The following is a 129842-nucleotide window of genomic DNA, read 5'->3' as shown; positions in this document are numbered from 1 at the left end:
CAGCAGATATATTACATTGAGAAGAAGAAAGATAGAAAAACCCAAGACATTTCTTGTTGGAAATTATACGAAGTAGAAGGTGGTGAAGTACTATATGTGAAACACTAAAAGAAAAAAATAAATCCTGTCAACCTCGCCTTCTAAACTCATTGAAAATATCTTTCAAAAAGGAAGGCAAGATACTTTGCCATATATACAAAGCTGAAAGAATTTAATGCCTCCAAAATTGTGCTGCAAGAAATACTAAAATAAATCCCCCAAGCAGAAGGAGACTGATAACAAGATGAAAACCTAAAACTACATAAAGGAATGAAGAGCACTGGAAATGGTGAAAATGTGGGCAAATATAAATATTCTTTTCTTCCTATTTAAGATACTAAAAAATATATATAATTGGCTGGCCAGTCTCAAGAGACTACTTATTATATGAGTCTATTTATCTGAAATGTTCAGAAGAGATACGTCTGTAGAGACAGAAAGTAGATTAGTGGTTGTCAGGCACTGGCGAGGGGTTGGGGGGGATAGGGAGAAAATGGAGAGTGACTACTAATGGGTATGGGGTTTCTTTTTAGGGTGATGAAAATGTTCTAAAGTTGACAGTGATAAAAATTGCACAACTCTATAAATACACTAAAGAGCACATATATTGTGTTGCTGCCCGATATTTGCTGTACTAAGTGGGCTGTAGTATGTAAAGACTCTAAAGTATGGCCAAGAGAAAGAATAAAAATTATATAGGGTGTTAACTTCTTGCACGAAGAAATGGAAAATTCTGTTACATGTCAGACTTAACACTCCTAAATGAATGTCATATTTACCTCATGTCCTGATATATACATATCCTAACAGTACACTTAATATTTACATAAAATGCAAACATTTATCTAATATTTGCTGATGATAAATTGTACAGAAGAGCAGTCCTGCAAATTGTAGCCAAGGTCAAGGTTCTTCTGCTCCCTGATTGTTCGCTTCTGTGTAATGCAGCATTCTTGCCATTAGGTGGCAGTCAAAATCAAGGCAATGATTAAACTGTCCTACCTTAAGGTGTACAAATGATTTATAATTTATTTATTTTTTTATTTATAATTTATATTATTCAAAAAAATTTTATATTATTCAGTGGACATGTTTCTGAGAAGTCTTGTGAAAATTGAAAGACACTGTAAATAATCCAACATTTTTTGAAACCAGAGTTATTTGACAAGGCAAATCAGCTCCCATAAGAGAGAAGTTCTTTTTTTAAAGAAATAAGCTTTCTAAAAACTGAAGTATCATATACACAAAATACACAAAGTTAAGTATTGCCAATTGGAAGTATCACTATAAAGTGAAAACACTTGTATAAGCATCACCCAGATAAAGTGAAAGTACACTGCCAGTATCTCAGAAGACCCCCTTGAGTTCCCTTCTAATCATTACCCTCTTCTTCCCAGAGTTAAACATTATCTAGACCTCTAACATTATATTTAGTTTGTCTGGCTTTGAGAAAATATACCAATGTAATTGTGTATTATATATTCTTTGTGTCTGGCTTCTTTCAATATTTTTGTTACTTTTACTTGTTGATGTATTTCATTCTTTTTTTCAATAATTTATTTTATTATATCAATGTACTTCTATTTATCCATTCTACTACTGAAGGAAATTTGGGTTGTTTCTGGTTAGCTATTAGAAATAATTGCTGCTATGTACATACTTGTAAATGCTTTTTGTTGCACATCTGAATGAATTATTTTGAGTAGATATCTATAAGTAGAATTATTGGATCATATAGCATGTGATAGCCCATTGTTCCACATTTTTACCAACATTTGGTATTATTAACCTTTTAAATTTTAACCATTCTGATATACATGTAGCAATTTTTCATTGCGGGGTTTAATATGCATGTCTCTGGTATCTAGTAAAGTTAAACACTTTTTATGTATTTATAGACTATATGAATATTTTCTTAAGTGAAGTGCTGATTCAGGTAATTTGCCATTTTTCTATCATGTGGTCTCTTTTATTGTTTAATAGTTCCTTACATAATCTAGATATGAGTCTTTTGTTGGGCATATGTATTGCTAATATATTCCTTCATTCTAGGCTTTTCATTGTCTTAGGAGAACTTTTTGATAAATTTTAATGTACTCTAATTTATCATTTTTTTCCTTTACGGTTAGTGCTTTTTGTATCCTATTTAAAAGATATCCACCTATACTGTCATGAAGATGATCTTACATGGTATGTTCTAGAATTTTCATTGTATTAATTTTCACAGATCAAAAGTCTATCTGGAATTGGATTTTGGGTATATCATATGAAGTAGGGGTCAGATTTATTTTTTTTTCCATGTGGGTATTTAGGTGATGCAGCACCATTTTTGAAAGAGGCTGTAGCTTTTCTTCTCTGCAGTGCTAACTTGGATGTTTTATGTTCAGATTTTTTAAAGCTGTATCAAATTTGTGTAAAATAGAGTATGTTCATATTTTACAAAGTTCATCATTTGGTAGAGCTTTCTGGGGAAAAATGTCACTAAAATCCTTTAATGTGTAGACAGTTGTACAACTTTGACAAAACCTGAGCACATTTGATTATAATAGGGTATAGTTTCATCATTATCCCAAATGTATTGCACTTTCTGGGGAGTTTAAAACTCTCCTTTCTTGGGGGAATTTAAAGTAAAGGATAAACAATTTTCTTGAAGTGAAGCAGATTATATAGACTTAGAGATGAACCTGTTGATACTTTAAAATCAATTAATCAACCTCAAAGCTTGCATTAAACTTTCTTGTTAGCTGATCTGATATAAACCTTTGAAGATTTTAGTTACCATGAAGTTGGGGAGATGAAGTATGAACAGATTCAAGCATTAGAAAACAAACATAATAATGTAAATAATATACATTAAAAATAATATAAAATCAAATGTTTTCACTCCTACCTCTTCATAGTAGGCTTGGTAAAGAATGAAGAAAACAAACCATGAATTCTGTCCCCAGGTGTTTGAAATACAAGATTGTATGGTTTTAGACAAGAGGTGTTATATTCTAAAATTATTTCTGTACTTTATGTCTTTTATTCTTTATTGTAGATTAACTCATTTACTATTTCTTGAAATTTTATGATTATATGTTTTCATAGATGGTCGTATCTGGCTGTCTTTCTATTTAAGCCTTGCCAAATTATCTCTTGTACTTAAATACATTTAAATCTATATCTGCAAATATACTTCCTTAGAAAAGCAGCAATGGAAAAAGATAACTTGTTTAGATTAGAAATTTGGGAGTAATAGTTGAATTGACTTTCTCTCCACTTAAAAATAATCAGCCTTAAGCCTGCTTCATTTTTTGTTTGTTTTTTGTTTTCTTCATGGTTAATAAGCCCTTAACTCACCTCTGCTGATCCTTTGCCAGGAATGTGGAAGTCATTGTTGCTTTCATAGCCTTTCTGAATTCTTTTCATTAATTTTTAAACACTTTCTTTTAATCTGGATTTCTGAACAAGTTTAAAATGGTAACAAACTGATGTCATTTTCACATGCCATTTAAAAAAACTTTCAAGTTTGAGGGAATTTATTCATTTTTTAAAAATCTACAAACATTTCTGTGAATTTCACAAATCTAAAGTAATTAGCTCTTACCAGTTCTTTTCCTGTACAGAAAAGTGCAATTAGGAACATTATTTCATAAATAGCTTTCACTTAAAAAAAAAAAAATAGCTTTCACTTTAAGATTTCTTTTAAATCATTTTAATTCCAGTTTATTGGTAATTTGAAAGCAAACAAATTAAGAATGAGATAACAGGTATTTGACATAAAATAATCTAAGAATCAATGCTGGAAATATGACTCACCTATATCTACAGGCAACTTTAAAGCTTATTTATTCTTTAAATAATAATGCATTCTTTTTTAACTTAATCCATTATTTAATTTAATCTTATTATTTAATCCATTATTATCCGGAAACTTTCATATCCATTTACTAATGTTAATTGAGTACCTATTCTGTGCCAAGAATGAGTCTGTCCTCATAGAAGACGGATACGTAAGAAGACTGAGTTATAATATGCTTAGAGGACAGTAAGAACATAACAAAGACGCATCAAGTTCCAAGTCAGGAGAGTAAAAGAAGAGGGCAAGGGAGATTCACAGAAGACTTCTCAGAGTCATCACACATGACATTTGCCCTTCAGATCTTGTAAGAGTTAACCAGCTGGAGAGGGATACACGCCCAGAGGCTTGATAGGGTACCCAGGCAGTTGTGCAACTACCCACAGCTGGGTATGGCTGGAGTTTAGGAACAAGGGCCCAGGAAAGAAAGAGATGGGCAGAGGGGTAGTTAGGGGCCATATATATCATGAAGTTTCTTGAATATTATCATTCTACAGAAAATACAAAATTCACAGTTCTGTAAATTTTTTTTTCTTGAAAATGTGAACTTAAGGGTTTTAGTGTGACTATCCTTCCTGTGTCTCTTAACCAACAAAATATTTAGGATCCATCATGGGAAAATTTGGATCACTGTCTTCCAAAGAATAAAGGAAATACTACCCGTAATGACCTCAGAAAATTAAATAGGAAAGCTGAAGGAGAATTTGTAAGAATGCCCAGGAAAAAAAAAAAAAAACAAGAATGCCCAGGACTACCGTCAATAGAAGAATGCCAGACACTATTTTCTAGGGCACAGGTTCATAATAAGGTCCAGAGTTGTTTTTGTAAATGAGTCAAATGCATTTCATACATTGTGGTGCAGTCATGTAATTTGTGGCATTCCTTTCCTCTGGCCACAGTGGACCAGAAATAGAACGCTAAGAAAAGGGAATAAAAATTAATTTTTTTCTCAGCATTTGTGTTTGTCAATATTGCTGAAATGGAGAGAGCAGGGGTAAAGAAGAGACACCATTTTTTAAGGCTGGTTTCAGAAGAATGACCCAAGTAGTGCTCCAGCACACTCAGCTGGGGGCAGTTTTCTCTTTGCAGGTTTAATCCTGAAAACTGTAGTTGTTCCTTCAATACTGAAGAACATCTGCTGAGTAGTGGGTAGGAGGAGGTTGTCAAAGGTTGAGAAATAACCAAAAAAAATTCATGAATCACTGAAGTAGTAATGAGTAAAAGGTTATTGTGAACATACCAAAAAGGACAGCCTGCAAACTGGGAGCGCTCAAACCAAAACATGGAATGAGGCTCAGGGGTATGTTATCATAAAGTAGCTTACATAATGAGAAAACAGTACCATTTATTCTTCACAGTGGTTGGTTATCATATTAGAATTTTCAGTGGTTACTTCATATCAATCTTGGATAACAGTACAAATTCTGCTTATGATTTCCAGAGGCATAAGCAAGAAATGACCCAGGTCAGGTAAGTCTCCCCCAAACAAGCTAAATTAAGCTTCATTTCTTTGTCAAAGGGATTTCGTCTGCTCGGAATTTTCAAGGCTGATCTCCCTTTGTTTTTAACAAGATAAATTGTGAACAGGTGGGCTGTTGCCTGATGCAGGTTCCTGACGTAGAGAATTCCTGTGATTCCAGAACACTAGCAAGGGTTTCAGGAATGGCAGATTTTGCTAATCCTGGCCACGGCCACTAGAACTGAAGAAAAGACAAGTTACTTAACAGAGGGGTAAGCAACTCCTCAATTACTCCATGTACTCTAGTAGCCCAAAACATTAATTCAGAGTCTTAAATATTGAGCTGTTTCCTGTCTCACCATCCGGAGTGTGGACAGATTTGACTCACCTGTCAGTGCTACACAGTACCCTCCAGCATGCTAAAGTGAGTCATTTATTTTTGGGGGGTTTTCCTGGGAAATACAGGGGATGGTATGTGTGTGAGCGTGGAGTGTGTGTATTTGCATTTGTTGTTTTTTAGCAAATGCCATAGAATAGTGTGTGTGTGTGTGTGTGTGTGATTTCAGTGTGTAATCTAAATACACTGGGGAGTTAAAAGAAAAAAAGAACCACAGACAAGCATTATGGCTCAACTGCTGGAAATTTAGAAATTCTGAATTAATAGTCCTAGAGTGAGGCCTTGGCACTGTTGTTATTTTTGCAGTTTTAGACAGATAACATGTGGATGATACAGTAAAATTAAATGGTACCAAAAAGTAATAATGAAAAATAAGACATCTTTTCACCTGAGTCTCCAAGTTCCCCTCTCCTTCAGTTTCTTGTGTGTCTTTCCAGAGGTATTCTCTGCATATAAATGCATATTTAAAAGTTCTTCCCTTTAAACAAAAATGATAGCATTCTCTTACCAACCTTGTCAGGCACAAATTTTTAAATAAAATCTCCAAGAGATTTTGAAACAAATTCTTCATTAAGAGTCACTGAAAAAAGCTGTGCTTTTGTTCCTCAGAAAAAGCTATAGGCAGTTATTTAAAATCTTTTACATCCCATTTCAAGTGTTTACCAACTCCCTCAAACCCATGGTCCAAATTCATCTGGTTGAGAGTCCCTGACCTAGGGTGTTTAGGATCAGCTTGCGTACTTAGTATTGCCACCAGATAAAATAGAGGATGTCCAGTTAACCTTGAATTTCATTTTTTTTTTTACTGTGTGTCCCATGTAATAATTGCAATATCTGAAACAAATTTAACTGGGAGTCCTGTATTTTTGCTAAATATGGCAACTCTACAGAAAATTTTCATCTACTGGAAGCTATTTCAACTAATTCTCTGTAGATTGTCCTGTATTAGAGATGACCTAGATTATAACTATAGGACCAGGCTCTTCAGGCTAAAGTCAATCCTCAGAGTTTAACCAGAAATTGGATAGTTGTTGGCTTATTTTGAAATATATGGCTTTAACTTGCTGTTTTTTTCTGAGATAAAACTGTATTAGTACAATTTTATAAAATAAATATAATAAAAATATTTTATAAAATAAAAAAATAAAAAATTCTAGAATTTATATATAGTAGATTATTTTTCTTTGAAAGAATTTAAAATATCTAAAGTCTGAGGTATTTTGGTCTTTAAAATAAGCATTAAAATCTTAGCTAATTGAGTTTGGACAAGGATGAAGAGAACCAGCCTAGAGGTGTTTTTTTTGTGTAACTGACAACATTAGTTTCAGGTATAGAGCCTAATGATTTGCACTGTATACATCATGAAATGATCACCACTGTAAGTCTACTGAGAAGTAACTTTTATTGATTACTTAAATAATCTCTATTATGAACAAAAGTAATATTAAACTAGTGCTTCTGACTTAATATTACTTGATTAAGTGTAAGTAGCATAAAATCCTGAAATGGAGAATGAAAAATTGTGATTTCTAATTTCTAAAGTGAATCAATAACACAATAATAATAAATATCAAGTGAAAAAGACTTACAAATGTTAGAATCCTAATATGAGACAATAGAAACAAGGGTTACCATAGTGGGTATGATTCTGTTACATAGGAAATGAAGAAAAAATTATGATCTGGTTATATCCTGAGTATTCCAAATACGTTTGAATTGGACTCAGTAAAATTAAATTTTATTATTCCACTTAGTAGCTGATAGTTTATTTTCATTTCCTTCACTGATAATCCGCATTGGATTTAAACAGTGGTGTGCTTATGTTTAGTAATTAGTTCTCCAAGGGGAAAAAAAAAAACCCTGATTTATAATATTTGCCAATTTCTGTGGCATAAACACTCTCACCATGACAGATGCTAATCTTACATTTTATTTATTTATTTTTTCCATTTATTTTTATTAGGTGGAGGCTAATTACCCCACAATATTGTAGTGGTCTTTGCCATACATTGACATAATCTTACATTTTAAACAACTTGTTTGCAAAATTCCTGAGAACTTAACAAGTGGCCCTTATGAGCATATAAAAGCTGGTTTTATTTCTATAAGTGCATATGATACATCTGATTGGATTTTATAAAAAGAAAATAGAGAACTAAGTGTTCTTTTTGTTAATGGATGTGCATGTCTTGAAATTTTGTCAACCAGCCACCTCCCAAAAGAGCCCTACAACAACAGCAAAAAAGGAATACTTTATTATTTTATTTATTTATTAATTATTTTTTAGGAATACTTTAAACATTTAATTTGTGGAAATTTTAAATGGGCTTGCGAAGGTTTGATAAATGCCTGAAGAAATCTGTTACTTTTGTTATATCAAGTCTCCCAACTCTAAGGAGAATTTAACTGAAATGAATACCTAAATGCTTTTTGTTCAGTCGCTAAGTGGTTTCTGAGGACCCCAGGGACTGCAGCACGCAGAGTTACACAATTCTATAATGACCAGTGTGAAAGAACCAGTCACCATAGAAAACTGGAAATGAGTTACCTCTTTAAGCAAATCCATTCCATATGATTTATGTAGAAATTTCTTTTACTTTTTGTCGTTTTATTAAAGCAGTTATATAAAATGATTTAACTGTATTCAATAATGGAGAGCAGAATCCCCAAAGACAAAATAATTGGTGGTTTTCTTTCTTTCTCTTCACCTTAAACTATGCTCTTGACATTTGAATTTCTTCCAATTTTTGGTTAGGAAAACTGTTAGTGTAGAAAAGTAGTGATTACTATTAACTAGCCAGTACCGTTATTCATTTGGCTGTGTGAATCAGTATTCTAGTATGATCACATTTCTGGTGTGCTGCTACATTTGAAGCATTTAAACACAGGTGCCAAGTACTTTGCCTTGATATTCTTCCTAATGGTAGTTTTAGCTTGATTGTTCTGGTCATCCTATGTAGGTAAGAATTCTGTTTCTGGACACTGCCTCTATATTTTTAGTTTTAAGACATAGTCTTAAGATATTTGAATGACAAGAAAGGAATTGCTACTGTTTATGCTAGAGATATATATGGATGTGAGAGTTGGACTATAAAGAAGAGTGCCAAAGAATAGATGCTCTTGAACTGTGGTGTTGGAGAAGACTCTTGAGAGTCTTTTGGACAGCAAGGAGATCAAACCATCCGATCCTAAAGGAAATCAATCCTGAATATTCATTGGAAGAACTGTTGCTGAAGCCCCAATACTTTGGCCACCTGAGCAAAGAACTGACTCATTGGAAAGACCCTGATGCTGGGAAAGATTGAAGGCAGGAGGCGAAGGGGATGACAGGAGGATAAGATGGTTGGATGGCAGCACTGCCTCAACTGACGTGAGTTTGAGCAAGCTCCGGGAGATGGTGGTGGACAGGAAGTGGGGAGTGCTGCAGTCCACGGGGTTGCCAAGAGTCAGACATGACTGCGTGATTGAACAACAACAATGCTAGAGATTGTTGGCTTTCAGTGATGGAGCTTCTGTATGATTTGTAATCATTTATGGATGGGACATTGACGCATGCATGCATTGAAAACTTTTCTATGCTCCAGATATTAAATTGATCTAAATTTTAATTTTATCTTTGGAAACACTTTTCAAAATGTGTAAAACTTTTACTAACTTTACATCAATTCGTGGAATAAACTTTTGCAAAAATTTAATTTTGACAAGGATTGATTTATGTTTGGAGGTTCACACATTTGGACTAGTAAATTGCTCTATATTTTGGAATGTAGCAGTGAATAGCTATGTTTCATAATCTGATTTAATAAGGAAATTCATGCCGGGAATTTTTAAATTTCTGGTATAGTTGATGTGTGATATTATATAAACTTTAGGTGTACAAAATAGAAATTCACAATTTAAAAGATTATATTCCATTTATAATTATTATAAATGTTGACTATATTTTCTGTGTTTCACTAGATATTCTTGTAGCTTATTTATTTTATACATAGTAGTTTTTACCTCTTAATCCTCTATACCTACCTTGCTCCTCCCCCTTTCCCTGCTCCACTGGTAACCACTAGTTTGTTTTCTATATCGGTAAGTCTGTTTCATTTTTTAAAATGTATTTTTAATTGGAGGGTAATTGCTTTACAATGTTATGTTAGTTTCTGTTGTATAACAATGTGAATGGACTATAAGTACACATATAGCCCCTCTCTCTTGAGCCTCCCTCCCACTTCCGTAAGTCTGTTTCTTTTTTGTTATATTCATTAGTCTATTTTTTAGATTTCAATTATAAGTGATCTAACAGAATCTGTCTCTTTCTGTATGATTTATTTCACTTAACATAATACCCTATGAGGCCATCCATGTTGTTGCAAATGGCAAGATTTCAGCCTTTCTATATGGCTGAGTAGTATTTCATTGTGATACACACACATATATTTTTGTGTGTATGTGCTCAATAGCTTCAGTCGTGTCTTGACTCTCTGCGATGCCATGGACTGAAGTCTGCCAGGCTCCTCTGTCCATGGGATTTTCCTGGCAAGAATGCCAGAGTGGCTTGCCATGCCCTCCTCCAGAGGATCTTCCTGACCCAGGGGTTGAACTCGTGTCTCCTGCATCGGTAGAAGGATTCTTAAGTGCTGAGCCACCAAGGAAGCGGACACACACGCACACATATCTGCTAGGAAACTTGGGGTGCATGTGTCTTTTCAAATTAGTGTTTTGTTTTTTTTTTTTGATTATTTACCCAGGAGTGGAGTTGCTGGGTCACATGGTAGTTCTATTTTTAGTTTTTCTGAGAAACCTTCACACTGTTTTCCACAGTGGCTGCAGCAATTTACATTCCCACTAACAGTGTGTGAGGGGTTCCCTTTCTTCACATCCTCATAAGCATTTGTTATTTGTGTTCTTTTTGATGATAGCCATTCTGACAGATGTGAAATGATAGTTCACTGTGGTTTTAATTTGCATTTCTCTGATGATTAATGATGTTGAGCACCTTTTCATGTACCTGTTAGCCATCTGTATGCCTTTTATGTCTGGAAAATTTGAAACTGAAAAGAGCATTAGCTAAATGTTTATAACATAAAGAATTATAAAAGGGACTTACATTTTAATTAATACATGATAAAAATATGCAAAAGAAAATGCAACAGTTCAATGACTTATCATGGAGTAGAGTTCAAATATATGCCCGAGGATATAATGCATTAATGACAATTATTTTTCATAATAAATAGGAAGACAGTATAATAATTTTTAAAATTGCTAATAAGCTTGTATAATTTGAGTCCCTTCAAGTTTAATCAGTAGAGTGGCCCCATTGTAAAAATATATAGAGAAATTTAGACTATTATTCCCTTGATTCCTTCTTAGTGTTGATTACCTCAAAAAAATATAGTGTTGATTACCTCAAAAAATAAGTAGTTTCTGCAGAAACTACCTGGTGAATTCCCAAAGTAGGTCAAGCAACAAAAAGATATAATTGGTTTGACAGAATTTTATCAGTTAATGATGCAAAACATGATTTGGGGGTAATATCTGGAGTACATTGATAATAGATTGCTCTTATACAAAGAAGACTTTGCTTTCAAGATGCTAAAAGTTATGTTTTACCTTTTTTAGAGATAAAATGTGTTTGAACTTTTTACAAAATACCTGGTCATAGGTCCATAAAGATTAAATCTTGTATACAAAAATTATTTAGTACCCAATGTATTTTGATTATGACAAAGATCAACAGCCTTATAAGCTGCCATGCTGCTAATATATATTTGTGTGTGTGATTATATATGTGTGTGTAAAACACCTCTGGGTGTTTGTTAGCCCAAATGTTCCTATTTTATGATAATGTAGACTAACAAAATTTTTTTCTGAATTTGATGGCCCCAAACCTAACTTTTTGAAGAGAAATTAATTGCTCTAAATGTGGAGTTCTGTTCAGAAATTTTGGAAGAAGAAAAATGATCATTTAGGAAATAAGACTTTATGTACAGTTGGGGAATTGTGTAAACAGTATGGTTGATAATCTTTATTGTGAACGGTAGACTATTTTACTTTTGAAGGGAAAGCACACCATTTTTTTTAAGGGAGAGGCGAGGTGGATAGCAATGTTAGGTGATATAAATAGAAAAATGTTGGAAAGAGAAAAGTGTTTAGCCTTTTCACTGCATAGCACACTTCAGCATTTAAATATTGGCCATAACCCACTTGGAAGAGGGCATTTGTATGCTCCAGCTGGACTCAGAGAACTGCGGCAAACAATTTAGCAAGAGTGGTGGCTGGATAGTCAGGAAGGCTCAGAATATTTACCTCAAACCCAGAAGGAAGTACAGCTAGGCAGGAACAAAGATTAAAACGGAAGAGACTGGGGCACCTGAGCAGGCCCTATAATAGGGGAGGAGTTTCAAATGCTGACTAGTCAGTTGGGAGAACTTAAAAACACTCAGCTGTCAAGACACTCTGAGGAGTGCTCTACTACTAGTGACTGGAATGAACTGTGTATGTGTGATTAGGAGACAAGTAATTAATGCTCAAGCATTCGTTAGGAAGTTGCTAAGCGTATTTTGATGTCTAATAGCAACAGGTCAAACATGCTGACTGCGGTTAATGATTACTCAGTAAGGCCGGGAAGTAACTCCACAGAGAAAAAAGGAAATGGTGGCCCTGCATCCAGGGTTGCGATATTCTGAGTGAAAGATATCTGAAGTTCGGAATAGGTTCTTTGAGCTACCGGCTAGGAATCAGACTCCCATCCAACCCCCACACTCGAGGTGCCCATTCCAGAAAAGGGGCAAGCTCAGTTCTCCTTTCCTGCAGGTGACACCTCGGGTCACATTTTCCATGATCTTCCATCTCCTGTCCCGGGTCTCCTGCATTGCAGGCGGATTCTTTACTAACCGAGCTATCAGGGAAGACCCCTGTCATCACAACAATCCCAAATGAATGCTGAAAGATCGACTTCTTTTTATGATTTCCTGGCGAAACTTATAGAAATATTTTATTAAAAACAGAATCAGAGGCACGTTGCATTTATATTTAACGTTCTACACGTTTTAGTGATTCCCAAGATCACCTTAACCATTAAGACTTGTTTTTCCTTATAAATAAAATACAACTCTCCACAATCTAAACCCAAGGATTTGGATGAGGTTTCCTTGTCTGGGTTTCTCCCAAGTGGAGGAACTAAGAGGCAGTAAAGAGCCGCCTCATTTAAGGGGGCACAGGGCAGAGAAGGGCGGTGGGCGACTTTGCCTTCTCTCCCTTCCCTTTTTGGAGACAGATATTCTAGTGGCTGCGGCGGCAGTGGGACAGTCTGAGCCCGGAGGTAGGGGGAACAGACTGGGCGGGAAGGAAGAGTTGTGCGAATTGCAGACCCTCCAGTCAGAGCGGACCCTGCCCGCCTTGGCGGGCAAGCACGGGTCCGCCCAGATCCCAGGGTGCATCGCGCCCCGCCCCCTCCCCTCTCCGCGTCCCGCCTCCCCTCGGCCCTGGCCCCCTCCCTGCCGGCTCCGGGAGGCGGGGACGCGGCGTCGGCGGCGGCTCCTCCAGTCGCGTCTTTCTCACTCACTGGGGAACCCGGCGGTGGCGGCACCTTTGGAGGCTGAGCAGCCGAGCCGCGAGCCCGCCAGTGGGAGGTCGGGCAGACTGACGGCAGAGCCGACGGACCGACGGAGAGCGGGGCAGCCAGGCGGCTTGGGGGACCTCAGGATCCGCCATGAGTTGGGGCACGGAGCTGTGGGTGAGTCGGGGAGAGGGGCGCCCCGCGCGGACCCTGGCCCCAGAGGGACTCGGGCTGGGCAGGCGTCGGCGACCGGAGCGCGTCGGGCGGTCCCCGGCGCTGGCAAAGAAAGGGTGGGGGTACTGCTGTTCTTTGTGTGAGAACCCCTCTTCCCTCTAGGCAGGGCTTGAGAGGCTGCTGGTTGGCGCTCCCGCCCCTGCCGCGAATTGGACGGCCGGGGGAGCTGCCCGCCGGTGGCCGCGTCCGCCGCCATCCTCTCGTTTTCCCCTCTCTCCGCCGCCTTCACTTTCCGGACGCCTGGCTCGGTGCCGGGCCGCGCTTCTCTGCCTTTGTGCCTCCCCTCCCAGAGGCGGGGGAGGGGGCCCATTGTCCCGAAGGGGCGCTGTTCGCGGGCGGGGAGGGGGCTCGCCGCGGCCCAAAGCCCGGGCGAGGGTCCCTGGGGCGAGGGCGTCTCCGGACCGGGGCGACGCGGGGAGCCGCGAGGCACCGCCCGCCGCCGTCGCCCCAGGTAGGGGGAGCCGGGCGGCTTTGTTCCGAGTCCGGCCTCTGGCCAGGCAGGCCCAGCCCACACGCCCATTTCCCTCTCCTTGTCTCCGTGCTCTGATCGGAGTGGCTTCGGGGACTCTAGCTGGGCCACCTCTGGCTGCTGTCTTCAGCCAGGGGGGTGGCTTTTGTGATCTGAATTAAATTGAGTGATCGTTGGGAAGCCAGTATTCCCCAAATCGTACGGCTTCCCGATTGCTTTACTTCCCTTCTGTTGTTCTTTATTCTCACTCCTCTCGCTTTTCTTTCTTTTTCCTACTTGCCTTTCTTGGTCGCTGAAGGTTCTAGACAATGCCCAGTGTCTGGCCAGGTGAGGGTTGACTGTAATAGGTCAGAGAATTGGCTCGTGACGCCTCCACGGGAAGGGTGGAGGTGTGGCGGGCAGTGATTTCTCAGGTGCCGCGGAGGGACGGAGAACGTGGGGGCGCTGTCCCGAGAACCTCCTGATTTCAGCCATTCCCCTTTTTATCCCACCTGTGCATGTTTTCCTTGCCTTTTGTTAACCAGGATCTGCCGAAATCACTGCAAGAGAAGTTTTTTGTCTCCATGCATCCAGTTAGGGTGGCAGTGAAGGTAGATCGGTTAATTGAAGGGCACAGTGTTTTATGTTTCGTTTTACTCACAGATTGGGAATCTTAGAATTGAACTTTAGAGTTCATCTAGTTGATGAACTTAAAGCCAGCCCAGAAATCTGCAACATTCTAGGCAAGTGTTTGCCCATTCGGTAAACACACCGCCCAAGAGAAAGTACCCCAGGGGCCTCTCCATTTACGTTCTTAGATAGCATTAATTATACCTGTATTGGGGAGGATTGTGTAGTAAATTATGTGAGCTTTAATTTTTTGCTTTGGTTAGAGTCTCAGGCATTATTGATCTCTTCCCATTGACACAGGACATTCTGTAATTGATTATAGTTTGTCTTAATTAAAGGAGATGAACATGTTTTATTTTCCAACTTTATAATTAGAAAATATTTTTGTTTTTGCATGCTTGTATGATCCACGTTTCAGAGGAAGGAAAAATGTAAGCAGAATACTTAAAAGTATAACTAGTAAAACAGTGGAGGGATATTGTTTAGATTTAACTTAATTTAGACTGGAAAAAATTGCTTTGTTTTACACTGTTGAAAAGCAGTTTTAAGGAGAAACAGAATATTTTAGTGAAGACTAAAATGTGATCTTTAAAAATATTTTAATTTAAAAAATATAATACAATCAGAAGCAGTTACCTATCTCCTAGTTCAGTGATTTATGTTCAGCGTTTGAGTAGTTTTTCAGCAATTTAGAAAGGTAAACCATAGAAGAGGTGGGAATTTCTGTTATAACTAAAAATTATTTTGTATCCTTTTGGAATAAAAAAATTTAATTTTTCTCTTAAAATTTCATATATCTCCAGGTTTTAACTTGTTCTTTAGTGGTTTGAGGGAAACATTAGGAATTAAATAACGTGGAATCAACTAATAGCAACTGGATGCTTACACCTTAAGTAAGTAGAAATTGGTATAGAGAACTGTTTGCACCAGAAGAGGCCTTAGAAAAATTTGAGTAGATTTCTTGTGTTTTTATAGTTATTTATTTATTTAAGTTTGGCTGTGCTGGGTCTTTGTTGCTGTCTCTAGTTGTGGAGAGCAGGGGCTTCTCTTTGCAGTTGCTTCACTGTGGAACTCTGGTTCTAGGGCATGCGGGTTTCAATAGTTGCAGCGTGCCAGTTCAAGTTGCAGTGGACTCTTCGATCCTACGGACTGTAGCCTGCAAGGCTCCTCTGTCCGTAGGATTTTCCAGCAAGAATACTGGAGTGGGTTGCCATTTCCTTTTCCAGGGCTTCTTCGGACCCAGGGATCGAACCTGTTTCTTTTCTTTTTTTTTTTTTTTTTAATATTATTTTATTAGTTGGAGGCCAATCACTTCACAACATTGCTGTGGGTTTTGTCATACACTGACATGAATCAGCCATGGAGTTACACGTATTCCCCATCCCGATCCCCCCTCCCACCTCCCTCTCCACCCGACTCCTGAGGGTCCTCCCAATGCACCAGGCCCGAGCACTTGACTTATGCATCCCACCTGGGCTGGTGGTCTGTTTCACCATAGATAATATACATGCTGTTCTTTCAAAACATCCCACCCTCACGTTCTCCCCCAGAGTTCAAAAGTCTGTTCTGTACTTCTGTGTCTCTTTTTCTGTTTTGCATATAGGATTATCGCTACCATCTATCTAAATTCCATATATATGTGTTAGTATGCTGTACTGTTCTTTATCTTTCTGGCTTACTTCACTCTGTATAATGGGCTCCAGTTTCGTCCATCTCATTAGAACTGATTCAAATGTATTCTTTTTAACGGCTGAGTAATATTCTATGGTGTATATGTACCACAGCTTCCTTATCCATTCATCTGCTGATGGGCATCTAGGTTGCTTCCGTGTCCTGGCTATTATAAACAGTGCTGCGATGAACATTGGGGTGCACGTGTCTCTTTCAGATCTGGTTTCCTCAGTGTGTATGCCCAGAAGTGGTATTGCTGGGTCATATGGCAGTTCTATTTCCAGTTTTTTAAGAAATCTCCACACTGTTCTCCATAGTGGCTGTACTAGTTTGCATTCCCACCAACAGTGTAAGAGGGTTCCCTTTTCTCCACACCCTCTCCAGCATTGATTGCTTGTAGACTTTTGGATAGCAGCCATCCTGACTGGCGTGTAATGCGAACCTGTTTCTTTACCAGTGACTCACCTCGGAAGCCCCAGGTCTGAGCAAAGTTAATGTCAGGGAAACATTAATAAAAGAATGTAATTCCATGGTTGACCCGTATTCACATTGATTTAATGATAAAGAAGCTATTTGAAACATTCATACTTGAATTCCTAGTCTGGTAAAGAAGTTTGGATTCCTTCTGTCACCAGTAACCGCACCCTTATCCCTACTCTGCCAATCCGGTGTGCTTGGCAAAGCATGCACTAGATTGACTCAGATTCTAGTACCTCAGAATTAGGCACAGATGATTTTAGTTGTGGCAGGGGGGCTCAATATTGCTGCTCTCTGGCTGTTGTGGAGCATGGGCTTAGTTGCTCTGCCACATGTGGGATCTTTGCGAATCAGGGATTGAACTTGTGTCCTGCATTGGCCAGGCGTAGATTTCCTGTTGTTGCTTTTATTTATTTATTTTTACAAATCTCAGTTTGAATAAGGATATTGTGCTTCGATAAGATTGTAACAAACACCTGCTCTTGCCATTGAGGAATTTGAGGCTGGGAAAATTCTATTGAAAATTTGAATTTAGAAACCAGTTCTTAATATTATTTTCATCTGTAGGATCACATTATTGTCCCAAAGTTAAACCTCACTGGGAACATATTGTTAACAAAAGAAAATATGGTAAAGCAGTTATGCACTCAAACTTGTTTGTTTCTTATAATATTCATTGGAGTTTATTGCTATCTTAAGTCTTACGTTAAAGAGAATAAAGTTATAAAATTAATCGATTCTATTACTGACTCTGGGGTACAGAGCTAATAGTAGTAGGCTAAATTGGTTGTGTCAGATTTTTGTTTGGGGATATAAGTTAACTGGTAATAAATTGTGCTTTAAGAGATTTCTTGTGTTCCAAATGGGCATTTAAGTAAGGTAGTGAATATATGCTAGGGACTCAGTTCTGGGTTCTGTGTTCTGGGTGGTACACTCAAAGAGGTGACATTCATTTCTTCAGGATGCATTGTTTATTGTGTTGATTTCTTTATTACCATAGGAAGAATGGTAGATAGAGAAGTCTAAACATGAATTAATAATTTTGCAAAGCATAGATTTTGTAATGATTAGCCCTTTTTACAAGTAAGGAAATTAAAAATTGGAGAAGTCCTATCTTTTATTTATTAGGAGATAGTTTTTTAGTTTTTTGAGGAGCAAGTTAAAGGTCAATGAGGAAAAAAAATCAGTTTATGTATGGATTGTGAGTATATATATAGATAGAAAAAAATGTTTGCATAGGTCACATTCATATTGTGATTTATTAAAAAATTTGCTCCCTCCTCACTGGGGAAATGAGGGAACTAGTCTGGAAATTATGAAGTAGGTTCAAATGTCTGCCTTAATTTATAGGGATACATAAACCTTTTCTGTGCCTTAGTTTCCTGGTCTATGATTTTTGGCCCTTAGTTTTCAGAGTGTATAATTTGAAAGTCATTATTATTTTCATCATATTTCTAGCTAGGTGCATATGACAAAGCTCATGATATCATTTTGGAAGAAATTAAAAAATGTGCATTGGTTGATAGATTCAGTGAATTCTTTCTTTTACACTTCTAGTCTTAACCCTTTAATGCTTTCTATCTTTGGTAGCACTTCTGTATTAACACTTACATTGTAAACGTGTAAAACTAGACTTTTGAGTCCTTGAGTGTAGGGACTGGGTTAATCTTTTTGTTTTCACTAATACAGTGACTGCTGGTGATCATACATGTTTGCCCACTCGAATTAATAGTTCATTGTATCACCCAGAGTATTGATTACTGATTAAAAATTGGATCCTTGAGGAAGCTTTTATGGTTCCGAAAGCCTTCGTAGGTGATGATAAATTTAGGTTGTCTAGTTATTAACAATTGAAGAAGGTCTAAATGATCTGAAGCCGAAATGATGAATTCAAGTTGTAGTATTTGGGTTAATAGTTTTTACAGATTGGGAAAAAACTGACCTCTAAAGGTAGTTCTTATAAATTCACCTGATGATGTGACTGCCAAATTAGCCAATGAAATGATAACTTGACTTGCTGTGGTGATCATTTTGAAATGTTTAGAAGTACTGAATCACTATGGTATATAACAGGAACTAACATAATGTTGTAGAGAAGTTAAACTTAGAAAACAAACTCACAGAGAGATTCGTGTGAGGGTAGGGGAGGAGAGGAAGGAAATTGGATGAAGACAGTCCAAAGGTATAAACTTCTAGTTTTAAGTACTAGATATATAATGTACAATGTGGTAAATATAATTAACAGTATTGTATATTATATGTGAAGTTTCTCTAGTGGCTCAGTGGTAAAGAATCTGCCTGCCAATGCAGGAAACGTGGGTTCATTCCCTAGGTTGGGAAGATCCCCCAGGAGAGGAAATGGCAACCTACTGCAGTGTTCTTGCCTGGGAAATCCCATGGACAGAAACGCCTGGAGAGCTACAGTCCTTGGGGTCGCAAAAGAGTCAGACGTGACTTAGCGACTAAACAACAATGTTATATAGGAAGGTTGTTAAGAGAGTAAATCCTAAGGGTTAAATTTTTTTCGTTCTTTAATTTGTATCTGCATGGGATGATGTTCATTGAACTTATTGTGGTAATCATTTTATGATGCATGTAAGTCAAATCATTATGCTGTACCTTAAGCTTACATAGTGCTGCATGTCAGTTATATCACAGAAAAACTGGAAGAGGGGGAGAAAAACCCAAATAGCTGATGAAATCATAGGCCACATGTAGATTTTTATAGCTCAAAGGAGCTTGGTCCCATTGTAGTCTATAATGTTTAGACCAAATCTTGGTTTTACTTAAGATTTTTTTAGAATATACTTATCTAGAGGAGGCTGACAAAGAAGACTCCTAATGTTGTGAGCTGCATTGTTTTTTCAAAGGCCATGAAACTACTGTGGAAATGTGGTTTAAAAAATGGAATAATTATTGACTGTCTGTTACGGGGAAACGCTGTGTGTGCTTAGTCGCTCAGTCGTGTCCGACTCTTTGCGACCTCATGGACTGCAGCCCGCCAGGCTCCTCTGTCCATGGGATTCTCCAGGCAAGAATACTGGAGTGAGTTACCATGCCCTCCTCCAGGGGATCTTTCCAACCCAGGGATTGAACCAGGGTCTCCTGAATTGCAGGCGGATTTTTACTGCCTGAGCAACCAGGGAAATGCGATGTACGGTAAGATTTATTAAGGCTTGTAATGTCCGACTTATGAATTAGAGTCATTTTGAGGTGATACTACTTTCCTAACTCTAGAATATTCCCCTATATTGATATCACTGTTCAGAATATCCTCTGTTGACCAGTTCTTCCTAACCCCCTCCCTCTAGAGTATATATTCTGGATATTACCTTTCTTATGGGACTACCCCCTTATATTTATTTCTTGCATATTCAAGTCTTTGAAAAATAATAATGGTATAAATATGTCTTACATTACCTTTTTTTGGGTAGAAATTGTTGTGTTCAACATTGTATTACTGTCATTACTAATTAAGGAGGGCGACAGTCAATCGAGACACTTATGCTGCCATTCTCTCCTAACAATAATAAGGTCGAGGCTGGAGAGTAAGCCAGTCTCCTCTTCATTGCTACTTCCTTTAACCACTCATTTCCACTCCCCTCCCTTTTATCTTAAAAAAAAAAAAGAAAGAAAAGCACTCTCTTCTTCGCCCAATCTATAAAATATAGGTTTGGCTGGAAACTTAAAAGCCTGTTCTGCCTATTTTTTCTTATCAGTTCCTGTGTGCAGGCAGAAAATAGGACAAGAGAATAATAATGGTTTGTAATAATGGAACATCTTCTGGGTGTACTCACAAATAGTATCTTATTTTATAATCTTCGACTTTAAACATTTGCATCTCACTAGCAGAAAACAAAAAAATCCTCTTTTGGGGAACATAGTCATATTTGCTGTATATTAAAAACTAGTAGGAAAATATTATATAAAATGATGTTTTTGTTTTATAGGAAATAAACTTGTTCCGTATATTAACAATTTTCATGTAAGTTCTTGATAGAGAACCAGTCAGACTTTTAACAGTACCTTGTGAAGTATGTGCAATATTAGTATATATTTGTTACATGTTGAAAAATAAAAATGTATAGAATTAGATTTTCCTATTTTTGGCACACCATTATTTTGTTGTTTCTGGACCATAAGTCATTTGTTTTGTTCCTTTTGTATTCTTGCTGTATTCTGGATTTGTAGAAAAGGAATAGGTATGTAATAAGCAATGAAGTATTTGTTGAATGAGGGAATTAGTGAATTGCTAGAACTCTATCATCAAATCATGTCAAAAGGAAGGTTATTTTAGTGTTTTTTTTCCCCCAACATGTATATTTCTCTTATTTTTGTTTACTATTAGGGGCCCTTTTTATAATCTGAAGTTTAATTACTTCTGTTTTTTCATATGAAGTTTCTCAGTTTAGTCAGGTGTTGAATTCTCATTTCCTTGATTATTTGAGTGCAAATCATTATATATAGCCTATTTGACGGCCCTTTGGATTCTAAAAATGAGAACAATGTCTGTTACATGCTTTGACTATTAATGGGTTGTTATGTACGAATAATGTGAATGTAAGTAGTCTTGAGAGTTAAATGAATTAGGAAAACATAAAAGATTGATTTTCAAAAAAAAAGATTGATTTTCAGAGTATAGAAATTATAAGGTGATTCTGATAGATTTTTAAAAAATGTTAATGGTGTCCAGTTGAGATTTTTTTCCATTATAAATAATAAAAATCATTGAAACTGCTACAGTAAGTCACTTTTAAATAAACACACAAAAAATAAATAAACACAGAAACCATTGCTTTTGAATAATTTTCTGGACTTAGACCATCTAAGATGTTAGATGTTAACTTAGACCAACATTCTTTACTACTAACATTTACTAGTAACATTTTTTCCTATTTGCTGCTGCTAAGACACGTCAGTCGCGTCTGACTCTATGCGACCCCATAGAGGGCAGCCTGCCAGGCTCCCGTGTCCCTGGGATTCTCCAGGCAAGAACACTGGAGTGGGTTGCCATTTCCTTCTCTAATGCTTGTAAGTGAAAAGTGAAAGTGAAGTCCCTCAGTCATATCCGACTCTTCGAGACCCCATGGACTGTAGCCTACCAGGCTCCTCCATCCATGGGATTTTCCAGGCAAGAGTACTGGAGTGGGTTGCCATTGCCATCTCCATTACTATTTGAAAAGACTGAATACAATGAATATTTGTTAACTTTTTTTAATATGAAAATTTTATTTCATTTTCATTTAAAGTAAACGCTTCATTACAATATAACATTCATAAAGTATACAGTTTTTATATGTATCTTAAGATTTAAAAAAATAGAATGTATGCACTCTTTCATGTCACTCCCACCAAGAGCAAGATACAGAAGTCTTCCTTATGCCATCCCCGATAAATATCCCCAAAGGCAGTCATTATTCTGACTTGCATTGCCATTGATTAGTTTTGTAGGTTTTTTTAACCTCACAAAAATGATATATGTACTATTTTCCATCTGACTTCTTCCATTTAACATGGACTCTGTGAGAATCATCCTTCTGTGATTAGTTTGTAGTGTCCCGTTCTATGTATAAGCTTTGTATTTTCTTCTGCCTTGTGCCTGGGGTCACTCCTAGTCTGTTGTTGTTCAGTCGCTCGGTCATATCTAACTCTTTGCGACCCCATGGACTGCAGCACGCCAGGTTTTCCTTCCTTCACCATCTCCTAGAGCTTGCTCAAACTCATGTCCATTGAGTCAGTGATGCCATCCAACCATCTGGTCCTCTGTCGTCCCCTTCTCCTGCCTTCAGTCTTTCCCAGCATCGGGGTCTTTTCTAATGAGTGGGCTCTTCTCATCAGGTGGGCAAAGTATTGGAGCTTCAGTTTCAGCATCAGTCCTTCCAAGGAATATTCAAAGTTGGTTTCCTTTAGGATTGACAGGTTTGATCTTGCAGTTCAAGGGACTCTCAAGAGTCTTCTCCAACATCACAGTTCAAATGCATCAATTCTTTAGCACTCAGCCTTCTTTATGGTCCACCTCTCACATCCATACATGACTACTGGAAAAAACATAGTTTTGACTTATAGGGACCTTTGTTGGAAAGTAATGTCTCTGCTTTTTAATAGTCTGGGACCACCTTAAATCAAGCTCAGGGCTTGAAATTCCTTTGTGTGGCTGTCGAATTTTGATTTTTGTCTGCTCTCTGGTTGGAGTGTGTGGGCTTCTCATTGCGGTGGCTTCTCTTTTTGCAGAGCATGGGCTCTAGGGCATGTGGCCTTCAGTAGCTGTGGCATGTGGGCTCAGTAGTTGCAGTTGCTGGCTTCAGAGCACAGACTCAGTAGTTGTGGCACATGGGCATAGTTGCCCTGCGGTGTGTGGGATCTTATTGGATTAGAGGTCGAACCGGTGTCCCCAGCATTGCAAGGCGGATTCTTAACAAGTGGACCACCATGAAAGTCAGGGTTTCATTAACAGACAAGTATTTTGTGATCTTAGGACCCTGGAAAGATGTCTGTTAAGATTAGGGCATACTGAGCTTTGATAATGCCCGAAGTTTAGGATTTGGGCTGTTAAGTCTTTTGAGGGATTTTGTTTTATAGTTTACCTTGAACTTGTTCAGATCCTCTCTTTTCCAGTCCTGTTGTGACAGTGCAGGAGGTTAACGATAGTCTTCTTTTGATGTCATATTTATCATTGCTGTTGATGCTGTTGGGAGCCACAACTTGATTTAATTCCTTTTTTTACTGGTAGGTGCTTAGAGAAATAGTTTGTCTTATATGACAAGAAATTTGGAGGTAGGCAGTCACTGGGATGGGTTTATAAACTTAACACTATCAGTTAGCATCTGTGCGGCTGCTTTGAACTTTTCCTCAGGATTGCAATGTACTGGTTGTAGCTCCAACCATCATGTCTGCTTTTATTTATTTTGTATTTTTTTCATGTCTACTTTAAGACCAAAAGAAAAAGAAAGGAAAAATAGAAAAAGAAAAGAGGAACATCAGTTGTGTCTGCCTCTTTATCAGGAAGGCAAATACTTTCCCAGAAACCCTACAGCAAACTCCCCCTTAGGTGCCACTGTCCAAAGCTGGGTAAATTGCCACCTGGACAAGGTTAGGATTCTATTAGAAAGAGAGAGATAAGGAAACCCAAAGCATAGGGGTTATAGTCTCTGTCCCTAGGGAGTTATGATGGCTTCGTGGATACACATCTATATCCAGCTATGTTGTATATATTTGTAGATACATACATAGTTGAATAACAGCATGGGAGTTAAAAGGCAGCTGTATGTGACAGCAGATATTTTAGAGGTGAATTCTTAAAGGGTCTAACACAGCCCACCATCATTTTAAGAGACCTGGTGGGTGAAGGACTTAAATGTCTTCATTGCCGTCTAGTGGCTGCTTCTTGATTGGCACCCTGTGCCATGCTGATATCACTTGCTAAAACGGATGAATGCTTTGAGCAAGTATCCACAATCGATGGGCAGGGCATAGTGAAATGACCTGTTCTCAGACTGAGTAAAGGCACTGCAGGGACTGAGGAAAGGGTGCTGAAGTAGGAGCCTACAAGTTCATTTGTGATGAAAAGTTTTCCTGGATCTTGGAAGTAGTGAAGATCTCTGGTAATTTCCCAGGTCTCTTGGTTACCTGGATATAATGCCAAACTATAAAACTGTTTGCAGAGAGTAAGAGGCCATCAGCCAGTGGGGTTAGTGGCACTTACTTAAAAATTTTTTTTTCTTTCTTGAAATTCATATATTAGAATGGTACATTTGTTACAGTTAATGAACCAATATTGATGCATTATTATTAACTAAGGTGCTTAGTTTATTCAAATTTCTTTAGTTTTTACCTAGTTTATTTTTCTGTTCTTACGTTACATTTAGTTGCCATGTCTCCTTAGACATTTCTTGTCTGTGACATTTTTTCAGACTTTCCTGTTTTTGATCCGGTTGAGAGTTTAGAGGAGTACTGAAAGTGAAAGTTGTCACCCGAGTCCGAATCTTTGTGACCCCATGGTTCGTAGCTCAACAGGCTCCTCTTTGGAGGGAGTTGCCATTCTCCTCTCCAGGGGATCTTCTCCAGCCAGAAATCTGGGTGGGGTCTCCTGCATTGCAGGCAGCTTCTTTACCATCTGAACTCCCATTTTGGTCAGGTAAAATTGTAGGATGCCTTTCTTTGGGAATTTGCTTTTTTAGTCCTGGTCAGACTGGGATTACTGGTTTTGGGGAGGATGATCATGTGCCATTTTCATAGGATGAAAGGGTACATATCAACAAGATTTATCATTGTTGATGTTGATCTCAGTCACCTGGCTGAAGTAGTGTTTGTCAGGTTTCTCCACTGTAAAGTGATTCCTCACCTTCCCTGCTGTACTCTTTGAAAGGAAGTCACTGTGGATAGCCCACCCTTAAGAGAGAGAAGTTAGGCTCTCCCTTTTTAGGATGGAGTGTCTACGTAATTTATTTGGAATTCTTCTGCATGGAAGATTTGTTTCTTAGCTCCCATTAATTAATTTATTCAATCATTTATTTATGTCAGTATGGACTCAAGGATATTTATACTTTGAGTTGTAATCCAGTTCTTCATTTATGCTTTTGCTCAGATTGGTCCAAGTTTGGTCAGTGGGAAGTCTTTCAGTTGGTTCTGGTAACACATCTCCATCAATAAGGATTTTTTTTTAAAAGAACCTCCTTACTTTCTGGTACTACAAAATGGTACAGATTCATCTTGCATATTTCCTGCCCCAGTCCTAGAATCAGCCATTTCTGTAAAGAGCCCTTGTTCCTTTTATTGGAGAATGATATTAGAAAACAATATATAGTGTAAGTGAAGAAAGCAATATCTCTAAATCAATGTTATTGTACGTAATATGTGATTTTAAATATTTCCTTGTAACTAATTTAATAAACTAAATGTTGTAAAGAAAACTATATATGGATGCTAGATGAGCTCATTGTCACTGGGGTTTTATTTGTTTTAGTCTCAGCTGATAAAACAGAAATATATGTGTATATTAACCTTTGTATATACACATATTTATGAGTATTTCTTTATGCTAACCATCTCTGTCTGTATATTAAGTTAAATATGAATTCTTCCTGATATCTCCAACTCTAATCCATTACCACATATATTCTAGCCTGTTCCCTTTATTTATCTGTAAATTCTTTAACAACTCTTATTTGGCTGTATTCATTTGCTTGTTCCTTTTCACTATATATGTATAGCAATATTGGAGTTGTTAGCCCATAGCCCTCTGCAAATCAACTTTTTCAATTAAGTATAGTACATATGTGCATTTCCTTTTCCCTTTAGTTTTACACACTGTTCATTTCCAAAGTTACTTAGTTCAGCACCATTCCCCTCATCTTCAGTGAGATAGTTTCATACATTTGTAATTCATTTAGGTTCTCTTATTACAATCTGCATTCTTTCCTGGGATCCTTTGACTTTCTCAATGATTTTTTAAAAATTGCATATATTAAGGTTCTTTTTTGGTTCTGTGAAGTTCTGTAGGTTTTGAGAAATGTATAGTGTCATGTAGTCACCATTCCAAGAATCATGTAGAAAAGTTTTATGTCTTCTTCCCTTGTGGCCTATCTCATTCCTATGAGGATGGCTGCTATTAAAACAACAGAAAATAATAAGTGTTGGTGAGGATGTGAAGAAATTAGAACCCTTGTGCACTATTGGTAGGAATGTAAAATGGTGCAGCCACTGTGAAAAACAGTATGGCAGTACCTCAGAAATTAACCGTAGAATTACCGTATGATTCAGCAATTCCATTTTTGGGTATATACCCAAAAGAATTGAAAGCAGAGTCTTGAAGAGATACGCATACATCTATTCACAGTAGCCAGAAGGTAGAAGGAACCCAAGTATTCGTCAGCATATAAATGTAAAAGCAAAATGGGGTATACATACGATGAAATATTATTAAACCTCAAAAAGGAAGGCAACGCTGACATAGCTACAAAACATTGATGAACCTTGAACATGTTATGCTATCAGTGAAATATGTGTGTGGGCTCAGTTGGAAACCCAAGTGAAATAAACCAGTCATAAAAAGACAAATACTGTATGATTCCATGTATTTGACTTGCCTAGTCAAATTCATAGAGAAAAAGTAGAATGGTGGTTGCTGTTTAATGGGTGTAGAGTTTCAGTTTTGAAGATGAAAAGAATTCTGGTGATGGTTGCACAACAGTATAAATGTACTTAGTATCACTGAACTGTATATTTTTAAGATGCTAATTTAAGATGAAAAGTTTTGAGTAATTTACTACAGTAAAAAATAATTTCTTCATCCCCTTGCCAAAGACAACAACAAACCTCCCCAACTCCCGCCCTCCATGCTGTACCTGTTCATCCTTCCCTATCCCAACCACTGATTTTTCAGTATACTTTTTACAGAGCAGTTTTAGGCTCGAAGCCAAATTGAGAGATCTCCCATATGCTACCTACCCATACATATGCCTAGCCTCCGTTCATCAACATCTTCCACCAGAGTGGTACATTTGTTACAATTGATGAACCTACACTGACATATCATTAATACCCAGAGTTCATAGTTTACCTTAGGGTTCACACTGGTGTTGTGCATTCTGTGGGTTTAGGAAAATGTATAATAACATGTAGCCAACATTATTATATCATACAGAGTAATATCACTGCCCTAAAAATCCTCTGTGCTTTTCTTCATATCTCCTTCCTCCCTAACTGGTGACCACTGATCTTTTCTTCTGTGACTTTGCAGTTGCCCTAGGGAGAAAGTCGGTACCCGTTAGGAATTACTCTCTGTATCTCCCTCTCCCCTACCACCAGCTTTAGGAAACCACTAATGCACTTTCTTTGTCTAAAAATTTGCTTATTCTTGGCATTTAATATGTCCATAATATTTATAAATGGGATCATACAATTTGTGGTCATTTGTGACAGGCATTTTTCAATAAGAATATTTTCAAGGTTCATCAGTGTTTATACCACAAATCAGTAATTCATTATTTTTTTTATTGCTAAATACTATTCCATTTTATGCATATACTACATTTTATTTACCCATCCTTCGGTTAATGGATATTTGGGTTGTTTCTGTTTTTGGCTATTGTGAATACTGCTGCTTTGAAATTTGGGGCTAAGTTTTTGGGTGGACATATACTGTCTCTTGGACATATACTTAAGAGTGGAATCTCTGGGTTATATGGTAACTGTATTTAACTGTTTGAGGCTTCTCAGACTGTTTTGTATTTTACATTCCCACAAGCAATATTCTTCACATCCTTATCCTTGCCAAAACTTACAGCTGACCTTTTGATTTTGGATATGAAGTGGTATCTCATTGTGGTTTTGTTTTTACCTTATGACAAATGGTATTGAGGAACTTTTCATGTGCTTATTGTGCATTTGTGTATTTTTAGAGAAATGTCTACTAAACTCAGTTAAGTTTTAAATTTAATGTTCATTTAAATTTGCTATGGTAGTATTAGTAAAAATATAAACAAAAGCCGGTATTGATGGCATTAGTACTATATTGAGAAAAGAATATAGTTGTGATGCTGGGAAGATACTGTTTCCTGGTGGCTCAGACAGTAAAGCGTCTCCCTGCAATATGGGAGACCTGGGTTCGATCCCTGGGTTGGGAAGATCCTCAGGAGAAGGAAATGGCAACCCACTCCAATACTCTTGCGTAGAAAATTCTATGAATGGAGGAGCCTGGTGGGCTAGAGTTCATGGGGTCACAGAGTCAGACACAACTGAGCGACTTCACTTTTCTTTCTTTCGTATATTTGAGGCAGTTTATCTTTTGGGGACTCAGAGGTTAAGGTGTTCTGTCTAAAACCACTTTATAGTAAATGACAGAACTAGGATATGAATTCTGGTATTTGTATTTAGAATCTTCATTCTTTACCATAATTGTTATACTCACTATCTTTATCAAATTGCTTTGTTGAGAAGCCAGCCATCAGTGTATATGCAGAGAGGTTATTTTTTGTAGGTCCTAATAATTTGCCTTCAAAAATTTGGGCTTCCCTGATAGCTCAGTTTTTAAAGAATCCACCTGCAATGCAGGAGACCCCAGTTCAATTCCTGGGTTGGGAAGATCTGCTGGAGAAGGGATAGGCTACCCACTCCAGTATTCTGGTCTGGAGAATTCCATGGACTGTATAGTCCATGGGGTTGCAAAGAATCAGACATGACTGACTGACTTTCACTTTCAATAATTTGCCAGTTTACCATAAGGACTTTTAGAATTTTGCCCACTACTTTATAGTGCATCCTTTATGAGGCTCATGGGAGAAATTTCTCTCAAGCTTTTTATTGTATAGAAACTTTCCTGTGACTGTTTCATATTTCCCACTTTGAACTTATGGCTAGAAAACTGACCATCAGATTTCTGGTTTATTGTTAGCAAATATGTAGGGTTTTTTGTTTGCATTCTGTTTACAAATTCATTCTTGTTATCTTGTCTTCATTTTTTTTCGTCTCTTAAAATTATTTTATCTTGCTCTATTATTTTCACAAGTCATTTTAAAGGAAAGTGTTAAGTAATAAGTTAGTAAGAGATTTTAAGCCATTTTATGTAATTCTGGCCAAATGACTTTTTAGAAGAGTTAAACTTGGGAGAGAGAGGACCTTAAAATTTGGAATATGTCTGTGTGCCAGACATTCTGATATTCTTTTATTTTCATGCCAGCTCTATGAAGTAAGTGGTAGTATTTTCATTTTATAGAAGAAGTTGAAACTAGTATAAGAAAGGTTAACCTTTGTCATGCAAAGCTAAAGGTTTGTGTGACTGCAAAGCCCTCTTCCCCTTTTTGTAGTGCTTCTAATGGATCTAATTTACTCAATCGCAACTGCATTCTAAAGCTGGCCTAAAGAGGCCATTTTGAGTTTTCTCAAGTGGCAGAATCTGACGTGACCTCTACCTGTTTTAAACTTTTCTTGATATCTAGAATCATGATACATATTAAAATCCACTAAGCTGTAACATTTGTAAAATAATACCTGCCATCAGGTGAGGTTAAATAAGTGGCACAGGTGAGGATATAATGTGAGCAAAGACAGGCATGGTGGAAAGGATAACTGTTAGTCAGTCACCCAAAGCAGTAAGTACTGTGATTGAGAGAAACAGCATTCTTTTAAGGTGATAGTGACATAAAAACCCAACCTAGCACTAGGAAGGATCTCCCCTGTGGAAAAGATGTTGACAGAGATCTGAAAAATGATTAGGAGCCAATAGGCAACAAGTATATGGGAGAGAGCAGAAGGGTGAGTTCAGATAGGGTGTAGCATGTGCAAAGGTCCTCAAATATAGAGTATGTGGCTCTTTTCTCAAATGGGAAAAACAAAATAAAAAGCTTCCAGAATGGCTAGAACAATAAAATACAGATAAAGATGTGGTTGAGGTTGATGAAGTAGACTGCCATTCACAGAACACTTAACATAGTTCATGTAATCCTCATAATCATTTAAGATACACATGTTGTCCATCTTATATATCAGGGAACTGAGATGTTAAGGTGGTTTGTTAGAGGTAATACAGGTAGTAAATGGCAGACTCTAGATTTGAATCTAGGTACTGGGCCCAGAATCAGTGCTCTTAACAATTGTAGCCTGACATGATCACTCTTGCATTGGATAAGATCACTTTAGCTACAATTGAAAAATGAATTCAAGGATAACTAAAAACTTGAAAAGACCAGTTAAGAAACTACTGAAGTATTCCAAGAAAAGTATTCCAAGAAAAGCTTGGTGTAGAGTGATGATAGCGAAGTTACAGAGAAGTAGGTGCTGTACTATTTTACAAAGTGAATGAATGAAAAAATTAATGAAAAATGAGTCTGAACCACATGTATAAATATGGCAATATACTGCCTTACTAAATGTTTTTTATAAGGAATAATTGCTGAACTATCTGTTGGAATAAAAACTGGGGCAGATATAAATCATGTAGATTTATTTATGCTACTACCAAGCAAGATTTTTATCTTAAATATATGAAAGAAAAAGATGTTAATCTACAAAATAATAGGTTGTATATATCCATTTTATAACTGTGGTACACTTGATGCTATAAAGCTCTTCTAGTTCTTTTTAGACCTTTAAATATTCTTAACCAAAAATAAATTACAATGCAAAGCTATTATTGCTTCTTAGATATGGGAGTAAAGGGAAAATGCTGTAAATATAAATATAGGTGAATTGAAAGGAAGAGATCATTCATTGTAAAATTGAGAATCATAGCCTTCCTGAGCAATAAAGGCAGATGGGCAGAAAAGATAAACTTTGATATAGTTTGAAAAATTGATATTTCTGTTTCAGATATCCAGCTGTACTCATAGTCTGCATTAATGCATTTTGTGGTTAAAACATTTTTATCCTAGTAAGCTAGAAGGTATAAGACATTAACATCTCTTTTTAATATTCTACCTTTTATTTCTTTATTCTCATCCTTTCTGTGATTCTGAGTACTGTATAGACACAGATTACCTAATTATTTGTGAGAAACTTTATTTTTTAAAATATTTGACTGTAAAACATTCAAATTCACTTTGGTTTTATAATAAGGAAACTAAATGAAAGAAGAATCCTTTATTTAGGGATAAGTAGGGAAGTGATAGATGGAGGATATAAAATAGAATCTGAGGTGAATGGCAGGATATTTCCCTTCTACCTTCTGAGCAACTCAGCTGAGGTTGAGCAAGGTTGGTTTCCTCACAGAAAATCAAGGTTGGAAGCTGTGATGGTCTGAAGCAGGGTATCAGAACCTTGAGGTATCAGAGTTTTAAGGAGGACTTGTGTGCTGGAGGGTGACCTGTAATGCTAAGTCAGGGCTTAAGTGGGGTGAGGATAGCCCCCAAATTAGAGGATGGTGTGCTCAGTGAGTGGTGTGAGAGTATGAGTAAGATGAAGAGGATGACCATGTGAGAGGGTTGGGAGAGTGGTATTTACATTGGTGAAAAAGTAATTGCAGTTTCAGACTGTGAATTTTAAATCATTATAACTAAGCTCAAACACATTTTTATTAATCAAAATAGGAACCATTACAGTTAACTCAGTTTTGCCAACAAGAAATAAGTTTGTTTATTCCTGTAGCATAAAAATCTGTGCTTTAGGATTCAGTGAGCTCTTGGAGAACATTTCTTGCATCCTGCTGGTCATGTAAGCATTTTCCTTGCAAAAAGTTGTTGAGATGCTTGAAAAAGTGGTAGTTGGTTGGGGAGAGGTCAAGTGAATATGGTGGATGAGGCAAAACTTCATAGCCCAGTTTGTTCAACTTTTGAAGCATTGGTTATATGAAATGCGGGCAGGCGCTTGTTGTGGAGAATAGGGCCTTTTCTACTGATCAGTGCCCAGCTGTAGTTGTTGCCGTTTTCAGTGAATCTTGTTGATTGACTGGGTATAATTCTCAGATATAATCGTTTCGCTGGGATTCAGAGCTGCAGTGGATCAGATGGGCAGCAGACCACGAAGCAGTGACCGTGGCATTTTTTGGTTCGCGTTTGGCTTTGGGAAGTGCTTTGGAGCTGCCTTTTGGTCCAACCATCAAGCTAGTTGTCACTGATTGTCATATAAGGTCCACTTTTCATCACATGTCATGATTTGCGAAATGGTTTGTTGCATAGAATAAAAGAAGGTGACACTTCAAAGTGACAATTTTTCTGATTTTTGGTCAGCTCATGAGGCACCCACTTAGCGAGCTCTTTCACCTTTTCAGTTTGCTTCAAATGCCAAACGGCTGTAGAATGGTCACCGTTGAGTTCTGGGGCAACTTTTTGTGTGGTTGTAGGAGGATCAGCTTCAGCGATGCTCTCAGTTGGTTGTTGTCAACTTCTGATGGCTGGCCACTATGCTCTGCATCTTCAAAGCTCTCGTCTCCTTTGTGAAACTTCTTGACCTCCCCCACCGCACTGTACTTTTGTTACCGGTTCCTGGGCCAAATGTTGATGTTTCCAGTTGTCTCTGCTGCTTTACAACTCATTTTGAACTCAAATAAGAAAATCACTCAAATTTTCTTTCTGTCTAACATAATTTCTCTAGTCTAAATATAAAATAAACAGCAAGTAATGTCATTAATAAAAAACATGAAGTGACAAGTGCGCATTAAAATGATGTAACATAACCACATTTATTTAAAAATGTATTCCAGTGTCAAATGGCAAATTTCAGCAATGTAAAACTGCAATTACTTTTGCACCAACCTAATAGCTATAACCCATTGTAGCGATTGGGTTATACTGAGTGGAAGACATCAGTGCAGGAGCGCAGCCAGGCTCAGGGTAGTGGAGCCCAGGCAGAGTGAGAAGGGGAATCCAGTGATGGATTAGCACCAGTGACGTCAGCCTAATGCAGAGTGTCCGAGAAGAGAAGAGTGGCCGCAGTCTAACAGTGATGTGGAGACTGAGTTTAGCCAGGAAGGTACCGGGGAGTAGTGGCAGCAGCAAAGGAAGATTGGTTACACGTTAGGGGTCATCTACGTGAGTCAGCGAACATATTAAGGGTAAAAGGAGCCAGGTCTTTCAGTCTGGAGAAGGGAATTACAAATATTAAAAGGGTGTTTGTGGTGTTATATTAGAATTTGGAAATATTGATGTGAACTCAAGGTTTTCAGTATATTAGGTAGATCAAGAGTTAAATGTGTGTCTGTCTATATCCACCTATGTGTATGTGTGTGTATTTACACTCAAAGTCTGTTCACTGAGAGGGAGTTGGAGTAGTGATACACCTATAGCAGTCAATGAGAGTATCTATTATGCAACTCCTGACTTCTGAATATCTTTCTCCACTAAAAGAAACAGAGTTCCTTGAGGAAATACCTGATTCCAGGGCTGGGGTGGGGAAAATAAAAGATGAGCTGAAGTATTTTGTGTTAGGAAGTGAGGAAGTGTTCAAAGAATGTTGAGAATATGTGAAAAACAGGCGTCAACCTAAAGGGGCTCCCACTGGCCAAATATAGGACAATTTGAGCATCAAAATAAATAATGATGGTTATGAATGACAGTACACGGAATACAATAGGAGCCCATGACTTCATGCTGATGTAAATAAATTAAGTTGAAAGTCTGAGGAAAAAAAAGTATTTCATAGTTTTAAAGTTAATTACAAAGGGAAAAAGTAACTTTATACTGGAAAGCTCTGGCAGTTATTCCCTTAATCAAGTGATCAGTTAATGTCACCAGTAGTGGGACTTATTGAGGTCATATGTCACCTGATTGGATGCAGTGAGAAGGATGCTTCATTTCCTGCCAAAGACACATAATCTGAATGATGGGGACAGATTAGGCAAACTCAAATCAATGGTCATTCGACAAAATAACTGGCTTTAAACCTTCCAAAGTGTCACAGTCATGATAGATAAGGAAAGATTGAAGAACTAGTTCCAATAGAAAGAGACAAAAGAAAAGTGGCAATAATTGTAACATTGTTCTAGACCTGGTCCTGTTGTTGTAAAGGACATAGTTGGACCAGTTGAGAAAACCTGAACAGGGTCTGAGGGTTAGGTGATAGTGTTGTTATCAGTGTTAATTTCCTGATTTTGGTGGTGACATTTTTGTTATGTTGTAGAATGTTCTTGTTTGTAAAAAATACACATTAAAGCATTTGGAGGTGAGAAAAAGTAAGTGGAAAGTGTGAGAAGTAGAAACAGCAAGTACACAAAACAACTTTTTGGAAGAATTTGCTAAGAAAGGAAGCAGAGTAGGAGAGCTATATGAGGGCATGGTCTTAGTTTTTGTCTTTTTTTTTTTTTTAACACATTAATGATGTTACAGGATGTATGTTTGTGAATGAGAAAGATGTAGAGGAAAGAGAAAATGATAATGCAGGAAAGGAAATAATTTCAGAAGCAATGTACTTAACTAAGAAATGGCATGAGATCAATGCACAAATGAAGAACCTTATCTTAGGAGCAAGGACCAGTGGAACAGAGAAGGCAGAGTACAGGCTGATAGATTAATGATGCAAAGATGAGATAATTATAGGTAATTATCAATTTTCCCAGTGAAATTATCAAATATCCTTGCTGATAATGTGGAAAGGAAAGATGGTATTGGAGGTTTCATGAGAAAGAGGAAGTGAGAAATAGTCATTGTGAAGAGTAGGGGAATGACTAGACCAGGAAAATGTAATGGGATCAAAAGGTAACCTGAAGGCCCTCATGAGGTTTGTGATAAAAAGCTTGAAGGTGATACCAAGCAGTGCAAATGGCACAACCTACTTTTCCTACCTTCTCTTCCCACACAGGTCAGTTCTTCAAAGCATTTCTGTTCTTTTAAGTAGTTTTGAAATAATGTCTGGGCTTCTAGTCTCTTGGCTACTTCTTTGTTGAGGTAGAGTGGGAGCTCTATATTATAAGAAGATTAGCAGTATCTGGCCTCTGTCCACTAGATACTAGTAGCAGTTCCCCCATTCCCCCCAACAGTTGTGACATCCAAAAATTTCTCCAAACATTGTCAAATGTCCCTTGGGTGAGGACGGTTCAAAATTGACACCAGTTGAGAATCATGTTGTAGAGTAATTGTTTTTTAATTAGTAAAAGTTGTGTATCTGTCTTTAAGTTTGGCATATGTCTACTTGTATATAAATAAACTTATCTTTAAATCTTAGTGAAAATTTGGCTGTAAGCTTAATTGATTTTTATAAATTTAAATCATTTTAAGTAAACTGTCATACCCTCATATGATAGCAGCCCCTAGAAAGATTTTTACTGACTTGAAATGAGTGTGTGAGTGCTAAGTCTCTTCAGTCATGACCCTTTGTGACCCCATGGACTGTAGCCCTTTAGGCTCCTCTGTCCATGGGATTCTCCAGGTAAGAATACTGGAGTGGGTCTCCATGCCCTCTTCCAGGGATCTTCCGAACCAGGGATCTAACCCAGGTCTCCTGCATTGCATATGTGATATGTTTATGAGAATGAAAAAAATTCTTAAGTTCAGTTAAAAAAGTCTAAAGGTTCTGTAAAACTATAGTCAGTATTGATCTTCCAAATTAGTAAAAGTAACTAACTGAACACTTATATATATAGTTATACATGTTCATTTATTGCTGTTGTTGTTTAGCTGCTAAGTCATGTCCGACTGTTTTGTGACCTTCATGGGCTATAGCTGCCAGGCTCCTCTGTCCATGGGGTTTCCCAGGCAAGAATACTGGAGTGGGGTGCCATTTCCTTCTCCAGGGTATCTTCCCAACCCAGGGATTGAACCTATGTCTCCTGCATTGGCAGGCAGATTCTTTACCACTGAGTCACTTAGGGAAGCCCTATGTTCTATTACTTTTCATAAAAACTATCAGGTAGGTGGTATTTTCCCTTACTTTACAGATGAGTAAAGTTCAGTTCAATTCAGTCACTCACTTGTGTCCGACTCTGTGACCTCATCGACTGCAGCACACCAGGCTTCCCTGTCCATCACCAACTCCTGGAGTTTCCTCAAACTCATGTCCATCGAGTCGGTGATGCCATCCAACCATCTCATCCTCTGTCGTCCCCTTCTCCTCCTGCCTTCAATCTTTCCCAGCATCAGGGTCTTTAAAGATGAGTCAGTTCTTTGCATCAGGTGGCCAAAGTATTGGAGTTTCAGCTTCAGCATCAGGCCTTCCAATGAATATTCAGGACTGATTTCCTTTAGGATGAACTTGTTGGATCTCCTTGCAGTCCAAGGGACTCTCAAGAGTCTTCTCCAACACCACAGTTCGAAAGCATCAGTTCTTCAGTGCTCAGCTTTCTTTATAGTCCAACTCTCACATCTGTTCATGACTACTGGAAAAACCATAGCTTTGACTAGACAGAGCTTTTTTGGACACAGATTAAGTAGTTTAGGCAAGATCCAAGAGTCAGTAAGAGGTGGGATTGAGAGTCAAACCCAGATGTTCTGTCTGCAGGATCTGAACTCTAGACTAGTCTGTTATTCTGCCTCCAGACACTGCTGGTGGCAAATGTTCAATCCTGGATTAACCTCCATCTGCCAGCCAGGTCTAAAATAAATAGGTATATATAGCTAAAAAAAATATACACTACATTATATCAGCTGAACAAAGTATTTGGAAAGTAAATCTACCATAAAAACTTAATGTTAACTGTGTTCCAGAGTCAGATATTAGGGAGTTAAAAAAATCATAAAAAATACTGTTCTCTTGTACAACTCTTGATAGAAAGAGCTGTGTGTTATTTGCTTTTGTTCTGAATGTTTCTTTCAACAAGGTAAAGGTTACAGTGCTGAAATCATGAGTGTGCTATATTAAACCTATTACCCTATCCTAGTTTTAGTTGTGAACATTTCTCAAAGCCTCAAAATCTTTTCTAGGCATGGAGAAAGAATAGTTTAAAAAAAAAAGGTTTAAAAATTAAAACTTCACTTTATTCAACATATTTATTGAGCATTTACTATGCACAAACATTGTGAGCTTTAAAATCACAGGGCTTAGAATAAATTACATTCTCAAACCTAGGACTTACTATGATAGTAACTCTAAGTAACAGCACTCTATGCATCATGGTGGTTCCACTTAAAAACCTAGATTTTTGCCTTAGTTTTTTGCCAGTATCTTGTTTGTATTTAGTATCTTAATCTCTCTGGAGAACTGTGGCCTTATTACCCTTTCCAAGTTCCTGCCAACATTCCATTCCTGGCATTCTGCTATTCTTAGAATACCTCACTCCTTGAAGTGAAATGTACTGTTCTTAGTAAATCTGCCGAATAAACAGGTTTCTGAACCCCATGGACCCCTGTACTTGATTTCTCAAGAAGATTTCTATCTGGAACTTTTATGCCCAGATTGACTAGATTGGACATTCCTGTTGCCAAGAATTCCTAAGTCATACTTAAGTTTATACGTACTGTGGACATCAAAATTCCTGGACACCTCACCCCATAGATTGATTCAGTAGGTCTCGGGTGAGACCTAGAATTCATTACCTTTAAAGCCCCACAGGTACTTCTTATCTGAGAACCAGTATTTGGGAATCTTTGCTTTGAACTGTTGATTCTCAAATGCTGATCGCATAACAAATTTTTCACTAATACTACAAAAAATGAGAGAAATAAGTACTACTTGGTGATTAAAAAAATAAGCTCTTAATTATCCTAAATTATCCTAATTTAAAGGACTGTCTTATTCTGAGATTATGTCTTTTTTTCTTGTTTAGTTGCTCAGTCATGTCCCACTCTTTTGTGACCCCATGGACTGTAGCCTCAGACTCCTGTGTCCTTGGGATTTCCCAGACTAGAATGTCTTCTCTTGAAAGTGAAAGTGTTAATCGCTCGATTGTGTCTGACTCTTTGCAACCTCATGAACTGTAGTCTACCAGGCTTCTCTGTCCATGGAATTCTCCAGGCAAGAATACTGGAGTGGGTAGCCATTTCCTTCTCCAGGGAATCTTCCTGACCCAGGGGTTGAGCCTGGGTCTCCTGCAAGGCAGGCAGATTCTTTACCGTCTGAGCCATCGGGGAAGCCCATATCTTCTCTTGGGTGGGTTGGGGGGGGGGGGGGGCAAGTATTGACAGTTTCTTTGATAAAATGATGGTGAGTAGAGCTGTAATTTATATAATTTATTTGTTAAACGTGTTGAAACAAACACAAGGTTGATAATTGTTTGTTATCCCCAATATCTAATTTGAAATTACACTGGTCATGAAATCCAACAGTTCAGGAGCCCCTTGTTTTAGACTACTCAACTACCTAGTCAAGTGACATACCCATGAAGTTCCCCCAAGGGCCAATTTCTCCAGTTTCACTTGGCTGTTTAAACCTCTTCCTGCTTTCTACCCCAGATATCCTCAGAATTATGCCCCATACTTTGTAACCTGGGTACTTGGTAAGTGCCTCTACTTTGGGACATTCAAGAACTTCTAGCTGTGAGAACATCATATTAAAAAATTGTATACAGGTCATTAATTTTTTATTGATAAACATTAGACTGTTAAGTCAAATTAGTTTTTAGTAATTAAAAAATGCAGTAATAAATAACCAACGAGGATTTACTGGGTAAAAAAACAACAACCCCCCACCAAAAACCATAGTAACAAAAAAAAAGGCAGAAAGAATGCTATCAACTAGATTGATAGAAAAATGAGAGACTCAATACTGTTCAATGCTGTTTCAAGAATTAGTGTTATGTTTAAGGCCCAAATCCATGCTAAGATTTAGATATTGCATCTTTCAGCTTTTATTTTAGCAATTTTATGAAACAGTCTGCCTTTTCCAAGCCAGGTGGACACAAATATTACATTCAGAATTTTCTTAGAATGCTTAGATTTATGTAGCCATTTCCAAAAATTTCAAAAGTAATATTTCTTCTAAGGGGAAGTTTAATTTTGACTCAGGTTTTCTTAATTCATGCAGTCACGATGATAGGAAAGATGCTTAGTGGTGATTCAGACAATCCTGAGGTTTGCTTTCCAAAAGTCAGCTGTTGATTCATACATCAAAATTTGTAACTTTGCAAAATCTTATTTTTCCTCCAGAGCACTGCACTTCACGGTTTGATTTTACTGAACTCGGGATAGTTCAGCAAGGAGAAATGAGTAACCCTCTAGTAGCCACTTGCTCCATGCACATACCAACCTGAGTTTAGATACTTTGGACACATCAGTAATGCCTTTGTCTTTTTCCTGCAGTGTCAAATGGAAAGACTCCCAACTCTGTACCCCTCATAAATCACTTAACCTCTGAGAACTCATTTTTTTCTATGTAAAATAAGGATAATACCACCAGTTTCATAGAGTTGTGGATAAGAGAATGCATATAAAGTTCCTTCACACTTTGGACACTGGAGTATACTCCTTTCAGATGTTTTTATACTTTCTTAGATGACCCTAGGGACACTTTATAGTTTGGGTCTCTAGGATCTTTTAATTTTAAAACCTGCTAATTGAAAGAAACAGATTATTAAATGTCTTCAACAGGTTTATGCATAATTAAGTTTCCAGACTGTATTTCAGATCTTCCAGTTAGCACAAGAGCAAATAATGCCTGTGGTAGAATCGGGGCGGGGGGGGGAACCCCATAATCTTTATCACTTCTTCCAATGCATGGTATTATTAATCCTGTGTTACCATGGAAGCCTTTCAGATAAACGCCACAGTGGAAGAAGTGCATAACTAACAAACAACTGAAACTTTCCTCCTTTTGTTGTAGGTATCCCTCCATATAGTGAAACAAACGCCTTAATTTCTTTATAAGCACTTAGATAGGCCTCAGAAGTCAGTGTTGCTGTTTTTTTTCCTTTTGGCTAAAAAAATCTCAGGGAACCATTTGTTGGGTTCTATTTTTAGAATATTTTTACCAAAAAACACTTCAGACCCATCTTTATTACCACAACCATCCAATCAATAGTCATTTGGTATTAACAACATTGAAAAAGCAGGAGAGTTCCAGAGAAACATCTATTTCTGCTTTATTAACTATACCAAAGCCTTTGACTGCATGGATCGCAATAAACTGTGGAAAATTCTGAGAGAGATGGGAATACCAGACTACCTGACCTGCCTCTTGAGAAACCTGTATGCAGGTCAGGAAGCAACAGTTAGAACTGGACATGGAACAACTGACTGGTTCCAAATCAGGAAAGGAGTATGTCAAGGCTGTATATTGTCACTGTGTTTATTTAACTTATATACAGAGTACATCATGAGAAACGTTGGGCTGGAAGAAGCACAAGCTGGAATCAAGATTGCCAGAAGAAATATCAATAACCTCAGATATGCAGATGACACCACCCTTATGGCAGAAAGTGAAGAACTAAAGAGCCTCTTGATGAAAGTGAAAGAGGAGAGTGAAAAAGTTGGCTTAAAGCTTAACATTCAGAAAACTAAGATCATGGCATCCGGTCCCATCACTTCATGGCAAATAGATGGGGAAACAGTGGCTGACTTTATTTTTTTGGGCTCCAAAATCACTGCAGATGGTGATTGCAGCCATGAAATTAAAAGATATTTACTCCTTGTAAAGCTGTGACCAACCTAGACAGCATATTAAAAAGCAGAGACATTACTTTGTCAACAAAGGTCTGTCTAGTCAAGGCTATGGTTTTTCCAGTAGTCATGTATGGATGTGAGTTGGACTATAAAGGACGCTGAGTGCCGAAGAATTGATGCTTTCGAACTGTGGTGTTGGAGAAGACTCTTGAGAGTCCCTTGGACTGCAAGGAGATCCAACCAGTCCATCCTAAGGGAGATCAGTCCTGGGTGTTCATTGGAAGGATTGATGCTGAAGCTGAAACTCCAGTACTTTGGCCACCTGATGCAAAGAGCTGACTCATTTGAAAAGACCCTGATGCTGGGAAAGATTGAAGGCAGGAGGAGAAGGGGATGACAGAGGATGAGATGGCTGGATGGCATCACCGACTCAATGGACATGAGTTTGGGTGAACTTCGGGAGTTGGTGATAGACAGGGAGCCCTGGCGTGCTGCGGTTCATGGAGTTGCAAAGAGTTGGACACAGCTGAGCAACTAAACTGAACTGAACTGATTAACAACATCAGAAAGGAAAAGAGTACTGATACCTGAAATTTTTAAGAATATTTAAGGGGAAAAATTAAGAAAACTAATAGCCTAGTAGTTGGGGATAAAATAACGATAGTTTGAAATTTTAACCAATTTAAGAAGTCACATTTATAAGCATGTAATTAATTCCTATGTTACAATGAAGGCATAGTAAAAGTCCAGAGAAATTTAGATTCAAAGCAGATAATAGTTCTTTTAGAAGAATTTTTTTTGAAGTTACATTGGTGGCTCAGATGGTCAAGAATCTGCCTGCAACACAGAAGACCTGGGTTCACTCCCTGGGTTAGAAAAATCCCCTGGAGAAGGGAATGGCTACCCACTGTAGTATTCTTGCCTGGAGAATCCCATGGACAGAGAAACCAGATGGGCTACAGTCAGTGGGGTCTTGAAGAGTTGAACATGACTGAGTGACTAACAGTGACTTTTTTCAAGATTGATTTATAACATTATGTTTCATGTAAATAATGCTTTATTTTTAAATACTTTTAAGTACCTTGTACATTGTGCTCACCACCCAAAGTGTATTTTCCATTGTCACCATTCAGTTGACTATCCATTTCATAATCTTCCTTCTCTTCTGTTAACTACTACTCTTCTCTGTATCTACATATTTTTGTTTGGTTTGTTCCTTTATTTTGTTTTGTTTATTTTATGTACTTCACATATGAGTGAAATCATATAGTATTTGTCTTTCTCTATCGTACCTAGCAGAATTTCTCAAGATCCATTCATGTCGTCACAGATGGCAAGATTTCATCTTTTTCGTGGTTGAGTAGTATTCCATTTTATTTTGTTTACACCACATTTTTTATGTCTGTTCATCTGTTGATGAGCCGTTAGGTTGTTTCCATATCTTGGCTGTTGTAAATAATGCTGCAGTGAACATGAGGGTGCAGATATTTTTTTGGGTTACAGCTTTTATATTCTTTGGATAAATACCCAGAATGGGATAGCTGGATGATATCATAGTTCCGTCGTTAATTTTTTGAGATATCTCCATACCGTGTCTTCCATAGTGGCTGTTACCAGTTTACATTCATGAGAGTTCTCTTTTCTCCATATCCTCACCAACACCTTTTATTTCTTGTCTTTTTGATAATAACCATTCTGAGAGGGATGAAATAATATCCCATTGCAGGTTTTTTCCCCCCTCATTGTGGTTTTTATTTGCAATTGCCCAATAATCAGTGATGTTGAACATCTTTTTATGTGCCTATTGGCTACCTCTATGTCTTCTTTGAAAAAGTGTCTGTTTCACTCCTCTTCTCATTTTAAAACCAGGTTGTTTGTATTTTTGTTGTTGAGTGTATGAGTTCTTCATCTGTTTTGGATATTAACCCCTTAACTGGTTATGTCATTTGCAAATACCTTCTTCCATTCTTTTCTTTTTACTGATAATTTCCTTTGCATGTGTGAACTTTTTAGTTTGATATAATCCCATTTGCTTATATTTGCTTTTGTTTCCCTTGCCTGAGGAGACATATCTAGAAAGATGATTTGATGTCAGAGAGCATATTGCTTATGCTTTCATTTGAATAAATGCCCAGAGTGCAATAGCTAGATCATATGGTAGCTCTGTTTTTAAGTTTTTGAGATATCTCCTTACTGTGTCTTCCATAGACATTTTATGACATCAGGTCTTAGGTTCAGGTCCTTAATAATTTTTCTGTCTGGTGTGAAATAGTGGTCTAGTTTCATTTCTTTGCATGTGGTAGTTCAGTTTTCCCAACACCATTTATTGAAGAAACTATTTTTCCTTCATTGTATGTTCTTTGCTCCTTTGTTATACATTTATTGCCCTTATATGTGTGGGTTTATTGCTGGGCCCTCAGTTCTATTCCATTGATCTATATATTTATCTTTCTGCCAGTGCCATGCTGTTTTGATTACTGTAGCTGGATAGTATAGTTTGAAAGCAGAGAGTGTGATACCTCCAGCTTTGTTCATTTTTCTTGGGATTCTTTGACTGGGTTCTTCTGTGGTTTCACATAAACTTTAGAATGTTTGGTTCGATTTTTGTGAAAATTTTCCTTGGGATTTGGATAAGAATTGCACTGAGTCTGTAGACTGCTTTAGTCTACATTTTGACAGTGTTCATCCTTTCAGTCATTGAGCACAGACGATTTTTCCTTTGAATAGTGTTTTCTTCAGTTTCCTTTAACAATGTCTTAGTTTTCTAGTGGACAGATTTTTCACCTCCTTTGTTAAATTCATTCCTGTGTATTCTTTTTGTTGAGGATTATAAATGGGACTGTTTTCCTGTTTTCTGCTGGCCTATTGTTAGCGTATAGAAATACAACAGATTTTTGTATAATATATTGATTTTGTATCCTGCAGGTTTACTGTATTCATTTATTCTTTCTAACAGTTTTTTAGTGTAATTTTTAATGTTTTCTGTATATAAAATTATGTTATTTGAACATAATGACACTTCAACTTCTTTCTTTCCGGTTGTAGATCTTTTATTTTTCTTTTCTTGCCTAATTGCTCTGGCCGAGACTTCCAATAATATGATGAATAGGAGTGGCAAGAGTGGGCATCCTTGTTTCTGTTCTTAGAGGGATCACTTGATTTTTTTCTTTTCTTTTCTTTTTTTTTTAACCATTGAGCATGATGTTACTTGTAGATTTGTCATATATAGCCTTATTATGGTGAGGTACATCCTTTCTTACCCACTTTATTGAGAGTTTTTTTTTTTTAAATCATAAATGGGTGTTGAATCTTGTCAAATGCCTTTTTTTGCATTTATTGAGATGCTCACATGACTTTTATCTTTCATTTTGTTAATGTGGCATATCCTTTTGATTGATGTGCAGATGTTGATTCATCCTTGGATCCACTTGGTTATGGTGTATGGTCCTTTTAACATAGTGTTGACTTCAGTTTGCTAATTTGTATTCAAGATTTTTGGCCTGTAATTTTATTGTAGTATCCTTATCTGGTTTTGGTATCACGGTAATAGTAGCCTCGTTAAATTAGTTTATAAGTGTTCCTTTTTCTTTAATTTTTTGGAATAGTTTGAGATGAATAGGTATTAGATCTTCTTAGGATGTTTGATATTAATAGAATTCACTTGTGAAGCTGTCTGTTCCTGGGCTTTTTTGGGAGGGAGCTTTTGGATTACTGTTTGAAACTCTGTACTAGTGATTGGCCTATTTGGATTTTCTGTTTCTTCCTGGTTCAGTTTTGGAAGGTTGTATGATTTTAAGGATTTGTCCATTTCTTCTAGATTGTCTAACTTGGTGTCAGATGTTGCTTCTGTGTGGGGAATTCAACAGAAAGTAACAAACTGCTGCCGTCTTATAATACCTTTGTAATACATTCTTATATTTTCTTGTCATCTGTGAATAAACAGTGTAATTCTGTATAAATGTTGGTCATTCTCCTCAATTCTTTTTTGGAAGTAGATAGGCAAATAAATTTAGGAGAGAAAAAAGAGGAAAGCATTGGTCTATATATAAAATTTTAGTCTGTTCCATTTCAGTACAAAGCTACTAGAAAAACACAGTGCTGTACTCAGGTTTCCTTCAGATTATATCAGTCTTCTGCCTGTTACTAAAGATTTCCGTGGAGAGGAAAAGCACAGTGAAATCTGAAATTTTTTGCTCTATTTATGTCTTTTCTTAGTTGTTAAACTTTCTCCTAGTTTGTGTGTACATTTCTCCTAGTTTATCTTTTGTTATTCTAAATATAGGATTTATTTTAATATTATAATATTAGGATTTATTTTACATTAGAATATGGAAGCTATTCTTTTTCTGTTGACAGTCATTTTGACAGACGTTAAAGGTCTAGTAAGAATTTTAATAGTCTCCTTTAAAACTTATTTCGTAGATACAATTGTAAATTTTTATGCAGTACAAGGTTTATCCTAGTGCTGTTTTAGGAGTGCAAAGAATCAGTCTTCACATGAATTTCTTTTCAGTTCAGTTGCTCAGTCGTGTCCAACTCTTTGCGACTCCATGGACTGCAGCAGGGTGGGCCTCCCTGTCCATCACCAACTCCTGGAGCTTACTCAAACTTGTGTCCATCAAGTTCGCGATGCCATCCAAACATCTCATCCTCTGTCGTCCCCTTCTCCTCCTGCCTTCAGTCTTTCTTAGCATCAGGATCTTTTCAAATGAGTCAGTTCTTCACATCAGGTAGCCAAAGTATTAGAGTTTCAGCTTCAGCATCAGTCTTCTCAATGAATATTCAGGACTGATTTCCTTTAGGATGGACTGGTTGGATCTCCTTGCAGTCCAACGGACTCTTAAGAGTCTTCTCCAATAACACAGTTCAAAAGCATTAGTTCTTCAGCATTTAGCTTTCTTTATAGTCCAACTCTCACATCCATACATGACTATTGGAAAAATCATAGCTTTGACTAGATGGACATTTGTTGGTAAGGTAATTTCTCTGCTTTTTAATATGCTATCTAGGTTGGTCATAACGTTTCTTCCAAGGAGCAAGTGTCTTTTAATTTCATGGCTGCAGTCACCATCTGCATTGATTTTGGAGCCCCCCGAAATAAAGTCTGTCACTGTTTCCACTGTTTCCCCATCTATTTGCTATGAAGTGATGGGACCAGATGCCATGATTTTAGTTTTCCGAATGTTGAGTTTTAAGCCAACCTTTTCACTCCCCTTTCACTTTTCATCAAGAGGCTTTTCAGTTCTTCGCTTTCTGCCTTAACTGTGGTGTCATCTGCATATCTGAGGTTATTGATATTTCTCCTGGCAATCTTGATTCCAGTTCTTCTTCATCCAGTCCAGCATTTCGCATGATGTCCTCTGCATATAAGTTAAATAAGCATGGTGACAATGTACAGCCTTGATGTACTTCTTTCCCGATTTGGAACCAATCTGTTGATCCATGTCCAATTCTAAGTATTGCTTCTTGACCTGCATACAGGTTTCTCAGGAGGCAGGTCAGGTGGTCTGATGTTCCCATCTCTTGAAGAATTTTCCACAGTTTGTTGTGTTCCACACAGTCAAAGGCTTTGGCATAGTCAATAAAGCAAAAGTAGATGTTTTTCTGGAACTCTCTTGCTTTTTCGATTTCCAGTGAATGTTGGCAATTTGATCTCTGGCTCCTCTGCCTTATCTAAATCCAACTTGAACATCTGGAAGTCCCTCATTCATGTACTGTTGAAGCTTGGCGTGGAGAAATTTGAGCATTATTTTGCTGGCATGTGAGATGAGTGCAATTGTGTGGTAGTTTGAGCATTCTTTGTCATTGCCTTTCTTTGGGATTGGAATGAAAACTGACCTTTTCTAGTCCTGTGGCCGCTGCTGAGTTTTCCAAATTTGCTGGCATGTTGAGTGCAGCACTTTCACGGCATCATCTTTTAGGATTTGAAATAGCTCAACTGAAATTCTATCACCTTCACTAACTTTGTTCATAGGGATGCTTCCTAAAATTATGTATTCATGCAAAGTACTAGGCACAGTATCGGAAATGAAAGCTAGTAGCAGTAACCCTACCTGCTCACAAGCTAGTTTTTGAGGGTGAAATAAGAATCACATAGAATTGATATGAAAAGGACAAAGTTAGCCATGTAAAATTAAAATAGTATTGTTAATAGGGCTTCCTTGGTGGCTCAGATGGTAAAGTGTCTGCTTGCAATGCAGAAGACCTCGGTTCAATCCCTGGATTGGGAAGATCCCCTGGAGAAGGAAATGGCAACCCACTCCAGTACCTTTGCCTGGAAAATCTTATGGACGCAGGAGCCTGGTAGGCTATAGTCCATGGGGTCGCAAAGAGTTGAACACAGCTGAGCGACTTCACTTTACTTTTAGTTTATTAGTAGTGCCTAGTTTATGTTAATATGCGAGAGAATTCACTTACTTGACCATTTTCCTTTACTCAGTACCTCTCATCATCTTTATAATTACATTACGTAGAAGAAAGAATAAAGAACAGCTAAGTTATGTACATATTTCCTGAATATTCTTGCTTTTGCATCTTAGAGACTCTTCTGATTAGATTTATGTGGAGTATTTTCCTATCTCATATAAAAATCTATTTTGATACTAACATTAGTTTTAATTTCTTAATCCTAAATATTAAGATTTTCCAATATTTTTTGTGAAAATAAACTCATGAAATTTCTTTCTGGGCCAACTCAACTTCTTCCAGAATATAGTAGAGCATAAAAGATATAACTACATTACATCAGTATTTTGACCATAGTAATACTAAGAGTGGGCTTCCTTGGTGGCTCAAATGGTAAAGAATCTGCCTTCAATACACGAGACCCAGGTTTGATCCCTGGGTCAGGAAGATCCCCTGGAGATAGAAGAGTAGCATGAGGTCACTCTTTGGAGTTATTCCTATAAATACGCCAACAAATAACTATCTCTTCAGAGAGATTTGGGCTTCCCTTGTGGCTCAGCTGGTAAAAAATCTGCCTGCAAAGCGGGAGACCTGGGTTCAATCCCTGGGTTGGGAAGATCCCTTGGAAAAGGGAAAGGCTGCCCACTCCAGTATTCTGGCCTGGAGAACTCCATGGACTGTATTGTCCACGGGGTCGCAAAGAGTCGGATACGACTGAGCGACTTTCACTTCACTTCAGATAGATTAAAGCCAGGAAGTCCATTTGCTCTCCAGATAATAAAGCATTTACTTAACTGTACTGATCTGAAGGAGCATAACAGGAAAAAGTTAAGACATTTGGATCCTTTATTCAGCTGTGCTACTCAGCTCTGTTATGTTGGGCAAATAGTTTAATCTCTCAGATATAGTTTCCTCATATGTAAAGAAAGAGGTTGATTTTTGAAGTCCCTGCTAGCCAGGAGGGCCTATGGTTAGATTTCAATTTACATTGCATTCATGGGGTAGATGAAGAGGAATGGGAAAGAGACGAGAGTGAACAGGAAAGGGAGGCTGAGGGGAAGAAAGCCAAGAAGTCAAAGAAAGTGTAAATGGATACTTAGCACTGTTCTAGTGAATTTTCATGTTAAAAGTATGAATTTGTTTTTAATTCAGTTGCCTAGTTGTGTCCTACTCTTCGCAACGCCATGGATTGCAGCCCACCAGGCTGCCCTGCCCTCACTGTCTCCCAGACTTTGCTCAAACTCATATCCATGCTAGCTAACCATCTCATCCTTTTTTGCCATCTTCTCCTTTTGCTTTCAGTCTTCCCCAGCATCAGGCTCTTTTCCAGCGAGTCACCTCTTCACATCAGGTGGCCAAAGTATTGCAGCTTCATCATCAGTCTTGCTATGAATATTCAGGGTTGATTTCCTTTAGGATTAACTAGTTTGATCTCCTTGCTATCCAAGGGACACTCGAAAGTCATCTCCAGCACCACAGTTCCAAAGCATCAGTTCTTTGCTCTCAGTCTTCTTTTTGGTCCAACTCTCAAATCTGTGCATCAGTCAGTCAGTTCAGTTGCTCAGTCGTGTCTGACTTTTTGCCACCCCATGGACTGCAGCACGCCAGGCCTCCCTGTCCATCACCAACTCCTGGAGTTTACTCAAACTCCTGTCCATTGAGTTGGTGATGCCTGTACATGGCTACTGGAAAAACCATAACTTTGACTATACGGACCTTTGTTGGCAAAGTGATGTCTCTGCTTTTTAATATGCTGTCTAGGCTTATCATAGTTTTTCTTCCAAGGAGCAAGCATCTTTTTTATTTTCATGGCTACAGTCACTGTCTGCAGTCATTTTGGAGCCGAAGAAAATAAAATCTGTTATCCTTCCACTTTTTCCCCATCTATTTGCCATGAAGTGATGGGAGCAGATGCCATGATCTTCGTTCTTTGAATATTGACTTTTATGCCAGATCTTTCACTCTTCTTTCACCTTAATCAACATGTTCTTTTTTACTTTCTTCCATTAGAGAGCTATCATCTGCATATCTGAGGTTGTTGATATTTGTCTTGGCAACTTTGATTCCAGCTTGTGATTCACCCAGCCCAGTGTTTCACATGATATACTCTGCGTATAAGTTAAATAAGAAGGTTGACGATATACAGGCTTGATATACTCCTCACCTAGTTTTGAACCAGTCAGTTTTTCCGTGTCCGGTTCTAACTGTTGCTTCTTGCCCCGCATACAGGTTTCTCAGGAAATAGGTAAGGTGGTCTGCTATTCCCATCTCTTTAAGAATTTTCCACAGTTTGTTGTGATCCACACAGTCAGAGGCTTCATTGTGGTCGCTGAAATAGAAGTAGGTGTTTTTCTGGAATTCCCTCACTTTCTTCGTGATCCAGTGAATGTTGACAGTTTGATCTGTGTCTCCTCTGCCTTTTCTAAATCCAGCTTGTACATCTAGAAGTTCTTGGTTTATGTACTGATGAAGCCTACCTTGAAGGATTTTGAACGTTACCTTTTGAGCATGTGGAATGAGTGCAATTGTATGAATGTCTGAACATTCTTTGGCATTGCCTTTCTTTGGGATTGAAGTGAAAACTGACATTTTTCAGTCATGAGATCACTGCTGAGTTTTCCAAATTTGCTGACATGTTGAGCGCCGAACTTTAATAGCATCATCTTTTAGGATTTGAAATAGCTCAGCTGGACTTCCATCACCTCCACTAGCTTTGTTCATAGTAGTGCTTCCTAAGGCCCACTTGACTTCATACTCCAGGAAAAATATGAATATATGTACATAAAGACTGTCTTTAGTTTTTAATTTTCAAATTGAGTTCTGCCTTTTTTTAGTTTTTATTTTTAACATTTGGATCTTCCCAACCCAGGGATCGAACCCAGGTCTCCTGCATTGCAGGCGGATTCTTTACCAGCTGAGCCACAAGGGAAACCCAAGAATACTGGAGTGGATAGGTTGTCCTTTCTCCAGCAGATTTTCCCAACCCAGGAATTGAACCAGGGTCTCCAGCATGATTGCAGGCAGATTCCTTACCAACTGAGCTATCGGGGAAGTCCCTTAATTTTTACTTTTAACACTTTATTGAAGTATAATCAAATGTACAGCACAGTGTTATGTTAATTCCTGCTGCACAGGACAGTGGTTTATATATATGTGTATTTATGACTGAAAGATCCCAGGAAAGTGAAAGTGTTAGTTGCTCAGTTGTGCTCTTTGGGACCCCTGGACCATAGCCCACCGGGCTCCTTTGTCCGTGGGGATTCTCCAGGCAAGAATACTGGAGTAGGTTGCCGTTCTTTTCTCCAGGGATCTTCCTGACCCAGGGATTGAATGTGGGTCTCCTGCATTGCAGGTGGGTTCTTTATGTCTGAGCCACCAGCGAAGCCCTTGTGGAATATATGTAAATATATACACACACACATACATACATATATGTATGTGTATATATATTCTTTACCATTACAGTTTATCACAGGATATTGAATATAGTTCCATGCAGTAGGTCCTTATTGTTCATCCATCCTATTATATAAGAGGTTGCAAGACTGTTTCTGCCCTTGATTCTCTGTTTTGCTAATCATATCCACTGGTCTCAGTACAAAGGATGAATTGTCAGCTTCAGGGGTATGATACTGCGTTATTGGTGTGAGGGTAGAGGGAAAGTGGCAGGAAGTGGTCCATATAGTAGGTAGCAAGGACAACAGTGAAAGTAGATCACCAGAGAATCTGAACCAGGGCAAAAGAGTATGACTAAATAAAACTTTAAAGTTGTTTATCCCAAACTGTAGTCTGTGCTTTACTGTTAAGTAGCCACTGAATTACCCTGGGCTCAAGTTTGAGATTTAGGAAGCAGTACTGAACATGTAGAGGCTAATGTGAAACAGAAATGAAAATCTGTACGATCCCCAAAGTACAAATGAAATAGACAGGAATGTGGAATGAAGGGTAGAAAAATGACTCATCAATATGTATGCTATTGTGATATCAGAAATTATATAGTTAAACAGGGAAGATGTTAGATAATATACAGGTGTAAAGTTTGTGTCAGACCTTGCATCACACAACAAATACGTTCTAATAGTATGTAAGTTTATTTTGGATCTGTGAAATCGGTTTAATTGTGCTAAGAAAGCATACTGTTTTAAAGGATTCCTTACAGAGAGCAATTATGCTGCAATTAATTTTTTAATAAATACAATATTCTTTATTGAGTTTACTTGACATAAAGTCCAGATACACGAATATGACCACAGTTAACATCGTTACTGTATTTAATATTGTGGGAACACCAGCCAATGAAATTAAAGAGAAATTGTGATTACTTAAGTAATAACTCTTCTTCACACTAAGTATATTTTTACTCACATTGTACCCCTAGTTCCAAGCTCCACTTTGCTAAGTTAGTGAGTTGAATGAATAATGATAGCCACCAGTTCTGAGCACTGTGTTGAATGTTTTATTTACATTTTGTTTCATGTTCTCAGTTCAGAGTCGTGTAATTACTCAGAGATCAAGAACTAGTCAGTGATACTGGGTTAGGTGGGAGATAACAGATATATAAAAAGATGCTGCACTTAGAGTTTATAGTCTTCTAAAAGCTGAATAAATGCTTTAACCAAACATAGAAAACATTGACATACTATTTGTGCATAGTTAATAGCAGTAGTGATGTTTGGTCTGATAAATCATGTCCTGTTTTAATGCAGTGATATAACACTGTCTTTATTGATACAATGCAATTATTTTTTTGAGTTTAAAAAATCCAAATCATTTGCATCGTGAAATGTTTCCATTAGTTGCACCCTTTATATTAGAATTTCAGGTTGAGCAAGGGTCACTTTTCTGTAACTCCACAATTTTCTATAACTCCACAAATTGTGGAGGAAGATTTTGATAAAGCAAAGATCTGTGGCAAGAATAATTCTAATTTAATTCAAAGACTTTCTAAATAAGTAGAACAGAACAGTTCTTGTGGTGGCAAAGAGTCGGACACAGCTTAGCAACTAAGTACTGAAAATGATGTCATAGCTTTTGGGACTTCCATCTCTACATGATGAAATTAAGGCGATAAAACCATATCAAAAATGCTTTTTATAAATAAAAACTGTGGCTTTCTATAAGTAAAAAAGATTTTAGACCTTTAAAAAAAAAAGACTGTTCAAAAAGTTTTTCATAAGTTATGCAGGAGATGAGATAATTTGAAGAATAAAGCATCAGAAGAAGATATGTAATGTTAGCATGTAGCTTTCTCCTCACCACTCTTCAGATAGAAAATATATCAGCACCTGGAAAACTTTGCATAAGAATATGCACAATAAACTGATGCCATTGGATCTTTCACTGAAAGATCATGTTAAAAAAGGTCAAATTTTGTTTTCATTTTTATAATTACTGGTCACTAGTGTATGTACTGTTTATTTCACTTTAGAATATTTTTATTATGTATGCTGAATGGTCTCAATGGACATGAGTTTGAGCAAGCTGTGGAAGATGGTGAAGGACAGGGAAGCCTGGTGTGCTGCAGTCCATGGGACTGCAAAGAGTCAGAAATGATGAGCAACTGAACCACAACAAAATGCTAGTTTATGTTAAAATAACCATGTATGTTTTGCATTTTATAAATTTATGTTTGTAGTTGCCATTTTGTAGTAAATTTTATATTTACAGAAATGTATTTATGATCTATATTTTAAATGATTTAGTTTCACTTATTTCTTTTTAAAGAAATTTATCTGGATTCCAAACACTTTAAATACTGAAATTAAAACTGTTATTTTAATATTAAATGAAGTAAATGCCCAAATAAAGAAATACTGGTATTAAAATTAGTATTTTAGTACTGAATCAAATAAATACTGAAAATAAATACTTTTGTAGTAAAAACTGCACATATTCATTGCATATACTTTTTGCATCTATGGTTGTTTTGGTTCAGTTGCTAAGTCGTGTTTGACTCTTTGCCACCCCACGGACTGCAGCATGCCAGGTTTCCCTGCCCTTTACTGTCTCTTGGAGTTTGTTCAAACTCATATGTCTGTTCAGTTGGTGATGCCATCCATCCATTTCATTCTTTGTGGCCTGCTTCTCCCCCTTCCCTCATCACAGCATCAAGGTCTTTTCCAGTGAGTCTGCTCTTCGCCTCAGGTGGCCAAAGTATTGGAGCTTCAGCATCAGTGCTTCCAGTGAATATTCAGGGTTGATTTCTTTTGGGATTGACTGGTTTGATCTCCTTGCTGTCCAAGGGAGACTCAGGAGTCTTCTCCAGCAGCACAGGTTGAAAGCATCAGTTCTTTCAAGGTTAGCCTTCTTATGGCTCAACTCTCAAATTTGTACAAAACTACTGGATAAACAATAACTTTGACTGTAACGGAACTTGATTGGCAAAGTGATGTCTCTGCTTTTAAATTTGCTGTCTAGGTTTGTCATAGTTTTTCTTCCAAGGAGCAGGTGTCTCTTAATTTCATGACTATAGTCGTGTCTGCAAGAAAATAAAACCTGCTGCTCTTTTCACTTTTTCCCAATCTATTTGCCATGAAGTGATAGAAAAGATGCCATGATATTTGTTTTTTGAATGTTGAGTTTTAAGCCAGCTTTTTCACTGTCCTCTCACATTCTTCAAGAGGCTGTTCAGTTCCTCTTTACTTTCTGCCACTAGAGTGTTGTCAATCTGCATATCTGAAGTTATTGATGTTTCTCCTGGCATTCTTGATTCCAACTTGTTATTCACCCAGCCCGGCATTTTGCATGATATACTCTGCATGAAAGTTAAATAAGCAGGGTGACAATATACAGCCTTCATGTACTCCTTACCCAATTTTGAGCCAGTTTGTTGTTCCATGTCCAGTTCTAACTTGCTTCTTGACTTCCATACAGGTTTCTCAGGAGATAGGTAAGGTGGTCTGGTATTTCCCTATCTTTAAGAATTCTCCACAGTTTGTTGTGATCCACACACTCAAAGGCTTTGGTGTAGTCATGAAACAGAATAGATGTTTTTCTGGAATTTCCTTGCTTTTTCTACGATCTGGTGGATGTTGGCAATTTGATCTCTGGTTCCTCTGCCTTTTCTAAACCCAGCTGTACATCTAGAAGTTCTCTGTTTAATACTGCTGAAGCTTAAGTTGAAGGATTTTGAGCATTATCTTGCCAGCATGTGAAAAGAGTTAATTGTATGGTAGTTTGAACATTCTTTGGCATTGCCCATCTTTGGCACTGGAATGAAAATGACCTTTTCCAGTTCTGTGGCCACTGCTGAGTTTTCCAGATTTTCTGACATATTGAGTGCAGAACTTAATAGCATCATTTTAGAATTTGAAATATCTAAGCTGGACTTCCATCACCTCCACTAGCTTTGTTCTTAGTTCTGCTTCCTAAGGCTCACATGACTTCACACTCCAGGATTTCTGGCTCTAGGTGAGTGACCACACCATCATGGTTATCCAAGTCATTAAGATCTTTTTTGTGTATTTATGACATACATATACACGCTCCTTTTTGTGTATGTGTGGTATGTTTTGTAAAAAACCAAAACAACAACACATAACTGAAAAAGTACACTTCTTAAACTATGCTTTATATTTGAGTATTCAGAGAAAAGAGAATTCTAGGGAATTCAGTTATTTTAGAAGCATATGGAATAAGAATTTAAAAATTTTATCACCTTTGAAAGTATTTTATATAAAATTTTTATGTGATCTGTCATTTAGAAATTTGTAGCTTGAAAATAAAAATCGTCTTGAGTGACTTGTCAAAGAACCATATCACTTGCTTTCTGTGTGCATATAGTAAAACTATTTCAGAAATTAATTGGATGGTTTTTGTTCTAGAAAGTTGGTTATTTTTAGGAAAGATACTCTAAGTATTGAACTTAAAAAGGACATTTGCTCAGAATAGGAAGAGTTCATGCTTTACATGGCTAGTTACTAATCCATTTTGTTCAATAGAATTTGTAGATTGTCCATATAAGATTTGTGTATCATATATTTGGTTAACAAGTATAGAGGGAATTTGGACAATAGCATACTTAGATTTGGTAGCCACTTCTGTTATTTCTTAGAAAATGAACCATATAGACTTAGGTGATACCTTCCATTTTGATAGTAGCTGCTTTTAACAGAAGTTTTCAGAGTTACTTCATTTTTTTCTTCCTGCTTTTGATTATATAATTTCTTCTCCCTGGAATGTCATCTTCTCTTGTTTCTAGGTGTTCATATCCTACCTATTTTTCAGGACTTAGTTTAAAATTTATCTTTTTACCTATACTAGCATCTTGCCCAGTGGTGAAAGATTTGAAAGTTTTCCCTCTAAGAACAGGAACAACACAAGTATACCTTCTTTCATTACTTCTGTTCAGTGTAGTACTGGGAGTTTGTGCCAGAGAAATTATTCAAGAAAGGAAAATGAAAGATACCCAAATCTGATCAACATAAGTAAAATTATCTCTGTTCACAGGTGACATGATCTTATATGTAAGAATCACTAAATATTCCAGAAAAAAATTTTAAAACTAATATAAACAAGCTCAGCAAAATTATAGGGTACAAAATCACTGCTCCCAACTCGGTTGGATTTCTGCACACTAACAATGAACAATTTGAAAGAAAATTAAGAAAATAATTCCAGTTATAATTGCATCAAGAAGAATACCTAGGAATGAATAACTGAGGAGGTGGAAGAGTTATCCGTTGAAAACAATAAAACATTGCTGAAAGATATTAACAAGATATAAATTAAATAGATGTCCATACTAGCCAAAGGACGACCCACTCCAGTGCTCTTGCCTGGAAAATCTCATGGGCAGAGGAGCCTGGTAGGTTACAGTCCATAGGGTCGCAGAGTTGAACACAACTGAGTGACTTCTCTCACTATACTAGTCAGAGCATTTTACAGATTCTATCTCTATCAAGATCCCCATGACGTTTTTTTGCAGAACAGAAACATCAATTCTAAAATTCATATGAATTCTCAAGAGATACCAAGGAGCCAAGAGAATCTTGAAAAAGAAGAACATACTTTGAGAGCTGACATTTACTGATTTCAAGACTTATTACAGAGGTACAGTATGGTACTGGAATACAGATAGACCTTAAAGACTGATGGAATAGCATAGAAAGCCCACAATAAATCCTCACCTGCATGATTAAATTATTTTGAATAAAGGTGCCAACTCCTTTCAGTGGGACCTCTTCAGCTGGGAAAGCTGAATAGCCACGTGCAAAAGAATGAATATGAATCTTTACCTTACAACATGTAAAAAAAATTGAGTCAGCATTAATATGAATCAATAGCTAAATGTAGAAGCTAAAGTTATAAAAAGCCTTAGAAGAAAACATGGGAGAGTTTCATGACATTAGATTTGGCACTGCTTTCTTGGATGTGATACCAAAAACAGATATCAAGAGAGAAAATAGGTAAATTGGACTTCAAAATCGGACTTGATAAAAATTGAAAACTTCTGTGTATTAATGCCATCAACATAGTAAAAAGGCAATCCAGAGAATAGGAGAAAATACTTGCAAAAATATATATGAATAGGGATTAATGTGCAGAATATGTAATTCTTACAACTCGGCAACAACAAACAAACTTAAACAACCCTATGAGAAATGACTAAAGCATTTGAATAGATATTTCTTTAAAGAAGATCTACAGTTGACCAGTAAACACATGACAGGATATTCAGTGTCACTAATCATTAGGAAAATGCAATTCTAAATTACAGTTTGACCTTAAAGGGGGAAGAAGGGGAGAAGGAAGGAAGATTGAATAGAAGCGTCTTAGGCTACAGTGAAGTTCTAAAGAGAATTTGACAAGGAGGAATTTGTCAAGGAGTTTTTGAGCCAAATTCATCTGTTGGAAGATTCCTTGGTCTCCCTCAACCAAATCTTTCTTCATATCCCTGCCTTCCTTGCTGTGCGGGAACAGTTAGTGGTGGCGAGCCTGGTAGCTGGGGTGCTGGTCAGCTAGTTCCCTGACTAGAAATCTTGAGAGCCATATTGTCATAACCACAGGACCATCTTCTTATAAGTTATTTTTTACTTTTTGTGCAAAATTATGACCTGCTAAATTATTGTCTTTAAAAGACATGGCTCTATTAATTAAGGACTTGGTATTCATTTATAAACCATACTTGGAGAGATTGAAGAATTGTTATATTTTTTTGTGTTGTTGTATATATGTTTCTATATATTTGATGCTTATTGATTAAAATTATGTTTGCAAAAGAGGAAGAGATGGTCTTTTTTTCCCCTTCAAATCTCTTAATACTGTGGCTGCTAAGTCGCTTCAGTCGTGTCCGATGCTGTGTGACCCCATAGACGGCAGCCCACCAGGCTCCCCCGTCCCTGGGATTCTCCAGGCAAGAACACTGGAGTGGATTGCTATTTCCTTTTCTAGTGCATGAAAGTGAAAAGTGAAAGTGAAGTCACTCAGTCATGTCTGACTCTTAGCGACCCCAAGGACTGCAGCCTACCAGGCTCCTCCATCCATGGAATTTTCCAGGCAAGAATACTGGAGTGGGTTGCCATTGCCTTCTCTGTCCTCATAATACTACTATATTCTTATTCTTAATTAGTGACCTTGCCTCCTATTTTACTGAAAAGAATAGAAGTGATCATAAGAGAATTTTCCACAAACTACTACCACCAACTACCACAAGCTACTACACACCAAAATTGTGTCCATTTACTCTGCCTTCTCTTCTGTTACTGTAACTGAACTGCCTGTGGTTTTAGCAAAGATTAGTCCCTTCACTTAGGTGTGCATCTATTTTTACCTACTCAATGTTCATTGCTCCAGTTCTTCCTTCTATATTATCAGTTTTTCTTTTATTTGTCTTATTTCTGCTAGCATATGATCATATTGTTTATTATAGTAAAGTCCACCTACATTTAACCTCACTTCTTTCTTTAGCTAATCATCCCATATCTCTTCTCTCCTTGAAAGCAGAGTTCTTCAAAGTGGTGTCTGTATACACTGTTTCTAATTTCTTTCTTCCTAATCTTTTAAAAATCCATTTTAGTCAGACTTTTGTCCTTACTACTTCAATAAAACTGCTCTTGTTAAGGTTGTCAGTGATCTGCACATTGCTAAATCCTGGTGGTCACTTTTTAGTCCTCATATTACTTTGAGTAGCACTTGACTGGAAAAGGTCAGTTTTTATGCCAATCCCAAAGAAAGGCAATGCCAAAAAATGCTCAAACTACTGCACAATTGCACTCATCTCACATGCTAGCAAAGTAATGCTCACAATTCTCCAAGCCAGGCTTCAACAGTATGTGAACTGTGAAATTCCAGATGTTCAAGCTGGATTTAGAAAAAGCAGAGGAACCAGAGATCAAATTGCCAACATCCACTGGATCATCGAAAAAGCAAGAGAGTTCCAGAAAAACATCTATTTTTGCTTTATTGACTATGCCAAAGCCTTTGACTGTGTGGATCACAACAAACTGTGGAAAATTCTTCAAGAGATGGGACTACCAGACCACCTGATCTGCCTCTTGAGAAACCTGTATGCAGATCAAGAAGCAACAGTTAGAACTAGACATGGATCAACAGACTGGTCCCAAATCGGGAAAGGAATACGTCAAGGCTGTATATTGTCACCCTGCTTATTTGATTTATATGCAGAGTACGTCATGAGAAATGATGGACTGGATGAAGCACAAGCTGGAATCAAGATTGCCAGGAGAAATATCAATAACCTCAGATAGGCAGATGACACCACTGTTATGGCAGAAAGTGAAGAACTAAAGAGCCTCTTGATGAAAGTGAAAGAGGAGAATGAAAAAGTTGGCTTAAAACTCAACATTCAGAAAACAAAGATGATGGCATCTGGTCCCATTGCTTCATGACAAGTATATGGAAAAACAGTGGAAACAGTGACAGATGTTATTTTTGGGGACTCCAAAATCAATGCAGATGGTGACTGCAGCCATGAAATTAAAAGATGCTTGCTCCTTTGGAAGAAAAGCTATGACCAACCTAGACTATATGTTAAAAAGGGGAGCCATTACTTTACCAACAAAGGTCTGTGTATTCAAAGCTATAGTTTTTCCAGTAGTAATGTATGGATGTAAGAGTTGGACTATAAAGAAAACTGAGTGCCCAAGAATTGATGCTTTTGAACTGTGGTGTTGGAGAAGACTCTTGAGAGTCCCTTGGACTGCAAGGAGATCCAACCAGTCCATTCTAAAGAAATCAGTCCTGAATATTCATTGGAAGGACTGATGCTGAAACTGAAACTCCAATACTTTGGCCACCTGATGGGAAGAACCGACTCCTTGGAAAAGACCCTGATGCTGGGAAAGATTGATGGTGGGAGGAGAAGGGGACGACAGAGGATGAGATGGTTAAATGGCATCACCGACACAGTGGATGTGATTTGAGTAAGCTCCAGGAGATGGTGATGGACAGGGAAGCCTGGCGTACTGCAGTCCATGGAGTTGCAAAGAGTTGGACACAGCTGAGAGACTGAACTGACTGACAAAGTACATCATTTCCTCCTTGAAATAATGCATTATTCATGTGGTTTCCAAGATACCAAACTTTTCTAGTTTTACTCTTAACCTTACTGGTCATTCATTCCTTCTCAATGTCTTTTGCTGGTTCCTCCTCAATCCTTTGACCTCTAATTGTTGTTATGCAACAGAGCTTAATTGAAATTGCATCCAGGATCATGTTTTACCATATGTCTTTGGGGAGACCACTTCTGTTGAATTCCAGGCATGTTATTTAAGCACCTACTCAACATGTCTACCTGGATGTCCAAGGATATCAAACATAACTGTAAAACCAAAATATTTGTTTTTACTTTGACCAAACTTGTTCACTTGTTCTCCCAGTTTAGTTCAAAGCACTATATCCCTCTAGTTCATTGTGCTCAGAATTTATGTCTCTCTTGCACAGCGCATACACAAGACACTGTAAAATTTCATTGGCACTGCCTCAGAATATATCCAAAATTTTACCAATTCATACCACTCTGCTGCTTCTACCCTGGACTAGCCAACTTATCCCCGGTATGGATTATTGCAGTAGCCTGTCTCAATGTCTCTCTTGCTTTGAAACAGTTTTTATCAGCATCGATGCCAGAGTGATCTGTTTAAAAACCTGTTAGGCTTATGCTCAAGACCATGCGGTGTGTTTTCATCTCACTCTGTCTTAAAGCCAAGCCCTTATAATGGAAAGTAAGGCATGTGTGATCTGCATTCTGACCCCCTACACCTACATTTCAACTGTTACTACTCTTCTCTTTCTCCTGTTCATTCAGCAGATGTTGCTTATTCTTGCTCTTCCTGGATTACATCAAGCATATGCAGGCTTAGGGTCTTGAATATTATAACAACCAAACCGGAAACTGTGTTAGTTCTTTAGGTAAGCAGAAGCAGTAAGGGTATGTATGGACTGTTACTCAAAGTAATAGGCAGGAAGGCAGAATAAAAACATGTGTTTACAGTGAAGAATTGAGTTGGAGAATGATGAAATAGGTTCTGAGTGCTTCTCTTTAGTGAGGTAAGAAGCAAGATGACTAGCTGAGAGAGAGAGAGAGATAGGATATGGTCCAAGTTTTAAGTGAAGAAGCAAGGTTTAAGATAGTTGGTTAGTAGTGATGTAGTCAATGGTTTCAGGCTAAGTAGCATTAAAACCTATTAAGTTAATAGGCACAGACTTCAAAGTATGACCTGTCAGCATAGTTACTTCTTTTTCTTTTTTTTAATGTTGCTTTAGTGGGGTGGGAAAGGGTTGATGAAGAATTAAATATAAAACTAGGGTTGAAATCTGACAAAGCGAGAGGGCAAGGACATTCAAACTCTTTGCAAGGAGTGATTATAGTGATGATTTAGGAACCCAAGCTGTAAAAATGGAGATGAAAACAGGAGCAGGGCGAGGAATAGTAATAAAATGTGAGAATCCATGGATTGAGGTCACTTGAGGGGACAGAATTACAGACTTTGGGGTACTAGAGATATTGAGTTGATAGGGCTAGCTATCTGAGAAATGAGATTCTTAAAATTTATTGGGGAGAGAGGAGTGAGGCTAATGACAGTGGAGATGACTGTTGGATTGAGTTCCTACGGTAGTAGAGGAGAAAGTTCTATGAAGTAAAAAATACACAGAGGGATGTTGGAAGGATAACCTGGATAGATTCTGAAGTCACTAAGAGCTTAATATGTGAGTTTCCCAAACAAACAAGTTTGCATTTTGTCTTTTAAAAAATAAAACCACAAGAAAATTCAAATAAGTAAGGTAATTTTTAAAAACTTAGAATGTTCATCAGTTTACTTTGGAGGCAGATATTGTTGACCCTAAATTGTAAATCGATTTCTCAGATCCATGAGACTTAAAGAAGAAATTTCCACAGTCCCTTATGAATCAGAGAATGAGAAAAGTCAGTTCTGTTAGATCTTAAAAACGTTTTCAGTAGTACTTAGGTATTCAGAAGTGCTGGAAAAACGTTGGCAGAAAATTGGAGCCATAGAGTAAGCCCAAACTAGGACAGCAAAGTCATTATTCTGCTTTTTAGTGAAGAAAGTCTCTTTTAAAATAGTTGTGACCCTTGGTGCTTTACTAAAAGCACTTTACTGGAACTTCATTTGGATGCAAGGCTTTACCAAAGTAATTAGGAAAACAAGGATTGAATATTTAGTAGTAACTTCTAAAACTTTACCATATTTTGTGATACATAAGACAGTTCTTTTTTATTTAAATTACATTAAATATATCACTATATAGATAAATAAAATTGAGTAAATATAGTGTTTATTACTACCTTATTTCTCCAAGTAGAATCTTGGAGCAACATATAATTCATTTGATTTACACTGAATGGTGTAGACATTTAAGTTGGCGTTGATGCCAGCCTTAATTTAGAATGTTTTCCTTGTGCTCACAAATGAGTAAGGGAAAATAGCTTTAAACATTTTACAAAATTAAAAGACAGTGCCTGAAGGAAACAAGAACTCTCTTGGGTTTAAAAATGAAACGGTAAGATTTAATCACTGTACACCTCTGATGGAAAGATACATTTCACAGAAGCTATAGTAAGAGTAAATGTTTTAGAAAAGGAAGTAAGGTGATGACTAAGGCACGGAAATGGAAGAAGTTGGACTGACTATAGTAATCTAGAATAAGTCCTAGAAATAAGAGCATTGCTAAAAGTGGAAAGAATAAGGAAGTGTGAGGATAAGTTACCTATTTTGATGACAATAGTTTTATTTCTAATCTATAGGTGGTTTCAGAATAATGCTTAATTCTTTAGTTTGTCTTTCCACAACATTTTCTAGCAGGGAGACGTATGAAGGCTTTAGGAGATACTACTTTTGAAGAACTGAAGTCTTAGGATTCTGATTCTAATTTTTTTATTTGAGCTTTGTACTTTATTTTGTGATAGTAAGAGTCATTCCTCCATCTCCAGCCATCTTCTCTCATGTTTCCAAATTGTTTTGCAGACTAATGCTAAGACTACTAAAGAAAGAGTAAATGACTTCTTATCAGAAATGTTGTAAAGAATGGTTATGACATTCAGTATGTGTTTGTATTAGGCAGTTTCTAACTTTGAGATTTTTTATTTGTTCCTTTCATCAAAGTTTCCAGTGACCAAAAAATTCTTCCAGGCTTATATTTCTCTCCTATTAAAAGAAATGCATCATTTTAAGTAATAGTATTCACAACTGTTACTCATTTAGATACTAAGAATATAAAACTGGCAGTGATTTAAAAAGATAATCTCTAGCTAGTTATGTGTGAGCTAGTCAGGTAAGCATTCTGGGCATCAGCTTCAATATTTATAAAATGAAGGGTCTAGAACCATTGTTTAATAATAAGCATTAATTACTATATACTTATTTATCAAATAATAGCATGTTGTAGTAGAAAGAAAACGAGATTGGAGTCAGAGGTTGAAGTCTTTAATTTCAGAAACTTTTTCCTATTTGTAAAATGCTATATCAGTAGAGTTTTGCAGGTGATATCTGGTGATATATGTGAAACTTTGTAAGTTCAAAAGTATATATATTATAAATAGAATGGTTATTCAGTCAGGGAGTAAGTGCCTTGTATGTGCTGTACTATGTGATAAAGTTCACTTTGTTATCTTTTCTGATTTTAAAATTTATTAAGTCACTGAATTCCATAAAAATATTGAAATCATTATGAGTAAATGAATTTGTTTCACTGCTTGTTTTTTAATTTTTTGAAAATTTATTGAAGTATAGTTGATTTATAATGTGTTTAATTTTTGCTGTATAGCAAGGTGAGACTCAGTTATACATTATTATATTTAAAAATTTTCCATTATGGTTTATCATAGGATATTGAATATAGTTCCCTGTGTTGTACAGTAGGACCTTGTTGTTTATCCATCCTGTGTTTGCTTTTACTAATCTCAAACTCCCTCCCCTTCCCTCCTCTACCCCTCTCTTCTTTGCTGCCACAAGCCTATTCTCTATACCTGTGAGTTTGTTTTTGTTTCATAGATATGTTCATTTATGTCATATTTTAGATTCCACACATAAGTGATATCCTTTGGTATACCTTTGGTATTTGTCTTTCTGACTCCTCAGTATGATAATTTCTAGGTCCGTTCATATTGCTGCAAATGGCATTATTTTAATTTTTTTTTTTTAGTGGCCACGTAGTATTCCATTGTGTGTGTGTACCACATCTTCTTATTCATTCATCTGTTAATGGACATTTAGTTTGCTTCCGTGTCTTGGCTATTTTGAATAGTGATTGGGGTGCATGTGTCCTTTTGAACCATGTTTTTCTCTGGATATATGTCCAGGAGTGGGATTGCTGGATCATGCAGCAACTCTAGTTTTTTCAGAACCCTGCATACTATTTTCCATAGTGAAGTGGAAGTCGCTCTGGCATGTCTGACTTTGCAACCCCATGGACCATAGAGTCCATGGAATTCTCCAGGACAGAATGCTAGAGTGAGTAGCCGTTCCTTTCTCAAGGACCTTCCCAACCCAGGGATCAAACCCAGGTCTCCCATGCTGCAGGCAGATTCTTTACCAGCTGAGCCACCAGGGAAGCCCTGTTTTCCATAGTGGCTATAGCAATTTACATTTCCCCAACAGTGTAGGAGCATTCCCTTTTCTTCACACCCTCTTCACCATTTATTATTTGTAGACTTTTTAATGAAGGCTAATCTGATTGCTGTAAAGTGGTACTTCATTGTAATTTTGATTTATATTTCTCTCATAATTATTGATGTAAAGCTAATTTTTGTATACCTATTGCCCATCCATATGTTGTCTTTAGAGAAATGTCAGTTTAGGTCTTTTGCCCATTTTTTGATTGAGTTGTTTCTTTGTTACTGAATTATAGGAGCTGTACAGAGGAAATGTAGCTTAACATAACAAGAGCTATTTATGACAAACCCACAGCCAGTATAATACTCAATAGTGAAGAGCTGAAAGCCTTCCCAGTAAAATCTAGAACAAGACAAGGATTCTCACTTTACCGCTTCTCTTAAACTTAATATTGGAAGTCCTAGCCACAGCAGTCAGACAAGAAAAAGAAATAAAAGATACTCAGATTGGTAGAGAAGAGGTAAAATTGTCATTATATGCAGATGACATAATACTGTAATAGAAAAAAACCCTAAAGGCTTCACACAGAAACTACTAGAACTGATAAATGAATTCAGCAAGGTAGCAACATACAGAAATTGGTGGCATTTTTAAATATTAACAATGAAATACCAGAAAGAGAATGTAAACAATCCCTTATAAAATTGCATCAAAAAAATAAAATTCTTAATAATAAACCTCACCTAGGAAATGGCAACCCACTCCAGTGTTCTTGCCTGGAGAATCCCAGGCGCAGAGGAGCCCATTGGGCTGCCGTCTATGGGGTCACACAGAGTCGGACACGACTGAAGCGATTTAGCAGCAGCAGCAGCAGGAGGAGGTAAAAGACTTATATACTGAGAACTATAAAACATTAATAAAGGAGATTGAAGATGACTCAAAGAAATGGAAAGATATCCCTTGCTCTTGGATTCGAAGAATTGTTGCTGTTGTTCAGTCACTCAGTTGTGTCCAACTGTTTGTGACCCCATGGACAGCAGCACATCAGCCTTCCCTGTCATTCACCATCTCCTGGAACTTGCTCAAACTCATGTCCATTGGGTCAGTGATGCTGTCTCACCATCTTGTCCTCTTTTGCCTTCAGACTTTCCCAGCATCAGCGTCTTTACCAGTGAGTTGGCTCTTCGCATCAAGTGGCCATAGTGTTGAAGCTTCAGCTTTAGCATCAGTCCTTCCGATGAATATTCAGGACTGATTTCCTTTAGGATTGACTGGTTTGTTCTTTTTGCAGTCCAAGGAACTCTTAAGAGTCTTCTCCAATACCAGAGTTCAAAAGCATCAATTCTTTTGGGAAAAGAATTTGAAAAATAATACACGTATATGTATAACTGAGTTACTTTGCTATACTCCTGAAACTGTGATGTTGAATGGTTTGCCTTGGAAACGAACTGAGATCATTCTGTCATTTTTGATGTTGCACCCAAGTACTGTATTTCGGACTCTTGTTGATTATGAGGGCTACCCTCTTTCTTTTCCAGGATTCTTGCCCACAGTAGTAGGTATAACGGTCATCTGAATTAAATTCGCCCATTCCCATCCATTTTAGTTCACTGATTCCTAAGATGCCATTGTTTACTCTTGCCATCTCCTGCCTGACCATGTCCATTCAACATCATAGTAATCCAAGTATATGCCCCAACCACCGATGCCAAAGAAGCTGAAGTTAATCAGTTCTGTGAAGACCTACGAGACCTAGAACTAACACCAAAAAAAGATGTCCTATTTATCATAGGGGATTGGAATGCACACGTAGGAAATCAAGAGATACCTGGAGTAACAGGCAAGTTTGGCCTTGGAGTATAACGTGAAGCAGGGCAAAAGCTAACAGAATACTGCCAAGAGAACGCACTAGTCATAGCAAACACCCTTTTTCTTTTTTTTTCCCCATCCCACCTCCCTCTCTGCCCGATTCCTCTGGGTCTTCCCAGCCCACCAGGCCCGAGCACTTGACTCATGCATCCCACCTGGGCTGGTGGTCTGTTTCACCACAGATAATATACATGCTGTTCTTTCGAAACATCCCACACTCACCTTCTCCCACAGAGTTCAAAAGTCTGTTCTGTACTTCTGCGTCTCTTCTTCTGCCCTGCATATAGGGCCATCGTTACCATCTTTCTAAATTCCGTATATATGTGTTAGTATACTGTAATGTTCTTTATCTTTCTGGCTTACTTCACTCTGTTTAATGGGCTCCAGTTTCATCCATCTCATTAGAACTGACTCAAATGAATTCTTTTTAACAGCTGAGTAATATTCCATGGTGTATATGTACCACAGCTTTCTTATCCATTCATCTGCTGATGGGCATCTAGGTTGCTTCCGTGTCCTGGCTATTATAAACAGTGCTGCGATGAACATTGGGGTGCACGTGTCTCTTTCAGATCTGGATTCCTCAGTGTGTATGCCCAGAAGTGGTATTGCTGGGTCATATGGCAGTTCTATTTCCAGTTTTTTAAGAAATCTCCACACTGTTTTCCACAGTGGCTGTACTAGTTTGCATTCCCACCAACAGTGTAAGAGGGTTCCCTTTTCTCCACACCCTCTCCAGCATTTATTGCTTGTAGACTTTTGGATAGCAGCCATCCTGACTGGCGTGTAATGGTACCTCATTGTGGTTTTGATTTTCATTTCTCTGATGATGAGTGATGTTGAGCATCTTTTCATGTGTTTGTTAGCCATCTGTATGTCTTCTTTGGAGAAATGTCTGTTTAGTTCCTTGGCCCATTTTTTGATTGGGTCATTTATTTTTCTGGAATTGAGCTTCAGGAGTTGCTTGTATATTTTTGAGATTAATCCTTTGTCTATTTGCTATTATTTGCTATTATTTTCTCCCAATCTGAGGGCTGTCTTTTCACCTTACTTATAGTTTCCTTTGTTGTGCAAAAGCTTTTATTTGCTATTATTTTCTCCCAATCTGAGGGCTGTCTTTTCACCTTACTTATAGTTTCCTTTGTTGTGCAAAAGCTTTTAATTTTCATCAGGTCCCATTTGTTTATTTTTGCTTTTATTTCCAATATTCTGGGAGGTGGGTTATAGAAGATCTTGCTGTGATTTATGTCAGAGAGTGTTTTGCCTATGTTCTCCTCTAGGAGTTTTATAGTTTCTGGTCTTACATTTAGATCTTTAATCCATTTTGAGTTTATTTTTGTGTATGGTGTTAGAAAGTGATCTAGTTTCATTCTTTTACAAGTGGTTGACCAGTTTTCCCAGCACCACTTGTTAAAGAGGTTGTCTTTTTTCCATTGTATATCCTTGCCTCCTTTGTCAAAGATAAGGTGTCCATAGGTTCGTGGATTTATCTCTGGGCTTTCTATTCTGTTCCATTGATCTATATTTCTGTCTTTGTGCCAGTACCATACTGTCTTGATGACTTGCAAACACCCTTTTTCAACAACACAAGAGATGACTTTGCACATGACATCACCAAATGGTCAATACCAGAGTCAGATTGATTACTTTCTTTGCAGCTGAAGATGAAGAAGCTCTATAAAGTCAGCAAAAACAAGATCTGGAACTGACTGTGGCTTAGATAATCAGCTTCTTATAGCAAAATTCAGGCTTAAGCTAAAGGAAGTGGGGAAAACCACTAGACCAGTCAGATATGACCTAAATCAAATCCCCTATGATTATACAGTGGAGGTGAAGAATTTACCAGATCTAATCCCTTGATTAGATCTGGTAAATAGAGTGCCTGAAGAACTATGGTCAAAGGTTCGTGGTATTGTATAGGAGGCATTGACCAAAACCATCCCAAAGGAAATGAAATGCAAGAAGGCAAAGTGATTGTATGAGGCAGCTTTACAAATAGCTGAGGAAAGAAGAGAAGCAAAAAGCAAGGATGAAAGGGAAAGGTATACCCAACTGAATGCAGAGTTCCAGAGAATAGCAGGGAAAGACAGTAAGGCCTTCTTCAGTAAACAATTCAAAAAGAAATAGAGGAAAACAACAGAATGTGAAAGACTAGAGATCTCTTCAAGCAAATTTGAGATATCAGAGGAATGTTTTATGGAAAGGTGGGTTCAATAAAGGACGGAAACAGTAAAGACCTAACAGAAACAGGTCAAGAAGAGATGACACGAATACATGGAAGAACTGTACAAAAAAGGTCTTAATGATGCAGATAACCACGATGGTGTGGTCACTCACCTAGAGCCCGGCATCCTGGAGTGTGAAGTCAAGTGGGCCGCAGGAAGCACTGCCGCCAATAAAGCTAGTGGAAATGATGGGATTCCAACAGAACTGTTTAAAATCCTAAAAGACGATGCTATTAAAGTGCTGCAGTCCATATGTCAGCAGATTTGGAAAATCCAGCAGTGGCCACAGGACTGGACAAGGTCATTCTTCATCTCAGTTCCCAAGAAGGGCAGTACTGAAGAATGTTCAAACTGTCAGACAGTTGCACTCATTTCCCATGCTAGTAATGTTATACTCAAAATCATTCAAGCTAGGCTTCAGCAGTATGTGAACCAAGAACTTCCAGATGTACAAGCTGGGTTTAGAAAAGGCAGAGGAACTGAGATCAAATTGATAGCATTCACTGGATCATAGAGAAAGCAAGGGAATTCCAGAAAAACATCTACTTCTGTTTCATTGACTACCCTAAAACCTTTGTGTGGATCATAACAAACTGTGGAAAACTCTTATTGAAGAGATAGAAATATCAGACCATCTTACCTGTCTCCTAAGAAACCTATATGCAGGTCAAGAAGCAACAGTTACGACCTTACATGGAACAACTGGTTCAAAATTGAGAAAGGAGTGTGACAGGGCTGTGTACTGCTCCTCTGTTTATTTAACTTACATGCAGAGTACATCATCCGAAATGTGGAGCTGGGTGACTTAACAACCTGGAATCAAGATTGCTGGGAGAAATATAAACAACCTCAGATATGCAGATAATAGATGGCATTCTAATGGCAGAAAGCGAAGAGGAACTAAACCTCTTGATGAGGGTGAAAACTGGCTTAAAACTCAGTATTAAAAAACTAAGATCATGGCATCTGGTCCTGACACTTCATGGCAAATAGAAGGGGGAAAGGTGGAAGCAGTGACGATTTCCTCTTCTTGGGCTCTAAAATCTCTGCGGATGGTGACTGCAGCCATGAAATTAGAAGATGATTGCTTCTTGGCAGGAAAGCTATGACAAACGTAAACCATGTATTAAGAAGCAAAAACATCACTTTGATGACAAAGGTTCGTATAATCAAGGCTGTGTATGTATGGATGTGCAAGTTGGACCATAGAGAAGGCAAGAGTGCCGAAGAATTGATGCTTTTGAACTGTGGTGCTAGAGAATACTCTTGAGAGACTCTTGGGCTGCAAGGAGATCAAACCAGTTAATCCTAAAGGAAATCAACCCTGAATACTCATTAGAAGGACTGATGCTGAAGATGAAGTTCCAATACTTTGGCCATCTGATGCGAACAGTTGACACTGCAACTGGGAAGGACTGAGGACAAAAGGAGAAGAGGGCGACAGAATGAGATGGTTTCATGGCATCACCGATTCAGTGGATATGAACTTGGGCAAACTCTGAGATGGTGAGGGACAGAGAGGCCCGGCATGCTGCAGTCCATGAGGTCACAAAGAGTTGGACATGACTTGGCTGTTAACAACAAAAAGGAAAGATGTGAAGATTATTCTCAACAGGAAGAATAGTGTTTTATGAAAAAACCGTGTAATAACCCCTGATAAAGCACTGTAGTAATAATTTCCTTCAGAAACAATATTGAGATATGGTTGTAATTTATGCACTTCATTTCTTGGTAAATAAAGGAAATTAAAGCGAGAAGTCCACAGAATATTACAGTATATGTTTACTTTGATTATTTTTATAAAAATAATATCTTTGAAATATAGTTGATAGACTTTTTACAGTATTTCCAAATAAAATGGGGAGGGACTGTTGAAAAGCTTTGTTTCACTCAGGTTTGCTGTTTTACTCATGTTGTTTTTAATTTGTTTACCTTTAATAAGCGGCTGTTAGCAATATGCTTTTCCTAGCAGGTATTTTCAGGAAAATATAATGTTTCTTTAAGATAAAAGGGAAATTTTAATAGTGAATGAATAGCTGCTTTTCCAAAGAAACTTGAGCTATGGAAAAAACATTTTGATGATGAATGTTTGGAAATGCATCTATCATCATGGAATTTTGTTGCTGAAAGTGATATATGTCACCTACAACTATTATATCTGCACACTTAAAACATTTCAAAACAAATCTGTTGCTTGTTTTAAAGTCAGTGTGAAGGAGGAGACGTGTGTGTTGTGGGAGGGAAAGAGGGAGATTTATTTATAAGGAGTTGGGTCACATGATTTTGGAAGTTTGGCAAGTCCAAACTGCAGGGTAGGGCCAGGGAAGAGTTGCAGTTCTAGCCCAAAGGCAGTCTGCTTGCAACTTGCTTGAAAGCCTACTGGCAGCATTTCTTCTTGAAGGAAGGTCAGTTTTTGTTCTATTAAGTCCTTCTACTGATTGAATGAAGCCCACCCACGTTATGAAGGGTATTGTGCTTTACATATTCCAAACTAAGCAGTTTTTTACATATTAATATTTTATCAAAAATACCTTCACAGAAACATCCAAGATAATATTTGACTGAATATCTGGGCACTGTTGTTGAGCTAGATTGACACAAAATCTATTACAGTCATTTTCAGTGGAGTTTGAAACTTTGTTAAAAATATAAAGATGGAGTATTTTCTGATTAGTTTGTTATAATAATACTGACATTTAACCAAATTTTTGCATAAAATGGAATTGGAAAGTATAGTCAACAGTTGACTTTTTCCATTTAGATCTTTTTATATCTTTTGAGGTGTCATTTATTTCCCCAGCTGTGACAGCCACTAAATTTAGTCTAAATGTTTGAGTGTATAACCTAGGCATTCAGATTGCTTTGCCATTAAATATTAAACCAAGATTTTAGAAATAATGAAGCATGTTGAATTCACTGCTTTTACTCATATTGTTTCATATTGATATTTTAAAAACTTTTGGCCCCAAGGCTTTTGCTTTTTCATTGAAGAAGTAAAAAAAGAACTATTTAAAATAACGCTTATTTCCACTAGGGACAAGAGAATAGAGCTAATGGGGGATCATTAAGTTGAGCTATGCTGCAGAATCCCGTGACGACCTGGGCACTGACTGCCGTGGCAGGTTGTCTGGAAGCCGCGGGCGTCATTGACAAAGTCGCTGTAAAGACAGGAGGGTGAGCCCCAGCAAGCTGAGCTGTCCTGCCTGCTGGCTGGCTGGCTGGACTGTATGCCCATGGCGAGCAGGGCTGGGGCTGAGTGTTCTCTCTGTCCCCAAGGACCTTGGCACATGGCAAGTGCTCAGTAAACATCGTGAGTTAATAAACAGGTTAAAAAAATGTTTATTTCATTTTTGTTTCTTTTCAAGATTTCTATTTTTGTGGGTTTCATAATTATGTAATACAATAAATAGCGTAGTATATATAATTATAGATAATATACATATAGGAATATTCAGAAATTTTACTGATTGGGGTATGTAATAAAACATTTTTGGAGATTTCATCTAGAAGATAAGGAAGTTTAATGTAGAATTTGATGAAGAGGATGATGGGAAGAAGCCTTAAAACACTTTGGAAAATGAACGGTAATTGTTTTCAGCTTTGGACTTTTCTTTTTCTGGAATGTTTTGTTGTTGTTATTGGGAGTTTTTCAATTTGAAATAGCATTCATATTTATAGTGGGAAATATTAACTAACCTACCAATTAAATTTACTGAACAGTGCATTCTCTTGCTGTTTTCAAATCTACTTTGGTAGCCAAATAATAATGGAAAAGTACATGAAAGAATAGGATTAGAGTAGTAATACCAGACAATGAAAGCTGGGTGAATTCTCTCTTTGCTGTTTAGGTAGACTTTACTTTTATAAATATAATTTTATAATGATTTAAAGTAGGGAAAGAAGGGACTTCTGTGGTGGTCCAGTGATTTAAGACTTCACGCTTCAGGGGTGTGGATTTGATTCCTGGTCAGGGAACTAAGATCCCTCATGCCACTTCATGTGGTCAAAAAAAATTTTTTTTTATGTAGAGAAAGAAAAGGCAGATATTTTGAAATGATTTATTTGTAAATAACACAGGTGATTAAACCATGGGTGATTTGGAAAGATAAAACAACTAGAGATATAGAAAGGGATGATACCTGAATGTTCTGGATATTGAATATTGATGTTTAGCATTTTGATCTCTGAATATCTTTAATACGGGAGATGTAGAGAGCACCAAGTTATTAGCCAATTTGGAAATTATTCCTGAAGAATAGGAAATGATGCTTTTTCAGGCAGCAGGTAGACAGGAATATCTTTTGAAGACTGCAAGAGCCTTGTGTTAATAGCATGTTTCCTGTACTGTGTAACACCTTATGAATGACCATGGTCCTATTGAGATGGGTGATGGGACACCCATTTTATGGAAAAAGTATAAAGTGCCTTGGTAACTTGCCCAAGGTCAAAACGTACTGTAAATGCAGAGCCCAGATTTTGAACCCAGGTTTATTTGATTCTGTTTAAACACTTCTTCACTGAGAATCTGCTGTGGTGCTGGGAATGAATAGTGCTTGTACCTTAGGAGTTCAGAGTAGAATAATACATGGCTGCTGCCCTCAACATAGTGTTGCAAGTGAATAAGATCTGTAGGGGGCCTTGGGGAGCCAGAGAAAGACCATTTAGCTCAGTCTGAAATTTTAGGGGCATTTTCTGTCTGAGCTGGATTTCAAGGAAAGGACTAAGAGTTAATTGCAAAGAGATGATCTTAAAAAAAAAGAGATGATCTGTGGAGGGTGTTGCAGCCAGGGGGAACCACATGTGTAAAGATATTTAGGCATAAAAATAGCATGATTTATGCTGAAGAACATATTTCTGTCTGGGTCTTAAAAGATGAGATTGGTGGTGACCAGCAGAAAGAAGAGCCTGAGTTTTTCTTTTCATACGTGATTGCCTGGACAAATACCAGAAACTGGTTAAAATATTTGTGGATAAAATTTCAAACTTTTCATTGTGGTTTTATCTTCCTTTTCTAGGATCAGTTCGACAGCTTAGACAAACATACACAATGGGGAATTGACTTCTTGGAAAGATATGCCAAATTTGTTAAAGAAAGGATAGAAATTGAACAGAACTATGCGAAACAATTGAGGTAAGTTACATTTTTTTTCAGTTCTCAGAAATGAAATTACATGTTTAAATAGTTAGCTTTAGATAAATGTGATACACCAGGAGTTGAATTCTGTGTTTTTCATCAGAGTTAGATTGAATTAGGTAACTGGTTTGTTTTAGTGACTGGTTTAATTAAATCATTGTCTATTATCACAAGAAATATTGGCTGGCTAGATCATGAGCAGCTTTCATTCCAGAAAGACACTTAAGATTATACAATCAGGAAGCAAAATTCCAGGAAAAAGAAATAACTTGGTAATATTAATAATTTTGTGCTTTACAATTTTATTCCCCTGAACTTTTTGCGTTAGTAATCTTCCCAAGATATTGAAGATTTCTCTAGTTTCTCATTTCTTCATAGTTTCTAAGACTGAGAAAGTGAGTGTGATGAACTGTGTTTCTTTCTGTCAAAAAGTAGATGGATATTACTGATAAAAGAGATTCTGGAATATGTGTTAGGAGATAAAAATTTTAAAGGGAAAATTTTAATCTTAAAACAAATGGAACTTACCTTAAGATTTTATTCAAGCAGAAAATCATTGTTGGACCACAACCTGATAAATAGTTTTGCTGCAACTTACTCAATAAAAATAGTGTTTGAAGCCTGAAGACTAGAAAACAATGTAAAGTTCTAGGTAAAGGGATTAGGATTCTTTATGTTGTATAGTGACAGAAAAATCTAGCCCACAAGGCACACATGGGTAAGAGTCCAAGCATAATTTGATTTGTGGATCAGATCAGATGTGTTCAGGCTCCTGTTTCTTGGCTCTTCTTCCCATTGTTGCCTTTATACTCAAGTTTTATTCAGTACCATCCTTTTTACCCGGTAGCTCTAGATTTCATATCTTCATACTCCCACATCCTGGGGAAGAATGATGATCTTTGTTGTGCATTTGAGGGGAGGAGATAGGAAGGGAAAGGAGGAATGAAGAAAGTGAAAGAAAGGAGAGAGGGAGGGGATGGAAAGAGAGCAGAGTGCAAGCCTGTATCGGCTTCTCTCCTCCAGAAATCCCAGCAAGTCTCCTTTTGCTGACCCTGGTTAGATTATATGCTTATCCTGAACAGTTCACAGAAATGAGAATGTTAGATTGATTTATAGCTAATTAATTGCCCAAAAGAAATATAAGGTAGTGGATCACAGAAGGAAGGGAGATTTTGAGTGAGAATCTACATATGCCCACCATTTGTAGCAGTTTATTCAAGGAGCTGACTGGTTGTGGCCATGAGATAGACTAGTATGATGAGTAGGTTGCTTATAATGATATACATACTACTATTTTGACATTTGTTAAAATTGTAGCATCATGCTAATTTCTTGATTCATTTGCATCCTGTTTTTTAATTTTTATTTATTTTTTTGTGCCCTATTTTTTTTTAAACAAAGTAATTTCCATGTGGAAATATAAGCAAGCAAGTATATTAATAATAATTGTGATGATATTTTACCTGCCCAAAAGTTTTGGCTTGGGAACTTTACTGTGCAAGAATCGGGAAGCATTAAAGGATCTCTGAAAAGTTAAAATATCAGTAAAAAGAATGTATTCATGTGTGAACAATGAAAAATTTCCCTCATTTAATTTTTAATTTGATCTCAACTCTAGCACATTGTTTTCTGGTTTTTAAGTATGCCAGTAAAAGTGAAGAGAAGAAATGCTACAGACAATAATACAGTGATGTGATGGCAGTGTGAAGTGACAAATAACAAAGATTAAAATATTGCAAAAAACAAGATAAAATGTTTCCAGCTTAAAGGTACCTGTCAGTAAGAAAATGATGAAAAATACTGTGGAGTATGCAATTTAAACAAGTCAGATATAGCAGCATATTAAACTTAAAAGGGTGTTCAGTCTGTCAGTGTGATAAACAAGTTGTAGAACTGAAGGTACAGCAAGATGTCCTTGCTAACTTGAGGTTGTGTATATAGCTATGTATAAAATTTGTGTGTATTCTGAAGAGATCTAAATAGGATATACCCCAAATTGTTTTACCCTGGTTACCCCTGGGGAGTGAGAGTAGGGGATGAGAAGGGACAGAACTTATATTTGTTACTTGTACTTTTAAATTATTGAAGTTTTTCTAGTGATTATGTAATCTTAAGCAAAGAAGATGATACATTTCAAAGAATATCACCACAAATTATAAAAGAAAAATTGGTAATTTATAAGGTAAACCGTCAGCAGTATGCTATATTTTGTTGTCCAGAATAACTTGGGTCTCAAGGGTTTCAGGGTGGCCAAGATTTTAGCAGAGTAAAAGACTGTAATCAAACAGCAGACTTGTCTGCCCTTCTATTTTGTGACTGATAATAACGGTTATAATTTTCACTTACTTGCAAAAAGAGGTTTTGACACCACTTTTTTGGAGCAGGAGTGGTTAGAACCCACAATTACATGGTATGAAAATATACTTTTGTAGTGAGAAAATAGATACTCTAGTTCAGTGATTTGCATCTTTTTTCTGTCCCAGCAGACTAAAGAAATTTAGTACATGTTCATCCTAACAGTGGCTTTCACTTACAGTGATTCTCAACAAGAACAGAATTATTGGAAGGTGTTGAGGAATTCCAATAAAGAAGAGTTGGGAGGAGGCTTGTGTAACTTGAAAACCACAACTCCCTTCCCTTTGTCCACATTGATATTTGCTGCTTTGGATGAATACTTAGTAAATGATTGAATTATCAGCTGCTTTTTTATAGTATCTGTTTTGTCCAAAGGGAAGAAGTGTGCCTTGTTTATTTCCTTTTCTTTAATGAGAAAAATTCTTTTGGTTGACTCCCTCCTGTTTTGCTACTGCAGAGGACAACTTCTTTTCAACTTCTTTTTTTCTCCTAAATAATAACTGTATTCAGAATGTTAAATATTTTAAATATATTGCAGGATTAAATTTTGCAATATACTTTTGTAAATATACTTTTTATTTGCATAAATTTTCACATAATTTTGGTGCTCCCTAATTTATTTTCTTCTGTCTTCTATTTGTGTGTTTTGATGGCTTTGATTTAACTTTATTTAAGTTTTGGTATTCACTTTCGGTAGTGATTTGAGGATGAGAATAAATAGAAAATAAAGCATCTAATTATGTTTGAAGACATAGTTATAAACAGTCCAACCATGTCCATTTTGATGGATGAGAAGTAGTGACTTTGAATCGCTTGGTAGAGTTTTTCCTTGTTTGCAGACATAAAAAGTGGAAGTTACTCTAATAAATTTATGCTATTTTATATGTATAATAGAGATTGACTAAATTTTCTTATGTGAAAAACTATGCATAATGGTATGTATTATTTTTTTCTAGTAAAAATAATTACAGCAGTAAGTTCTCTCATAGAGATTGCTGTAGGAAATTATATTTCTCTATTTCACCCCAGATGATTCCTTTTTGGCTCAAATGTGACAGTGTGGTACTGAAAGAAAAATAGATTGGATGACTAAAAATTACTCTTACCTTAACCAGAACAGCAATCTCTCCAGATTTCTTGGATCTTATTTCTATTTCTGTACCTAGACAACCATGGTAACATGACTGGTACCTCTAGAGCTTAGTGAATATAAGTTGAATGCATAAATGATTGAATGATCTGTGTTTCAGTTTAGTTTAGAAATTAGGATCTCTTAACTATATGCTGAACCTTTGAACCATGTACTGCTTTCTATCCATACTAGAGTTTATGTCATATATTATACATCAGTGTGAAGAGATTGCCTTACTAAGAGCTGTCCCCAATATTTAGGATAGGCTTAGATATAGAATAATGTAAATAAAGCAGTTTCTATTTTCTATTTATTTTCTCATGCTTCTTTATCCGAATTTTCTCTTTCTGTGTTCCTGTTTAATATCAGAAGAACCTAGGGAGCTCATCTTTTGTGCTGATCTATGGAAAGTAGAGACTGCTGTTAGTTTTTGGTCGTCCTTTGTTTAACTTTTGATGCTTTTGACTTCCCTGAGGTTTTCTTTTTTAAATTGGAGGATAATTGCTTTACAATGTTGTGTTAGTTTCTGCTGTACAACAGAAAGGCTCATCACCTTAACAAGAATTGCAGTCTATTCCTGATTTTTATATTAAAATGTTTTGTTAAATGATGAAGCCAAACCTAACAGATAAAGCATAAAGCTCTTAAGAAAGAAAATAGAGACTTCCTTGGTGGTCCAGTGGCTAAGACTCAGCACTCCCAATGCAGAGGACGCGGGTTTGATCCCTGGTCAGGGAACTAAATCGCACAGGCTACAGCTAAAAGACCCCAGATGTGTCAATTAAAAGACCCTACATGTGGCAACGAAGGGCCCACATGCACCACAACTAAGACCAGGTGCAGCCAAATAATATTTTAAAAAAAGAAAATAAGTTCAAACCAGTTGTGTTAAACATTTTGATAGTGAACTTTCCAATGAAAAGGATTTAAAGATCTTCTTTAAACAACTATAAAGAATAAGAAGGTGGTTAATGATGTTGGCTGTATAGATCACTTTGTTAATCTCTCAGCTTTTTCATAATACCTTTAATATTTTTATTTCTAAGTTATTTGTAGCCATTTGAATTTGTGGCAGTGTCTAAAATGAGATATAATGTTTATTTTATCATCCTAATGTTTAAAATATGGACAAATCAGATAAATTAAGCTATTTATTTGAATCTAGAACTGTGTTGTATAGTTCTTCTTCAAGAATCTGATATTTAGAGGGAAAACAAGTTATCAACTTGCAGAAGAAAATTTCTCTGAAAAGTGTGATACTTAAATATGGGGCAGTCTGTTCCTTCCTTGGTCTAAATTGAGCAAATAAAATAATTTTTTTTTTTCTGTCTTCAACATACCAGAAAATACTCTTCTGAAAGATTTGCAGTTGCCTAGAAATCACATTGTTATGCCTATCGCGTCCTAAATAGTAATGAATTGTTGAATATATTCTTTGAGTATAGAGTATGAAGCTGATACTATAGATATAGAATACAGAGCCCCATTCACATCTTATGGACTGTGTACCCTTGACGTGGTAAAGATAGAGCAAAAATAGGAACTGGCATTTTTAAGAAATAAGATACTTTGTTCACTTTCACATCCATTGAAACTTGTTTGAATTTCTTCTTGTAGGGCCTTCAGGCATTAATACTTAAGCCCTCTTATTTTTTCTTAATTTATTTTATGATCTGCCACCAGTAAAGGTATAATGAGAACAAAGCCTGTCCTTTAAAAAAACAAATGCAGTATTCAGAATTTGTCTAATATCACTTGTACCTAATGTGAAATTTACTGTCTTAATCATTTCTAAGTGTATATTTCAGTTGTGTTAAGTATATTCATCCTTCTGTGACCAATCCTTAGAACTTACTCATCTTGAGAAACTGAAACTCTGTGTATTAAACAACTCTCCATTTTCCCCTTCTTCTAGGCCCTGGCAATTCTACTTTCTGTTTCTGTGAAATTGACTACTCTAGGTACTGTATAAGTAAAATCATGCAGTATTTGTTCTTTGGGGGATGGATTTATTTCACTTTTATCGTTCAGTCGCTCAATCGTGTACGTCTCTTTGCGACCTCATGGACTGCAGCACGCCAGGCTTCCCTTCCTTCCCTCATGGACTGCAGCACACCAGGGGAAGATGGATAGAGATCCATCACTCTCTCTTGGAGTTTGCTCAAACTCATGTCCATTGAGTCAGTGATGACATACAATCATCTCATCCTCTGTCACCCCCGTCTCCTCCTGCCCTCAATCTTTCCCGGCATCAGGGTCTTTTCCAGTGAGTTGGCTCTTCATGTCAGGTGGCCAAAGTATTTGAGCTTCAGCATCAGTCCTTCTAATGAGTAGTCAGCGTTGCTTTACTTTAGGATTGACTGGTTTAATCTCCTTGCCGTCCAGGGAACTCTCAAGAGTCTTCTCTAGCACCACAGTTCAAAAGCATCAGTCCTTTGGCACTCAGCCTTCTTTATGGTCCAAGTCTCACATCCGTATATAACTACTGGAAAAACCATAACTTCGTACGGACCTTTGTTGGCAAAGTGATGTCTCTGCTGCTTTTTAATATGCTGTTAGGCTTTCTCTTTAAGAATTTCCCACAGTTTATTTCACTTAGCACAATGTTTTAAGGGTTTATCTGTGTTGGGAAGTATATCAGAATTTCCTTCCTTTTTAAGATTGAATATTATTCCATTGTATGGATAGTGCCACATTCCGTTTATCCATTCGTCTGTTGATAAGCATTTGGGTTTTTTCCACCTTTTTGGTATTGTGAATAGTGATTCTACAAACATGGTGTCCAGATCTCTGATTCCCTACTTTCAATTCTTTGTGTGTATGCCTAGAAGAGGAATTACTAGATCATATAGTAATTCTATGTTTAATTTTTGAGGAGTGCCATCTTGTTTTTTGCAGTGGCTGATCTAGTTTGCATCCCTACCAGTAATACACAAAGGTTTTAGTTTCTCTACATCCTTACCGGTGCTTATTACTTTCTGGGTGATTCCTTCCTTACTGCCTTCCTTTCCTTCCAGCCTGCCTTCCTCCCTTTTCCCTCCCTGTCTCTTTCTTCATTCACCTGCCTTTTTTGGCTTCTTTTTGTGTGTTGGCTTCATTCTTTCAGTGCAGACTGACTTTTTTGCTGCACATGGCAAGAAATATACTCACCAGTAGTTAAGTTTTGTGTTTGAGAGATTCAGTTCTCATCCTGGCCTCAGAGTTCTGGTACAAAATGTTTTCCATCTCTGGATCACTTAACTGAGACCCTCAAATAAGGTCATCTTTGTTAATCTGGCAACCCTTAAGCATGATAACTGTTAGATGGAGGGAGATTAAAACAAAAGATACTAGTCAGTCTCAGATATCTAATACTACCCTTTTGCCAGAAGCAATATGAAGTGGTACAAAATTTACTGCAGTTTTACATTGTTGAACCTTGCCATTTGATACTAGAATACATTCTTAAATAAATGTTGGTATGTTATGCATCATTTTAATACACTTTTCTCACATTATGTTTTTTCGCTAATGACGTATCACTTGCTGTTTTATATTTTAGATTAGGGAAATGATGTTAGACAAAAAGCAAATTCAAGAGGTGTTTTTTTTTTTTTTTTTTTTGAGTTCAAAATGGATTGTAAAGCAGTGGGAGACAATTTGCAACATCAACAGCGCATTTGACCCAGGAACTGCTACAGATGTTTATATAGGAAAGTGGTGGTTCAAGAAATTTGGCAAAGGAGATGAGAGCTTTTAAGATGAGAATGCTATGGCCAGCCATCAGAAGTTGACAGTGACCAATTGAAAGCAATCATCAAAGCCGATCCTCTTAAAACTACATGAGAAGTTGCCAAAGAACTCAGTGTTGACCATGCTATGGTTGTTTGGCATTTGAAGCAAATTGTAATAGTGATAAAGCTCAGTAACCAGATGCCTCATGAGCTGACCACAAATGAAAAAAATGGTCATTTTGAAGTGTCATCTTCTCTTATTCTGTGCAACAACAATCCATTTCTCAATTGGATTGTGATGTGCAACAAAGTGGATTTTCTGTGACAACTGGCGATGACAAACTTGAGGTTGGAGCGAGAAGAAGCTCCAAAGCACCTCCCAAAGCCAGACTTGCTCAAAAAAAGGTCATGGTCACTGGTGGTCTACTGCCAGTCTGATCCATTACAACTTTCTGAATCCTGGTGGAACCATTATATCTGAGAAGAATGCTCAGCAAATTGATGAGATGCACTGAAAACTGCAATGCCTGCAGCCAGCATTGGCCAATAGAATGGGCCCAGTTCTTCTCCATTACAACGCCCGCATGCATGTCACACAACCAACTCTTAAAAGTTTTGCCTCATCCACCATATTCATCTGACCTCTAGCAAACCAACTACCACTTCTTCAAGCATCTTGACACTTTTTGCAGGCAAGACACTTCCATAACCAGAAGGAGGCAGAAAATGCTTTCCAAGAGTTCACCAAGTCTTGATGCATTGATTTTTATGCTACAGGAATAAACAAATTTCTTTCTCATTGGCAAAAATGTGTTGATTGTAATGGCTCCTATTTTGATTAATAATGATGTGTTTGAGCCTGAAAAAGAGAAAGTTGCTCAGTTGTGTCTGACTGTTTGCAACCCCATGGACTATACAGTTCATGGAATTCTCTAGGCCAGAATACTGGAGTGGGTAGCCTTTCCTTCTCCAGGGAATCTTCCCAACCCAGGGATTGAGCCCAGGTCTCCCGCATTGCAGGCAGATTCTTTGCCACAAGAGAAGCCCATGAATACTGGAGTGGGTAGCCTGTCCCCTCGCCAGCAGATCTTTCTGACCCAGGAATTGAACTGGGGTATCCTGCATTGCAGATGGATTCTTTACCAGCTGAGCTTTCAGGGAACCTCAGTTTGAGTGTTTGAGCCTAGTTATAATGATTTAAAATCCAAGGTCTGAAGCTACAATTACTTTTGTACCAACCTGATAGTATGATTTGTTCACACTTTACAAATGATATGGTATTTATCACCTGTTAAACAGTAATTGGAACTCGTCTTTGTTCAGTCACTCAGTCCTGTCTGACTCTCTGCAACCCCATGGACTGCAGCATGCCAGGCTTCCCTGTCCCTCACTATCTCTCAGAGTTTGCTCAAACTCATGTCCATTGAATCAGTGATGCCTTCCAGCCATCTCATCCTCTGTCATCCTCTCCTCCTGCCTTCAGTCTTTCCCAGCTTTAGGGTCTTTTCTAATAAGTCAGCTCTTTGCATCAGGGAACCAAAGAATTGGACCTTCAGCTTTAGCACCTGTCCTTCTAGTGGATATTCAGGATTGATTTCCTTTAGGATTGACTGGTTTGATCTTGTTGTCTAAGGGACTCTATCAAGAGTCTTCTCCAGCACCACAGTGAAAGCATCAGTTCTTCGGTGCTGAGCCTTCTTTATGATCCAACTCTGACACCTGTACATGACTAATGGAAAAACCATAGCTTTGACTGTATGCACCTTTGTCGACAAAATGATGTCTCTGCTTTTTAATACGCCATCTAGGTTTGTCATAGATTTTCTTCCAAGGAGCAAGTGTTGTTTAATTTCATGGCTGCAGTCACTGTCTGCAGTTATTCTGTAGCCCACCAAAATAAAGTCTGTCACTGTTTCCATTTTTCCCCATCTGTTTGCCATGAAGTGATGAGAACAGATACCATGGTCTAAGTTTTTTGAATGTTGAGTTTTAAGCCAGCTTTTTCACTCTTCTCTTTCACTTTCATCAATAGTCTCTCTAGTTCCTCTTTGTTTTCTGCCATTAGGACAGTGTCATGGGCACTGTGGTTATTGATATTTCTCCCAGCAATCTTGATTCTAGCTTGAGCTTTATCCAGCCCCACATTTTGCATGATGTATTCTGCATATAAGTTAAAATAAACACGGTGACAATATACAGCCTTGGCGTACTCCTTTCTCAATTTGGAACCAGTCCATTGTTCCATATCCAGTTATAACTGTTGCTTCTTGACCTGCATCAGGTTTCGCAGGAGGCAGGTAAGGTGGTCTGATATTCCCATATTCAAGGATTCAAGAATTCTCCACAGTTTGTTTTGATCCACATAATCAAAAACTTTAGCTTAGTCTATGAAGCAGAAGTAGATGTTTTTCTGGAATTCCCTTGCTTTTTCTCTGATCCAACAGATGTTGGCAATTTGATCTCTGATTCCTCTGCCTTTTCTTAATCCAAGTTGTACATCTGGAAGTTCTCAGTTCACATACTGTTGAAGCCTGCCTTGAGGGATTTTGAGCATTACCTTGCTAGAATGTGAAATGAGTGCAGTTGTGTGGTAGTTTGAACATTGTTTGGCATTGCCCTTCTTTGGAATTGGAATGAAAACTGACCTTTTCCAGTCCTGTGGCCACTGCTGAGTTTTTCAAATTTGCTGGCATATTGAGTGCAGCACTTTGACAGCATCATCTTTTAAGATTTGAAATAGCTCAGCTGGAATTCCACCACCTCCATTAGCTTTGTTCGTAGTGATGCTTCCTAGGACCCACTTGACTTTAGTCTCCAGGGTGTCTGGTTCTAGGTGAGTGATCACACCATTGTCATTATCCAGGTCATTAAGATCTTTTTTGTCCAGTTCTGTGTATTTTTGCCCCCTCCTCTTAATCTCTTCTGTTCTGTTAGGTCCTTACCATTTCTGTCCTTTACTGTGCCTATCTTTGCATGAAATGTTCCCTTGGTATCTCTTAATTTTCTTGAAGAGGTCTCTAGTCTTTCTCACTCTGTTGTTTTCCTCTGTTTCTTTGCATGGTACACTTAGGAAGGCCTTCTTATCTCTCCTTGCTATTCTTTGGAACTCTGCATTCAGATGGGTATATCTTTCCTTTTCTCTTTACCCTTCGCTTTTCTTCTTTTCTCAGCTATTTGTAAGTCCTCCTCAGACAGCCATTTTGCTTTTTTGCATTTCTTTTTCTTGGGGATGGTTTTGATCACCCACTTCTGCACAGTGTTACGAACCTCCATCATAGTGCTTTAAGCACTCTGTCTCAGATCTAATCCTTTGAATCTATTTGTCACTTCCACTGTAAAATCATAGAGGATTTGATTTAGGTCATACCTGAGTGGCCTAGTGGTTTTCCCTACTTTCTTCAAGTTAAGTCTGAATATTGTGATAAGGAGCTGTTCTGAGCCACAGTCAGCTCCAGGTCTTGTTTTTTGCTGACTGTATAGCTTATCCATCTTCAGTTGCAAAGAATATAATCAATCTGATTTTGGTATTGACCATCTGGTGATGTCCATGTATAGAGTCATCTCTTGTGTTGTTGGAAGAGAATGTTTGCTATGACCAGTGTGTTCTCTTGGCAAAACTTTGTTAGCCTTTGCACTGCTTCATTTTATTCCAAGGCCATACTTTCCTGTTACTCCAGGTATCTCTTGACTTCCTACTTTTGCATTCCAAACCCCTGTGATGAAAAGGACATCTTTGTTTGGTGTTGATTCTAGAAGGTCTTTTAGGTCTTCATAGAACTGTTCAACTTCAGCTTCTTTGGCATCAGTGGTTGGGACATAGACTTGGATTATTGGATATTGAATGGTTTGCCTTGGAAATGAACTGAGATCATTCTGTCCTTTTTGAGATTGCATCCAAGTACTGCGTATCGGACTCTGTTGTTGAGTATGAGGGCTACTCCATTTCTTCTGAGGGATTCTTGCCCACAGTAGTAGATATAGTGGCCATCTGAATTAAATTCACCCATTCCAGTCCGTTTTAGTTCACTGATTCCTAAAATGTCAGTGTTCACTCTTGGCATATCCTGTTTGACCATTTCCAATTTACCTTGATTAATGGACCTAACATTCCAGGTTCCTATGGAATATTGAATTAGAACTCAGAGCCTCTCAGATGTTGAAACATTCAATTCATTTATGTGCCTTAAAATTTTTTTTTACATTTTACTTCATTTAGAACTGTGAAATGCAGTTTAAATAAAAGCGAATTAATGTTTTTAGAAATTATTTGGAAAGTGTTTAATTTTCACTGAAGCTCAACTATAAACATGACAGAAATAGAATGGATAAATATTAAAATCAGGAATTTAAATATAAGTTAAGTAGTATGATATATTTAATACCACATAAATAGTTAGAATATAGAGGGAATACTGTAATTTTTAGAGAAGCTCATTAAATTTGGAAGCCTCAGACTACTGAAGAGTATTGGTTCTTCTGTATTCGTGGTGCATGATCCTAAGGTACTGGGAAAACATGGATGAAACACACATGCATAAAGCAAAGTAGTAGCTTGTCTATGACATCTATTATAATTTCTATAATATGTATCTGTATAAAACTTTTAATTCCTGATTTATAACATAATACTCAAAACGTGTTACATGTAAAAACTACTTTCATAATTGGTTGCTTGGAGAATCTCTGAATTTAGAAGAGAGGGAAATTTTTTTCATAAACAGTAGCCTAGGGAAACTGACGCTAAGGGCAGATTTTTAGTAAATTTTTATTTTATATTGGGATGTGGTTGATTAACAATATTAGTTTCAAGTGTACAGCACAGTGATTCAGTCACACATATAAATGTACCCATTCTTTTCCTTTTCCATTTAGTTTATTACAGAGTATTGAGCTGAGTTCCCTGTACTATAAAGTGGGTACTTACTGGCTATCTGTTTTAAATATAGCATTGTGTACATGTCAGACTCAAACTCCCAATCTATCCCACCCCCTCCCTTTTCTTTCCTGGTAACTATAAGTTTTTCTCTTAAGTCTGTGACTCTGTGTCTGTTTTGTAAGTAAGTCTTTTGTAATAAGCAATGTCCTATGATAAATGTCTTTCTTTGACCTACTTTTAGTATGATAATCTTCAGGTCTATCCATGTTGCTACAACTGGCATTATTTCCTTGTTTTTAATGGCTGAGTAATATTCTGGGGGGGTTGTGTGTGTATATATGTATAAACTTTATCTGTTCATCTGTCAGTGGATATTTAGGTTGCTTCCACGCCTTAGCTATTGTAAACAGTGTTGCAGAGAACAGTGAGGTGCATGTTTTCGTTCAAACCATGTTCTTCTCTGGATATGTGCTCAGGAGTGGGATTGCTATATCATATGGTAGCTCAGTTTTCAGTTTCTTAAGGAACCGTACTGTTCTCCATAGTAGCTGCACCAATTTACATTCTCACTAACAGTGTTGGAGATTTCTTGAGAGAGATTAATTGCCTAAAGTATTTTTAGTTTAGGAGCAATGTGCATGTTTTACCCTTACATACTTAACGTAAACCAGAGATTTATTTGACCTAATAAGCGTGTTATGTTAAAAATTCAAAGCAGGGATTTGTGGGACTTAGTAACCAATCACACCTTGGAATGAATTTTTGCTGACGTTAGACTGTTTTCTTACAAAGTCCAACTGAGATCAGTTGCTTTGAAGAACATCTTTTTTTTGAGGAGATAAATTCTCTTGGTATGCTTTTATCATAATTTTTTTAATTAGAAAAAATTGTAATACATTTAAGTATGAATCACTTCTCAGTCCCTCTCCCTAGAAATATTATTAATAATTTGTTGTGTCATCATCTCCTAGCAGAAGTTTTGATTTAGTGGACTACAAGAACATTTTGGACTATGCTGTAGTTTCTCTAGTGTCTTATATATGGTTTCTAAGGGCTTTATTGGGCCTTGGGAAGAGTAGCCTATAGCTGGGTAACTTTTACAGAAGAGATGCAAGAGCAATTTTTAAAAATTGCTGAGTTTTAAGCCTGCATGCTCAAAAGGTAAACATATTATTACTTTCTTCTTTCCCTTTCCTCTTGTGGTATAGGTGCTCTTCCTCCCAGAAGCTAGAGATCAAATTAGTGTTGTTTAGGCTATGTTTAAGGTATGAGTATCTTAAGACTTTAGTGTTTTTAATGTCTGTGGCAGTAGCCATAATCTTTCAAGTGTCAGAAGCCCAAATTATATTGGTTTAAGCAAAGAAAAAAATGTATGGGTTATGTGACTGAAAAGTTTAGAGATCTGGGTACTCAGAAAAGTAAGAATTTCTTTTTCTCCTGATTTTGCTATCCTCTCTGTTGATACAATTCCCAAGTAGCCTCTTTAGGATTGTGTCCTATCAATTTAACTTTAGAATAAAGAGAACATATTGATAAACAACAAGGACCTACTTACTGTGTAGCATAGGGAACTCAGTGCAATATTCTATAATAATCTAAATGGTAAAAGAATTTGAATAAGAACAGATACATCTGTAGTTATAACTGGGCTTCCCTGGTGGCTGAGATGGAAAAGACTCTGCCTGCAATGTTGGAGACCTGGGTTTGATCCCTGGGTCAGGAAGATCCCCTGGAGAAAGAAAAGGAAACTGAATTACTTTGCTGTGCACCTGAAACTAAAACAACATTGTTAATCAACTGCACTCCAATATAAAATAAAAATTAAAAAAGAGAACATCTCTTACCAAGAATTTCAAGAGAAATTAGGAATCTAGAAGTGTTCCTGTGGGACTTACCTCATGGTCCAGTGGTTAAGACTCTGTGCTTCCACTGCAGTGGGCCCAGGTTCAATCCCTGGTAGGGGAACTAAGATCCCACGTGCCATAGGATGTGGCCAAGAAAAGAAAAAGGTGTTCCTGACCTGTTACATGGGGCCAGCACACCACAACTACATAAGCATGACATAGAGGAGCTGCAGTTTAGGATATACTCAGTTGTACTAGAATGATAACTCCCAAATCTCGTGGGCTAAGCAGAAAAAGCTTGTTTCTTGCTCATGCAAAGTCAGCCGCAAGGCTAGGTGATAATGCTCTAGTAGTCCATGTGGTAACGCAAGAATTCATATTATTTTCATCTTGACCTTAACATGAATCTTCCACAGTTGCTTCAGCAGGGAATGAAGAAGCCCGAGGTCTATGCATGAGCTGTAAAGCTTTATCTTGGTATTTACACAAAAGTTACAGCCCATTATACAGAATTAGCCTCAACTGGAAGTGGGCTGGAAAATGTATGAGATAACAAGGTTTTTTTGGTGAGCAGAAATGCGTCTGCTACAAACTGTTACAGAATAAAATAACATATTAAGTGATGTAGGTAGGCAAAGACAGCTTGTTGATTATAACCTGTAACTCTAAATAATGCTTAAAATGCTGATATACAAAAAACTGTTCAGGATTTGATACTAGCTCTTTGGAATGTTCTTTGCCCAAGTTTGACTTGTTTTTGTTTAAAGTAATTCATGGATTCATGGTTTAAAATCACTGACTTTAAAAGTAGTTTCTGGAATGCAATCAATTTATAGGTTGGAGACTGTAGTTATAACCATAATACCATAAATTAATCAATTACCTCATATTTGCTAATTTCCATGAGTATTACAGTTTCAGTTCAGTTCAGTCACTCAGTCGTATCTGACTCTTTGCAACCCCATGAATCGCAGCACGCCAGGCCTCCCAGTCCATCACCAACTCCCGGAGTTTATTCAAACTCATGTCCATTGAGTCTGTGATGCCATCCAGCCATCTCATCCCTTCTCCTCCTGCCCCCAATCCCTCCCAGCATCAGGGTCTTTTCCAGTGAGTCAACTCTTCTCATGAGGTGGCCAAAGTATTGGAGTTTCAGCTTCAACATCAGTCCTTGCAGTGAACACCCAGGACTGATCTCCTTTAGGATGGACTGGTTGGATCTCCTTGCAGTCCAAGGGACTCTCAAGAGTCTTCTCCAACACCATAGTTCAAAAGCATCAATTTTTCGGTGCTCAGCTTTCTTCACAGTCCAGCTCTCACATCCATACATGACCACTGGCGTATCTCAAATTATTTGTGATGATGGACTAGATTCTTTTAAAGTGTCTACTGATGCTTTTATAAACTACAAAAAATTTTGAATACTTGAAAAATGATGTAAAAAGAGACATGAAATACCCTATATTTTTTGCTGTTAGATTCAACATTTATAAAATTACTCTCAATTTCTGTACTTAGCTTGCTGTGGATCAGTAATGAAGAGTAAGTGGACTTTTACTTAGTCCATGGATCATGTTTTGAGGAGCATGCTATAAAGGACTATGGTTAATGCTTTGCAAATACTGTCTCCTTTAATTCTCACAGTCCTATGTGTAGAGGTTACTGTTACCATCACTTACAGAAAACGGGGCACAAGAGAGGGCAGTAAGTTGCCCAGGGTCATACAGATGTCACATAAAACCCATGTGGTCCAGTTTGACTCCAGAGTCCGTGTGCTTGTCTGCCTCTGATTTTGCAGAGATGAAATGATAGATGATCATTTTACTGTCTTAATTACTTTACATCATTAAATTCTTGGTTTAATGAGATTGGAGGCTTTTGGAATATAAGTCAATTTCGACAACAGCATTTTTAACAATTTAAAAAAAATCTTCTTCCTATAGAAATCTGGTTAAGAAGTACTGTCCCAAACGTTCCTCCAAAGATGAAGAGCCAAGGTAAATTATATACCTATTTATCATTGCTTATGAAAATTTAAAAGAGTATATTTTTATTATTTAGTTAAATATTATACCATTAGCTTTTTATAAAAATTTTAACAAGATTTGTATCATAACAAAAAATTATGTTTATGAAAGAGGAAAGTACTTTTTTTTCTTATGAGAATACATACTTCAGTGGGCTTGATGATAGCTTTTTAGAATAGTTGATGTGTGAGTTCTAAGTAATAGGTGGATTGGGACTCCACTTGAATGATGTAGTCTCCAGAGAAAAAGGATATTTTTTTCCATACTTTATTTTGTAGTTGTCAGCTTGTTAGATTCTTGCCTTTCTTTTACAAATAGTAAAACAATTTAGCTGTTTGGGTTAAAGGGGTAATGAAAAGGAATAGGTTTTCAGAGTAATTTTGGAACTCTGAATAAATGGTTAGGGATTGCCTACGAGCTTTTTGGCATTCTTACACAGGGGGATACATGGATGGTTGTAAAATGCAGAAAGAAAGAAACTGGATGGTTGTAAAATGCAGAAACAAAAGAGACTAAACTTAAAACAACTTTGTGTATGATTGTCAGTTATTTAGAGGATTTAGTTATTTAGAGGTTTAGTGTTAACGGAGTCCTGTCTGAGCTGGGTGTCTTCAGCTTATGTAAGAGCGTTCCAGCAGTGTATTCAAGTAGATCTATACATTTTAATACAGTTATTTTCTTTGTCTCTCTCCTTCCCTCCACACACATTTTTTTTACCCTTATTTCTGCCCCTTCTTACCCTCTGTGGTGCCAACCAAAGTGGCACTTCACTTCCATTCAGGATGTGGGCAGGCATACAGGCAGCTGTGTCCAGAGCTGATAGCAAAATTGTTCTGTAGATCACCCATCGAGATGCATTTGAGTGGTATGATTGGCAGGTTCTGTCCTGGAGAGCAAGCACATCATCTCTGCAACAGGCTCAGCTGCCAAGCCTAGGAATCCAACCAAGTGCATTCCCAAGCTCAGGCCAGTCAGTTGGCAACGTAAGAGATTCCAGTATGCCAAAAGAGCCTGCAGGTAGTATTCTTATTATTTTTTGACCCCCAAATCCTTTTATTTATAAATTATGACTACCTGGAGATATATAAACATGTACAACTTGAGCTTAATGCAGAGCTTAATTTAGAGCTAGTAGCTGAGATTTAGGATGCATATGTTAAAATTGGTTAACTGTCAGGTTTGATCTGTATCACAAAAACATTTATAATGAGAATAAAAATAAATTTTGCCATTTTTAATGTTTTTGTCAGGTTTACTTCGTGTATAGCCTTTTTTAACATCCTTAACGAGTTAAATGACTATGCAGGACAGCGAGAAGTAGTAGCAGAAGAAATGGCGCACAGAGTTTATGGTGAATTAATGAGATATGCTCATGATCTGAAAACTGAAAGAAAAATGGTAATTTTTATCATTTTTATACAGTTATAATAGCATATACAATATTTTCACAGAAATGAAGTACTTTGCCTTTTAAAATTATGTATGTTCATTCCGCATGAATTGATTTTCTATTTCACTACATTTCTTCTAGCTTAAATTATCTCAAGACATTCTTGCTAATTTGTGATCATTTGGGATTTAAGACTGAGGTTTGGTAAACTCTAGCCAGCAGGCCAACTCTAGCTTACTGCCTGTTTTTGTTTCCTAGTTACCATGAGCTCAGAATGGTTTTTACATTTTTAGATAGTTACTTACATATTGTGGTGGCCACTTTTGCATTACATTAGCAGAGTTGAATATTTGCAAGAGACCACGTGGTTTCCAACACCTAAAATGTTTATCTGACCCATTATAAAAAACTTTTTCTACCCCTGTTCTCTATAATCATGTGTTTTTCTAGAGATTTTATGTCTTAGAGATTATATTTGAAGTATTTAAATAATATTCTAGGAAATGCGTTTTAGAGAGTTTTTCTCTTCCTGAGTCTTGGTAAAGTTACATAATTAGTACCTTGAAAAAAATTAAGTGAAAAGTCTTTCGGGAGAGGCCTTTAGACTTTAATTGGTGTTTAAATGTAATTTTAAAATTTGCTTGTTTTTTTTTGGTTGTTATCACCTTTAGCATCTTCAAGAGGGACGAAAAGCTCAGCAATACCTTGACATGTGTTGGAAACAGATGGATAATGTGAGTTATAATGTTTTCATGTTTGACATAAATTTTCGTAGACTGATTTAGACCTGAATTCTCTTATGTGTGTGCATGCTCAGTTGCTCATTGGGTGTCCAACTCTTTGCAACCCCATGGACTGGAGCCCGTTAGGCTCCTCTGTCCTTGAAATTTTTCACACAGGATTACTCCAGTGGGTTGCTGTTTCCTACTTGAGGAAATCTTCCCGCCCCAGGAAACAAACCCATGTCTCCTGTGTCTGCTACATTGGCAGGCAGATTCTTTACTACTGTGCTGCTTGGGAGGCCAAATTCTCTTGTTTCTTATCTATTTGAGTTTAATATTTCTCATTGTAGTAATATTCTTAATTTGACACTGATGTAAATAGAGAATGTGAGATCATTGTGTCCATTTTCCTTTTTTTTTTTTTCTGTATGGTTCTACACTTTGTTCCAACTCTGTAATTTTCAGGTATCTGTAGACATTTAGGAAGAATCTTTTTGTCTTTGTAGTTATTGTAAAGTATTGGTAGAGGATAGAAGTAATACGGAAATAGTGCTATATCTTAGAAGACCATTTGACTAAGACAAAGAGAACCTGGGTTCTAGTTCTACCTTTCCCTTAGCATCTGATGTTTTCATGACTTCATTTTTAGTAAGTGAAAAATGAAGACAGTGGACTAGATTATATAAAAATGTTTCTTCCAGTTCACTGGATCTCTAAAAATGTAAATGTAAGATTCTAATCACCAGTGCTGATTGAGAATTCTTAGGTATATTAAGAATTAAGTCTGTTTTCATTTTTGTTTTGATTTTCTGATTGGTTTCAGCAATACTTTAAGGGAGTGTTTGTTTATTAAATTTAAAATTGCCTTAACTCGCACCCTTCGTACTGCCACCTAATGAGTGTGTATGTGTGTGTCTCATTTGCACAAAATAACAAACGCCTACACTCGGGAGTTATTGGTTCCTTTAAAGGCTGGAGTTGACACAAATCATTCCTGTTGATATGTGCTGACTTACCTTTAGAATAATTGTTACTAAGCAAAAGTTGTAGGAGTCAGAAGAAGGCATCAAAAAATGTAGGAGAGATTTAAGACATTAACAGTATTATGAAATAAAGGTGAGTTCAACTCAACTCATGTATATTGAAAATACCCACAATATGTATTGAGTGAGTTTGGTACAAAAGCTGATATGATAATGATCTTGTTTTTGTGGAGCCTGCAGTCTAGTGAGAGATACACAAATACAATTTTTGTGTAATATGGAGAAATACATGCAGGATTCCTTTTCTAGTCCCATGTCTTCATGTCTAATCAAGGAAATACAGTTGTAAAATGTCTAACACATTTGAAAGGAGATTTAAAGAACTAGCAGGGATAGATTGAATTAGTGATGGAGTATTGAATATTGAGGGGGAAAAAATTGACAACTGTTAACCCAGGATAAACAAAAGAAGACCCCAGTGACATTTAAGATGAGGGCAGAAGACAGTAGCCTGTGAAGAAGATTCTGAAGGAATGATCAGAGATTGAGCAGAGTGAAGCATCAGAGACTCCACGTCACTCAGATTACTGGTTTCAAGTAACAAAGCGTATGACTTTATAAGAACGGGGCTTAAAATCAGATTAGTTCCAGAGTTGGTCAGTAGCTCAGTGATGTCACCAAGGCTGATCTTTCTGTCTCTGTTGCTGTCTTGACCATGATTTTTTCCCTCAGGCTTGTCCCTTATAGTCAGCAGTTGACTTTAGCAGCCAAACACCACATCCTCATTCAGTTGCATGTAGAAGCAAGAAGGGAAGCATTTCTCTTCTGTTTGGTTTAACCAGGGAAGAAAAACTTTCCAGAAAAACCCCAGCAGAATTCTTCATGGATGCCTTTCACAGGATTAGATTTTATGACCATGCCCTGGCTCTGGGGTGGCTGGTAAAGCAAGTTATCATCTATTTCCAGCCTCCATATAGGGAGGTATGCTCTTCTAAGAAAGAATAAGGGAGTGGCTGTTGATTAGGTTATAGCACAAAGGATGAAGAAGGGAGAATCTTTTCTCTGTCATATCATATAATGATATATCTTTCAGGGAAGGAGTATTTTTAATATTATTGTACTCATGATTCTTTTGCTGTTGCTAGGGAATTATTAGCTAGTTTTTTTCACAAACAGTAATACACTTTTGTATATATGCATTGCCTCAGATTATACCAAAAGTAGTAGCTATAGCTATTCATTTTGAAAACACAGCTCTGAACTGAGTTTCAGAGAATTCAGTGTAGAAATCTTCACAGGAAAGTGACTTTCTGCATTTTATGCATATTCAGATATATTTATGCTTTGAATAAATTTTAAGTATCATTTGATGTCTCATACTAATCAAAATAGTAAGTGCCTTTTAAAGTTTTTATAAGAAATTTCTTGCATCAAATTTTTAAGTTTGATGTAACTTACAGGTATTCCTGGTACTAGCTATAAGGTGAGCTGAGCTAACTCAGACATCTTTTGGCTCCAGAGGCGTGCATGCTCATACACTTCAGTAATATCCATCTCTTTGCGACCCTGTGGACTGTGGCCCGATAGACTCCTGTGTTCATGGGGATTCTTCAGGCAAGAATATTGGAGTGGGTTGCCATTCCCTCCTCCAGGGATCTTCCTGACCCAGGGATTGAACCTGTGTCTCTTGGCAGGTGGATTCTTTACCATTGGTGCCACCTGGGAAGCCCTTGGTTACAAATACCTAGATATAACAGCTAAAATATTTTTTATTGTATTTTAAGCTTAGCAGAAAGCTCTTACCTGAGAGAAAGGGAAATCTCTTAACTGCTGGAAGCTAAGGATAATCTAAAAGCCAGAGCAGTAGGTGTAAGAGGTGATACAGTGGCATTTGAAAAGTGATTGCAGAGGTGTTGGGGTACGGTTTACAGGACCTTGCTAAGGGGTTGGGATTTAGTACTCACACAAGGACAGAATTTAGGTTGTAGCTCTGTGTGAAGAGTTGGAACTGAAATCCCTGTATTAAGTTTGAATCTTTGAAGGGTTAAACCTTTAGTGAAAAGTGGCAGGAACTCTGGACAGGCCAAGGGAGACAACAAAGAACCTTGTCTCTATCTGAAGGTGAAGGAGTGGGAGGTATCCTATGAGAAAGTTAAACCTTTTGACCTTCTAGTTAATGAGGTTTGCACTGTCTGAATAGTTTTGTAATGCCCAAGACAAAAAATTGACCTTGTAACTGGTTAAACAGAAAATACTGACATCCTGTGCTTTCCTCTTAGTAATTCTCAGAATAGAGGTAGCAAGGTATATGTTTTCCAGACAAGAAGTTGGAAGAGTTTCCTCTGTGGAATTTGCTTAGCCTGAGAGGAAAAGGCAAAGATACAGGCGCCATGGTTTCTCCAAGGAAACTGCCAGCTAGCTTTTAAAATAGGAAGAGCAGACTGGCAGAAATCTCCAGACATAAACAGCAAAGTATACAGGGGGAAAGAAAACAGCTTTAAAGAAACAGTGACTGTGAAAGGAAATAGAAATTAAAAATGAAAAGCAAACAAGTAAACACCCAGAACTGTTACTGACATTTTCACAGGGAACAAAGAAATGATTGCATGAAATAGGAACAAGATACTATTAGGAAAGAAACATATACAGAACAAAAAAGAACTTTATGAAAAGCTCACTGGAAAGAATGAAATTGAAGAAGTCTTAAAGTAGAGCAAAATGACAGAAATTGAAAATACAGAAAAAATATAAGGGAATTAGAGGACTCATCCTATAGATTGATTTTCAAGATAAAAATCCTCTTAAAAAATAGAAAACATAGAAAATGGATAGGGAAAATTAAATCAGGAAGAAAATTTCCCCAGAATAGAAAGACATGAGTTTCTAGATGGAAAGGATTTTCCAGGTGCCCAGCACAGTTAGAAGACATAGCTTAATGAAATTTCATAACAGTTAGAGGGAGACGATCCAACCAAACTCCAGGGAGGAAGAAACAAAATATAAGATAAACATGTTTTATGCAAATGATCAGGGATCAGGAAGCCAGAAGACAATGAAGTAGTACTTTTACATGTCTGAAAGAAGACAGTTTCCCACTCAAGAGTTTCATACCCAGTTAAACTTTATTAAAAGAGATGGAAAGGCATTTTCAGTCTTGGAGACTCAAAAAATTATCTCCTCCAAGCCTTCTTTTAGGAAGCTACTGCTGAATGTGTTCTAGCAAAATAGAAATGAACCAAGGTGTAGAGCTAGAGATGGATTCAAATTAAGGGAGAGTTGAAAGCAATCCCCAGGAAATGGTGAAGGGAAATCCCAAGGTAACAGTAGGCCTAGTTTGGTAATCAGTCCAAATTTCAGCAGGTGAAAAACCTCTTGAGTTCTTGATTTCATTAAGAAAATAAAATTAATAGAATTCTGAATGTATTTGAATTAACTGAGGAGCGGTTTAAAGAACTGGGCACACCGGGGTTAAATTAGAAAAGAGTACATTGGAAACTAAAGCAATTTTTAAAGAAAGAGACATTAATTTCAGGATAAAAAATGTACACAGGAAAGTAAATGTATTACATGTTCAGTTCTGAATAGCTTTTGCAAAGTCATGGTAATTTGAATTAAATTTTAAAAAATTTAGGAGCCATTTTGTGCAGATGGTGTTTCTTGGGACACATGGAAGAAACAACACAAAACCAGTTTGGAGGGATATTTCCATATTCAAAGCTACATTGGGATCCCATCAAAAAAACAAACTAAAAAAAACCAAGCAAACATCAAACCAATTAACAAAACACATAAGAACCAAACAAAAACACCGAACAAACCCAAAAAGTCCTGCTTAAAATGAGCTTAAAGTAAAAAATTGCAAAATACATGTGATTATTTTTATTATAAAGAGATTGAGATGCATAATAAATATTAACTCAGCTATGCCTATAATTTTTTTCTTTACAGTCTAATGATATCTGATGTTTGAAGTACATGGTTTGATTGCGATAGTAAAATTTCTTTTCTGATTTAGAAAAATTTTACTTTTAGTATGCAATTTTACACATTACACAGTAGCAACACCTTTAAGTTACTTTCTTTTTTAAATTGAGGTTGAGTTGGTTTATAATATTGTGTTGGCTTCAGGTGTACAGCGAAGTGATTCAGTTTTATATATATCATATGAATTTTTTCAGATTATTTTCATTATAGGTTATTATAAGATACTGAACATAGTTGCTTGTAAATCCTGTTGCTTATCTGTTTTACGTATAGTAGTTTGTATCTGTTAACCCCATACTCCTAGTTTAACCCTCTTCCCCCCTTTCCCTTTTGGTAATGATTGAGTTTGTTTTCTATGTCTGAGTCTGTTTCTGTTCTGCATATATGGTCATTTGTATTGTTTTTTAGATTTCACTTATAAGTGATATTATATAATATTTGTCTGACTTACTTTGCTTACTATGATATTCTCTAGGTCCATCCATGTTGCTGCATATAATAATATTTCATTCCTTATGGCTGAGTGACATCCATTGTGTATATGTATATATAGCACATCTTCTTAAACCAGTTGTCTGTTGATGGGCATTTGGGTTGTTTCCATGGCTTAGCTATTAATATTATAAATGGTGCTGCTATGAATATTGCAATGCATGAAGTTTTTCATCTTTTCTGGATATATGCCCAGGAGTGCACTACTAGATCATATGGTAGTTCTGTTTTTAGTTTCCTGAGAAAACTGCATGCTGGTTTCCACAGTGGCTACACCAATTCACACTCCTACTGTGTAGAACAGTTCCCTTTCTCCATACCCTCTTCAGCATTCATTATTTGTAGACTTTTTGATGATAGTCATTCTGAACAGTGTGAGGTGATACTTCTTTGTGGTTTTGATTTGCATTTCTCTAATAATTAGCTATGTCGAGCACTTTTTCATGTGTCTCTTCACCATCTGTATATCTTCTTTGGAGAAATGTTTAGATCTGCCCACTTTTTGATTTTTTTTTTTTTTAAATACTGAGTTGTATGAGCTGTTTGTATATTTTTAATGTTAACTCCTTGTGAGTCACATCATTTGCAAACATTTTTTCCCATTCCATAGGTCTTTTCATTTTGTTGATGCTTTTCTTTGCAAAGGCTTTTAAAAGTTTGATTAGGTCCCATTTGTTTATTTTTTGCTTTTACTTCTTTTGCCTTGGAAAACTGATCTAAGAAAATATTGCTGTGATTTATATCCGAAAATGTTTTGCTTATGTTCTCTTTTAGGAGTTTAATGGTGCCCTGTTTTATGTTTCTATCTTTAGCGTTTTGAATTTATTCTTAAATATGTGAGGGGGTGTCCTAAATAATTTCATTGATTTACACACAGCTGCCCAGCTTTCCAAGCACCACTTGCTAAAGAGATTGTCTTTTCTCCATTTAATATTCTTGGCTTCATTGTCAAAGAGGTGTGTTATAGGTATGTGAGCTAATTTCTGGGTTCTCTGTTCTGTTCCATTGACCTGATGTCTTTTTTGTGCCAGTATCATGCTGTTTTGATAACTGTAGCTTCATAGTACTCTCTTACATCTAGAAGGCTTATGCATCCAGCTTTCTTCTTTTTCCTCAGGATTGCTTTGGCAGTTCTGGTCTTTTGTGGTTCCATGTAAATTTTAGTATTGTTTATTAACTTTTAAATGCGATAACTCTAATTTTATTTTTCAGTATTTTAATTTTTTTTAACAGAGTAAAAAGAAATTTGAAAGAGAATGTAGAGAGGCAGAGAAGGCACAACAGAGTTACGAAAGATTGGATAATGACACTAATGCAACCAAGGCAGATGTTGAAAAGGTAAGAAATAATTCAAGCTGACTTTAATATCAAAATATTACTTGCATATGGAGCATAGTTACAGTATTCATGTTGGTATTAGAGTTTTTGCAAGAGATACTCTACATCTGATCTAAAATATACAATATTTGTGTACTTTAAATTACAGTACTGGTCTGAGAAAGGAAACAAAATTAATAATGTCAACTGCATTCAAAGTGCATAGGAAAGATGTAATTGCTTATAGGAATGAGCTTCTATCCTATTCCAAAATAAGATAGAAAGTCTAAGGTATGTTGATAGGGTATGAGATAGAGGCTGGATAGTGTGCTTCCCAACTTTACAGAAAGGAAAACATGATAAAACTGTCAGAAATGTGATTTATCACTATTTATTTATTAGTTCATTCATTCATTCACTCATTTTGGAAAGCTGGATTCTCTCTTGTCATTCACTGAGTCTGGGCCAGAAGTTCTATAACATAACTGTTGGTAGGGTCAGTCCTATAACTGTTGTGGCTTAGCTTTTCCTTCTCCCTTGCTGTATGCTCTTTATCTTAGGATATTTGACACAGTGATAGTGTTGAAATGTTGGAGTTTTGAAATACAGACGAACCTTACTCCGTACTTTTGTATATACAAAGGTCCACCATTAGTATATTTTCTCCTTAGAATTTTATAATATTCTATAGCATCAGAAGAAAAAAAAAGTAAGGAGAAAGGGATAATTTATTTTCTACCTTCCATTTGCTTTACCAATTTTTAAAAAACCCTAAAATCATTAACATTTTAGGTTACAATTACCTTAAAGTTCTTCTGCTGTAACTTATGCTTTTATCTTGTCTACCCTGTTTTTAATAAGTTGCACCTCTTATGATAGTAAGTTCCCTGTCATTGGAAATATAGAATCTTAAAATAGCCTCTTCATTAAAAAAAAAAAAAAAGTTACCATTTCCTTATATTGACCCCACTCATCTCCCTGTTCACTTTCAGTTTGTAAAAAAACTAAAATAACAAATCTATTTTTCTCATAAATAGGTATTTAGATATTTTTAGCAGATTCTCTACCCGTAGATGAACTGTTTGTTTCTTCAACTATTCTACATATGAAATATCTTCAAGTTACCATTCACTATGACTACTTCCATTTAGATATCATTTAATTAACCGATATTCCGCTTAAAGTATGTTGTATCAAATTGGGTATAATTCAGTTTGATCAGTTCTGAGTTTGTTTACCTTGCTTGTTTTGAAAACTAAGTTTATATTAAGTGCACCCTAAATGTATACTGGTTTTTTGGCAGTTATACCTTAAATGTATATTGTGTATTTGGGTTTTTTTTTGTAGGGTATACATTATACCCTAAATGTATATTGGTTGTTTGGACTGACTTTCATTGAGTCTATGGTTAACTGAAATCCCCACGTCTTTTCATACATGAGGAGTTACAAGTTCATGTGTCTCAGACAGAACGTGTACTGTTGGCATTTTAAATGTATATGCTACGTCTATGTCAATTACTAGATTTGATCCTGCTGTTAAGGTTTTTGGATCCCTGATTTTGATCACCCACTATATTAATTTTCTTCTAGGCATCATGTAATACACATAATGTGTTAGCATTACTTGATAAAAATGTGGACCACAACACTTGCAAACAGACAGTTTTATATGTGGGAGTCGGGAGTCTTCCTTGCTGGTTGACACTGACTCCTTAAGAACTCTTCTGATACATCAATTGAATACATAGTCTGTGTACTAAACAAATTAGGTTTAAATGGACTCTCATTTTTAGCTTATTTGTTTCTGTCTATAAAGATATCTTTAGAGACTGGTCATACATCTTGAAATCTAGATATACCATGTCTACTAGTTAGTTTGACCTAACTAGTTCAGAACTTTAATGTTTATAACTTCCTTTTTTTTTTTTTTTCTTGTTTGCAGCCCCTTTAATTATTAGAGAATTGGGAAAACTTTGAGGATTTACTTTAGAATCTAGAGAGTAGAGGAACTCTGTTTTCAGCATCTAGGAAGGGAAGGGAACGTAGATTTAAGTAAGTACTGATAAAATTAAAAAACAAAAACAAAAAAAGGTGAAGAGGGAGCAGGCCAATTAGTGTATCTTCCTAAAGGCAAGGAAGGCAGTTGCACAACACTGAATATACACAACACTATCAAACTATACACTTAAAAATAATTAAGATGGGTAAATTTTATATTTTGTGTATTGTATATTTTGCCACAATTAAATTTTTTAAAAAATTTAATGAAATATAAAATAGAAAAAGAAAGCAAAGGCAGTAGATGGGAAACCAGAATATTTCAGAGAAGGTGTCAGTTGTCTTAGTTTCTAGTCTTACACTTTTTCATAACCTGTTGGCGTCTTTCATCCAGGCTTTAGGTATTATAGCCAGTGACTTGAAACAGGAGGCGCCTCACCTGAAAGAAAGAACCACTGTGGGTAGGGAATACTTGGAATCCTTCATTCCATCATAGTTTGTAGGAGGAGGGAGAAAAGGGAAAGGAGTGAATGAACGTGTTCTTAGAGTCTCAGGTTAGAACTTGAAGTGTATTTTTCTTTAGAAATACTTTGGGCAATGGTGTTTAGTTTCCATAGTACGTATTTATTTTAATCTTCAAGAACACCGTGAATTAAATGGATATTTGTGGACTTATTTGAGACCTTGACTACCGTGTATTTCTGTAAGTCAGTTTGTTTCTGAGTTCAGAAGAATTAACTTGTGGATCTACTGTTAGAAAGTTAGGGATTACAATTATAAAAACTAGTATTAGAATAACGAAGTGTATTCACAATGTGCTTTTATTATCTTCAGAGAAGTCTCATGTAACAATTTATAGTTTGGAATACTGAGAAATTTTATTTGGAGTTTGGAATATTGAGTATTAACTGAGTTTGGAATACTGAGAAAAGAGATCAATTCTTTTTTTTTTCTATTAATTTATAAGCAATTGAGAAAATTGTTTAGATTACCTCCAATAAACCTGGAATTAATGATTTGTGTTGTTTGTATGCAAATAGTTCTTATTAATATAGGTGGCATTAATGTGACTCATTGGAAAAGCATTTCTGTAAGAGCTTGAGATAAAGAGAACTATATTCTAATTAAGCATTCCTTAAAGTATCAATATCTGTTGTTTTGTACAGAGGTAGAAAGTATTGTTAAGCATTACATTATCCCCAAATTATATTTTTACTGTTACTTGGTTTCATTGTGGTTCTGAGTTGAATAACTGGATTATGTTTGAAGAGAAGTTTTACTGCTAACTTTGTAACTGTCTAAATTACTCCTGATGTTTTTTCCTTTTCTGATTAAATGCTTACTGACAAACCACAATGTTGTCATTTATTTAATTAGAAAAACCCACTTGTTAAGAAGAAAATTATTCGAATGGTTTATTACAAGGGAGAGGATTTATTATTATAGTAAGAGAAAGGGAATATTGCAACAGGGTGACTGGCCATAAAGGAGGGGACATATGTACCCCAATGGCTGATTCATGTTGATATTTGACAGAAAACAACAAAATTCTGGAAAGCAATTCTCCTTCAATTAAAAAATAAAAAAAGATCTGTAAGCATCTCCTTTACTTTTGAATGATATCAGTAGTTAGAAAAAGCCTAGTTTTAGTATAACTTCTAAAAAATGAATTAACTGTGATTTTGTTGCTCCTCTTCTCATTGGTAATGATTTGGACCAATTTGCCTCTAGGCTAAACAGCAGTTGAATCTACGTACGCATATGGCTGATGAAAATAAGAATGAATATGCTGCACAATTGCAAAACTTTAATGGAGAACAGCACAAACATTTCTACGTAGTGATTCCTCAGATTTACAAGGTAAAATTTAGAGATATGAAATTAGCCTTATTTTAGATCTGAGAAACCTAGTCTTGAAATGTAAAACTTTAAAATGCCAAGCATCAGTCAGAATGTTTCTAGATTCATCAAAATTGGTGATAAGAAACTTATGATTGATTATAGATGTGAAAAGTAATTTTTTTTTTTTGCTTTGAATCAAATTTTTCTACAGGTTTGATAGTAGGATATTAAATAATGCACTAAAACAATGATATTTTCTAAATAAATTTTCATGCTACATTATTAAGTATTGTGAGATGGGAGACTTCACTGAAATTTTGTTTTGTAGTTTGCTGATCTATAATTTGGATGTAGCCTTTGACACTATAACAGGATCATTGGCGTTAGTCCAGATGGCAGAAATAAATTGTAAGAAATGCATTTGCCATCTGAGCTACCACGGAGCCCCCAGAAATGCATTTGCTAGCCTGGTTTTTGCCTGCTTGTCTTCCTAGCTGTCAGATCATAAATGTAACTAAGGCTTATAAACTCCATCCATCATCATTTAGCAGTTGCCAAACAGCCCTCAGGTAAAGACCCTGGAATTTACATGAAGGTGAAATTATGTTACTGCCTATTCTAGAAAGAAGAGAAATTAGAAAAAAGGGATTTAGTGAAACAGTGTTGAAAGAAGTGGTACCTGGGAGAGCTGAGCTTATGTGAAAAGTGTACACTTTTCAGTCCAACATGTATACCCGTGGCTGATTCATGGCAATGTATGGCAAAAACCACCACAATATTGTAAAATACTTAGCCTCTAATTAATTTTTTTAAAAAAAGTGTCAGTCCAAATACCCCCTGCCCCAGCCAAGTTATTAATAGAACTACAAAAAAAGCATTGTGAGAGGTAATGGACTAGAGAAAGTATCAGATATTGGTCGTTTAATCCAGAGCATCTAGTCAGCCAGTCCTCACTCTGTAGTGCTTTTCTAAACTTAATAGCTAAGCCTTTATATTCCAGGGAGACCTTAATTTGGAGATTCACTGCTTTTTTTGTGTTTGGGGGCTTGCTCTTTTTGCTTGGACCTTGCTGTGGAGCAGTCTTGCCACTTTGTGTTACTGGGTTCAGTCCTTCTGTGAAAATGCCGGTCTCAAAATAAATTCCCAGGGTTTGGGAAGTAATTAAAGAGGAAAAAATAGGAGTTGGGGACTTAAGCAGTGTAGTTGCTTCTTAAAAAGAAGAAAGGTCATTGTTGACAAATAGGAAGTGTCAAAAATTACCTTTAAGTTATTTGGCTTCATGTGCCCTGGCATAATTCTTAATAATGGGTGCCAGTGAATTTTTTTAATTATAGGGATCCCATGCATGTACCACTTTGACCTTGCAGCCTCTTGTTTTTTCTCTTGTGTCCCCAGCCTTTTGACAGTCTCTTTGACCTGTAGACTGTAGTAGGTTTGGGTACCTGTTAGTATGTGGTTGACTGTGGATTCTTAGTCCAGTCAGATCTTAGCAAAGTGTTCTGAACTAACTTTAAGGGTTTAAAAGTCTCACACTTGTATATGTTGTATGCCAGCTGCTTGAAAAAGAAAATAAGTATCAAAATTCTGTTTTCAAAAGAAACTTTACTGAAGAATAAAAGGCAGAGGTTGTATGAAGCAGGGAGCTGGTAAGCTGTCGGGAGTCCCTTATAAGGTTTGAAAACCAGTGTCACCTGGTTTTAGGATATACTAAGCCTTGAATTTTTATTCTTTTTCTATTTCACAGGCGTAAAGTTTTAAGTGCTTTCACTCTGTAGCACTTGTTAAAAGGTACTTACAACAGTGTAATTGTTAGGGGATATCTTTGTGGGATTTTTGTTTGTTGTTTTGGAAGGGAGTTTCTTCAGAATGAAAAGAAAAGTAAATTTTCTTTTTTAAAAAATTCCTAATTATTAGCAACTGCAAGAAATGGATGAACGAAGGACTATTAAACTTAGTGAGTGTTACAGAGGATTTGCAGATTCAGAACGGAAAGTTATTCCTATCATTTCAAAGTGTTTGGAAGGAATGATTCTTGCAGCAAAATCAGTTGACGAAAGAAGAGTAAGTGTTTTATAATTTGAATAATGTGCTTGATTTAAATTAATGAAATGGATTGGGAGGGGGGGAGTAATTGATGGATTATTGATTTTAAGTTATATTCTTTAGAAGTAAGTCTGGCTTTACATTAGACTCCTTCAGGATGTAAGGATCACTTTAAACACTAAAGTTCTAATCATTTAAAAGAGTTCTAATGCTTCTCTTTCTTTTCCCCACTAATTTTCCAGTTCTATTCCAAGAATATAACTAACCTGTAAACTGTATGTTGCAAACTCTATTATAGTATCATTATTTAAACTATTATTCTAGTGAAAGTTTAAAGAAGGAAATGGTCAGATCTAGAGTTATAAGAGTTGCTTGTAGCCAGAAGAGTTGGCATTTGAGTTGCATTCTGAACCATGAGTAGTATGTGAATGATGGCCCATGAGAAAAGAGAGGAGGGCCTTTTGAGTAGAAGTAACTGCCTTCAAGAAGCCCTTCTCATGGAGGCTGCAGTCATCAGGGTATACACACGGAGCCTCCGCCAACATCCTTGTTTTAGAATCATCATGTCAACCTGGACCCTGAATCCCTTTCATTACCCATTTATCACTCTTTTTTAAAAAAATGGGAGTATGGTTGATTTACAGTGTGTGCCAGTCCCTGTGTACCACAGAATGACTCAGTTATATATGTATATATGTTCCTTTTTTATTCTTGTCCATTATGCTTTATCACAGGGTATATCGTTCCCTGTGCTCCACAGCAGGACCTTGTTGTTTATCCATTCTAGATAATAATAGTTTGCATCTGCTAACTCCAAACTCCCAGACCATCCCTCTCTTTCCCCTTTCTTCTGTTCATTACCTATTTCTTCAGTCCGATTTAGGTTAAAAGAAATTGACTTTCTTTGTATTGTCTTTCTGGCAAAAAGTCTTAAGATATTTTAATTCTTCTGATCTAGTTCTAAAGATAATTTGAAGTTATTATTCCATCAAAAGAAAAAAGAAGCCCTGCTCTTCTTGAAGAAATAAATTTTATTATTATATCTTGAGTAAGGTCTAGAAAAGGTCTTGGACTCAGTTATTTTTCAGTAAATGTTGATTTAATGACTCAGAAACTGAGGATATGAGAGAAGAGAAAGAGAAGAGAACCAATGTTTGGGGAGTGCAAAATAGGTACTACATATTTTAGTCTTCACAGCAGGTTGGTTTTGTATGAGTCAGGATCTTTTCTATAACAGAATTCTGACTTAAATTTAAGAAAGAAAAGATTTGGGGGGTCTTTAATTGGGAATTCAAAGCTACATCTTGGTGTGACGGATCCAAGATTAGAAACATAGGTCCCTCCTCCTCTCAACCTGTTCTTACCCTTTAGCACATGATTGGTGTGGGTGGCATTAGTGACAAAAAAAAAAAAAGTAAGGTATAACTTAAGGATGACTTTTGACTTAAATGATAGGCAAAATGTACTATCAGCAGAAATAGGGAATAAAATAGGAGAGGTGGTTGGAGTGCGGGAGGAGTTTGTAAAGAATTCTGTTTGAAACTAATGAGTTTAAAGTGTCAGTAAAACATTCAGATAGAGGTATATGTATGTCCAAAACTAGCATATTCTACTTACGTGAGCTTTACGGTTTTGGGTAAATGGTGCTAAGCTTTACAATTTCAGAGTTACTTTTTGCACTCTACTGTTTGTGAGATCTTCATTGCTCTATTAATATTTCCAAGTATGTCTTTAATATATTTTATTTATCCTTTCCCCTGTTGGGTAAATGGAAGCCTTTCTGCTTGTCTCCTACCCTCTTTTACAGTTAGACACCCTTTCCTCTATTCTGTAAAACAAAAACTTGTTCCTTTAAAACTTGGAATTTCTACTTGAGAGTAACCTCTTCCTATATCCTCTTTTGTCAGTTAGATGTTAAATATCAGCTAACTACTCAAGATGAAATTCAGTGGGTTAAAGCTATGGAGTGAAAACATCCATGACTATTACAAATTAATAAAGTAGTCATTTGTTCATGAATTATTTTTTATAGGAATTAAAATATTTAGGGGTTATTTCATATTCACAGGAATTAATTATTCATTTTGAACCTTTAATATGTACTGTAGAATTATTTCTTTAAATTTTTATTTGTTGTTTTCTGACATAGATTTAAGATTTTGGAAGCTAATATGGTACTATTCTTGTATGTAGGACTCTCAGATGGTAGTAGACTCCTTTAAGTCTGGATTTGAACCTCCCGGAGACTTTCCATTTGAAGATTATAGTCAGCATATTTATAGAACCATTTCTGATGGGACTATCAGTGCATCCAAACAGGAAAGTGGAAAGGTGGATGCCAAAACCACAGTAGGAAAGGCCAAGGGCAAGTTGTGGCTCTTTGGAAAGAAGCCAAAGGTAAAAGTCATAAATTTTTCTGTGCTGATGATTTTGTTCTAATCTGTCATTTAAAATAATGTAGGTATTGGATGGATAATGGTTTACTACTAATAGAGAATAAATATTTTTATTTGAATGATTCAATTTTAACTTACTAGAAACCTAGAATTTTGTACCTTAATAATAAAAATTATTTCTGAATTTAACATCATTTAATAATGAGTAAAAATATTAAATAAGTTGTTAGTATCTCTTAAATTATATAATTTTGAAATTTCATTTGTAAGTAGTTTCAGTTCAGATTTTTTAGGAATCATGATATGACTGTGAGATCACTAAAATTGCAGTTCTCAAATAGAATGATTGATCACAGCAAAAATAAATGTCAAATTAGGTCTTATAGATCATGCTAACAGTTATTTTTATCATCTGTGTGAATATTTTTATCATCCACGTGCATATTTAATGGGAAGGGCTCAATGCGTGTAATTATTTGAAGTTTTAAAAAATCTCTTTATTAAGAGAGTCTCTCCCTTAACTTCTTGTCTAAACCCGTCTTTTGATGTGCTGCTTATTTTAGATAAATGTAGCTCAGTCAGTGAGCAAATGGAATAAACGAGTGTTTAATCTTCTTATCAATTTAATGGCTGTAAAGTGTCATATCAGTAGGAGAATAGATAATCTGATATTCTGTATTTGTTAAAGTATACTTGATTATTTTAATTCATTTTTCTGCTCTTGACATATGAATTTAGATAACATTTAACTCAAATTATAATATACCTATAAATATCTTTAAGAGCACAATTATAATTAACTCAAGCTTTATTTATGCTTTTCATAACATTGTTCCATCGAGAAGTTGAGAGGTGAGACTTTTTTAAAGTCAGATCAGAGTAGCTTGGAAAACTTAGATAAACAAGGAATACTGAAAATTTTTTTAAACAGAGATGAAATAGAAACAGAGAGGAAAGCCACAAATGTAATGAATTTTTTTTGCTTGTTTATGATAATAGTTACAGTTTTAATGCTTTATTTTAATAGACACTGCCTGTTTAGATACTGTTAACTACAGCTTCTGCCGTTATCTCTGACAAGTATAGGTTAAGTGTGACTGACTAGGTGGTTTTAATAATCTAGAAATCAGAAGAGATTTTTTTAATCTAGGTCATATTGCTCTCTCTAACCTTATAATTTGTACACTCTGTATTTTCAGTCTGTCAGCTTGTAAAAAAGTGATCAAATGAAATGGTACATTTTGAAAAGTACATTTGACTTTAAAGTGACAGTTTTGGCAAAACTGTGTTAAGTTTCTTATAATATTTTTACAGAAAACTATTTGAGATATATTTTGTAAAAAGTATGTTGCCAAAAATAGAGTTTTCATTTAGGAAAAGAGCTGTGCACACTTGGCTTATTGACTCCTCTCTTTATTTCCGTATTAGCCACAGTCCCCACCCCTAGCCCCTGCTAGTTTACTCACTTCCAGTACTCCCAATGGGTCCCAGTTTCTCACATTCTCCATTGAGCCCGTGCATTATTGTATGAATGAAATAAAAACAGGCAAGCCCAGAATTCCTTCTTTCAGAAGTCTCAAAAGAGGGGTAAGTTTAATCATGGGTTAAAATGCATGATGGCCTATTGTGTGTGTGGTATGGCTTTTAATACTCTCCACCCTCATTATAAGGCTCTCTCCTATAAATACATAGTTTAAAACACTACAGAATTAAGTATAGCTGCCCTCAAGTTAAAAACAACTCCTCTTTATAACATTTGAAATGCTCAACCATAAACGAATGGTATTATAAAGAGGGTGCTGGGTACAATCATATTAGCTATTTTTTTTCTTTTTGTTTATGTGAAGTCGTATGTCCACCATTGTCTTGTAATGTATTTACATTTTTAAGACTTTCAGTAATTTGTCACTGAAATTATTCATGTAATAATCTGTCACTAATGATGACTTCTGTGAATTTTATAAAGTATTATTTTGTTGGCAAAAAAAATAGAATTCTATTTTAATTTTAATTGCCCTACTTTCAGAAATATAAAACACAATTGCCAATAGTTAAATTTAAAAAAATCAAAGACAGGCATGTTAAATAATCAAGATTATAGATCAAATTAAAATAATATATTACAAAGTATATTGTATAAGTTATAAAGCCTATAAAAATACTAGATTTTATTGAGTAATGGATACATGGAATTTGTTTTCTTAAACTAAAAAAAAAAAGTATCTTTTTACCAAAATTTTCCTTTATTTCCCCATAAGCAAGCCTTTGTCATTTACTTGTAACTGAAGAATCTCTTAGAGAAGGAAATGGCAACCCACTCCAGTATTCTTGCCTGGAAAATCCCATGGATGGAGGAGCCTGGTGGATACAGTCCATGGAGTTGCAAAGAGTCAGACAGGACTGAAAGACTAACACGAAGATACTCTGCAAATGAAAAATTTTAGGATAGTGAAAAACAAATACTAAACTGTTTCTTAGCAACAGCTGTTAAATACTACTGATAAATTAGTGTTAATTCATTATGTTAGACTAATTTCTGTTGTTTAAGATCTGATTTGAAGGGCATGGTTGTAATATTCATAGCTCGTGATTTAGATCAATTTAGGAGATTTGTATGAGCGTTTGTTTAGACATATAAAAATTTTAGGTGTAATAGCCCGCAGATGAGAACTTTGATAGTTGGGAGTTTGTTAGTGTCATAAGAAGTCTAGTTGTTAACAGCATTGCACTCACTCTTGGACTCACTTTTACTTTCACTTCCTCTCCTTCCCCTCTCTCTGATGCTACTCCATTCCTCTCTCCCTTTCTCCCCTTTCTTTTTCCTTCTCTGTCTAGCCTGTATGTTTCTCACGCTTTGGTAACCCTATCTATCTTTAAATTGCTTTAGTTGGGTTTCTCTTTTGGCCACATGTAGAACAAGATACATATCTTTTAGGGCAATATCATATTATTATTTACTTTTCTATTAAAACAGTATGACAAGCTAATTGGTATTAACAATGCAGCAGAAATGTCCCAGTGTATTACATTCTTTTTGGGACTTCCTTTTTTTTCCGGTAATGACCTGAACTTCTTTGCATTACCTTTCCTAATTCTGTGTGTGAATGTTATTATGGGTTAATTCATGACATTTTGAAACTCCCTGTGAATGAGTCTGTGTTATGCTTGTAGGCACTACAGGTGCCTGTAATCAGTTTTAAAAGCTCTTATCACTTGTTTAAAAGACTTTAAGAAACCATACTTGGGATTTTTGTTGCCTGAATTATGAGAGTAGAATTAATTCCCATCTTTCTTCTTTGTGATGACTTAGACTTCATTAAATATTATGCTTTTGCAGAAATCAATAGTAATCAAAAATTGCAATTACTACTTGTAATTTCTAGGAGTCATATTTTTGGAATCTCTCAGGTATCCTGCATATCTAGTCTCCCAGGACCAGTTACAGTACCCTGCACAGCATGGTCTTAGGGATATGAAGTGCTTACAATGCTGTGAAAAAAGTTTAGTTAGTTAGAACTGTGAGCCCTGGAGAAAGAAGCTTAAATAAGTGACATCTTTATTGTTACTGAATAAATTCATAGGTAGAATTTTATAACTGTCGAGCTTAAAAGTGTCTGTGTGGTCATTATTTATTATATTTCCACATATTGCTTCAGCTTTAAATACTAGGACATTTGTTGGGATAGGGAGGCTAATTCCAGGTAGGCCACAGTGGTTGCACTTATTATTAGTTATCATGCCAAAGAAAAAAGCAGTATGCAAGATAGAAAATATGATAGACAAACCAGCTGGAGAATGGAGAATACAGCAGGAAACAAAGTTCATTACCTTGACATTGAGAAGTTTCTTTTGGCTTTGACTGATATTTGGTAGTTTAATAGATACTATTTCAAAATTGTGTTTTCTTTCCACTTAAGAATTTTCTCAATATAGAAAAGGAAGAAGATATGCTTTAACAAACCATTTATGTGTTTTTATGTGAATTTACATATAAATTCATAAAACTGAAAAAGAATTATGGTTTATTAAAGCTGATGAGTTCTACCATTCTAATCAGAAACTCTTGTTTTGAGCTATATTTGTTTCATCATTTTTCTTAAATATCTGCTTTTGGCTTTTATAAAAATTTATAATTTCTTTCTAAGAAAACCTACAGTTTCCATTATCTTTAAGGACATGAGAAATGTTATATTGGACCAATGTTTTTTAATTTGATGGCGGTACTGGTAGACTTTTTCTGAGGGATGAGGATCTATAATTTCCTTCTGTGACATCAAGATCTAACCTTAAATAGATATTTAGTGCACACTCAAAAGCTATAGAAATGAATAATTTTTATTCTAACTAGTTCATTGGTGCTTACTGGGTGCTCCTTTTTTTAGTATATATATATTTATCTAGCAGTAGTGAGTCCATCTAGCAAGTCCATGTTTACTGTCTAAATTATTCATGATTTTATAGGCTTATAGAGTCATTTTTGTAAACTTTTATTATCCAGAATACTGTTCTCAGGATTTTCCTACCTTAAAGTTAAATACACGTAATAATTTGAATTGCCTGATTTCCTTTTTAGCTCCCTTGTATAATTTTTAAGATATAGGAGGTATGTGAAATTTTCAGTATAGTATTTCTCTATTGAACATGAATTGCTTTTAAAAAGACAAAATGTATTTCTAATATTTACAAAGAACTTGAGTTTTTATATCCCCAAATCTAAAGAACTGTGAATTTATTTTCTAATTAATAGTAAAACTAAGTTAGCTAAAAACTGAAACATTTAATATTTCAGTTTTAACTATATTACTCTTTTCTCTAAATTGTATTAATAAAGAAACTGGAAAAATAATTTGTATCACTTAGAAATTTAGCTGCTTGAGATTATCATAAAAGATGAATTCAAATAATTTACCTATTTTGTTTCTTGTTGATATGATTTTGTTTTAATAATATTTATAGAAGATCATAAATATCTTATAAAAATCTAAAACTCTAATCTTCTTAACAGGAATTTTGTCATAGCAAAGTAAGTTGTGGTTTTTGTTCCCTGAAACTACTGACAGTCTAAAGAATGTTAAGCTTAATTTGGAAAGATAATGGATAGCATATGTCATCTTTTCTTATCATTGTAACCATTAATATATATGGCCAGTTCATCAGCGATAAGGGGTAGATATTTTTCTCAGCTATTTATTAAAATCTGTATTTTTATGTGAAATTCTACCTGATGTCCTCCATATTCTCTAAAACACCTTGACTTAGTAAACAGGGACAAACAGAAATTTTAGAAACTGCTAAACAAATGCAATGAATGTGAAGATAAACTTTGTAAGTTCTCCTGGGTATTATGAATCACAGTGTGTGTGAGTATGTGGGTGTGCGCACACACGTATGCATGTGTCCATGTGTGTTTAGTTGGGATGCTTGACAGATGCAGTGCCGGTTGCAGAACCCTGGGAACCCCCAGAACATGGATGATACATACATAAGTGCATATGTATATATATATTTATATATTCATAATATGAGAGGACTCTGCTATGTCACATTTTCAGAAAGAATAAATTTTAACCAGTTTTCTAAAAATCAAACATATATTTTTAGTGTTGCTTTTCAAGCGTATGAATTTCAGAATGAAAACTGAAAAAGAGAAACTATACCTTCAAAGCAAAGTTCAACCCATATATTGTTATCTATTAGCAAATATGTATGGGAAACATGAATCTAGGTGACTCATTACTATTTTGATAATAGTGTGTTTTTTAATGTGTCTGTACATTAAAAATAGACTCTTAAAACTAAAGTAGAAATGTTACCCTTACCTACCCGTGACATATTCAAGTTCAAAACAATATTTTGAATTATAAAAATTCAGATAATGATGTTTAATGCATTGGGAAGAGTATTCCATTCTTTAGTACTACATATAATATTTATTTTAAGTGGCTAATATTAGATCTTTATGTTCAACTTTTTGAGCATTAGGATTTTGAAAATAAAGAGCTGTATATGTGAAATCCACTTATGTAAAAGTTCTCTTAAAGAAGAAAATACATGATTACTGATAAAATCATTACTATTTACTTTTAGTTGCACTTAGAAAATATCTGCCCATTATCATCAGTGTATATTTTTTTTTGCAAGTAATTTACTTTTCCCCCAAATGTGGTTACAGTTGTTTTTCTGGCATAATTGTTTGGATTGTGAAGTGTACATGATTTATTTTAATATCGTAAAAAAAAACAGTATAAGTTATTGCATCTTCTGTATTATGGTTTCATGTGAATAATATACCATTTCTTTCTGTTTTCCATTGAACTATTCAGTGGTCGGTGAAGATGGTAAGCCTTATGTGCTGATCTGTATACTGTGCCAGTATTAAATAATCACAAAACATTGTTTTGTTTAATTTAAAGCAAAGTGGTAAGGTACATCCCCACATGTTACTTTGTGTGTCTTTTCTTTCTATAATCCATAGTCCAACACATGCCAGTACCTATGATGTCATAAAATTTAGTAATGATGTGGTTAACTGTAACTCATAAAGCTCTTAAATGTTATTGGGTGGAGTCTTTTCATGTTACAGAGAAAAAATTAAACATCATTTTAAAAGTTACATGGTGGAACAAAAGTTTATGTTTTTACAAAAGGAAAATTAAAAATGATTTTTCTTAACTCTATAAAAAGAAAGATCATGTAAGTTTGATTTGTAGTTTATCACAAAAATCATTAGATTTTCCAAGAAGTAAGGAAGATTTCCTGCTAGTTTCATTAGTCAGTGCTTTCTGTCTACTACTTGAATGGGGATAAAAGTGCAAATAACCTAAATATCGTGTGTGTGTGTGTGTGTGTGTGTATGCGTGCATGTGTATTATTCCTTTATACATATGTTTCAAACAAATTAATGAAACTGCATTGTGAAGACCTAACATAAAAATTATTGGGTGTTTACATAGTTTCTCATTTTTGGAAAACATACCAGTCTTTTTCAGACTACTGCAGTTTGACCTTTTATGAATTACCATGTAGTAGAAGAGGTTTTTTTAATGTCTCAGAGTCTTCTTTACAGCCATAGAAAATAGAGTGAGTTTAGTTCTCATATTCTATAAAGGAATATGTTATAATGTCAAAATGGGTATTAGAGATTCAAGTGCCTGGCTATTGTTAATAAATTTGAGAGCAGTTTCATTACAGATAAGTGAAAAGAAATCTGGAAGATTTACTTCTAAAGTAATTGAATTTATTACAATACTGCCAACAAAGCCATATTAAAATATAACTTTTCATTTCTTTATATTTTTATCTTTGGCACAATATAATAGTTTTCAAACTATTGTACTTGTACCCGAGATTAGATTAAATCTGACAACTTATATTTGTAATTGACCCCTAAATTTAAAGGCACTTTATAGGAAATTTTGCCATTTGTTTATTTACATCAGATTTTTTGTGATTGATGGATTTTTATTTCTGGTAACTGATAGATTAAAAAACAAAAGTCACTTAGGAAAGATGTCCTCTTTTTTTCAAGGCAGACTTATTGAATATCTGTAATGTTCAGGTCATTTGAAGAAAATTTTGTTATGAATTAAATGTTATATTTGATCATGTATTATCTGAAAAGCGAGTTTTATTTTTTAAAAGTAAGAGAAACACAGATGATGAAATAAAGCTGTTTAACTATATTATAGGCATAAATGGCTCAAAGAGCAAGGATGCATTTGTTGTGGGAGCTTATTTCAGCAACACTTAAAGAATTGAACTTATATGTTCTTAAAATCCCCATTTTTAAAATAAAAATGAAGAGTAATAGTTGTCATCAATTTTTGAGTATATAAAATCTTACATAAATATGGGCTCATATTAAACAGAATCAATAGTTGCTGACATTGGATGTAGTTGTGTCGTCTCTAAGAAGATACCTAAGGTAACAATGACATGATTAACATTTAAGAGGAGAAAGACATCATTTGAATCACAAATTACATCTAAGTACTAGAATGTTTTCTTAAATGATGTAGTTTTCTTGAATATAAAAACATTAAAAATTTTCAGACATTGAGGATCCTTCCTAAATAAGGATTTTGTCTTTCTTTGGATTATATCTCTATTTCAAGAACTGAGGTATGGTTGTACAGAGGGATAATTGAAAATAAATCCCTTATTGGAATATAATTTTGACTTACATTTCACACAGTGGATAGTTCTACCTTTATTTTTTATTGATCAAGTATGTTTTGGTCCTAATGAATGGTTTAATAAGTGTAATCACTCAAAGACTGTAACATTAAAATATTTTTCATTAGTTAGTTTGCCTTTATGAGGTAAGTTGCTTAATGGACTCAGTTATATAAACTTTTAATATTTACAGTCTGAACATTTGTTATATCCTTATTGTCATGGCAATAGATTTGATTTGGGAATGGGGTGTAATATGTTATATATAAAATATTTTGTATAGGTGAGAAATGTTATGTGTTTCCATTTCGTTGTTGTTGCTGTAAGAAGGTTCATCTGTATTTAACTCTGCCAAGACCTGAATATAATGTTATACTGGTAATAACCAGTTACCTGTATCTGGTGATATTTTTACCTATTCTATTTCATGATTTTATAAAATGACTGGAATCTGAACTCTTTCTTCAGTACGATTATTTTAATTAACACACATGTATATACATATGTAGATTTCTTTTTCTTAAAAGGAGTCGTTGGGCTAATTTGAAATTAAAATTGATATATATTCTTTCTTTAGGTATATTTTAGAAATAAAATTTCATGAAAATATTTTTTATAATGATTTAGATTCTCTTTTCAGGGCCCAGCACTAGAAGATTTCAGTCATCTGCCACCAGAACAGAGACGTAAAAAACTACAGCAGCGCATTGATGAACTTAACAGAGAACTACAAAAAGAATCAGATCAAAAGTATTTTCCCATTAAGTCCTCTCTATTATTCCTTTCAGAGTCTAATATGAATGATATATTTAAATGTGCGGTATAAAAGGCTTAAAAATTATACATCCTAATTGAAATATCTTTTCAGGGAAAAACACACTCTTAAATTTTGGAAAATTGTGTGATTGCTCTGTCATATTTTTAAACTGAAATGTTAGAGAGTTTCTTAGGTTCAGATTACTTATTGGATGCTAATAGTGTATGTTTATATCTTCCATAAAATTTCAAGATAGTTTTGATTTATTATCAAGGGTATATACTTTGATAACTTGTTTTGCTTTGGTATGTAAATGGAGCTCAATAGAAATCTGAGGCTGAAATTACTTTGTAGCAGAAATGTTGGAAAACAGTGTTTGATTATTCACAACTACAGATTCATTTACTCATAGCTTTAATTTTTTTTCAACTTCATGAAGAGTTTCTTTTAGTTCAGTTTTACTTTAGTGAATATAGAAATTTATATTGATGAATAAAGGGTTATTACAGTGATTGGTAACTTATATCTGCTATTACACTGAAGATAAAATTGAAGCTTAAACTCTAACATGAGTGATTGAAGAATTCATATTTGAGAATCATCTGAAGATAGGTGATATTAAAGTAGTCAATTATGTCTCAGTGAAATCGGAAAAAACAAAGCAATGAGATCATCCTTTAAAAGAAGGACTGTAGGATGAGATGAGAAGAAATCTGTCATTTTATGAAATACACTTAAGAATGAACAGAAAAAAGGAAGAAGCCAGTGAGGGAAAGAGATAAAGGTGAAAGGAAGGAAAAAGAAAATTTACCTCCAAGAAATTGTTCCAATTTTAGTATATGTGCTGCCGAAGCGAGCACTACCTCCAGGAAATCAAGGAAGAAAAGAGTATTAGGGGATGTTAGTAATGTCAGATGTTAAGAGTCCAGGAGAGCTAATTGAGGCATAATCTACAGTGGTAAGATTGGAGAAGTGAAGAGGATGAATGATGTGAATTTAGAGAGAGGTGGTATAGATGAGTTGGGAGGATGACGATGCTGTGAAGTAAGATAAGGAACACCAGTGGAATAATGTGTCTGGATGGGGGAATGTAGTGACTTTGATTTGGGACATGATGAGTTTGAGAATATTGGGAAATATTCTTCCAGCCCTTGATTAAATCTATATAATCTCATTTAGGAAGCAAGAAATGAGACTTGAAATCTTTTTAAAAAACATTCTAAATGTTTTAAAAGACTGTCCCTATAAATTACTAATATTCAGTATATACATGATCAACTTTGTGCAGATTATCTTTAATCAGGTAATGTTTGATTAAAGTTAAAGAACTAGGACTCTTAAGATTAGGCTGCATGCGAATCCCCAGAATCAAATGAAACTCTTTTACCTGGAAACATGTGAAGTGAATGTTTAATTTTGTGGCTTCCTTCTCATTTTCAGAGAAGCACTTAACAAAATGAAAGATGTATATGAGAAGAATCCACAAATGGGGGACCCAGGGAGCTTGCAGCCTAAATTAGCAGAGACCATGAATAATATTGACCGCCTGCGAATGGAAATCCATAAGAATGAGGTAAATTTGTTGTTTAGCAGTTTTCAAAGACAAGTTCATTTTTATAAATTCATTATGATAGATTGGTTCTTGCTAGAATTATCCTCAAATATTTTCTTGTAGCATTTATAATCTAAAAGTAAGGCATCATTATGATGTAAAAATAAGGTATCATCTTTAGAATTAGCCTCCCATTGAAGTTTTTTTCTTATTTAAAACTTTATGTGGAACTAACTATTTATACTATTTTTAATCAGCTGTAACATTGATCACTGACCAAATTGAAATTAAAGATTTCCCTTCTCTAAGAATTAGATAATAAATAATAAAGGCTCAAATCACATTTTCAATGTAGAATATCTTATGAGCTTTAAAATATATTTACTGAGCTCGGTTTTACTTGTTTTTCCCTCTAAGGCTTGGCTTTCTGAAGTTGAAGGCAAAACAGCTGGAAGAGGAGACAGAAGACATAGCAGTGACATAAATCATCTTGTAACACAGGGACGAGAAAGGTTATTTTTTGCATTTTATTTGTATTTTTTCTCCCCCCACCCCCAGCTTTTCTCTTTTGTCCTAAATTTTGGGCAATTCTCTTTTTTCCTAATTTGATAAGTTTGGCTTTTAATAACTCAGTCTTTGAACCTAAATAATTTTCTTTTCTTTACGTCAGCTACAGGTGAATTATGAGGTGTTATTTTGCTACTCATTTCTAGTTTGTAATGCATCTAAAAACAGTGATAGGAACTTGGAAATTTCTGGGAGCTGTAGTCTAGAGGCATGGTACTAGGAAGATTGCCTGAAAGTTTAGATGGAGTTGGGTAGCTTACACCAAAGAAAAATTTAACTGTCAAATTACTCAAAGTTTTGTAAAGAAAAAAAGTGCATATTGCTAGATTGGATCAGAGCTTCCAAAAGACATTTTACTAAGTTTCCATGTTTTCAGACCATTTGTGACATTTTCTCCCTTTGGGTAATATTTCCACCCCACCACCCCACCCCCTTATAATAAAATCCAACAAATTTGGACTCAGAAGAATTTGAGAGATCTAGTATCAATAATTGGTTTATACCTAATTACATTGTAATTTGAAGAAATTGATTTTTTTAAAATTTTTATTGGCTTATAGTTGATTTATGGTGTTAGTTTCAGATGTACAATAAAGTGATTCAGTTATATGTATATTCATTTTCAAATTCTTTTCTCATATATGTTATCACAGAATATTGAGTAGAGTTGCCTATGCTATACAGTAGATCCTTCTTGGTTATCTGTCTTATATATAGTAGTGTTGTGTGTGTGTTAATCCTGAGATCCTGATTTATCCCTTCCCTTCACATTTAGCAAATTCATTTTAGTGCTGAGTCTCAGTTTCCTAAAATATAAAATAAAGATTAAAATACCTGTCATTTAGGGTTATTAGTAATGAATGAAATAATGTACACAAAGCACCTAACAGTAAAATACCTGGTAGTAGATGTTAATTCCTCTTCCTTTCCATTATCACTTTTTGAAAGAGTACATTTCCTTAAGCGATAATGGGTTTTTGTTTAGGTAAAACCTAGATTAAAAGAATCTAATCTCTCTGGTTTGTGTTATTAAGAATTTAGCTTCCAGACATACTGGAAATACTGCAAAATCTAATCAGGCAAATTTTACCATTATTAAAATCTCAGTCATCTGATTCTTCGGCAAAATTAACATTTTTCTCTTTTGAAGTAAAAATTTATCGAAAAAGTGTCTTTGGATTGCCTGCTTTTTTGGATTTTCTTAGTTACTAACTTCCTATTAATGTGATTAACTGGAAATCAATTTTCCTAGGAGTCTTTTGATTTTCAGTGACAGGATGAATCCTTTACCCATACTGACTTAAACAGAAAAGGGATTTTATTGATTAACTTTAGGGAGAGCTTCATCTAGGAATTCAGTTGATATCTTCAGTTTTCCATTTCCACTTCACAGTTCTGCCTTCCACTGTGTTAACTTCATTTTAAGGCTCTATATCAGTTCAGTTCAGTCGCTCAGTTGTGTCCAACTCTTTGCAACCTCATGAACTGCAGCACATCAGGCCTCCCTGTCCACCAACTCCCGGAGTTTACCTAAACTCATGTCCATTGAGTCGATGATGCCATCCAACCATCTCATCCTCTGTCATCCCTTTTTCCTTCTGCCTTCAGTCTTTCCCAGCATCAGGGTCTTTTCCAATGAGTCAACTCTTTGCATGAGGTGGCCAAAGTATTGGAGTTTCAGCTTCAACATCAGTCCTTCCAATGAACACCCAGGACTGATCTCCTTTAGGATGGACTGGTTGGATCTCCTTGCAGTCCAAGGGATTCTGAAAAGTCTTCTCGAACACCACAGTTCAGAAGCATCAATTTTTTGGTGCTCAGCTTTCTTTATAGTCCAACTTTCACATGTGTACATGACTACTAGAAAAACCATAGCCTTGACTAGATGGACCTTTTTTGACAAAATAATGTCTCTGCTTTTTAGTGTGCTCTCTAGGTTGGTCATAACTTTGCTTCCAAGGAGTAAGCGTCTTTTAATTTCATGGCTGCAGTCACCATCTGCAGTGATTTTGGAGCCCCCCAAATTAAAGTCAGCCACTGTTTCCACTGTTTCCCCATCTATTTCCCATGAAGTGATGGGACCGGATGCCATGATCTTAGTTTTCTGAATGTTGAGCTTTAAGCCAGTGTTTTCACTCTCCTCTTTCATTTTCATCAAGAGGCTTTTTAGTTCCTCTTCACTTTCTGCCATAAAGAGTGGTGTCATCTGCATATCTGAGGTTATTGATATTTCTCCCGGCGTCTTGATTCCAGCTTGTGTTTCTTCCAACCCAGCATTTCTCATGATGCACTCTGCATATAAGTTAAATAAGCAGGGTGACAATATACAGCCTTGACCTACTCCTTTTGCTATTTGGAACCAGTCTGTTGTTCCATGTCCAGTTCTAACTGTTGCTTCCTGACCTGCATACAGGTTTCTCAAGAGGCAGGTCAGGTGGTCTGGTATTCCCATCTCTTTCAGAAGTTTCCATAGTTTTTTGTGATCCACACAGTCAAAGGTTTTGGCATAGTCAATAAAGCAGAAATACATGTTTTTCTGGAACTCTCTTGCTTTCTCGATGATTCAACAGATGTTGGCGATTTGAATATGATTTCTCTGCCTTTTCTAAATCCAGCTTGAACATCTGGAAGTTCACGCTTCATGTATTGCTGAAGCCTGGCTTGGAGAATTTTGAGCATTACTTTACTAGTGTGTGAGATGAGTGCAATTGTGCGGTAGTTTGAGCATTCTTTGGAATTGCCTTTCTTAGGGATTGGAATGAAAACTGACCTTTTCCAGTCCTGTGGCCACTGCTGAGTTTTCCAAATTTGCTGACATATTGAGTGCAGCACTTTCACAGCATCATCTTTTAGGATTTGAAATAGCTCAACTGCAATTCCATCACCTCCACTAGCTTTGTTCATAGTGATGCTTTCTAAGGCCCACTTGACTTCACATTCTAGGATATCTGGCTCTAGGTGAGTGATCACACCACCGTGATCATATGCGTCGTGAAGATCTTTTTTGTACAGTCCTCTGTATGGTGATCTTCTAAAACTGTAAGCTCATATTTCTCTAGGTTCGGGTCCAATAGAAAAGGAAGGGAATTTTTCTCTTTCAATAATCCCAAACAACAGTCTGTTCATCTCTCATATCTTAGTTACATGCCTTCGTGTGAGCTATTCACTCTGGTCATGCATGTTCTCTGTTAAGATGGATCCTCTGGAACCAGGCAAGAGCAACTCTACCTGAAACCTGTGAACTGAACATTGGTCTGGGTGGATCCTCTAAGAAATTTTAGTTTTCTTGGCAAAAACAGTGGGTAAATTCCTTCATCCCTCTTGAATCTGAGATGATAAAATCCAACTCTTCATGACATTTTTCCATTTTATCTCTGGACCCAGTGGTAATGAGACATATTTACTAAGTACATGTTATGTGCCTAGAACATTATTATCTTTAATTTTTTTTAATTTCAGGAAATCCAGCAAGAAGCATTTTGAATTAGAAGCCATGCACACACACACATTTCAACATTTAAGAAAATAAAGGCTTAATTGGGAACCGTGTCTTTGATTTTTGATTCTCTGAATTGATCTTGTGGAGATCAGTTTGTAGGTAATATAAAAAGTTCCCATCTTTGTGATACTTGATGAGAGATAATTTTGTTTTATAGTCCTGAGGGAAGTTACACTGATGATGCAAACCAAGAAGTTCGTGGACCACCCCAACAGCATGGCCACCACAGTGAGTTTGATGATGAGTTTGAAGATGATGATCCCTTGCCTGCTATTGGACACTGCAAAGCTATCTACCCTTTTGATGGTATGATTTTCTTAATGCATTGTATTTGATAAAATTGGTTCCTTAAAGCCTACATGTGTACTGAGTCCATGTCCTTATAGCTAAATACAATTGCTAGAAAATTATCCAGGCTCATTAGTGTGAATATTAACTACATTACAAATACAGAGATGTTCCTTCTATACTGACATTGAAAGAAAATTGCCTATGTTACCAGTATCCTAATAAAGATTATTGTTTAATTATCAACTTTGGCTGATAACAGAATTTCCCAAAGAGACCTTACTAATGTACTCATCAGAGCTGAAGCTGCTTGAACATAAAGCTCAATCCAGAAAGTGGAAGGCTGGTAGATAGCACTTCATGCTCTTCCTTGTAAGTTGTTATTATTGAGTGGCTGGTGGCAAATGGCATAGCTGACTGCCGCTACCATATCCTGAGTCTGTCGGGCATATTTTCAAATATCGGAAGGAGAAAATGTAGCTTCTGACTGTGCCATCCTTCTCCTGTGGTAGTTGGAGAACAAAGTGAGGGAAGGAAGGTGTGGTCTTGTCACACATTTTTAGTTACCCTTCTCTTTCTTGGACTTTGAAAAATTGTTTCCTTCATTTCACCAAGGAGCAGAGTAACACCTTCACAAAGAAGTTGGTATAAAATGGTGTATGATTTAAGGTCCTTCCCTACCCATCTATGATTTTGGTTTTTAAATTGAGTAATTTTCAGTTATTCCTCACTCTGAGAAAACTGTGTTAAATAAGATCTTGTAATATAGACAGGAAGGGACGAATTTAGCATATGTTAAATAAAGATTCATTTGTGATAATTGTTACTGTTAAGCAGCTTGGAAATGGCTAAGGGATTGGGAAGAGAGGCCTGAGGCTGATGAGTTTTAAAGGAGGTTTGTGCTTTATGACTATGATTATTCTGCTTCTAAAATCATATTCTTCCCTTATTTCTTCCAGCCCTTTCACTGTCTTGTTACTCTTTTCTTGATCTAAACTTCATGAATTTTCTAGATAGCACTGCCACTCAAATTTGAGGAAGGAGTTAGAGTAGTGAAATAAAGTTCGTGTACCCTGTCAAATCATACAGTATTGTTGTAGCTGAGATATTTAATCTTTCATGGTTTTGCTGTTAATGCCAGCCTCACAGGGTTATTGTGCAGTTCAAATGAGATAAGTATATGAAAGTGTAGGGCAAACTACAAAGCGTCATGAAGGTGTTCGTCATGAGAGTCAGTGTGCTCATAGTTCTATTATATTGAAATCTAGCAGGGTTTCACATTGTTTTGTATTTGTAACTTTTATTCAAAATTGTTGTTATGGTTAAATTATGGTTGTGCTATGAAAACTCTCATTTAGGACATAATGAAGGCACTCTGGCAATGAAAGAAGGTGAAGTTCTGTACATTATTGAGGAGGACAAGGGTGACGGATGGACAAGAGCTCGGAGACAGAACGGTGAAGAAGGCTACGTTCCCACATCATACATAGATGTAACTCTAGAGAAAAACAGTAAAGGTGCAGTAACTTACATCTAAACTAATCGGCAACTTTGTAACACATATGACATAAGAATGATAACAAAATCAAAATGCAGTCAATGGGTGGGAAAACATAAGAAAGCTTAAAGGGCATCCAAGATTTATTGTTCACTATGTGAGCTGAGCGTAGGCTCGATCTTAAGAGATGTGAGTATTACCACAAGAAACTGTTCTTGTGACGCTTTACCATTTGAGTGATGTTGGTGTGAAGCTTAATTGATGCCTTTTGCTCTGTGTTCTGCTTAAGTCTGTGTGAAGGATTTGTGTTTTTCTGCCGTATAAATCATAGAATTTGATCTACTGGGCAGGAATACATAGGTAGAAAGCTCCCTACCCCCTTATACTTTGCTTCAGGAAACACAGTGATGGTAGTAAACTCAAGTAAAACTGCACTGAAATGCTTGCTAATGCCCAAAAGAGTGGTTTGGTATAGGAGTTTGAAATTGTAGCTACAGTTTCTAGGAAAAAATAATTAGCTAATGGATAAAATACGAATGTAATCATTTTCGTTTTTGTCCCTGTTCTTAATTTTGGTTTCCTAAAGGAAGAAAATGGGCATGTAGCACATAATCTATTTTGTAGTAGGCTAATCAAGAGATGCAAAATAAATGGGCCTGGTCTTGCTCTTAAGTGAATAAAATGGCTTTCTTTTGAGACCCAAGGATATTTTCAGGTTTTCTAGTAATTTTCAGTAATGTACAAGCTTTCTTCTGAATTAATGCTTGTATTTTTCATCTTGAAATATCTTTTGAGAAATGTCACTTTAGTGATATTAGCATTTAGCAATTATACATAGGAAAATGGATTCTAAATAAACTAAGAGGAAATCTTGCATGGTGGGGAAGTACTGGCAAATTTTGCCTGAAAGAAAAAATGACTTTTTTTCACTAACTGGGTTGGAGGAATATATCTGTACTATCATCGAGGGCATTTCCTCATTTTAACTGAATTTTCAGTTATTAGGATAGTTTTTTTCCAACTAATTTTAATAAGCACTTGTGGGAAACACTGTACAGTCAAGATAGGCAGTGCTAGTTGTCTAGGGAGGTAAAGTGAGGAAGCAGTTAAGAGATTGGTCTTTAGTTTTGCTCATGTTCGAGCATTTTTTGGTGTTTTTAATAGCTGACTATAAAATGATTTTAGAGACATTTGGGATGGACGCTTTAAACTGGACATCCCTTTTGGTCTTACCAAAGGTCTTCAGTAATTGTTCTTTTCTTTTTCCTCCTGGACTGCAGGTTCCTGAAGAGGGTTTCTGAGGAAATGGGCAAGATGTTGAAGGAGGTTACATGCAGCTGCTTTTGGGGGGGAGGTGTTAGAGTTGTCAGGCTCAGAGAGAGTGAGAGAAGCAAGTTGCATGAGTGCATGCAGACATGGTTATTTTTTACTAACTTCATTAGCATTTCCATGTGTTGTTTTAAAAAATCATTGTAATACCAACCCTTAAATTTGTCATTTATAGCTATTCATATAAAGGAAAAAAAGCCAACAATGGCTAACCTTTTTTTCCATCTGTTTTACTGATGTTCAAATTGGAAAGAATGCAGAGCTCTTATTAAATTTGACTGTCCTAACAGGACTGTCTGTCCCAGCTCTGTTTTAATTGGCTTTTAGACCCATTGTCTGTCAGAATCCTTGCCATTTGTCAGTGTCTGCCTGCGCCACCTCTGTGCTTGCTTAACATCCTGTTGCATGTCTAGAGTGATCGGGTTTAGATTTTTAGGCATGTCTTTATAATCCCTTGTTCTTGTCAAAGCCTTTGTTTTGTTTTACATTTGTAGTGCAAATCACTTTGTCAGACATCTCCAGCACTAATGTTCCATCCTAGTGTTTGTGTACGCTGCTATAATGTCCCCACTACAGAACATTCCAGTTTTGGCATTATGAAGAAGTAGTTTGTGAACCTGAAGTATTTATCATCAGAAAAAGAAAACATCTCTGCTCTAGCCTACAGCCCAGTTGAAAGAACTCTTTGAAACATGATCGATCTTCAGCCCCTCAGTCTAAGGAAGAGCCTAGAGTCAGCAATGAAATCCTGGCATAATAAACACAGAAGATACTCACCGCCTCAAGACAAAGGACTGTTGTCAGAAGTCAGCTGCTTCCATTCAAATGCTGCCTTAAACTAGAGTGCCTAAATCTGTTGATTGCCAACTCTGCCACTACAGTGTCCCACAAAGGGCTTCATGTGTCAGCTCAGTGTGACCTCCTTTAACTTGGCAGTGCTGCTGCCGCTGCCACACAACCTCCATGGGGGGCTTTTAGCGCTCTGCCACGTTTGATGGTGCGTCTTCAAATTTACACATCAAACTAAAGACGTGTCCGAGTCCATTTTATTTAATCAGTGTTTTCAATGAGAAGTTTTATGGACCTCTCCTCTCATTGTCTTTAATTTGGGGTTACCGTGTTCTCATTTAATTATTACAATGATAGTTTGTTTCCAAGTGATGATTTTATTTGAACTGGATAAAATATAGTGAAACTTTGTAATGATCTATGTGCACTTTTACTTGTAAAATGGGAGTTTCTGTATGTTTATACTTGTATATATAATTGTCATCAGTGCCCCTATTGCTCATGTTGTCCTGCCTTGCATTTGTGATTCTGTTAATGACTTGTATCTTTACTGATTCTTAGTGGCATTTAATAGGGAGGTGGGTGGGGGTGGGGGGGATATTTGTAACATGGAAGATTGATTAATTTGGTTCTTTACTGTTTTGAGGGAAGAAAGAAAACGTGAAATGGTCTATGTATTGTTGGATTTCAAGCAATATTTTAGAAGCTGTGTGATTGCTTTAATAATTTTCCCCAGTGTTATTTGAATTGTACTACCAGTTATATTAATACTAAAGCTGAATGACAGTTGTGTGAAAGTGGATGCCATCGTAAGATCAAGTATGCTCCTATTACACAGCTGACATACAGTTTATTACCTTTAAGACTAGTAAACTTTGAAGTTTTAGATTTTAAATCTTGTTACAGGGTTATTTATATAATGTGACATTATTCAGTACTGACAGACTACATAAAGTAGTTTTAAAATCCAGTGCTATTTTTATTTTCAAGGTTAGGAGTGAAGAGGAAATGTGATCTGGCTCTGTTTGTCTTCTGTACAAAGCCTGAATTGCTTGTGTTTTTTTGGCTAATAGCCACAGAGGGCAAAGTTTAAGGCTTTCTTGTGAGGACTAACTGTTCTTTTCAAGCTACTGTTTGTTTTTCTTAAAGCAGGATTTGCTTCTGTAGGAGGCAAGTTCCTTCATGTGGAATAGTGCAACCTGTATATGGATTATTAAAATAAGGAAGACATTTGTACTCGCACAGTTTAAATCATTCTTAAATTTGAACATGTGAATTGTCCAAAAGAAATCTTTAGTTTTTCAGTAATTTTTACTCTTTCTGTGCACATGTTGATTTCTTAATGTAAATGCTTTGTTTAAGATAGTGTTCTCTGTTGAGAATATTTTCATGGAATAAAATAATCTTTTCATGGTCCATTAAAGTGTATAGAATTATCTCTTATTATCGCTATGTGAATTAAAGAGATGTATTGGTTTTGTTATTGAATGTGCTACGCTCCAGGTAATACAACATAGATGGCTACACTCCATAAATGGAAGCATTCGTGTTGGGCAGCACGTTTTGCAAAGCAGTTTTGAAAGTTACATTCTAGGTTTAGTTTCTCTCAAACTTTCCTAAAGAAAAAAAAGTTAACTTGCTTTACAGTGAATAATAATTTGTATTTTTTAATCTTTGTTCTACAATAGTTGTGTTAGACTTTTTTACACCATCTTATCCTCTGCATCCATAAGAACTGTCCCTACACTACATAGCTTGATCTAGCCTCAGGCTGGTCAGCAGTCCCTGTGCTTCTGCTCTCCTAACCAGTCAGAGTGAGCGCCTGTGTCTTCACGGCATCTCAAAACATGGAATCAGAATGCTGGCCACAATTAGTGTCACATCCATGATTTCAGAATGTCTTAATTTCAGAAGAATAACCTTTTTTAAAAGGGCAAATACAAAACTATGACTAGTAAGTTCTAGAAACTGTAAAAAGGAATGAAACTCAGAGTTGATCCTGAACAATGAGGGGTGGTAGTTGTTGAGATGAAAATTTAGAGATCCATGCCAAGCTTCTAAGTAGGGACATACACAAAACAAATCATCAGGAAAACAACGCCTATCAGAATACTCAACAATGGAAAGGACTTCTACTATCTGAACCAAAATCAAGGAAGTCATATCCTACTTGGTAGGGAAAGATAACATCCTTATAGCAGTATTAAGGAAAGAGTAAAAGGAAAAGGGTCTCCAGACTTGTTGTAAAGGATAGATTTTCTTTGTGAAGAACGTATTAGTGCAAGTGAAAAAAAAAAAAAACCCACCAAAACTACTTCAGTGAGCTCATGTACCCGGGATCAAATATTTGGTTGGCTAAAAGGTTTGTTTTTTCCCATAAGATGGCTCTAGCAGTGCTTAGTTTAACAATTATGTTAGATTGTATTGTAACAACTGTCATATCAGCATGCATTATTTTTGTGTAGCCATTTTAATACTGAAGATGGAAGGAAAAAAGCAACAATTTAGGTATATTATGTTTGTTATTTTAAGAAAGGTGAAAACTCAGATACAAAAAAGAAATGCAGTGTATAGAGAAGGTGCTGTAATTGATCAAATGTATCAGAAGTGTTTTGTGAAGTTTTGTGCTGGAGATTTCTCTTTGGACAGTTCCACAGTCTGTTGGACCAGTTGAAGTTGATAGTAATCAAATCAAGAACATTACACCTCACGGGAGATAGCCAACATACTCAAATCAAGTGTTGAAAATCATTTGCACCAGTGTGGTTATATTCATCTCTTTGATGGTTGGATTCCACATAAATTAAATGAAAAAAACCTTACTGATCATGTTTCTGCATGTGATTCTCTAGTTAAACATAATGAAAATGTTTTTAAAATAGTGATGGGCAATGAAAAGTGGATACTGTACAATAATGTGGAACGGAAGAAATCACGGGGCAAGCAAAATGAACCACCACCAACCACACCAAAGGGTGGTCTTCTCCCAAGAAAGTGATGTGTATATGGTGGAACTGGAAAGAAGTCCTCTATTATGAGCTCCTTCTGGAAAACCAGACAATTCCAACAAGTCCTGTTCCCATTTAGACCAACTGTTTGTTCCCATTAGACCAACCAAAATTGTCCAGAATTAGTCAAGAGAAGACTTGACTAATTAGTCAAGAAGAAGTCAGGAGAACATAAGACTGCATGTTTCTTTGATGACCAGGCAAAAACCGTTAACAACTTGGCTGGAAAGTTCTGATTGATCCACCTTATTTACCAGACATCGTGACTTCCAATGTCCCATTTATTTCCGTCTTTACAAAGTTCTCTTAATGGGAAAAGTGAAAAAATTCCTCAGAAGACTGTAAAGGGCACCTGGAACAGTTCTTCGCTCAAAAAGATAAAGTTTTGGGAAAATGGAATTATGAAGTTGCCTGAAAAAATGGCAGAAGGTAGTGGAACAAAATAGTGAATACGTTGTTCAATAAAATTCTTGGTGAAAATGAAAAATGTGTTTTTTTTTTTTACTTAAAAAGCAAAGGAACTTTTTGGCTAATCCAATATATTCCTGGCTATAATCACTATCTGTAATCTAAGAAACTATAGATAATGTAAGAGATGCCAAAATGTGGGGGATTAGAAAATATAAATTAAAACATTTTTTTATTGATTTAAATGTGTTAATTTCTCCTGTACACCAAAGTGATTCAGTTATACAGACACACATATATATATATTTGTATGTTATATACACACAACACACAAATTCTTTTAAAAATTCTTTTCCATTATGGTGTATCACATGATATTGAATATAGTAGGACCTTGTTGTTTGTCCATTCTACATTTACAAGTTTGCATCTGCTAATCCCCAACTCCCACGCCATCCCTCCCACCTCCCATAGCAACCACACGTCTGTTCTCTATGTCTCTTAAGTCTATTTCTATTATGTAGATAAGTTCATTTGTGTCATATTTTAGGTTTAACATAAAAGTGATATCACATGGTATTTGTCTTTCTGACTTGATAATGATGACAATCTCTGGGTCCATCTGTGTTCCTGCAGATGGCATCGTTTCATTCTTTTTTACGGCTGAGTATTATTCTATTTGTGTATATGTGCTATATCTTTATTCCTCTGTTGATGAATATTTAGGTTGCTTCCATGTCTTGCCTATTGTGAATAGTACTGCTGTGGACGTTGGGGTGGATATATCTTTTTGAATAATAGTTTTGTGTGAATATGTGCCTGGGAGTGGGATTGCTAGATCAAATGGCAACTCTAGTTTTTTGAGGAACTACCATACTGTTCTCCATAGTGGCTGCACCAGTTTATGTTCCCACCAACAATGTAGGAGGGTCCCCTTTTCTCTGTACCCCTCTGGCATTTGTTATTTGTAGATTTTTTTTTTTTTTAATTATGACCATTCTGACAGGTGTGAGGTGTTACTTCATTGTAGTTTTGATTTGCATTTAATAATTAGTTATGTTGAGCATTTTTTCATGTGCCGGTTGCCCATCTGAATGTCTTTGGAGAAGTGTCTGGGTCTTCTGTCCAAAATTTGTAGAGTTAATTCTGTGAACTTTGACAACTCTTAAAAGTACTGGATAATTTTTGTCAGCATTTAAGAGAAAATATAATGGGCACCTGACCTGGCTCCTAAGAATAAGTCACATTTCAGTAGCCTCATTTCTTCCTTTAGATATAAATAGGAAATTCTACAGACATTAATTACCCTGATTTCAGCACAATTTCAGTAATTAACAAGATTTCTTACTCATTTGTATAAGATTGTAATGGCATCATTGTAGAGAATGGGAGCTTGCAATGAGCTGATTTGCTAAACCCAAAATGTCAACCCTGAGGAGATAAGACCCATCATAAACATAAATCTGTCAACTGAAGAAATAGAAAATTACCATCTTCAAAGATAACTACTATCGTGAGTTTTATGTTTCTTGTTTTTTTCTTCATTTT

At 36.3% G+C, this 129842-nt stretch overlaps 1 protein-coding gene and 1 non-coding gene across 3 annotated transcripts; both read left to right on the top strand.

Moving 5' to 3' along the window:
* Positions 1 to 13243: 13243 nt before the first annotated feature.
* FNBP1L (formin binding protein 1 like) lies at positions 13244 to 126311 on the top strand. 2 transcript variants are annotated; one of them, XM_065908464.1, is made up of 15 exons: positions 13244 to 13465; positions 73190 to 73305; positions 89172 to 89225; positions 90506 to 90653; positions 91317 to 91379; positions 98060 to 98164; positions 101875 to 102003; positions 103900 to 104046; positions 106222 to 106425; positions 115240 to 115349; positions 116797 to 116929; positions 117326 to 117420; positions 121132 to 121280; positions 122621 to 122779; positions 124584 to 126311. In XM_065908464.1, the coding sequence occupies exons 1-15, from the start codon at positions 13442 to 13444 to the stop codon at positions 124628 to 124630; spliced, it is 1683 nt and encodes a 560-aa protein (XP_065764536.1). In that variant the 5' UTR covers positions 13244 to 13441; the 3' UTR covers positions 124631 to 126311. The 2 variants fall into 2 exon arrangements, with proteins under 2 accessions (XP_065764536.1, XP_065764537.1); XM_065908465.1 differs by having other exon boundaries at positions 13245 to 13465; positions 124041 to 126311.
* On the top strand, positions 44745 to 44859 carry LOC136156586 (U5 spliceosomal RNA). The gene has a single exon (XR_010661082.1). It is a non-coding gene; the product is annotated as a U5 spliceosomal RNA (small nuclear RNA).
* Positions 126312 to 129842: the final 3531 nt, after the last annotated feature.

Source organism: Muntiacus reevesi, chromosome 1 (assembly GCF_963930625.1).
Source record: "Muntiacus reevesi chromosome 1, mMunRee1.1, whole genome shotgun sequence".
In the NCBI taxonomy this organism is placed as follows: domain Eukaryota; kingdom Metazoa; phylum Chordata; class Mammalia; order Artiodactyla; family Cervidae; genus Muntiacus; species Muntiacus reevesi.
This window is presented reverse-complemented; position numbering and strand designations above follow the sequence as displayed.

Bases quoted from the DNA above. Each gene is read 5' to 3' on its own strand.
- FNBP1L (XM_065908464.1), top strand. From the start codon at position 13,442: ATGAGTTGGGGCACGGAGCTGTGG. The intron at 90,654-91,316 runs GTAATTTTTATC...TATCACCTTTAG, and splicing joins TGAAAACTGAAAGAAAAATG to CATCTTCAAGAGGGACGAAA. The intron at 115,350-116,796 runs GTATTTTCCCAT...TCTCATTTTCAG, and splicing joins CAAAAAGAATCAGATCAAAA to AGAAGCACTTAACAAAATGA.